The sequence below is a fragment of the Caretta caretta genome, chromosome 4 (genome assembly GCF_965140235.1).
Source record: "Caretta caretta isolate rCarCar2 chromosome 4, rCarCar1.hap1, whole genome shotgun sequence".
Taxonomy (NCBI): Eukaryota; Metazoa; Chordata; order Testudines; family Cheloniidae; genus Caretta; species Caretta caretta.
The window spans coordinates 30,414,176-30,519,489 of NC_134209.1; the positions used below are offsets into that span (position 1 = coordinate 30,414,176).

General features: G+C 41.2%; 4 protein-coding genes and 1 long non-coding RNA gene across 8 annotated transcripts; 4 read left to right on the top strand and 1 right to left on the bottom strand.

Annotated features, from left to right (window-relative positions):
• The first annotated feature begins 10,258 nt into the window (after positions 1 to 10,258).
• On the top strand, positions 10,259 to 18,131 carry LOC125635798 (uncharacterized). 3 transcript variants are annotated; one of them, XM_048847926.2, is made up of 4 exons: positions 10,259 to 14,244; positions 14,394 to 14,471; positions 15,341 to 15,427; positions 16,470 to 18,131. In XM_048847926.2, the coding sequence occupies exon 4, from the start codon at positions 16,625 to 16,627 to the stop codon at positions 17,303 to 17,305; it is 681 nt and encodes a 226-aa protein (XP_048703883.1). In that variant the 5' UTR covers positions 10,259 to 14,244; positions 14,394 to 14,471; positions 15,341 to 15,427; positions 16,470 to 16,624; the 3' UTR covers positions 17,306 to 18,131. The 3 variants fall into 3 exon arrangements, with proteins under 3 accessions (XP_048703883.1, XP_074983613.1, XP_048703882.1); XM_075127512.1 differs by having other exon boundaries at positions 10,259 to 13,461; positions 13,577 to 14,471; XM_048847925.2 differs by having other exon boundaries at positions 10,259 to 14,471.
• A 6,675-nt stretch (positions 18,132 to 24,806) lies between these two features.
• On the top strand, positions 24,807 to 30,353 carry LOC125635439 (uncharacterized). Its single transcript, XM_048847141.2, has 4 exons — positions 24,807 to 24,902; positions 25,226 to 25,273; positions 26,508 to 26,858; positions 28,233 to 30,353. The coding sequence occupies exons 1-4, from the start codon at positions 24,807 to 24,809 to the stop codon at positions 29,724 to 29,726; spliced, it is 1,989 nt and encodes a 662-aa protein (XP_048703098.2). The 3' UTR covers positions 29,727 to 30,353.
• Positions 30,354 to 39,548: 9,195 nt separating this feature from the next.
• LOC142071740 (uncharacterized) lies at positions 39,549 to 104,889 on the bottom strand. The gene is made up of 4 exons (XR_012667929.1): positions 104,626 to 104,889; positions 75,184 to 75,310; positions 68,536 to 68,570; positions 39,549 to 39,802 (listed from the first exon to the last, which is right to left on the bottom strand). It is a non-coding gene; the product is annotated as an uncharacterized LOC142071740 (long non-coding RNA).
• LOC125635728 (uncharacterized) lies at positions 48,852 to 57,424 on the top strand. Of its 2 annotated transcripts, XM_048847778.2 has the most exons (4): positions 48,900 to 48,985; positions 50,623 to 50,683; positions 52,978 to 53,046; positions 54,425 to 57,424. In XM_048847778.2, the coding sequence occupies exons 3-4, from the start codon at positions 52,993 to 52,995 to the stop codon at positions 55,349 to 55,351; spliced, it is 981 nt and encodes a 326-aa protein (XP_048703735.2). In that variant the 5' UTR covers positions 48,900 to 48,985; positions 50,623 to 50,683; positions 52,978 to 52,992; the 3' UTR covers positions 55,352 to 57,424. The 2 variants fall into 2 exon arrangements, with proteins under 2 accessions (XP_048703734.2, XP_048703735.2); XM_048847777.2 differs by lacking the exon at positions 50,623 to 50,683 and having other exon boundaries at positions 48,852 to 48,985.
• IBSP (integrin binding sialoprotein) lies at positions 70,251 to 84,486 on the top strand. The gene is made up of 7 exons (XM_048847243.1): positions 70,251 to 70,327; positions 73,076 to 73,140; positions 73,273 to 73,323; positions 73,437 to 73,508; positions 77,341 to 77,403; positions 82,372 to 82,500; positions 83,567 to 84,486. Exons 2-7 carry the CDS (start codon positions 73,087 to 73,089, stop codon positions 84,143 to 84,145), a joined length of 948 nt encoding a protein of 315 aa, XP_048703200.1. The 5' UTR covers positions 70,251 to 70,327; positions 73,076 to 73,086; the 3' UTR covers positions 84,146 to 84,486.
• Positions 104,890 to 105,314: the final 425 nt, after the last annotated feature.

Below are 105,314 nucleotides of genomic sequence, written 5' to 3' on the forward strand. Positions count from 1 at the left end.
CTCATGTAGTTCCATTAAATCTATACGCTGCTTCATAGAGTAAGGATCACAGAGTCAGATACTGGCTGAATTTATTCTGTTACCAGCATGTATGTAAGATAATCCATGTGGTCCATCTTCATCATCTTCTGCAATCGTGAGTCTCTCCTCTGGGAAAAAGAACAATAATTCCACATAAATGATGAATTTATTTCGGGCCATCTATCGTCATAAATCAGACCACTCCCACCGATGATATAGGGGAAGACTTTGAAAGGTACGAATGACAGTTAGGCACTCCGTGCTGGCCCAGCTCTGCTCCCACTGCCGTCTGAGGGAGTTTTACCTTATACTTCAATAGGAACAGAGTTAAGCCAATCCCGAGGGATTTTGAAAACCCCTACCATAGTGTAAGAGTCACTCGCTGCCGCAGATTTGTTTGTGCATTTCCCATTGATGTCAGTGGGAGTTAAACAGCTTGATCTAGGGCAGGTTTTATTCTAGGTTTTGTATTGTTTATCAGCTCTGCCTTAGTCTCTATATTCTCTATGTAACAGTGATGGGCCACACCTGGTAGGAAAAATTAAGGTCTGCATGCTGTCTTTTTGGGGTTTATGGAGGAGTTTTGCCAAAGTAGGAAGTCGTTTTAAGTCATTCTGATTGATTCCAAACAGATAGTAGCTAGCCTTTGGAATTAAACCATCCTCTGACCTGCCCCTTCCAAACGCAGCATTTTCAGAAAGTGCAAAGTAAATAATCCAAGTAAAGGGAAGTCAAAAACAAACTAACATAAGTACATGCCCTTTAATAAAGTCTCAGAGAAGGAGTAGTTGATGCTGGTTTAGAGCGTCCCAGCAAAGGGCTTGTCTACATGAGGGAATTAGTGAGCAGCAAGCTAGGGTGTGAATTTTCAGCTCACTAGCTACTCCACACTAACTCCCTGTGTGGACACACTACTCCACCCTAAGAATGCCCTCAGGTGGTTTAGTTTAGTATGCTTGCAAGTTAACTAAGCTGAAGTGCACAGGAAGTGTGTTCATGCTGGGAGTTTGTGTGGAGTAGCTCGTGTGTGGTAAATTCACATCCTAGCTTGCTGCTCACTAACTTCCTTACATAGACAAACCCTTAAAGTCTAATAAATTCTGTGGGCCAAGTCAGGCTAGGCCCCTGGGGCCTGAGAGAAAGTGTCCCACACTCACAGCAGCCTTGGTAACTTCTTACCCGCCTCTGCCTGACTCAGCTTCTGTTTCTGTTTGAACAGGCCAGCCCCGAGACAGAGCAGGGAGCCTCTTTGATTATACCCAGACTGTTCTGGTTGTGAGCACCTGGTAGTCCCTTAAAGTGAAAGTACACTTCATCACAGGCATCATATCATTATTTATTGTTGATTGATATTATGCAATCCAATATGCAAAGGGCATATTATGAGTGGGTGGATGGCATGGAGATTAAAGCACAGGACTGGGAGTTGAAATAGATGGGTTTATTTCCCTGCTCTGCAACAGACATCCTTCAAGTAACTTTTGTCAAGTCACTTAATTTCTCTCTGTACCTTTGTCACTCCATCAGTAAATTGGGGATAATAATCTTTACATACCTTATAGAAGGTATTGTGAGGCTGAATTCAATGTTCATAAAGTGATCTGACATCCTTGTATAAGTCATGTTATGGGGCATAGTATTTTTATAAATTATATTATAAACAGGTGATTGTAACTGGAAAACATCTTCCCCAGTAAACCTCTACTTGATGAATACAACGGATAACAGTCTTTATAATCACATAGTTATGGATCCTGGAAACTAGAGAAACAGGAAACCAGTGTTGATCCATAACTCATAAACGCTCAGTACTAAAATGTGTTTCACAGATCTCAGGATGATGGTTTCGGAGAAGTTCCACTGAAAGCTTTGGAATATTTGGTAATTACTATAGAACTATACACAATGATGGCATAAAAAGGAGGCTTTGTACGCTCTAACTATAGTATCTTTCAACAGTTGGATCAATTGTTTTTCTTCTTGTGCTGCAAACATACAGGATGCTGTTTTTTTTTATTTCATATAACCACAAACTCACCAAGACCCCTTTGAATAAAACTTTAAATACCTCTCATGTCTGCCACGAGACAAAACAACTTCAGCTTTAATAGGCACAGGATACAAGATGATTCATGAGACATAACATGCCTCCATCTCCACAGACACCTGTGTCAGTCAGCCTTCCCAGGGTTGTGCCAGCTCATGAAAGCACATTGCTCAGGATTCCAAACAAAAGGATTTTGTTGTGAGCTGCGATGGGAAAGCAAAATCCTGTACTAACTCTTTAAATTTTAATACAAAAATAGCAAACATTTTATCCAGGGACTTTTGGCCTGAATGATCCCAAAATGCTTCATAAGGGTAACAAATTGATGAATGAACTAAAGCCCAAATTAAGAACAACCATACTAGGTTAGACCTGTGGTCCTTCTAGCCCAGTATCCTGTCTTCTGACAGTGCCCAGTACCAAATGCTTCAGAGGGAATGGACAGAACTGGGCAATTAACAAGTGATCCATCCCCTGTTATCCAGGCCTACTTTCTGGCAGTCAGAAGTTTAGGGACACCCAGAGCATGGGGTTGCATCCCTGACCATCTTGGCGAAGAGCCACTGATGGACCTATCCTTCGTGAATGTATCTAATTCTTTTTGGAACCCAGTTATACTTTTGGCCTTCACAATATGCCTTGGCATTCTGCTTTCAATACACCACATCCAGCTGAAACTGCAGCGGGTACTCAGGGCGTAGAATGTAATGAACTGGGTTTGAATTTATCAGGGGTAAAATCATTGGGACTTAGGCGCCTAAGTCCCATTTACAAGCTTTTGAAAATTTTACCCCAGGCCCCTCGTTATAATATTCCGATTCATATGAAAAGGCTGACTGAAGTTTTAACGATTGTTTGTTTTTTCATGCCTGAGAGCAGCAACCCTCTATTTTCAGTCTCATTGATTTTTATTTTAGATTGAGAGACAAAAAAGGAGAGAGAACTGAAGTCTCCATGAGAGAGAGAGCACTGTGCAAATGTGTCTCTTCTATCACACGCTGCGTCTTGAACTTTAAACTACACTCTATAAATGAGTGCCTCATAGCTACAAGTAGGCAGACTCCTTAGAATCTGGAAGGTGCCATACACAGGAGCAGGTTATTACAATTCCATAACTGCATACAGCACAATGATCACAAGTGGTTGAGGCCTCTGTTATCCATCTCACCCTAAAGTATTTCAAGCAGTACAGTGCTCCCTAACTCTCTGTTTCTGTATCACTTCAGTGCTGACTCAGAAGAAGCATCTATATGAGTGCTTGTCTCCCACAAGTAGCTCCACAACTCCCTGGAATGGAGCTGAAGCATTTGGGACTTTTTTGCTTTTCTGCAGAAGTCAACCATTCCCTGGATAAGTCGGCCACTTGGGGTTTGCAGGGCCTCGAAGGCTGCAGATGTCTTCTACAGGACACATATTAATGTTCTTTCTTCATCTCATTCTTTTCTCTGCCACATGTGCTTGGAGCTTGGACAGTTGTTTCTTTTCCCACAGATTAGTGAATACCGCATGTGGATCTTGTTTGTTTGGGTTGTTGCAGACAATAGGCCTCCTGAACATCAAGCTCCTGTTAATTTTTTTGCCTCTATGAAGCATGTTTCATATGACTTTTTATGACCTTCTCTCTCAAGACAGAGAGGGAGCACTCGTGTGGGAGGTATGATACTTGTCATTCATGAATCTGTGGGTTTAAAAATATGACTTATGAAATGCCTAATGAGAACAGTTTTAGAAGGCATTTTACGCCCAAAGTATTTCAATTTCTTAGGAGAACAAAAATAATTTGGATGAAATTTCTATTTAAAAACACAATCAAGTAAACACAAACAGGAAGGAGTTGGAGCACACTGAGACATGACAAACATAATGCTATGTCCAGCGATGTCTGAATTTCATCTGTTATCCTGACTTTTGCCTTGCATGACAGCTCTGGTGGTTCCTTGCAAGCCAGTTAGGGGTACTGATGGGCCGAATTTGAAAGGTTCAGAAGTCTGATTCAGAAAACAGTTGCTGCTTATCCAGAGATCTTCCAAACTCCTTTTTCTACCAAATCAAGACTGAAAACTTACCAGTACAGGCTTTTTTCTCAGATTTCCAGTCCCATGCTTCTGGTTAGAGCTGTCTGGAGCTTGATAATTCCGCTTTGCAATAACTTTTGAAGTTTTGAAGTTTTGTTTTTGGTTCACAAGGGAACCAAACCAAACCTTGTGAACATGTTTATCAAGTGGAATTGTATTGAAATGTCTATTTTTACCATGTCTCTTTCTGGTCATTGAGAGAAAGAAAGTCCACCCAGGACTGGAGAAATTGTCTCATCAAAAACTTCATAGAAATCGATATGTCTCTGCAAAACATTGTAGTGTTGACGAAAGAGCATTTTTCAATGGAAAAATGTTTAGTCAAAAATGTTCTGATCAGCTCTGTGTCTGATCAGTCTTTATTGCAGTGTATTAGCATTTCTGTTCCCAGTCCTAAATTGAATCAAAGGGCAGAAATAAGTTGAAATATTATGTGGCCTTGATATTTTAGACTGGGCTCACCCCTAGCAGCTCCTGCTTCCTTCTCCTCAAAGCTTTCCTCCCAAGGCCTTCCACATTGTGACGTCAGTGCAAGACCCTTCAGCCAACACCATGGGCAGTAAATCCTATTCTTTCTCTCCTGTGAACTTGGGTGTGTGGTTGTGGCAGTGGATTCTTTCCGTACAATCATTGCCATCATCTCCCATGGCAATAACCCTTCATCTTCTCTCATGGCCTGGAAAGGAATCGCAGCAGAAGCTCCTCTGCTCCCTTAGCAAAACTAGAAGCAGGGGCTCATATTCACTCAACTGTTTTCCTCTATCATTGGCTCCATTGACAAGGGCTGTGTGGGGGTGGCATAGAATAGACCTCTTGGCTCTTGCTGACTCCTGGAGCAGAGGAGTTGTATAGCAGCATGAGCTCGAACTCCATTAGCTGCCCAATAACCACTGAGGAATGTTCCTGGCCCAGGGTGGACGGGCACAGAAACAACAGAGACAGGATGGAGAAAGCGTCACAGTAGTTTTCTCACTCTCCCTGCCACAAGATCTTGCCCACGGAAAGGTATGGGGTGGCTAGAGTCCTTCTCCCAAGCCTCTTACCCCTTCCAACTCCTCCAGAAATGCAGAAGCATGTCAAAGTGGGAGAAGAGGTGATGCGTTTTGTTTTTTTTTTTTGAAACCTCAGACGGTGTCTGATTGGGTCCAAACTAAGATGTAGTCAAAGATTTGGGTTGTTTAGCTAAGCTAAGGCTTCCTCTGTCTGGACTGCCCTAAGCTTGCCCCTTAGACTGTCACAATGTTTCTCTGTTCTAGGAATCAGTCAAGATCTCCTAATTTAAATTTAAGATTTGACAGCAAGTGTAAGCCCAAATCTGACAATTCCTCCCTCCCCCCACTTTAACTAACTGGCTAACCTGTTGTTAAGGGAAGGATGGAGCATGGTGAAGATGTAAAGAGCCTGGGGTCAGGGGCTGGAGAGTGTGGCAGTATCTCAGCAGTGTGTGCCGACGATACTTTATTGGAACAGTCATATGAGAGCAACAGACAGTTCATAGGAAGGGATGGAAAGTGATGGGTCTGGATTAGCAACAGAACACTGATTTCAGAGGGGAGAGAAAGAGAAAAGAACTGAACACAGCAGACAGAGAGAGAGAGAGAGATACAGGAAAGGTGAAAGGAGAAAGAAATGACTAAGGCAATGATCAGAGCAGAAGAACACGATCATGGAGGGCTGCACTTTTTGAAGACCATGGGGTAGCAGAGGCTTTGCTGAAGGCCTAATTTGGCTAGCAGAATCTTTATTAATGGTGAGGGAAGGAGAAGGAAAGAATCCAGCGTGACGCTCAGATTGCAGACAGAGTATGAAGGGCTGTCAGTTTAAAAAACATGTAGTGAGCCCATTTGAATATGGGGGAGAGAATGAATATGGAGCAACATGATGCCATCTTTGCAGAGCCACTTTTCAAAGCAGAGCCACATTTCAAGCATCATATTAAAGGCTTAAATTGCTCACAGAGCATTATACCCCAGTGCACTGGGGTGAATTTCACTTTTTTGAGTTGTCATACTCTAACATACAGAGATGTACTTAAGAAAACTATTTCACATAGTATTACAATGACACACAAAAATACCTCCTTTAACACATGTATAATGACTGAGAATACCATCATGGATTTGCATCCATCTAGCATGTTTCAATCATGTAGTATCATCATGTAGGATGTGTAGACATGAGTAAAGTCATGGCCTTTAGGAAGCGAAGGAAGCTTTAATTAAATTACTCTTAGCTCTTTTTTTGTACAGTAGGTAGGATATTATTGACAACAGAATGTAAAGACTGCTTCAGACTGTAGCTTTTTGTTCTTTGAGGAGTGTCCCCGGGGGTGCTCCACTTCAGGTGTCTTGGCGCCCTGAGCTTCTAATCAGAGATTTGTAATAGCAGTGCCTCGGTTGGCCACACATGCACTGCAGCCATCTCGCACCGCTCCGAGCGGTTACACCACGTGCGCAGCCAACCGTCCCCCAGTTCCTTCTCTACCGCCTTTGGCTTCGGTCGGAACGACAGCAGAGCCCTCCTTGCTTTAGTTCTTTCCCAGCTAGTACCCGGCCAACCGGGGCACTGCTACTACACATCTCCAATTAGAAGTGCAGGGCGCCAAGACACCTACCGTGGAGCACCCCCAGGGACAACCATCTCGAAGAACCTCAGTTACTGCACAAGGTGAGTAACCTTCTCATGTCCTTAGTATGCAGATATAAAAGGGCTCTAAATTTGAAGTTCTGTTTTGTGTTTATTTTTGAGGCACAGGATTTGCAGTCATTAACATTTTTTTCTGTATTCAGATCATTTCACTATTTTAGCTTCATTATAGGAGCTTTTTGATAAATTCTGGAGTATTTTAGCCTTTTCCATTATTCTACTCTTCTTTTCCTTCATCCTATTTCACATACGCAGACTGATTTCTGTTATGCTTTTCAACTTTTTTCCTGGAGATTTTCTGCTTCAAATGCTCATCAGAGCTAATGCTGAGAATTGTACTTGTGAGGTAAACTATATTTTAAAGATGAATGGAGAAAAAAGGGTTTTGAAACCTATTCCTTTTATACAGACCCCACAACATTTTGAAGATTATCGGTAAACAGTCCTATGAAATTAAAAATAAGAGAGCCATTTCCACTTAATAGGGAAAAATTTGGATGTCCGTGTTCCTTCATCCCCCGCACCCTGCCACCAATCCATTTTCATCCTAAGACATTTTAACCATAAAATGTTCATGTGGCTTATAATTTTGGAAATTAAATTATATCTTGGATGGATACATCCGAAACTAACAAGAACAAACAACCACCATAGAAGCGCCCACCAATTTGGAAATTGTTGGGTAAGCAAAATCCCTGGGATCGTTGAGTACCCTGGACTTGGCCTCAAAACACTGTCATCTTCTGGGCTATCTGAAATTCAGTCCGCTGCTTTGGCCTTCCTGCTTCAAACAAACCTTGTGTCTTTTTAATAGGCTTTTACTAAGTTGTTATCAAAGAATAATATTTGTTTTAAAAAATCCCTATTAGTCCTGTGCCAAATGACTTGTAGTAACTTCAGATTTTCTTTCAGTGCTGAAAACCCAAATATAGCTGTAGGGAGAGGAAAGAACTTGGGTCAAATTATAGTTTTACTATGGAATGTGGTGGTGGGAAAAAGAACCATATGATGGAAACACAGCTTTTCCCTGTGCAAGCAAAGTTTTATGCTTCTGTGTACTTTAGAAGGAAGTAAGAGCCAAAAAAGAATAGAGTATAAAGACATCACGTTGCAGGAAGGTATGACTGCTACCTTCCTTTTCCTGGAAATTAGATATTTAGGGTCTGCTGCCTAGAAAAGCCAACCTATCATCAAAACGTGCATTTACAGTCAGGATCTCGCTAAATCCTTCATGTTAGCAGTAGATCTGTGCAACAACTGCAACCAAATAAGAAGCCGTACAAAACTCACCCACTTGTTATTTGGTTTTGCTAACAGATCTAAATTTAGAGATGAGGTTTGTCGAAAACTCCATGAATGCTTGCACATTTTTTGAGGACACCTGGGCTAATTTATGATTTGGATTAAAATTATGCACAATGAGGGCTCTGTGGTTTGAATGTGTTAAGAGGTGAAACTCGACAGATTCAACTGAGTTTTGCTTTGAGTTCTTGGCTTCATTCTAATCTGAAAATACAGACAGGCCAAAATCACAAATTATTCAGTTTTGTGTGTATAGGATGAGGGGTTGGGCAGGATGATAGGGTCTGAATTTAAATTCTAGGATTGGAACACATATATAGATATGAGAGCTTTGATTGTGGGTTGAGTCCAAAATTGGAAGGGGTCTATTTTCAGGTAATGAGTTTGATATGACTGAAATATGGAGAGAATGGCTGCTCTCCTGAGTATTCTCCTGGTGGAAATCTCTTGAGGGAAAAACTCATTTCACAAGATTTCCATCATTCACGAAAGTGGGAATCTCAGGAGCCCAGATGAGATTCTGTGTTTTGGTTCTAACTCTTTAAGAACAGCTTGTGAGATTCCAGCACCAGTTAACCCAAACCTAATCTTATATTTCAGATGAGACTTGGCCTCAGACCCCCAGTTCCAAACTCTTGGCTAAACTGAATCTGACCAATCTCATTGTAAAACTGGGGAGATTCATAACCATGAAAATGAGGTAAATGATTCCTGTGATTCCTGTGAATCCAAACCACCGAGTTTCACACAGCTTTAGTTGCTGGCTGTGTACATTCCAGCCTAACCCACAGCATACATTTTATAACACTGTGTATGTTCTCACATAACTCCTAATGGCCAAGTAGCATAGATACACTGTGCGCTCCTCTCCCAGCCCTAATTTTGCAACCATGCCTGGATCCCTGTGACTCTATTTATGCAACCAGTTCTAAAAGCACCACATGTATTTCCAGGATCCCAGGAAGCATGTAGCTTTTCACATTTGCATTCAAAGAACAAAATCTGGATGCTATACATGGAGGTTTCCAAGAGATTCAGTTATGCAAAGTGTACCTGACAATTCCCTGTACACAGTTTTTTCCCTCCATCCCTGTGTATTATCTTGATATGAAAATTGACAGTGTCAGATACAAGTGTAATAATAATAATTTACCTTTTGTGTAGCACCTTTCATCTCAGGATCTCAAAGCATTTTACAAATGTTAACTATGCCTGAAACACCCTTGTGAGACAGGTATTGCTATTAAACCTATCTTACAGATGGAGAAACCTGAGGGACAGAATGATGAAGATCACACCGTGACTGAGCAGAGCCAAATGTAGATCCCAAGAGTCCCAACTCAGTCCTTATGCTCTAACTATTAGGCCTTGCACCTTCCTCCCTGAAAGGGAACCCAATAGATGTGCTTGAATCTATTTGGGCTTTGATATATGTTCAAAGTAGCTAGGGCAAAGGCACATCTTAGAGTGGTAAATATTGTTAAGAGCTTCCAAAGTTTTTCTGGCTCTCTGATTTTTGGGGTTCTTTTTCAGGGGAATTCAGGTTAGAGAAGGAAGTCCTTATATGGAATTTCCCGTTGTTGTCTCTTGAGTGATGTCTTGCTTCAGAAAGTGGTGTTTGCGCAATTTCCTTAAAGACGACCACAAAGCATACTGTATAATTACTTCCAGGAACAGCAAAGACAGCTCCAGTAATTCACAGACTTTAGTATAAATGTGCCTGGCTTGAAAAGGTGTGAGGTATTTGCTACAGGGAGGAGGAAGGCTGCAAAAAATGTATTTTCAGTGGCCTAGGAATGTTTGAAAGGTGCATGTGGTGGAGACCCTTAGGAAAGTTTCCTACAATGGTTTGGGTTCCCAAGTTATTGTAAAAGCTGAAGCAGAAGAGATTCTTGTACAAGGCTGATACACTCAAAAGGGAATTACACTTTAAAAGAGCTGGTGGAAAACTGCAAAACAGTGGTCACAAACAATCATTTGAATACAGAAGAGCTCTTCATGTTGGTGCCTCTTGTTGCTTGCTATTCACAAATGCACAATTTCTTGGCAAATGGCTACCCTACGTAAGAAGAGGGAACTAGTGCATTAATAAGATTAACTGGTATTCACTCATTATTTGTCTCGCTTTTGTTCAAAGAGTTTCAGCCATGCAGAAATAATAGTTGGTGATGTCCCATCATACCTATGAAAAGTAATTAGCAAATAATTGAAGTCAGCAGTTTGTGACTGATTCTGCAAACATTTACACAGGTGCTTAACTTTATGTCGGTGGGGAGTCCCATTTTGTTCAGTGAGTCTCCTCGTGGAAACAAATGTAAGTGTTTGTGGGATGGGTCTATAATGCATCTTATTCTTAATTAACACTTTAACTAGCTCTAGTCCTGAGCGAGAGTAAAGGAACAACAGAAAAGTCTCCCAGTATCGAACTCCCCCACTTTGTTTAGGTTATGGGCTTCAGAGCTGGCCAGAATATTGTGGGTAATAATTGGCAGATATGGTTAGTGGCTAAGTGAGAAAAATATACAGGTGCTTAGGAAGTGGGAAACTTACAACCATTTATTCTGCATTTCAGTTAACACAAACCCACTGCCTCTGAGGCTACGTCTCCGCTTGGAGCGAGGGGAGTGATTCCCAGCGGGAGCAGACCGATTCCTGCTAGCTCTCTTTGCACTAGTGCACTAAAAGCAGCAGTGTAGCTGCAGTGACCCGGGGAGTAGTGCGCAGCAGCACGGGATAGCCACCCGCAGGGGGTCTGGGAGGGTTTGTACCTGAGGCAGCTAGCCTGTGCTGCCGCGATACCCCAGCTGCGCTGCTATTTTTAGCCCTCTAGCTTGATGAGAGCGAGTGCCAGGATGTCTGTGGGGGCTGGGACTCACACCTCTAGCTCTGAATGGAAACATAGCCACAATCAGCTGATCTAAAGCCCAGTGAAATCAATGGGAGTCTCTCTCTATTGTTGAAACACCTTAAGGAGACGTTTACAACAGACATAAACACACACTTGTATCCAATTCTATAAATCAACCCATAAATAAAATATTAAATATAAAACTAGGCTTTGAGTAGTTTTCTGATAGCCTATGTCTCATTCTGCTCACTTTATTCACAGGAATGATCCCTCAAACTCAGTGGTAGGCTGCTCATATTAAAACAGCAGGCAAGATTTGTTCCACTGTATTGCTTTATGCAGGACAACATTGCAATCCGCGGTTATCATGCAAGGTAACAACGTGACAAAGCAAGATGTAACATAAAACAAAAATCCATCAGGTAGAATACCAGCTACCCTGTCTGAGTTTGGGCACATTTATTAAATGGTCAAGTGTTTGATAACAGAGGAGTGGAATGGAATTATTTTTTTGCACATCTTTTGAACAGATTAAATTTACAACAGACTCCCATGTGTGTGGTGGGATTACACAACATTATAGTGAGAGGATGCAATAACTATGTTACAAGGATCTAGGACCTCATCCTGCAAAGACCTGTGCACCATGCAAGATGAATAGTTTCACTGAAGTCAACAGGACTACTCACAGTGGATAAAGTTAAGCATGTGCATATCTCTTCTCAGGACTGGGATCACAGAATGCAGCTTGGAGAAAAACTACACCAGACATTCTATATAAGCAAATTCTTAAAGAAAAAGGACTAAAATAAGAATTAAAAAGTCTCAAAAGCTTTGTTTCATTGTGGTTGAGCTATGTCATATCTAAAATCCCAAATGGCCTGCAGGACAAAGTTTTCTCTCATGTTTAATACACTCTAGTTTATATATTTAAAGATAGATTCACTTGTGAACTCATCCCAGAAGTCTACTGTTTTCCCAGACAGATAATGATCAGTTTTGCATTATCCTTTGGACTAGACTCCCTCTTTGCCCCTGGTGGGGAGAAGATGTCAGAAAGGTAATTTTGTAAACCAACCCCAACCTTTTCTCCTCCCTCCTTACATGACAAATATTTTTCTAAAAGAATTACAGCTTTGCCTCAGCTGAAAGAACAGCTGAGCTACACATCTAATACGGGACTTCGTCCTAAATGAATATTTGCAGCCCAGGCTTAAATTCAGCTGGAGCTGTGTGGAGTGGAGCGCCAGACAGTATTTTCAAACCCACGGGGCAGAGGCCTGGGGCTCCATGAAATACTCTGTGAGAACTTAAGCCCTGCTTGTACCAAACATTTTTCTAAGATCCTATAATCTTGTGGGGGGGTTTTCAAGCTTTCAAGAAGGTTGTGGTATTGCTTCCTTCCCAGTTACACACAGCAGTCATAAAGTTAAACAAAATGAAAACTTAATTATAATAATATACAAACCAAAAAGGATATAGATTTCTGTTTTTGACAGAGTATTCATATGTCCCATATAGACTTTCCCTCTCCTCCACTAGACAACCAAATTTCTATCTTTACTAGCAACCCTAATCTAATAGGCATTGATCTCACTTAATTTTGCCCATGTCTTTTCCATTTCTTACTGTCCTTTTACAGTTTAAATAGTTGGACTTCTGTCTCACTCTACTTTTCTGAGCTTTACAAACCAGAGTGGTGTGAAATCTTCATGAGAAAACTTAAACCCAGGAAAAACTCACTTGGCTTTATTTCAAACTTGAAACTCAGACTAGGTTAATCAAAATAGTAACTAAGTTGCATGTACCTCCATGGTGAAATCTGGGCCCAGTTTTGAGCCAGCACAGGACTATTTACAAATTTGCATTGAAATAATGCCAGGCTGATGTTGTAATTGTCCCCCAGTGTCGACAGGAATGTTCCGATCATGTTAAGAAAAAGGCCAATAATGCGAAAATATTCGTCTGGAAGAAATGAAACAGTAACAAGAGAAAAGCAAGGAGGCTGTTTGTCTTAGATGCTTTGCTTATGCTCTACAGTACAATTTCCAGCACAAGCATTGTGTGGTCCAGTAATTGTTGGTACACATACCACCCCAAGTCAGCTGAGTCCCTAGACTGGTCAACAAACACATGTTTTATACCTGAGGTTCAGCCACATTGCTTTTTAAATTAAGCTTCTCCAGATAATATTGTAGTTTATGGCTTCATGAAATAAATTACGCAGCTCCCATAAACATAAAGCATAAAACAAAAATCCATCAGGTAGAATACCAACCAACCCGTCTGAGTTTGGGCACATTTATTAAATGGTCAAGCGTTTGATAACAGAGGAGTGGAATGGAATTATTTTTTTGCACATCTTTTGAACAGATTAAATTTACAACAGACTCCCATGTGTGCGATGGGATTATACAACATTATAGTGAGAGGATGCAATAACTATGTTACAAGGATCTAGGACCTCATCCTGCAAAGACCTGTGCACCATGCAAGATCAATAGTTTCATTGAAGTCAACAGGTAGGTAATCCTTTCTCCAGTGAACATTCCCATTAACTTGCATAGGGGTACTTGCATGAATAAAGACTACACAGGTTTATTCAGGAAAGAACCCTGTATTTTTGTATTATTTCAGAGATTAGAGGCTATGCATCAACAGCCCATGCTGGTTTTGGGATTGGATACTGCACCAGAAATCAAACCCAGGTCTCCTGCCCATCACTGCAGAGTTTTGCAAATAGGTGGCTGAAATGACTGTGATTGAGAAAGTGAAAGAGACAGCAGCCAGATCATCAGCTGATGTAAATCAGTGTTGTCTGTTGTCACCAGCAGAGCGTTGCTGATTGAGGACCTGGTCCACAAAATGTGCAGTTTGTTTGCATCTACTTATAAAACTTGTAAAATAAAGTGATTAGTGTGGTATTTGCTTTAAGAGCATTCACATATTTGTACTAAGGACCAGAGATACTTTATACAATAATATGATGTACATGTCTTAAGCGTGTATACATCCTCTGATTGTATACTAATTTTATAGCATTTACATTTGATACATGTGTTCAGATTTCTGATTCATTTTATAATCTGTTTCTTCCCAGTCCATTTATATTGTTCCAGACTGAGAACACTAAAGAAGGTGAAGAATATCATTATACTTCTTTGCAGTCTGGCAGTAGCCTGGGCTACTCCATTAAGTCTCTTAAAAATCTTCCTTAGTGGGGACTACATAATCAATCCCTTACCCATACTGGCGAGCAATTACTCCCATGAATAGTCCCACTGAAGCCACAGGGAACCGTCTGAGTAAGTAACTGGTTGCTGTTGTAGGTAAGGGTTCCATATCTGGCCCCAAAAGTTGGAAAATCAAACAAACTTCCTCTTTACCTCTTATTGATCACTTTTATTTTTATTCCCTTTGATTCACATAAGAACCTTTGTCTTCTTTTTAAAAGATACATCGAGGTGAAAAGGAGAATGACAGCATTGCTGGAGAACACCAAGCGAGCTATGCGATTCCCCCCGCCTTCCCCGTAAGCTTCAATTCTCCTACCTACCTCCTTCCCCACTTTGAAAATGCCACCCAGTCTTTATGTCCTCCCACCATTTTTATAAAGTGATCTACCGGATGAAAGCCAAAGAAAGAAATAAAGCCCCTGTACAGTTTTAGAAAGGTCACTGCAGCCAAATATGGCACAGGGCTCCGTCCTGCAATCACAGCCAGATTCTGCTTGGCTGTTACGTGAGTGCTCAGTTCTTGGGGAGTGTACAAAAGCCACCCCCGCCACTACTGCAGGCTGTGCGTGGGCCAGACATACTTGCAGTCCTTGTGCTCTCACACAAATAAGTAGATTGTGAGGATAGTAGCTAGGACATGAGCTGAGACTTTGGGTTTGTGTTTGGTCTCTCATCCATGCTTCTCTGAATTTCCATGGGTTTGATGACTGCGTCTGAGGTTTTGATTCACCTCATCTCTAAAGATAACTTTAAAAAGTGGCATTGTAGGTGAGCAATGTGGACCAAGGAAACTATACAAGTTCCCCACATTGTTTCCTGCTTCACTCTGTAGAAAAAGACTACACAGAGGATGGTCTGGCCCTTAATCCCGGAAGTGTGATTTGCTACTGCTTGTTTTACAGATGAAATTTGGAGGACTGACTATACCAGTCATGGGCAACGTTCCCTCTAATTTTTGACAGGCCGTGTGCCCAAAAATGTCTTCTGTGCAAATTTTTGACAGGCCGTGTGCCAATTATTGTGCTTCTGTGCAAATTGTTGTGCGTGCGGTTTCGCCGTGTGCACAGGGTTTAGGATCTGTGTGTGTGCGTGCACACGCACAGCTTAGAGGGAACAGTGGTCATGGGTATTTTCGGTAGTTAATTGTTCGTCTCTCATCTGACAGGTGGCTTAACTCCACACCTAGGGCGGAGATGCTGTTGACATACATGGGTATTTGCATTCTCCAGAAAAGCTAGAAGTGACACAACAGGTGTGTTTTTGGAAAAAAATTGATGCTGTATTTGTCTAATTTCAGGCGTGAACTTCTTTTCATGGAGGGAGGAGTGCAAGGACACTGGCAATGAAAAACTGATGTGTGAGACTGGCAAGAGGGCTGAATTATGGTGGGAGGGCAGGAGAGAGGAATTTAGTGTGTTTAACTTTTAAAAAAGCAAACACCTAAATAGGCATGGGTGAGCCTAACAACAAACTCATCACTTTGCTTCAGTCTTGTAAGACTTTCCCCCACCATTCATATTTAGACTATATGCAGGAACTGTATCTTTCTCTTTGTTTCAAAAGCATCCAGCACATTTTGGGTATGCCCATAGTCTACATAAATAAATAACAACGAATTAATATCTGATTTCTGGGCTTTGGATTACGTTTTGTAATATGGTGCCAGAGTTGGGAGCAATGGCTGAGGAGGGGTTTGCATAGATGGCTTTAAGTCATCTCTGCATTTCTCCAGATCTTGGGTCTACACTGTAACATAACAGGTGTTTTAGTCGCTATGACCAAGAGATTAAAAAATGGTATTTACCATCAGACTTCCTAAGCATAGTCTGGGATTTTCAAAGGATCTTAAGGGAATCAGGTGCACAGCTCCTATTGAATTTCCCATTGAAAATCTCAGCCAGATCTGGGTCTTTGGCTTGGGTTGATCTCTAATTGCAATGTGTAGGCAAATGAGTAAATATATGCAACATTTCTGCTGCTGCCCACAGGACTGTTTGTGATCCACAAATGGATGTGGAAAGTTTGAGGGCGCCATTTGAATATATAGGTTTGAAAATATGATGCTTAAAAAGGAAATGGAAAAGCTGACCTGGAGGAAATTCACTCTATGAAGAGGCAGCGGCAGCTTGCTAGAGTTGGACTTGTTGATAGAGCTTAGGGGATAGGCCTATTTTTCATTTTCTTGTTCACCATATTTAAGCCTTTACCTTGAAGAATGCATTTCTTTGACAGGTGTTTACAAATAATTATTTCCTGGGATCGATCTATCCTTTCTTTCATTTCCAATCATATAGGAGCCCGATAATGAAAGCACCAATGACAGCAACAGGAATGAAGTTACTGTGGATGGAGGCAACACTGGTGATGGAATGGTAAAGTGAAGGTGGTGACACTGGAAGTGGAAATGGCAGCGCTAAAGGTGGAATTAATCATGTGACTGGCAATCCAAATGCAAACAGCCAGCAGAGTGAACCCAGAGGTACCGATGAGAAGTCTGGCAACATCAGCAGTGAAGACCGTGATGAAATGCATGATTCTAATGAACTCATACAAGGGGATGGCCCCACTGACAGCAATGAATCTGATGGCTCTGTCAGTCCTGAGAAAGGATGATGATTCAAACCCTGACAGTGAGATCAAGTGCAGCGGCCAGCAAGAGGATACCAGTGAGTCCAAGGAATCAGGCGGCGAGGACCATGAAAGCACATCATTCAGCGATACCGAGGATTCAGACAGGGACAATGACCGCAGTGAGAGTGACAGCGAGAGCAGCAGTGACGATGACCCCAAATCAGACAGTAGTGACAGCGAGAGCGATACCTGTAGTGACAACAAATCAGAAGGCAGCAACTGTGATCGCACTAGTGACAGTGATGGCAAATCAGACAGCACTGATAGCACTAGTGACAGTGAATCAGGTGGCAGTGAAGGTGACAGCAAGTCCGATAGGAGTGAGCTTGCACCTAATAGTAATGACAGTAGTGGTGACAACAGTGGCAATTCACCCCATACAGAACTCCCAACGGATCGCCAATCTGAGGAAAATGACAGTGATGGTAGCGCAAAGTTAGAAGACAAAGACGGTAAGAGCGAAAGCCAATCACAAAGTCTGCTGCAGTTTCCACGGTAAACATCTGATGAAGTGAGCTGTAGCTCACGAAAGCTCATGCTCAAATAAATTGGTTAATCTCTAAGGTGCCACAAGTACTCCTTTTCTTTTTTTAAAGTGAAGGCAGTAATAGCAAGGACTCAGCGTGTGATGATTAGAACTGGGGAAATGAAAATCCGTAGTGACATTGACACTAATTTAGAGCAAATGGAATTTGTGTAGGTGGGAAGGGAAAAAGGACTTAAACAAAAACACCAATAGTACCTAGACATTATCTGAACTGTAATCAAAGATACTAAGCAACCTTAGAGCAAGGCTAGAGGAAAAATGTATTCCCTCAGTGCCGTCCAATTCCAGTCAATAAATGAAAATAAATACTGAATGCATATGTTAAAGTAACGTTTTCAGTTGCTATAATTTTATTAAATTGTACATCACGTTCAAATGAAAACTAGTGAGTGTTTGAAACTGTGGGATGATTTAGCATCAGAATGTATCAGTAAGTTATAATACTTGAAGATTTATAAGTTGTCCCTCAATGTAGGACAAACCACAAATTGTGGGTAACATTATTATTAAACATGTGTATTGCTAATATATAGATCTCACACACACACACGCACACACACCCTCTTTCCATGTGATATTCCTGTATGCTGCTGGTAAACCCACATTCTCCATTTAATGACAGTTGTATGTAACTTTCCCTCTCTTTTAATCCAATCATTTCAAAATCGTATTTTTAGAAGATGAAATAGGTAATCTGTAAAATAAAGATTTTTTTAAAATGTAGTCTATTTGCCTTCTTATTGGGAAGGAGTCTTGGTTTTACTGGCAGTGTTAAAAGAATGGCATAGAAAGTTTGTAGTAAAATCAAAAATTCTTCTTGTTAATATGAATCATTTTACAACACCTGAAAGTGCACTAGGCACCTCAGAATGCAGTTAAGGACACATATGCCCAGCTTAAAACGTAAAGATCTATGTATTTACAGAGCCCAGATACAGAGCCGGTGCAAGGATGTTTCGCGCCCTAGTCGAAACTTCCACCTTGCGCCCCCCCCCCCCGCCCTGAGGTGACCCCCTGCAGCAGCTCCCCACCGCCCCCTCTCTCCCTCCCTCCCCTCGGCCTGGGGAGCCGTGCGGCAGCTCCCCGCTCCCCCTCCCTCGGCCCGGGGAGCCGCGTGTGGCAACTCCCCGCCCCAACTCACCTCTGCTCCGCCTCCTCCCCGAGCGCACCGCCGCTTCTCCTGCCTCCCAGGCTTACGGCGCCAATCAGCTGTTCGGCGCGCAAGCCTGGGAGGGAGAGAAGCAGAGCGGGGCGGCATGTTTAGGGGAGGAGGCGGAGCAGAGGTGAGCTGGGGCGGGGAGCGGTTCTCCTGTGCACCGCCTCCCCCCATTACTTGCTGCAGGCGGCCCTCCCCACACCCTCCTGCCCCAGCTCACCACCGCTCCACTGCCTCCCCAGAGTGCACTTTTGGCCACCTCCAACCACTTGGCGCCCTAGGTGACCACCTAGTTCACCTAGTGGTTGCCTTTGCCCCATTCTGCTGGGCACTGTACAAACACAGAAGAGACTATCCCTGCCCTTAACATAAGTAGTCCCCTTAAGTTCAATGCTATTACTGTCCCACACTAATTCAGAGAATACAGTGGACAGGATTTTGGCTGCCTTCCCCAAAAGCACCTGCTGCACCCTCATGCAACACTAGAGGGGTTTGGAATATCCAGACCAAATTTATTTGAAAGATCATCTCATCCTTTGACGAGCCCTGCATTTAGGGTTTGTTCCTGCTCCTATTAAAATGTAGTTATTGACTTAAATGGGACCAGAAGAGGATCTTTAATATATGATTTACTCTGCAGCCCATTCACATGAAAGTTACAGGCCATTCTGTGAGGTGCTAACCACACTCAACTCTTGTTGATCTCAGTGGAAGTTGATGGTGCTGAATGAGTCACAAGGCCAAACTGTAGGCAATGGCTGATGTGAGCCCATAATACCTATTGCTAATCATGGTATAAAGATATCCAGGGCTTGTCGGAATAAAAAGGAAGGCTGCAAGGAGTATTATCAGGATGTGCAATGCTCATGTTTATCACTTACCCAGACAGTGACATTTTGACAGAAGACAACGTCAGGTGTTTGGAGCTTGAGTTAAATGCAGGTTCAACCTAAAAAACCAACACTATAATTGTTTAAGGCACAATTCCTTTGTGATGTGAAGCCTAGGAGTGTAATTTTGTTTGAAGTTCAGAGGAAAGCACATCCCAGGTTATTGAGCGTGACAGACAACGAAACCACAAACAAACAAACAAAAATCAACGAGAAAGGAAGAAAGCCATTTATGGAAGAAGGGAGTAAAAACACAAAAGATTTGACCCAGTGCCTATGGAAGTCAACACCAGTCTTTCCATTGACTTCACTGGGCTTTGGATCAGACCCAGATGGAGCTAACAGAATGGAAAGCCGAATGTACAATCAAAAAAGGAGAGAAATAAAGGGAAAGAGGAAAGAGAATTACAACTGCAATAGAAATGAAGGGAAGAGGATAGTTATAAAAGGAATGTACAAAGAGAATTAAACTAAAGGCACACTGTAAAAAAAGGGATGAGAATCAAAGAAAGCACAAGGAAATAGAAGAGACCATGAAGCTAAATGGCTGCTGTGGGCAGATTCAATGGAGAGAATTATAAAAACTGAAAATGATGGGGGCGAAAATTAACACTTGAGAAAAGGGAGCCAGAGAAACTGGTCTAGGCGACAGGCTACTGGAGACCTAGGGTTTATTCCTAGTACTGCCACTGACCAGCTGTATGAGCTTGGGACTCTGTTTCTCCTAGTCTTTGTCTGTCTTGTCTTATTAGATTGCAAGGTTTTGGGGACAGGTACTGTTTTTTGCTATGTGTTTGTACAGTGCCTAACGTACCTGAGTCCCAATCTTGAGTGAGGGCTTTAGGTGCTACTGGAGTATAAACATCATGATTGTAAATTTACCCCAGTGTTGAGACGTATCTAATTCATTATGCACCATTTCACACACACACACACACACACACACACACACACACACACACACATATATATATTTTTTTTGCTTAATTCAAAGACCCAGTACCCATACTGAGAAGAAAGCAGGGTATCTCTGCAGTGGGAGCCCACAAGGGAAGGCGTCTTGATCCAGACTATAGGGGAAAACAAGATTTGTTTTACAACATTATTTTAAAATTCACAAATATATCTATGTTTGTGTCAACAATTAAAGACTATGAACAGAGAATAATAAATGACTAATCACATAATTAACAGTTATTCAGTACCTATGTTCAAAACATCTGACATTCATTAATTTATTAATCCTCATGAAAACTTCATGATGTAGGTAAATATACTCCTTTTAGCGATGGGGAAATTGAAGCAGACACAATTTAGGATAAAATTTTCAAAAGCGCCTAAGTCTCATTTTTTAAAGTAACTGTGGCCCAGATGCTCAAAGGTATTTAGGCTCCTAGCTGCCATTGAAATCTGGGTCTTTGTGGCTTCAGGCCTTATGCATTTAGGAGCCCAAGCCTCACTGAAAGCCCCATTTAAAAATGTTACCCTTAATGACTCATCCACTTGACAAAGGATGATGGTACCAGAGGTGGGATTAAAATCCAGAAATAAGGAATTTCTGATGTCCAGTCCTAGGCCAGCTAAGAGTAAAACACTGGAAGAAATCCCCTCCCTCCAAAGCTGTTGTATGACAGCTTACTCAGAGGGACTCCTGCACCCAAAGCAGGGTTTCCATAGCACTGAGGGGAAGCTGCACAAAAGTCAATGCAATTTACAACTACATTACATTTTTGGCAAATTACTGATAGTGTGGGTTTCCCCATATTTCTGCTTCGAAAACTGTGTCTTTTACTGCATTAGGAATACACTTTTTTTTAAAAAAACGGCATGAACTCTGCAGTCTCCTTGTTTCAGTAGTGTTGTCGTTGTACTATAATTTTGTGGAAACTAAGGGCTCAATTCTCTGTTCCTCCCAAAAACGGATTATTGCACAAATGGAAGGGCAGTTCAAAGAGGATTGTAAATGCCCCCTTCCAAGCTTTTTTCCCTAGCAAGAACAATTCCACCCCATAGTAATATTTTATAAAGAGTAGTTTCCATTCAAGACTGGAAAACTCTTTGCAGATGACTGAACTGTGGAGTTCTGTGTGCCCACACACAACAGAAAAGCAAGGAAAATAAATCTCAAAATTTACTTTGGTTCTGACCCTGTTCCCACTGATTTCCACAGGAGCAGGATATTGTGCTAATTGCAGTTTGTTTTTATTTGCCACACTCTTTGTGGTCTTACCTCACGATACGCAGCTTCTGAGAGACATGCAGCTAAATGACTGGAAAAATTATTTCAAGTGCTTTCCCTCAGTGATGTGCGGCCAATGTCTTAACATAGGACTCCCACCATTTCTTTCCGCATGGCCTGTACTAAACACGACATCTCCTGGGGAAATGCGTTACAGAGAGAGAGACTGAGGGATGGGAGAAATCTACTCATTCCTTTACCCAGTTAAACAAAAATGTCTTCTCATAACTTAGGAGGGAAGTGACACCACTTGGCAAAGAAAACTCGTAAAGTGCCCTTCGCTGGAATTGTTTATACTTTTTACTGAAAAAGAAACCAAGCCAAATTCCATTCTCAGTTACATCAGTGTAACTCCAGAGTAAAGCTGCTGAAGTCAGCAGAGATACTTTGGACTATTGATGTTAAACCTGAGAGTTGAATTTAGTCTACTGAGTATAGTGAGAGCATAACACAGCGTTGTGTAGTCTGAAGTTGGGGAGAAAGGTAAGAACTCTTTAGGGAAGTCTGGAGTTACCCTTCATTAGGACATCACTTAAGAAAACCCTTGCAATTTAGTGGAAGCTGGTCCATTTCAAAGGCAAAATATTTGCACTTCAGGCATATTTTTATGAGCTGAAGAACTAAGTCACCTCCAGCAGGGATGACTTAGGAATGTCCAAATGAGGACATGGAAACTATTCCAACCTTCCCTTCAGTTTGGTGGCAGCATTTGAAGAGACTCCCTCGCAACACATCACTACTTTTCCTGTTAGACCTTAAATCCACTTCCTTGGAATAAACCGGGGTAAAGAACCAAAGGGAATGTGTGTTTGGTATTTACTAACATTGCCTAAAATTTTCTCTCTCTATTTATATATATTATTTACATATATATGAGAAACTAATAAAATAACAGTACTAATTATGTGTAACACATACATAGTGCTTTTCAAAGTATTTAATCCTCATGACAACACAGCAATGCAGATAGGTATTATTATCCTCATTTTAATGATGGGGAAATTGAAACAGAGAGGGTTAGGTGACTTGACAAAAGTCATATATGAAGTCTATGTCCAACCCAGGATTAGAACTCAGGAATTCCTGGCTCCCAGCCCAAATTCAGACCTCTAGGATGATAAAAGAAGGCAAGAAAAACCTCACCACCCAAACTGCTGTATGGCTTCCTCTAGCACATGCATCTATTTGGCTCAAGTCCTATTTAGCTTTTCCTTTCCATAAACAGAGCTAGGGCCTGATCAACAGAGGCTGATGGGAGAATGCCCACTGAGTCTGAGAAAAGTGGGACCAGGCTCTCCATTTCCAGATTTACTGTGTGAAGATAGCACCTGTGGAACAAGGAGATTTCATCCTGATCCTTTTCAGCGTGTTCTCACAAGGTGGTAAAAACATACAATTCCTGGAGCATAAGTGTACAAACTGTCTGCTTGTATGACCTGAAAATATACATTAACAGGAAACAACCCCTGCCTGAGTATGACCGGGATCTGGCCATGTGTGTGGGTGACACTCTAATTGTTTGTGCTTGTAACCCTGTATGTATGTGAATGGCATAAATTTAGAAATGAAAATAAAGCCTTAGCAAGATCTTTCATTATATGAAAACTAGGCTAGTCATTTTGAAACCGCAAAAAGCTTTTTTTAGGGAAAATCTCTCTCTGGAGGCTGAAGGAAGTGTGGGGGTGCTGGATTCCCAGTGACACCTTATGACATCATTCACCCTGTGAGAGTGCAGATTGGCCATCATATCTGCAGCAGAGTTTAAATTCATGCACTAGTGGAGGAGGCTCCAGCTACCAAAGCAACAGGGCGATACAGGTATTTAACTGGTCCTATGCCTTTGTGACATCTGACTTGCCAAAGCTAAGAAGTCCTGAAGAAAGCCTGTGTGACGTGCATACAGAAGTAACTATTTTAATTTCTTTGGTTTATTCTGAAAAATGAAACAGCATGTACATGTTAACAGTTCTTGAGCTGTGATTTATAGAAAAGCACAACAGAACATCTCTGGGAAAGAGAGAGAGGAGGGGTAGGGGGCAGATTGTTTGTTTTCTAAGGAAAAAGCAAAAGCTCATCTCTCATTTTGAGATCTGTGTGCGCTTATTTAAGCAAGTAAAATAATGTAGTGTTTCCTTCCTAGAGCACATTTATCTTTTGTTTCTGTGTCACATGTTTATCTGATTTACCCAGTGTATAAATCTGTGAGTAAAGATGTTTATATGTGAGGCCTTATAATTCTGATTTTCTTTGCCGGTGGGGTGGGGGAAATGCAGCAAATTTGTGACAGACGGCTATGGTGTTAGAGTATCCTGTGCAATAGACTCAGTCTCAGATATATCTTTTTGCACAAAGACACCGTGGAACAGATTCTGCCACCTTTACCCTTGTTGCAGCGTGCCTTGCTCCACAATTATTGTGTAGTTAGATGCTACTTCGTGTGAGTCGGGGTGGCAGAATCAGGCCCCCTGTTAGTCTGAAAGAGCGAAAATGTGTTGACTTACCCATTGCAATGTTTATGGTTGATGTTACACAAAAGGGTTTAATTCTCAAAGAAAAAGATTACTTAAACCCACTCCTAAAATCTGTTCTTTGTGAAGCATTAGACTGATTCAGTGAGACTGAATTTGCCCCCCAGTACACAGTTAGCCTATTCCAGAATTTTGTTTGGGATGGACAGATTGTGTGCAAGGCTCCATGTGATTTTTCTCCACTACTAATTTAGGATGAAAATGTAAATATTAAAACAAAGTACCAATAGCAATAGACAACATTCGGTACTGCGACCGTGATCTGTGGTACTAAACTTTTTAACAGGTTGATAAGCAGCCCTGGGTGACACAGTCATTAAGGAACTAGATTTCAGAGTAGCAGCCGTGTTAGTCTGTATTCGCAAAAAGAAAAGGAGTACTTGTGGCACCTTAGAGACTAACCAATTTATTTGAGCATAAGCTTTCGATGAATCCGATGAAGTGAGCTGTAGCTCACGAAAGCTCATGCTCAAATAAATTGGTTAGTCTCTAAGGTGCCACAAGTCCTCCTTTTCTTATTAAGGAACTAGCGAATCATAAACTGTTTTGCACCCTGTCATTACAGTTTAATCAAGAAAAATCTGCATTTCTCCAGGTATCCCCTATTCCAAACCAAAACATGAAATTTAACTTAATCTTCATGGCCCAGCTTCAAAAGCCACTAGAGATTTTGGGTGCTAGACAAGAGCATGTGCTCAGCACTCTTTCCAAATCAGGATCTTTTAAGGTGTCTCAGGTTGGGCACCAAAACCCGAGGCATCCAAAATCACTAGGTGCTTTTGAAAATCTTATATGCCGTTATAATCAATCATGCTGAATTTCAATTAAGAGCATGTGAAAATACTCTTTTGTAACACCCCTACTTCATTGCAGCTACAGACACTATAATCAATATGAAGACAGTACTCCTGGTAATCTCTCTCTGGGCTTTATCCTGTGCTCATCCTGTAAGTACTTATTATAAAATCATTAAAATCCCTAGTTTCAGCATTTTAAGCATGCCCAAGACCTTCTGTACCACTTCTGTTCATTCATAAGTTGTCTTTTCAATGTGTTTAGGTGCCCAGCCATCAAAATGCCCATTCTGAGAGCTCTGAAGAATGGGGGGTAAGTTGACCATCAAGAGTTTTTCAGAAGACTCTATTTCAGCAAATAGCTTATGAAACAGTATTGTAAAGTGGAACTGGTCTCTGGTTAATAGCGCTCGAAACACTACTAGATTAAAATAGCTGCTACACCTCTAGGCTTTGAGTTATATCCATTTTTCAAGGTCATTTTAATTCATAATGGTTTCAGCCATTTCTACATACACCCTCTCCCCCTCCACCCCCATATGTGGAGATGATAACTAGGTGATAAATTGCATTACATGCTTTCGGCCACCTCAACTACGTGCTGCCCACTAATCTATCCCCACAAGACTTACTGTAACAATCCAAAGATCTGAACAGCTTCAGAGAGCTGCCATTTAAAATAGGAATGCTGCCAGAGCAATGTTTCCCCCTTCACCACCAAATATGGAATTTCTTCCTGACCTTCCCACAATGCGAGGCACGAGACAGGCATGGTTCAGCCATGGACCAATAGCTACTCTTTAAATGTAATAGTATCACAGCTTTCAAGTTTGGTATCTCCCATAATGCTAGAAATGGGAACTTTATACCACTGGAAAGAAGAAAGTCCCATCTTCCCAGTGGGGGACAAATAATTTGTTCCTGACTCTGAAAGCTTATACTTTGTTGGTTCTAAAAAAATGAAACTGGTGGACTCCAAACCACTTGTGGTTTTGGTTTTCCTGAGCCCAAAAGCCTCCCAGGGTTTCGCAAATCTCTATCAATGAAATTTAAGTGACAACACCAAATAATTTCTGGATATAATTTTGAATGATCCCTTTACAAAAAACCCAGTTAGTTCATTTGAAACGCCAGCTGCATCCATGGCAACTATAATAAAAACACTCCTTTTATTTTACTCAAACTGAAATTACTTGAGTATAAAAAGATTCAGAGCACTTCAAAATGCATGAGCTGTTACTAAGACAGAGCCATCATATATATATATACCCATCTCTTTTACTCATTAAAAACCGCAAGATGAAGCATAAACAAATGTTTGGGGTTTCTTGCATAAGGCAAGCTGTGGTTCTCATTAGAAACAAATAAAACCCGTGCAGAGGAACTGGTAATTAAGAGTCTTCACACTGCTTGCCTGACCCAAAGCCAAACGGTAATAAGCAGTTTACTTTACACCAATGGACACAATGTGGCCCTTACCATGGCATCAGTAAAACCGCAATAACATTTGCTTAATCAAAGTACCTTAATTTCGCCTTTTTGTACAGGACACAGCAAGCGAAGAAAGTCTGAATGAGGAAGCAGATTGGGCTGGCGATGCTTACAGCAGTCCTAAAAGCAGTGCAGAAACTGGAGGAGAGGACTCCAATGCTGATGAGCATGATGGCACTGATGAAGAAAACCACGACCCATCCGTGGTTTCTAGCAGGAGCTCTGAAAGTCATCCAGATGATGTCGATGCAAGGAGCACTCAAGACTATGAAGAGGATGACAGTTTCCGAATTCAGCAGGCTCATCGTAAAAATTGGGCTGATCATGAGGATTATGGTGACCTTGATGATGTGGAAGAAGTAGATGAAAACAGTCATGGTGATCAATCAACTGAGAAAAACTCTCTGGTAAGTGTACATAGCTCTCCTGTATAAGGCTCAGTTTCCTAGCAGATAACATTCTTCTTCTGCCTGTTGTCTGAGTAGAAAAAGTGGTTAGCAGTCTTAATTCAATCTGCCGTAAACATAGGGCTACAACATAACACATCCCAGATAATTTGCTGTAAATTAGCACTGTAATCAGATCAGGCTCTGTTTTCAAGAGACAGAGGATTGTGCTAACTGAGCTGAGTTTTGGAGAACAAATTTGGATTTGGGTAAGTGCATGGGAAATAGAGTATCACTCCTCTGGCTTTGTAATGGGAGCAGTGTGTCAATTAAAGACAAACAAATTGGATGTATTTGAAATTCACATATATGCAAAATTGTTATAGGACAAAATTTGACTACATGGAAAAACATAACCAAAAATATACAATTGTGTAAAATTATATCTGAAATGAAGCCCTATCCCCCGTTTTTTTTCACCACTAGATTATAGTCCTTCACATGAAAAACGTTGTTCAGATACCTAACAGACCTGTGGACATATGGGAAGCATTATTTTCTTATATCTTTATGGTCAAAAGCACAAAAACTCAATATTCATCCATGGGTCAGATTTTCAAAAGAGCTCAATATCAGCAGCTCCCATATTTTATTGCACAAATGGGCCTGAAATCAATTACTATAAATTTGAAAACAACACTGGTCAAGATTTTCCAAAGAGCACAGCACCATGGAGTCCATGTGGAAGTTCTGGCTTTTTTCAGAATGGTGCAATGGGCCAGATCACTGCTTTTAGTGTTGTGGACCATTACTGTAGAATATTTTAGGAGTTATATTAAGGCATATACAATTACATGTAGAAATGGAACAAACCAAATCCCTGTATCCAAACACCCAGAACTTCAAAAGATGGATCAGAATTTTGTGGCTTGAGCCATGTTATATCACATCATGCTCTATTTATAGTGAGTGTGATGAAGCCATGTCATCCCAAACCAAGTAATGCCATAAACTAAAATTCACCCCTCTCCTGCCATAAATCCAGTGAGGACACACATTTTAAACGAGTGGATTACTTGTTTACAGTATCTAAATTGAATCCTAGTAGAGCAGCAATTTCTAGGGGGACTTATTTTTAAGACTCCTAAAATGTTAACTGAAGTAACATTATTATTTTATTTGGTGGTTTGAAATCTAATTTGTTAGATATACATTTTAAGGCATACTGGGCCAAATTCTGCTCTCAGTTACACCCATGTAGCATTACGAATTTTGATGCAGTAGCACGAGTATAGATTATAGTAGTATTTGGCCTACACAATTTAGTAAACAAGTCGCATTTGTAAAATACAGGAAGGAAGTGTTTACAATGATTTCTCTTTGCCACATCTCTAGGAGGATGTAAATGAGATTCTTGCTATTGACCGCAGTGACCATGGAGATCACCACGCCAGGGACAGCAGAGAATCAGAAGACAATGGTGACATTGAAAATGATGGATTTCTTTATCTATCCAACGGCTTCGACTCTAGCAAGGGGGACGAGGAAAGAAATTATCTGACAGATGAGGAAGATGAGAGCGGAGATGATACCTTTGATGAAAATAACGAGGAAGAAATTAAGGGGGCAGACCCTCGATACCCTGTTCGTCCTGCTGGAACAGATGAGCACAGTGCAGTTGCTGATGGAGATCTAGATGGTGACCATAGAGCTACCGCTATGGGGAAAAAAGATAGCAGCAGCAGCAGCAGCAGCAGCAGCAGCGAGAGCAGCAGCAGCAGCGAGAGCAGCAGTGAGAGCAGCAGCAGCAGCGAGAGCAGCGAGAGCAGAGGCTTTGGTCATGAGGAGGATGCCAGTCGTGGCAGGCATGTCCCCAGCAAAGGAAATCGAGGCAACAGTGACAGTGCCTGCAGTAGCCAAGAGGAGAGGGATGATTCTGATGATGAAGGAATGCAAGGTGATGACCCATCCTTCTTTGAGAGCGAAGCTGGCAATTCCAACATGGTTCACGGTGCCATTAATTCCAAAGAGAGCAGCCAAGAAACCAGTAGGGAGCACCGCTACGGCAAGCGGAAAAGCACCAATAAATCACAGAAACCTTCCCAGAGCCATGTGTTCCGAAATGGTGATGATACTTCAGAAGAGGATGATAGCGCAGAGCACAATGACAGTAAATCCAAAGAGGACAGCAAGTCCACAGAAGACAACAGTTGTTCTGAAGAACACGTTGCCAGCCACTCCAGAGAGGATGTCACCAGCCAGTCAAAGGAAAATGTCACCAGCCACTCCAGGGAGGATGTCTCCAGTCAATCAAGTGAAGAGAGTAGTGAATCCCAGGAAGAAAATGAGGAAAACTCCACAGACGTGGATAGCAAATCAGATGAACACAGTGGTAGCAAATCTAAAGAAGGTCAGGAAGACAGAGACTCCCCTGAGGATGGCAGCAATACATCAGAAAGTGACAGTGAATCCACAGAAGACACGAGGGACCATAGCAAATCAGAGGAGAAGAGTAAATCCACAGAGGACAACTTGGAATCAGAAGAAGATAAGGATGGACCATCTCACAGTAAATCGGTTGAGAGCAGAAGTGCTTCAGAAGAGAGCAGTAGCAGTGAAGAGAGCAATGCCAGTGATTCGAATGAAGAGGACATCAGTTCTGAAGAGCAGCAAGGCCAAGACAGCAAGTCTGCAGAAACCAGTGAAAGTGAATCGAATGAAGAGGAAGATAGTGAATCCAGAGAGCACACTGCAAGTCAATCAAGCAGCCAGGAAGATGATAGTGTATCAAGGAGCATGGACATTGAAAGCAGAAAGTTAGTGCTTGATGTTTATCACAACAAACCCATTGGTGATTATGATGACAATGACTGCCAGGATGGGTATTAAAATATACATTAAAAATCCAAACTATATATGACTTGTGGGGGGGAGGGAAAAATCTTTTAATTTATTTACCCTATAGACAGTATTAAGGTCAGCAGTTCCTTCTGAGAAATATTCTGTGAACAATAAGGGCATGATGATTTTGTAGGATTTCACTATTTCAGCTGGTGTTTGCCCAATGTGAAATTAAATGAAAAATGATGCTTTAAATATGAAAAGGATAAATCTAAGTGAGAAGCTGATTTATGATCCTAGAACTGAATTAGTAAAAAAAAGGGAAAAGCTAAATATTAGTTAGGAGAAGTGTTTGCAAATAAAATAAATGTATTTTTCAGGGAAGATAGACCCACCACCGTGCTAGCTTTATGTTCTCCTATAATTCATTGCATTATGTCCATGAACATTGTTAGGAGCGATGGTTGAGCATTAAGGAGAGAATGGATGCTTAGATTTATTACACAAATATTTGCATCTACAACTTCTTTAAATTCATTTGTCTACAGTCCAAATGCACTTTAAATTAATTGCCACTACTGCACATAACAAGGAGAGCGGCTAGTAACTGCACGTACAGTGTATGAAGTATCACTTCAGTATGGGACGTACGTAATATTTTGTAATAAATGCACAGAAAACGTAGTTGTATCCTTTTGCATTGATGGCATCACTATTTCAGTGTTAACAATAATCCTATTTGACTCCCCTAATTAATATTAAAAACACCAGACTAAATAGTCACATGGTTTGAGTTTTCACTATTAGGTTATATTAAAATGAAACATTATTTGGAGTCTAACTGCTGTGAGCAGAAACAAAGAGTTTTCTGAACTGGTAACTTTAACATATGCAGCATGGCCAACTCAGATGGATGAACCACTTAAGGAAAAATAGTGCCTAATTCTGATCTCACACTGTTTTTATACCAGTGTAAGACAGTGGAGTCATTTTTGACTTGCTCTCACACCAATGAGATCAGATGCAAACCCTGTACTTGTGCTGATTTTGCAGCAGGAGGCCAGCATTTTGAAGCATCCCTCTTCAAAATGCCACTTTCAAAAAGAGATCCTAGGTGGAATATTATTGCAACATCAGCTAATCCTCTTTCTCTGATGCTCTATTACCATTCCCAGAAGTGCAGCCTCCACTAAATGCACTGGGAGTGAAGCTGTCTCTATGCTAGACCAAACCAAGGACAGTCCCGTGTTCAGAGGTGCACAAACATACACATACCATTGACCCTGACTGACCCCCCTCTGTTCAGAATGCAATCATTATCATTTAAAAGCTTAGCAATCACATAGGGCTGAAATCTCCTATTGCCAGTACTGGAAGGTAGAAAGACGCAGAGGAGCACAACTCTGAACATGACTGAGGATGTGGAGTTTTCTCGGCATGCACCTACATGGCCGTGCTAGTAACAAGATGAACCTGTGCACAGAAGGTGACAGCCCTTCTGGATCCTGCTCCAATCCTCTGGTGGTGGTTAGGAAGAGGACGACGACAGCGTTCGGAAGGCTGGGGCAGTGGAGGGAAGGTGGTATGGGGAAGCTGGGAGGAAGGGCGCAATCAGAAGCGTGGCCACACATTGGTGATGGAAGAAGAAAATGGAGAGAGATAAGGGAAAGGGAGGTTAATGAGCAAGACAAAGGAGAGTTGAGAATGCGCCTGGGTTGTAGTGATGGTGCAGGAGGTGGGAAGGGAGAACAAACAAGGGTGCTGAAGCTGGAGGGGAGTTGGAATGGGAGTCTATCTAGGTGCTGGTACTGGGGTTGCAGGGAGTAGCATGGGAGGAGGATTGTGGGCTGAGCTGGACTTGGAGCTGGTGATGGTGGAAGGGAGTAGGGCAAGGAGGCTGAGAAGTTTTTCCACCTCCAATATGTTGGGAACTTAACTCTAGAGCTGCTCCCCAGCTGCAGCATCCTGGCTGAGGGCAGGTTCGGGCAGTCCGTCCCTACTTGCTTTAAACCTATGTTGGCATAGCTGTACTCCCAACATCAAATTCTTCACGAAGGGCAAGGAATGCTCTTGTTCAATCCCAGCATCATGTTCAAGTGTTTGTGGGAGGGGGGGTCCCCTGCAAATACTTGTTGTGGTACCAAAGAACATGGAACGTTAAGCAGCCTTGATGACGCTGATCCACAGCAAGCAATTAAATACAAGGACCTGCAGGATGGACAAATTTCCTAAACGAAAGCACATCAACTGGGTTAATTTTTGTAATTAGACTTAAGACTCTGAGTTGATCACAGAGCAGATGATGTATCGTGCTTACATGATATTCATATCAGTAATTGCTCCAGTTCTGAGAAATCCTGAGTCAATCCTGCTTGAGATCTGGAAACAGGAATCTATGTAAAATACGAGTAGATGAAACTGCATGAATTTTACCTCTCGGTGAAACATTATCTAAGGTCAGAAGCTGTAAAATTACAGACCAGTAACGCAAATCAATTTGCAAATGCAGTTTGAATTATGAAAAGGCAATGTCAAATAAAATAGCTCTTATTTTGTTAACAATGACCTCACATTACCGGTGGAGTACTGACCCCTTGATATGGGGGTCAGTATTTGCTGATTCAGCAGAGCATTTTCGCTATGTAATTTACTTTAAACTCATGCGAAGTCCCATTAAAATCAGTGGGACTATACATATACTTAAAACCAAGCATGTGCTGATGTGCTTTGCTGAATTGGGGTATGAAATCTGGGTTACGGGCCTACAAACAGAGTTTTATGGATGCCTCTCCCACTACTTTTGTCTCCTGATGTAAAATGATTAAGCAACAAGGGCCAAATTCTGGAAAAGACTGAAAATTCACAGAAACGTCACCGGAATGTATGGGGGAAAGTTTGGAAGTGTGAAATATTGGAGCTCCACTGAACAACAGATCCACTGGCCATGCCCCTCGTGTGCCAACATTTCTCTGTGCAGGACTGTGTGTAGAGCTCAGCGAGATCTGATTTGTGCTGTATAAAGATCAATGGTTTCCCCAGGTAGTCTTTTGTGAACAAGTCCCATGGAATTTAACCAAATGTTAAAAAATTTGCATAACCTTTTTAAACCACCATACCGTGTGAAATTCACGCTCCACTTCAGTCAATGGATGTTTTGCTATTGACTTCACGGGAGGCAGGATTTCACCCATAAAATGTAATAGAGAATTATATCCCTATTATAGAATTCTGTAGGATGGCTCAAAAATCGATTCTATGAATCTAGTGATTTGATAAATGCAAAATACATTTTAAGAGTAGTTTTGATACAACCCTAAGTTCTATAGCCTTTGAATCATTGAAAGCACATTCTTTGCTTCAGAATCCCCTGAGTATTTGGGCCTGTGTATGGAGAACACTAACCAATACAGACGAACACGGCTACCCCTCCGATACTAAGAGTGTTTTGTTTATCTCCACATTGTGTGTGGATGTTGGTCTTTCCTTCTCAGGTCTTCAATTTAATCCAGAGGAGGTTTGAAAAACTGAGATGTGGTTTTATTTGTTTGTTTGTTTAAAGAAAGAGATAGAAAGTGTAATCCTGGCTCTACTGAAGTCAGTGGAAGTCCCATGTCAAGGGGTAAGTGATGTAAAATAGTCGGGGGAATGATTAGGTATACACAAATCAAACATATGCCTGGTAAATGTTGGAATTCATGCAGTAGACTATGTACCTGGGGCCTGCTGAAGTTAATGGGAGTCTTTCCTTTGACTTTGGTTCAGGCCCTAACATGCTGGAAAGATTTCTAGGGGGAGCGCAGCGTTCTAACATTAAAGTGATACCTAGGCTTTATGAATTTCTTAGAACAACTTAATGTAAGAAGCCCCAAATGGCAACATAGCAACGAATAAGGACTTTCAACAAGAGATTAATCAGCTCAATGGCTAAGGCCTTTTACCTTATAAATTATTTTTTTCTACCAGCAAGTAAGACCGTGTGGGCTACATTCACAAATGGACTTAGGCACCTACCCGCTACTTTAGGTGTTTAAATCCCAGAATCAGGCCCCACGAGGATGAACAAAACCCCCACTCACCTGCCACCGAACCCCAAAAATTTGTCAATAAATGTTCCCTAGGAACCTGAGTTTCTGCCTCTGAGTAAATGAACTACAGCCCCACACCAGATGCCTAAGCCCCAGAATGATGCACGAACCAGGTGAAGATGCCATGTTCCTCTGCCTAACTTGCCTGCAGGCCGAGTCTAGTAAGTGTGCTCAAAGCTCACCTACCAGATTGGGCCCCTATAGGCGATCTTACACAAAACAGCCAGGAGAAGAGGAGGAAGGGAGGCAGTGGACCTCCCTCATAACTTTTAGTCCAGAGGTGAGGGTGCTCACCGGGGATAGGAGGGGCCCTCCCTCTCATTCAGATTCTCCTCTGCCTGAGGGGGAAAGGGATTTGAACTGGGATCTGGGTGAGCACCGTAATCCCTGGGTGCTGGGATATTCTGCAATGGTGTTCCCTCAGTCTCTCCTGTTAAAGCTGTTCCACTGTGGATATATCATTTTAAAAATACATTGGTGCAGGGGGACTGGCTGCTCGGTCTCCTACCTCCCAAGTGAGTGCTCTAAGCACCAGGCTATACACAGACATTCCCATGGCTGCTTTCTCTATGGGCCAATGATTTTTTTCCTTAGTGATTCACAGTGGAACAGTTTCCCCAGGAGAGACTGAGGGCCACCTCCCCTCAGAACATCCCATAGCCCAGCGGTTAGAGCACTCACCTGAGGGGGGCTAGTTCCCTGTTCAAACCCTTCTCCCCTCAGGCACTTGAACCCATCTGATGTGAGTAGCCTAACCACTAGTAAAAGTTACAAGGGAGGCGGTCCTCTTTCCCTGCCCCACAAAAGGGAAGGATTGCAGCTGAGACGGCCAAGCACAGGAAGGTGCCTCTATGGCCTTAGGTGCCGATCTCCAAGGGAGAGGTGGGCCTTAGCACACATCCCATTGGCTACCTTAGGATAGGAGCTGCTTAGTGTGCTGGCTTTTGTGTATCCCATTCTGAGGCACCAATCTCTTCCTGTTCATTGTGTAGGGAGCCTAGGCTCTGTGAGTCACAATGATTTTCCAGGCGCCTAAAAGTTAGGCATCATGGGGATATTGAACGTCACCATGCCTAACTTTCTTCGTGACTCTAGCCTTAGCTGTTTTACCTAGCATACAGACTGTTTGTTTGTTCTTCTTTATATAACAGAATACATAACATTAGCAGTTTGTATTAGATGCACAGTAGACAGACCCTGACTTACTCATGTTTTGGCAAGTGGAATTATTAGTGGATAGATGTACTTACACAGATGCCTGCTGATGCAATTGCATTTAAATTCTTCTGGAGCCAGTGATATGTCTGCGGGTAGTTGGAATAGATCGACAAATTAAAGACCCAGAAAGGAAGTTAATTAAATTTTAACTATTTATAGCAAAAAAAAACGATACTTAATTTGTGAACTCAAATACTCTCTCGAGCACTGAAAAAGCTCTTAATTGACCTTCTGGTTTTAGAGGATCTGCCTTTTTATTTACGAACTAATCAAAAGAGACTCATAGATAAGTGGTGGAAAGTAATTAAGCATCTAGCTCACGATACAGGCTGCGTAACTGTATTAAAAGCCACAAAACGTTTTGAAACCTTGAAAAGTGAAAAAATACTGATTTGGTGAAACCATTTAATGCAGCCCATTTTTTAGCATTGTTATTTAGAAATATGTCAGTGTAGGAAGTTGCATTGTGATTTCTCAGATACCCAGCAAGTGGCACTGCTGTTCAGATCAAATGATGCAACCCCAGCTAGCACACTGAATTGAGTTTCAGAGGAACAGCCGTGTTAGTCTGTATTCGCAAAAAGAAAAGGAGTACTTGTGGCACCTTAGAGACTAACCAATTTATTTGAGCATGAGCTTTCTCACGAAAGCTCATGCTCAAATAAATTGGTTAGTCTCTAAGGTGCCACAAGTACTCCTTTTCTTTTTGTGAATTGAGTTTATAGGCCTACTGTGTAAACACCTCCAACAAGCCTGGGCAAAATAATACAATGAAAGGAATGGCATAGGAATCAGATTCTGAATTCCTCCCAAATGTATGTAATAATTTCTTTAATAAAGAAATGATTCTAACTTCCTAGGAATTCTAAATCAGCAACAGGGTATGCAGGACCTATTCAGTTTCCTAATTGAAATGCCCAACCTGACACAAAACAACCATACGACTGGGGGATTGCGAAAGTTGCTTAAAACTACTGTTTCATACACACACATACATAACTACCACTCAGCACTCATGAACTGGACCCAAAATCGGGCCCAAAGTGTCTGGATTCTTGGATGTTTGAGAAAAAGTAGTAAGTTTCTGTCCTCTGCCTCATCTTTTCCCTCTGTTCCTCCAAGGAGCCCAGATAATACAGTAATGGGTGACAGTATAAAACTCTAAGGTAGAATGAGATTTAGTGGACAGAACACTTACAAATATCATTTATCTAGGACTTACAATGGCCCTTGGAAATAGATAAACAGAATTTCTTCATTTTATACATGGAGAAAATGAGAACCAGAGAGGCTAAGTGTCGTGCCAACAGTCACATAGCAATTTAGTTTCAGAACAGAACCATGACTAGAACCTGGGGTGGAATCCTGGTTCTGTTCAATTCAGTGGGAGTTTCACCCCAAGTCTCTTGACTCCCAGTCCTTTGCCTTTAGGGCATAGTGTCTCCAAGCAAATCAAACAAAATCTCCGGAGTTGACTCTGTTCTCATTTATACACTTGTAGATAGGGAATAATTCCCACTGAAGTGAGTGGAGTTATATCAGTGTGACAACAGAATCAAGCCCTAAATCTCAGTCTCCCATCTAAAATGGGGATAATAATGGCAAACCTCCCCAGCTCTAAAACAGGGATAATATTTGCCTCTCCAGGGTACAATGGGAAAACTAGATTGTTTGCACATTGCTTTGAATAAGAAAAGTGGTAAGTACACCATAAATTATTTCAAGACACTGTTGAAAGAGCATTAATGTAACTCTGAACTGCTGCTTTATTTGGATTTCCACAATGTCTTGCAATCTGTTTTTATACACGAGTATACAGCTTTGAGGATCTGCAGCCTTCAACTGAAGATAGCAGAGCCTATGCTGAATACCTAACAATGAGAACTGTGCTAAAGTCATGCTTCTTTTTCATCCATATCCACCTAAATTCTGAGAATAACGTTATCTGTTTCATGCATGACATAAAAAGACAGTTCAATAAAACCACTGAAGTGCTGCTGTCTTTTTGAAACCTTCACACTTCATGAATTTGAGAGCAATTTCATGAAACCAACATGCTTTCATCCAGAAGAATGAGAAGAAGAAGGAGAATAGCCATTTTTGCAAACCTACTGAAGGAATGCTGAAAAGAACCCTACCATGATTGTTGGAAAGATTTGTTAAAGATTTTGTCAAGAAGATTACAGGATGGTAGCAAAATACACACCTCACCGTGCTACTGTTCTTTTTTGATAACCAAGGGGACAATGCTGCATCTGTAACGTAGGGATAATGATACTCACCTTCTTAGGAAAGCGCTTTGAGATATACTGATGAAAAATTATATTTAAAAGCTATTATTATTACCAGCCTTATTACTACTTAGCATAGCACTAATTGCTAGGAGTGTCCCACTGCAGTTTACTTTTTATTTCCTTGCTTAAAAGCTACTTTTGACTTCAGGGGAACTACTCAGACTAGTCAGCACTACTCCAAGTAGTCCATACCTGGCAGTAAGTGCTTGCAGAATCCAGTACAAAAGTCCTTCGTGAAGACATGCACTGTATTTGAAAAAAACTTCCATCCTTTGACATTGGCAAAGGGCTGTGGCAGCCAGTCAGATCACTCTGTGTCAATAGTCATGTGACAAGTTATAACTATGAATGTAAAAAAAAAAAAGAACGTTTACAAAGGGATATAAGAAGTATGCTTTGTATGACACCTGTCCCAGGGATCTTCGGAACAGAAACACATTTGGCTACTGTGGGGCACTAAGGATAAAACATCGATCTGGACTCTTTATACCCTCACACCTCCCTGAGTCCTCGATCCTGGAGGACTGAGGTAAAGGTGAGGTGTATACCTTGCCTGCAAGCCCAAAGCTAGCAGAACAGTTCAGCCATGTGCTTTACAAATGAGATCATGCAATTTGATAGAAAGGCCATTTCTCTCCTACTGCTCCCAAAATCTAAAGGAGTTTCCATCTTTTGGGCCTGGTTCTCCTCTCATATACACTGGTGTAACTCCATTGGTTTCCACAAAGTTACTGCTCATTTGCACCAGTGGGAGAGGAGACTCAAGTCCTGTAGGTCAACTCCTATAGTCCTGACTAGTCTTTCTTCAGGTAACACCCTTTACCACCACCAGGACCTGCAGTTGATGGTTTGCTTGAACGAGGATTTGGCCCCTTATTTACAGATAGCAAATATATGCCACACTCTCATAATCAAATCAGACCTCTCTGGGCAAACACCTGTGCTGTGCAGAATAATTAAACTCAACCGTCCAGTTGGATCCCGTTGTGGGACTGGGGGCTTAATTGCTCCGCAGTGTATTCAGATTTGGGAATATTAAAATAGCTCTGCCACCACCTCTTTCAAAGCAAATGGCTGACCACAATTCTATGTCATTTCTTCTTCTCTGAAGAAGAATCAAAGATTAACCCTTTGGTTTGCACCAATTTTCAGATGCAGGTTTCAATCAAAGAGGAAATAACTGTGTAATGATTAAAATGACAGAAAACAACCAGTTTGGCAAGATAGTTAAAGCATTTCAGAAGTTTGATAGACTTCAGTGATTCCATTAAACTATACATTTTTTACTTCAGATAGCTGAATAATGGGAACATTTTTTGAGAAAATTTGGTCTTTTTTTTGTGGAAATGAAAAAATATTCCACCAGCTCCACAGCTGGTCAGAATGTAGGATGCTGGTTTTGTGAAAAAAGAGTGGATCACTTTTTTTCCACTGAATAATTTTGAATTTTTTTGACCAGCTTTTTTTTTAATGGATATCACGAACCCATTAATTTAATCCATCCAGGATAACCAACACAGGGTCAATAGCAAAAGCTCCATGGACTCCAATGGGAACAGGATTGGACCCTGCTCTTTAAAAATGTAAGATTTTCTTTCCCACCCAAGAGCTAAATACCATTATTACTGTGGCATATTGATCTCAGGGACTGGAGCAGGAGATGCAGTGACTGTCTGAGGTGACTATACCACAGTAACGAAGCCACACCAAAATGGCAGGGCGCACAGTAACCAGCTTTCCCACCTGTGTCTTTGCCTCTCATCTGACAGTCTTACTTTTTTTTTCCAGATTACATCTGAAATGGAGAGGACTAAGCAGCTCCGGAAACTTTCCTCTCCTTTCTGGTGCACTGGGTTCTAAATATGGTCCAAGTACCACAATACTGTGGTCAAATCAAAATGCCAGTTTTCAAACTGAGTGCTTGGTCACCTTTCTCCCTCCCCACCATAACTGGGAACTGTATTTTTAGGAGCCAGGAATGTGGCCAGATAAAATTAAATGGGGATGAGTAACTTTCAAACTGATTTAGCACACACCGAGACTGTCACATACGCCCCATTCCCCCACTGGGGGCTCTGTTTTTTTTCTTATATAATAGCACAGGCTTGTGGTCATCATAAAAATAGGAAAAGCGTTTTTGAACTTTTTTTATTTTTAAAAACATGGTCACTTTCTCTTATTTTCTGTAACTCAGAGCTATATTTTCGGAATACCACAGGAATGCAGTTGAAAAAAAAACTTTATTTCAATTTTTTTAAAGAAACTCTCCCTATTACACCTTGTGAGGTTATGTTGACTGTGCCTTTAAATCTTCAGCAAGAAGTCAGGCAGGAGGGCCTGAAAAAGAGATCTAGGCAGAAGCTCCACAGTGAAGCAGCAAAAGATACAGGACCTTCATGAGCAACACTCTTCTCCATATTATAATAAAGCTGCTTGTACAGTATTGGAAGAAAGTGACTCTTTTTATGATTTCTTACTATTGTCACATGACGCTCCTCAGTCTATGTCCATGGACCATTTCCCCACCCTGTAAATCAAAAGTAAAATGAAGTTATTTATATAGGAAATATTCAAGACTATTTCACCCTCTACCTTCTTTCCTCTCCACTATAAGAAGGTGTAATAAGCTCTTCCAAAGTTGCTATTTATTTTAGTGTTATTAAATTCTATTTTAATATTGCTAAAAGAGCAGTCTTCTGACCAGGCTGTAAATGAAACACAAAGAGATCTTCCTCCTTCGGTGCTCTGCTAATCTCTCTAACCCTTGACAGATATTCACCAAGAGCCTCATTCTCTATCCATGACTTGCACACACTTTAGGCAACCCAAAAAGTTCAAAAAGAAGAATGGCTTAAAAATCATGATTTTTTAAAAGAAAATCTGAGGTTCTTTCACTTTGCTTTCTTGTTACTGAGCTTTTAAGGTGAACTCACTTCATGTTTTCAAGCTTTTCGCCTCAGTTATGAGGGAGTAGAAACTACTACTACCATACTTTTTTCGTTTTAAATGAAAGCTGAGAGTCTCATATTGATGTAATCTCCTGATTCAAGCAGTTGGGGCTTCAAGAAAAACACCAAGCATTGCAAGACTCATGATAAAGTTGAGAGAGTTGGCAACACAACACGTGAGTAAGCTTTGCCCACAGAAAAAGCCCCATTGTCTCCAGTAGGACTATTCACCCAAGTAAAGTTTGCAGGATCAAGCCCAAAATAGGCAGCCCCCTGTTCTTCCCCTCAGAAAAACTGCAGCTGAAGCCCACCTGCTCACTTGTTGTTACATTAAGCATGGACTTCAGTGCTTTACTGAATCAGACCCTTTAAGCACAAATCACAAGTAAGTGCTAATAAAGCTCTCTAATAATTGAAGTGATATGCTAGCTGCACTTTTGACCTCTCTCTCTGGTCTTCAGAGCGACAGGCCCTGCATCTTCCCTCAAGGTGGAATTTTCCCACTCTTAGACTGGGTCCTGGGCTACCTCTGTACCAATCGTGATTACTCAGCAGGCCTGACTGGCTTTGGCATCTGCAAGTCTTCTCTTTGGGAGCTTTGACCAGTGGTGAATAAAGCAACTCAAACCAGCCTTTTCAAAACAAAGTATTGTTTAATCTTAATAGCAGAATCCCAGTATAACAACAAAAAGGCTTTTAACACAATGAACAGTCTACATGCATATTTGTCTTAACTAAAGTTTAGGTAGGCGTTGGATACCCCCACCTCTGGGAAGTGGAATTTGGCCTGCTTTGCAGCAGTTTTTGCTTCTCTCTCTCCCCCGCAGTGCTTTTTGGGGCTCAGCTTGGCCACCCTAAAGTTTTAGTTTCCCGAGCTTCCCCCTCCCCAAGTCCAGGTGCTGAAGTCAGTGTGGTCAGAGGCAAACTTCAAAGGGAATGACACCTGCATTGTCTTTTTTAAGTATTGGTAAATGGAATGATCTAAAGTGACCATCTGCTTTCCTGCCTATAAGCAGTTAGCTGCTGTTGGAATTAAGCCAACACCACAATAACAATCAGTCAGATGGAGTGTATAATATTCATAACACATTTCAGGCATTTCCTTCGCAATATGTATTTTCTATTTCATTCTCAGGACTGTCTCAGGCCAGGCAGACAACAACTGCCACTGATGTCAGTGGGAGTTCTGCATTAAGCAAAAAAGGAATAATCAATGGCAGAAAATGGCCCTAAATGAAGACACAATTGTATGAGTGTAGTGCAGCTCTGTCATGCTGTGGCCACTCAGAGTATGTCTACCCTGCAATGAGATACAGGCGGCTGGCCTGTGTTAGCTGACTTGGGCTTGCGGGGCTCGGGCTGCAAAGTTAGAAAATTGCAGAGTAAACATTTAAGCTTGGGCTGGAGCCTGGGCTCTGGGACACGGAGCCTGAGCCCAAATGCCGACACTGCAATTGTATAGCCTCTCAGCCTGAGCCTCACGAGCCCAAGGCAGCTGACCCAGGCCAGCTGCAGGTGTTCTATCACAGCGCAGACATACCCTCTGTGCCTTTGCACTGCCTAAGTGGGTTGGGTTTTTTCTGCCTGCTGTTTTTGATAGCAGCACATTTTTAATTAAATGGAGGGGTTGAAACAGTGGCCGTCTTTCCTGTTCGGAAGTGGTAGATTGTGCCTTTGCAACTTTTGATTCAACAGGGGTCAGATGAGAAGCTGCAAAGTATGAAACTTGGGGGTCAGCTTGATCCAGCTCTGCTCTATTCCCACCCACTCCTTAAAGCTCAGTCCAGTTTCTGAGACAGACAAAGGAAGATGAGCTGACTGCAGATTGGAGCACCACGTCCTGGGGAAATGAAGCCCCATCGGGTTGGCACTCACAATCAGGGCTAGATTTTTCAAAAAAGCTCAGCACCCACTTAGGAAGTGGAGCAAGTGGGCAGATTTTCCAAATGAGCTCAGCACACTGGGAGACTGAGTTCTTCTGTAAATCTGGCCCTGGAGCAAGTGGGCAGATTTTCCAAATGAGCTCAGCACACTGGGAGACTGAGTTCTTCTGTAAATCTGGCCGTGTCACAATGTGAGCTCTGGGTGCTGAACTCCTGAAAACCTGCCCCATAATCCCTAGCGTGTGGTGGCTGGGAATCTGCAGGGACTGATTTGCTGTCAACTGCTGCGAATGGACTCTGCAAGGTCTGGCTTCTGGGGCTAAAAATTACCAGAGATTTTGCTTAATGAGTCACCGATCATCACAATAGGAGAGTGGTCACTAGCTGTCCACTGGTGAATGTGGATTTCTGTCCCTTTAACCTCAGCGCAGTGGTATTGCTTTTAGGAATGCTTTCCTAAACAGTATTCTGTGCTGTTAGGTATGTAAACGTGCAGGTGTAAAGACAACTTCCCTACCCTATCATCAGCAATTACCCTCATATTAGTAAGGACTCAGTTCTTCACCATTCCCTTATGTCACGAGGATGTCATGTTAACAGATTTAAAGATGTTAAATAGGCAACAATAGCATCAAGTTCTTCATCACAAACCACTTCAATAATATTAGAGGGAGGCCATCGATTTGTTTTCGTGGTGTTATTTCCTCTAAGCCACCACATCCACACCCTTGAGCGAATATTGGGGGGACATCTGTGCCCACAGTATTTGACATATGGGAAAAACAGCTTGAAATATTTGCAGACAGCTCTATTTTTGTTAAAAGTTTGTGTTTGTCCGTTAACTTTCGGGACTAATTTTGTTATTAATTTATCTAGCAAACATAGTACCTGATGCTTGAGGCCAGAATGCAGGATGCATATATATTTTTCAATATTTTTCTGACTTTTCATGTGGGTTTTTATTTTGGTAAATATAACTGAATACAGTGATTTAGCCAGAAATAGTATCTGGGAATTTAAAGGGACGCTGGTCGAGGTTGGTTTTAAAAAATCAAGAGTTTACAAAAGCCTAAACCAAGAGAAATATTTCCATTACTTTTTTGTCAGTTCTAATGGGAAAAGCTACTTTAAACAAATAACCACTCCTTTGACATGTTTGCAACTCAATCCTTACAGCACTGTGCAAACCTATGACAGCCAGAAAGTGAAACCTGACCAGAAATAGAGGTGAAACTGACCAGTTTATTTTCACTGCCTAAGCTGAGGGGGGAGACCCAATAGCATGAAAGGTGTCATTTTAATTCACTATCTGCTTTATTAATAACAAAGGAAAATACATTTGTTTTTTAAAAAATACTGATTTATTTTAGCGAGACAAGGTAGCTGAGGTAATATCTTGCATTGGACCAACTTCTGTTGGTGGAAGGGACAAGCTTTCACTTACAGAAGTTGGTCCACTAAAAAAAGATAACCTCGCCTACCTTGTCTCTCTCATATCCTGGGACCAACACAGCTACGACAACACTGCATGCAACCACTGATTTATTTTAGGCATCTCTATTGAGCTCATCACCACTGATTCTTTGCACATTTACACTGGTATAAATCAGGAGTTATTCCACGGAAATCAACAAAATCCTACTGGTGTAAAAATGGAGTCAGCGCAAGGAGAATCAGGCTCCAGGATTTTTAACTTGTGAGTGTGCCTTTAAGCTAAAAAGTAATGAGAGGTTGCAAACCCAAAGAGCTTATCCTGTGCATTTCATTGATTTATGTTTATCTGCGTAACTCAGTGTAATCCCCCTACCAAGTTGTGTGTGTGTGTAAGTATCCTGTAAGAGCCCAGAAAACACAGTACTGAGCCCTGTCATCTTTTATTACACTGCCTATGCTGTCTTCCTGCTTTCTAAAACTATGCACCCCCAGACACGTGTGTGGTCTAATATTTGTTTCTGCTAAGTGCTTGGGGGGAAGGGGGGCTTGAGAAGAGATGTTAAGAATAGGAGGGACTTTTTTTTTGCCTTGCTCTGCAAAATACTACGTAGACTAAATGCATTTTCTTTGCTGAAGCCGATAAGTTATGACTTCTTAACATAGGCATTGACTATAATAGAATATAATCAACGAACCGCTGAACAAAAGTCACTTGAGTATAGTCATAGACAGTGACATAGTCAAAAAATCCCATTGCAGTAAGCATTTTACACCTAGCTGGACCTTTTCTGACTTCAGGTAAAAGAGGCCTGCTTTTTATCAGAGAGATCTGGTTCTTACTTAACTTTAAATACATCTCTGTTTTCCTCATAGTAGAGAAACAGTTGCACTATGTCCCAAATAAAAAGTCAACAGAACTGATTATTTGAAAAACAACAGACTTGTTATTTCCCGTATTTCCAAAGACCCTTTCATGTAGCCTGCAAGATACAGTCAAATATTCAAAAGGTGGCATCTGACATACTTCATCCAGTATTATACATCTGATGAAGTGAGCTGTAGCTCACGAAAGCTCATGCTCAAATAAATTGGTTAGTCTCTAAGGTGCCACAAGTACTCCTTTTCTTTTTGCGAATACAGACTAACACAACTGCTACTCTGAAACCTAATATTTCCCTGTAAACTTTGTACATGCATCAGTTGCACTAGCAAATCCTGAATTTGCTTGCACAAATGAAGAACTGCACATTAAAAGTGGTACTTACGTGAGCAATTGACAGCTGTGCACTCAGAAATGTAGGTTTGCCTTGGGCTGCCTCATAAAAACCTTTTCTTTTTTTGACCAAAAAGACCTTTCTGAAAGAAATGAAAATTCTTATAGAAAATTTTAGTTTCCTTCCGAGATTTTTTGTTTGTTTGACAGCAACAAAATTATTTTCAAAACCCAGACTATTTATTTTAAAAATGTTTCAATAAGTGTTTGGGGTTGTTTTGTGTGTGTGTGTGTGGGGGGGGGGAGTTCTTGGCTTTCTCCCTTCTCTAAACCAAAAACAAACAAATTGAGAAGAAAAAAAAAACCTTAAAGACAAACATTTTATGAAAAACAAACAAAAAAAATCAACATTTCAAAAAACAAATTAAAAATCATTTTTTCTTAAGTCAGTTGGGTGCTTTGGAAAAATCCCACACTTAGATATCCAAATATGGATTTAGGAGTCTATCTTTAGGCTCCTTATTTTTGAAAATTTTGGCTTACATGCTTTAATCCAACACCAGGCCTACATTCCACTCAGTGATGCACAGACCTTGTGATTATTCTTTGTACAAGAATGAATTTCCCCAACACTAAGTATAATGACGATTGCTGGGCCAAATCTATGCCTGATGCAAACCGGCAGCGGGTTTAATCTGTGAGTGAATTTTGTTCTTTGCAGTTTTAAAACATAAACTTGCAGAGAATGTACGGTAAATTTCCTGCTTTCCACACTTATTGTCATAACAGCAGAGTTACTAAGTGGTTGGCCATCCATATTATTATACTGTGACACCCTAAAATACAAGGTAGAAGAGAACCACAGGTTTTTTTAGCATAAGTGATTAAATCTTTACAAACAAGCAAAGTTTATAACTGAATGGTGACAACAATCCTCTCCCATTTGAAACCCTGCTCTGCCTCTGTCTGGAAAGCACTCGTTAATTTTATTATGGCCTGAATTCTTTCCAAACCTTCATTTTTCAATAGCATAATCACTACTTTAATTTTAGGGTGCTTATTATATGTGTACATGTATATGCATAATGTGCAAAACTATTTTTTCCAAGGTTAATGTCAGCTTAGCAATTTTATGTCTGAACTAGGCACCAGGGATAAATTTACCAGGAAAATGGCATAAGCCAGTCTCCTTGTCTGTGCAGAAAATCTGGGTTGTGTAAATCAAAATGCAGTTTAGTCAGAAATGTGACACAATTAAAACAGTACATTGGAAGTACAGGAGAAAGGAGAGTTTTATGCCTACAGCACTGGGCTCGGAATCAAAACAGCTGGGTTCCGTTTCTGGCTCTGCCACAGATTTTCTTGTGACCTTGGACAGGTTGCTTAATCTCTCTGAGCCTGATCCACAGTCCATTGAAGTCAATGGGTGTCTTTCCATTGGCTTTAATGAGCTTTGTTCTCCATCAGTAAAATGGGGATAATATTTCCTTTCTCTGACCCATTGTCTGTCTTGTCTATTTATATTGTAGACTCAGGGACTCTCTCTTACTATGTGTACTACACTTAGCAGCTGGAGGCCTGAAGGCATTACTGTAATATAAATAATAATTCTTACTCAACATATGTTCTCCTTGTGTATCCCCAAGTCGTAGCTTCTTACAATAATTGTCAAACATATTTTTCACTCCCGTAAGGAATACGGAGACAATGCATCTGTGGAAGCTTGATCTTTCAGCTAGACTTAGGTCAATAAAACCCTTAAAACCCCCCTAATATTCTATTTTAAAATGAATCCTGTCCTAATACAGAACAAAACACCAAGGCTGAAATTCTCACCCTATGGACATCAATGGCAGTTTTATCGATGAGGCCAGCATTCCGCCCCATATTCTGCTCTCCTTTACGCTAACGCTACCCACATTGAAATCAATGCACTGATGTGAACTATATTTGCCTCAAAAGCATTTAAAAAAATCCAGGCAATTTTGTATGCCTCCTTTACCAATGTGGATAAAAATCCATTCTGTGCCCTTCAAGGGCCTGATCCTGCCCACACGGATGTCAATGGCACAAATCCTGTAAGAGCAGTTATACCAGACACCCCTATTACTGGGGAGATTGAAAGCACTCACAATGCATGCAGCGGCAACCAGGTATGCAGTGTAACCACAGTGTGACAGTCCCCAGGAGGACCCAACGTTGAGAGGTCCCAGGGTTGCCCTTAGCATGAGGCAGTCTTGTCTGTGCCTGCTGTGGATCAACTCCCTGACACCAACAGCCTCTGGCAGCACAAGCAGTCCCTCTAGACCTCCACAGGGCTTGCTCTCAGGCACACACCAACCCCCCGAGTCCTCGGTGTCCAGTCCCTTATCCACTAGATGTTCACGGAATTACCAGGCCCACTGTTCCCAAAGGAACAGCAAACACCAGCTTGTAAGATTCAGCTCAGGACCAGCACTTAGCTTAACGCCACAGCACTGAGCTATATTTATAGTGAAACAAGGATAAGTTTATTGTCAAAGAACAGAGAATCAAGAGATAGTGAGTAAGAATATTGGTTACATATAAAACAAAATCATACCACGCTTTCTAGAGACAAACTTAACTAACAAGTTAAGCTTCTTTAGACAGGAGGTTGTCTCACCCAAAGTTCTCTCCAGCCAAGCCTGGTTGAGACCCCTTCTTTCATGAAGCAAACACACTCTGTTTACTTCCTAGGTGAAGGATGGCAGGATGCCTGCTTTGTCCCCCCCAAATATAACAGAGCAAACCTTTGATGTGCCCCTCAAGATAGGGTCCCCCCATGCAGGTTGCTTCTTCCAGTTACCTTTCTCTTTCTCTGATGTATTTACAATCCTTCAGTAGCATCTGGTTTAGACTGGTGAGAGGAGACCCATTTGCACCATGCAGTACTTAACTTACTTGCAAACAGCCAGATAGCTAAACAGTTCTTGTCTGACAGAAAACCAGTTTTTCACTTTTGCTGGTGACCAGTCTCTCGTTGCAGACCTAAAGAACATAATGTTCAGTATAGATACATAACTCCTTGCATCACATCCGTCCATACGTTTTGCTACAATGACATTGGCTTTTATTTGAAGCCCCCCATGGCACTTTTTGGTGAACTATATAACGTACATACAGGAGATCCCTGTAACCCGTAAGCATCCCCTTGGCTTCAAGAGATCTCGTCATGTGCTCTTGATCATATAGATCATCATGTACACACGTACCTCCTTATTGTTACTTCCTCCTTCCAACTCATGCCGCCTTCTTTGTTTCTTGCACCAGTTGGATCCGGTTATATAGATTATGAGTTGTTTGGGACAAGGAATTTCTTCCTGTACAATGCCTAGTGCAGTGAGGTCCTAACCCTTGACTGGGGCCCCAAGGTGCCACTATAAGATGAAGAAATGGCACATATGTATCAGTAAATTTCCCAAATTGTTACAGATTGCTGGTTGCTTGCGCTAAAATAAAGTCATATAGTGAAACTATTTTTTGCATAGCATCTTTCATACAAGCTTTATTCCAAAATTACGTAGAAAGTTAGACATAGCAGCAGAAGGTATAAATAAGGAAAAGGAGGTGTGTTTTCAGAGGATTTTTGAAAATAAAAGAGACAATGAAGGAGGCAGAGATGCAGGAAGGATCACATCACTAGCACTCAGAAAGTGGCTATTAAGGGGAAGATTAAAAGATAACTCAGCAGGATTAAGAGTGTCAGAAAAATTTTACCTTTCATTTACAAGTCTGGATAGTTCACAGAAAAATATAGATAAAAAACTGTCACATAATCATAATGCCAGGAAATAATGTGTGTGTTTGTGTGTGTATGTGTATATATATCTTCAAGAAAAAATACACTTAACTTGTATTTCACATAGGTCTTTCTATAATGGAAATTTTAATTAACTGGAAAGTAGCCTAAAAATTTCAAGAACAAAAGGGCAAGTAAATACATCTCAGATTCTATTGTGGGAGATTAGTGGGGTTTAGTTTAAGACTTTGTGAAGACATACTTAAGTTACTGTGTTACAATTGGTTGTTTGGAAGCTTGAACAGAGTTTAAATTACTTCGAGGTATCAGGTTAGGCTCATATGCCTAGGGGCTGATGCACAAAGAACATAAATGCTGTAATATTGGCAGATTCTTTTTCAGAAGTTCTTTAGAAAATATCTCTAAAAAGTGTTACTTTCTGCTAGATCCTTTACTGCAGTGCTCCAACAAGGTATGTGTGTAGCTTTAAAACAGGTTTTCTGGTAAAATTCAAGTTGAGTTTTGATTTCATGAAATATAAATGCCAAGAAATGTATCTAGGATGTTTTGTTTAAATCTTGTTTAAGCTTATAGTGTGTTATTTGTATATGTGTATGATGGTCACACCTAAAATGATATTGCCACTGGGGAAAGCAGCTCTTTTTGGTGATACAATCCCTTTGCTCATTCATCAGACATATAGGGTTAAGCTATGCAATCTGCACAGTGCCCTGTGTAGGGGGCAGGGTGAAGCCACACCACAGTGGGAGGAGCACTGACAAATTGTACCTCAGATTGCACAGTCTTTCCTGGGACTGCTTAGACTTCATAGTGGCTGAGCAGTCTGAATTACCCACAATAATGGCTCAGTGCATGGGGAGAAGGCAGCCATGACCTAGCCCTCCCAGAGGAAGCAGGTGATTGACCCCTTGCATGGTTCCCTCTGTGCACTGGCATAAGGGCTGATCACAGTCTGGTCCACAATGGCGAGTATTTTTGAGGATGCTCTTTTCACTAACTTCTGCAAGAGTTAAAAACACTAAAGGCTCAGCCTGCAGGGTCAGCAGTTGCTGGCTGTGGACTCTTCCATTTTTCCCCTCACCTCAGCACCCACACAGAGTTAGAGCAGGAAAACGCTGGGTTCTGTGGGCTTGTATTACTTTAGGCTTTAGCCACATCATCTGATTCTGTGGCTCTCCCTTCAGCACTTGGGCATCCAGTACAAGGGACACACATTTTAGAAATGATTTGAGCTGGATGATCCTGGGTGCAAAGAAATTCGGAGGTGCTTGATTTTCCTAAATTACACCCCTGCTCCATACAAACCACTGATATAGGTCCTTTGACGCTTGAAGTGAGAATCCGATCCAGAGGTAATTACATTTCCAACTCAAAGATTCTGACCTTGGTTTCTTCCAGAAGGTGGTTGGAACCAGCTCCCTCTGGGCCAGTTCAGATCTCCTCTAGATGCTCCCAGCACTCCTTTCATAAATTCCTCAATAATACTGATAAGAGAGGGCTGGCTTGATTGGCACCTACAGTAGGATATTAACATTATCATCCTTCACTCAGTGGCAACCCACAGAGCCATAATGGCCTTTACCAAGTGGAGGAGGACATTCACTCAACCCTGGTAATCTCATAGACAGCCAGGCCAAGACCATCTGATGTATAGGTTGTTGGTTTAGCTCTTTTGTTAGAACCAGGAGTACTTTTTTCAGCCACATAAGGAAAGTTTCTCTCTCTCCTGAATTGGGCAGTAATACCTGTGAGAGGAGGAGTCTCCGTTATTATGAGTTTTCTACCTCCCTGTGGTTTTCCACAACTTGGACCCTGTGTTAATGAGAAAATATAGACTATGGTTTGGCCCATTTCAGTGCTGAATCGCTTGGCCAGCCACAAAATGAAAATCGGCAAACGGATGCGGCTTTTTTGTTCTCAGGTGGCACATAAGGCCTGAGACCTTGTCTTGATAATTGAAGCCTACATTTGTATACTTAGTGCTGTATCCACAGAGAACAAAATCAGTTGACTATAGTATTACAGTAGTAGATGCCAGATGCTCCCACTGCAAATAAAGCCTGTTGACAATATACGTTAATTTGGCAGACTGGCTGTCCTTCTGAGATTGTAAAACTCATGTGAGATTAACATCCTGTCAACGTTAAAGGTAAGAGAGGTCACACAGACCCCAGACATTGTAGTTAAAGAGGAGAATTATACATATCATAAGGAGGCTGGTGCTTCCCAAAGATATTTTTTTAAATGCATTTTCTTCTCAAAAGGCTTAGTGAGACTAGCACATGAGAAACAAAGAGGATTTGCGTGAGACTTCTTGTAAACAGCCTGCTACTTGCCGAACAGAGCTCTCACACTAATCCCACTAATGCCTCACAAAAAAAAAAAAGACATAACAGAATAGCAGTCCTCACATGCAGAGTCCATTTTTAACTATACTTCAGCTCCACCTGTGAATTATGTGGTGGATGTGGCTATGTAACTGTGATGCCTTGTTTTGTGTGCACTGCACCTTTAAATTTCTAGGAACTTTGTCTGTGTGTAGCGACAACAGCCATTTAGATCTCAGAAAAAAGAAAAGGAGGACTTGTGGCACCTTAGAGACTAACCAATTTATTTGAGCATAAGCTTTCGTGAGCTACAGCTCACTTCATCGGATGGATACTGTGGAAACTGCAGAAGACATTATATACACAGAGACCATGAAACAATACCTCCTGCCACCCCACTCTCCTGCTAGTTGCTGCAGCCTCTTCAGATATCACACTCTCTCTCTCTCTCACACACACACACACACAGACAGTTCTCTCCCACAGAGACATTATTTTTGTTCCTCTTTATTGTTATTTTAGATTAAGGAAAACAAAATAATTGAGACTGAAAGTGTATAACTGGTCTGTGGGAAAACATGGAAAACCACAAGTTACATATGTGACGGATTTGGAGCTGCCTGTAATAATTTATGAATACTATATCTCGACTGGGTTACGGTAATGTGTACTGTCAGTCTAGTTTGAGTTAATCCAATGGCAGGATTGTCGGGAAATGCACATGGGCTGAGGTGGGGTGCTGGGTCCTGATATACACTTCTCTACAAACACTAGAGAAAAGACAAGAGCTATTCACTTTGATGCCCTGGCTTGAACACCTGCGGAGCTCACCAAACCGGTTTGTAAACTGAAGCCTAGGAAGAGAGAACTGAAACGTGGATGGATTAAAAAAAAGCAACTCTTTCTCTTTCTGGTGCAGTTATTTTTAGGGAACAGATAGGCCAGATCCCCAGAGATTAAGGGTCTGGGATAAAACTGATCTGGCTAGGACTTCAGGTAGAACTGACATGCATAAACAGACATTTTGTTGTTTTAAAAATCCATTTATTTAATGTTACGCTTTGTTCTTACTGTTAAGATGAATCTTTGTTTTAAGAAGCCAGTTTTGGGTTACTGGATTCACTGCTGGTCACAAGCTGCTAAAGGGAAGATTTTCAGGACTGACCCCAGTCAGACTTGCCAAGTAAGCACAGTAAATACACAGAATAAGGAACCTTATGGTCTGATTCAAGAGTGGGAGAACTGTCAAATTCCACCTTGAGAGAGGTGAAGGAATGAGACCTGAGACAGAGAGACCAAAGAAAGGGGGTCAGAGGTGCAGCTAGCCCTTTAACTGTGACAACATTGCTGCAGGATGACAAGTGAAACTTCTGCTTCGCTTCTTCTTTTTACCAGTACAGACTGGTCCTGATCTCAAAACTGAGACCAAACTCAAAAAAAGCAGGCAAGCCAGTTGGGCATTGTTTTCCACTTTAGTCAGCATCTCTGTGCAAACCTGGTGTAGTAAGACAAAAAGAAGAAAGCAACAGTGGGAAAAGAACCCAACCCATAGAAAATAACAATACTCACTTTCAGATGCCACTAGCCTGCATGATGAAGAAAACACTGTTCTGCATCAACTGAAATTAGACACAGCCATTATAACTGAGACCTAAGCTGCACATTGGAAGACAGTTCAAATTGGCAGTGGGGTAGATATGTGGAGCTTCCTCCTTGTTCCAATCAGAATCTAAATGCACTTTACTTAGTCCAAACATTCTGATAATAACAAACATAAACCTCAGCCTAGCTTCAGTCTCTCAGTCCTAGGTCCCATTATCTTCCACCAAGAGAACCGCTTCCACTAAATAGAGGCCGACGTCAACAAGCCACAGCTGGTCTAATAAGCCAGAGGGACTCAGTCAGCCTCTCCCTGTAAAGTCCCAATATGTGCTTATAGGGGGAGTGAAAAGGAGAGCTCTGCCACTCTGTTACAGCAATGAATAATTCAGCCAGCTCTATTAAAACATATGGTTGACCAAGTGCCCATCTGTGCTGATCAAATATTATTGCTCTATTATATTGTGAAATATTCATGGGCATTGGTAAGAAATAACATACTTTCCATTTCTTGCAGGAAGTAGTTCCAAGCATGAATACTCTGCTTCTGTTTATGAGTGTTCTAGGTATATCCTTTGCTTCTCCAGTAAGTATGACCCCCCAGCCCCTGCAAGCAACAAACACTATCAGAGTTACCGGTATCATCCAGTGATTTGCATCTTTGTGTATGACAGGTGCTCCATTGGCCCTTATATTAACCTAGCTGCCACTGAAATCAATGAGAGTCGGCGATTACAAGGACTTCATGATGTAGTGACAAATGGTCATCCATTCATTACTTAATTGACTGGATTATGCTTCCCTTTTGTACACTGTAGCAAAATTATTATTTATGATTCTGCCTAATACTCTTAAATAACATAACAAATCTGGTGCAGCTTGCAAAATATAAACAGAGCAACTTTTTTTCTTGATCTGATCCTACTGCATCAAAGAGACAGTTTAAAATTATCTGAATTTTTCATTTTTATCTGACTGGCACACATTTAAAATTTGCATTCATAATGTCTTTTGATGCTTTGTTTTACTAACATCGCCTCTTTGCAAAAATATGTGCATAGCAAATCAATTGATGCTTTTCCCCATCTCTAACTCTACATCAATTTAACTTTCCAATTTTGAAACATAAGCCCGTAATCAAGCTGTTCCCCTGGAGGCAATAGTAGAGTCTGCTGGAGAGAAGAGACTGTGTTACAAATCTGGTCAAAGGCTTACCTGGCCTTGTTACAATATCCGAGTCTTCTACCTATCTTTTAAAAGGGGCAGGTGTCATAACCTTTTAGCTAAACTATTTCTTTTGAGAGTCTTAGGTATTGTGCAAATTGCACTGCATTTCCTCAGCCTTCAGAAAATGAGGCTCAATCCTGCAGTCCTTACCCAGGGAAAGCTGGAAAAGGACAACAGGGTCAGGCTTATGAGGCCAGATGCTGATCTCCGCTACACCGCTGTAAATCTATTTTCACTTTGATTTGAAGCAAAAATAAATAGTTGGTGCTTTCAGTGTGCCTAATGTATTAGTGAAATTGCAAATTATTTCAATTGTTGTCAACAGGATTAGATGTTTTGCTCAGCTGTAAGAGAAGTCCATTTTGCCCATAGCTTAATGCTGGCTACTGCAAGTAAATTGAAGTCACACAGCCTCCAGTTCAGCAAGATGCTGCAAAACACTCAAATGTGTGCTTAAGTCCCATTAAAGTTAGTTGGATTTAAAGACATTTCAGTATTTTGTTGAACAGGGGTGGACTTGCTGAATCAGGGCTAAAGAGAAGATATAGATTGTCACCAAACACTGGTAATCTGGCAGGTGACTATTACATTTCCAACAGAGGAAATGGTAATTAATTTGTATTTTTAAGTGGATTTTTTCTTTAGTGCTCCACTATTTCAGTACATTAGGTAAGATATTCTATTCCTTCATTGTGCTTTAGAAACATAATATAGTTTGAATTGTGTCCTCTTGACAGATCAAAAGAAGTGTAAATTTGCTTGGAAGTGGCTATGCGGAAAATGTTGCCAATGTTAATGCCATTAATGCAAACAAAGAAATCTTAAGCAATGGCTCTGGGAATGCTGGGAGGAACCAACAGAATGACGAGAATGAAAACAATGGGCATCCAGAAGGAGCAAAATTCAGTAATTATACAAGAGGACCCAATCAAACTGGAGAGGTGTCTGCAATTGATATTAACAATCCCCAGGGGGCTTATAAGGACAAATCCAATAATCAACCAGCCCCTGAGGACCTTGATAATACCCAGGGAACACAAAACATTGATCAAAATGCTGAGCTCCGCACAGGGAAAGGAATTAACCATCCTCATTTAGACCTACATGTGAACACAAACCACACCAGTGAACAGAATCCATCTGAACATTTGCCAGGGGAAAACAGCGTTTATGGTTCAGCATGGGCAGAAGAGGGTTTTGCACCTGAGGATGCAGAGCTCTCCACTGACAAACAAGATGTCATAGAAGCCCACACTGACAGTGGCTTTAATGTAGGGGGAAAGGATGAGGATATGGATAGTAGCCACCATCATTCGGACAGCTGTTCTTTTAACGATGAAGGCATGCAAAGGGTTGATCCAGGTAATGCTGGTGATAGTGGTGACTCTAACTCTAGTCAGCAGGAAGAAAGCAACAGTGACTCTGAGCAACCCACTCCAAAACACTGCAAGAGTATTCCCAGTGAATCAAAGAGTTTGAGTAAATCTGGTCATGAGAATACTAGTGCCGCCAATGATTCCGTCAGCCAGAGTGTCACTAGTGCCTCCAGTGAATCCAGCCGCTCCAGTGAATCCAGTGAATCCAGCCGCTCCAGTGAATCCAGTGAATCCAGCCGCTCCAGTGAATCTAGCCGCTCCAGTGAATCCAATGAAACAAGACAGTAGAGTTCAATAAGTCAATAGTGACATTCCAAAGGCATCAGATACCAGTCGCCGGCAAAACAGAGAAAAAGGCAACAGCCTACAAACAGGTATCAGTGAAAATAATTCCGATGATTCAAGTAACTAAAACTAACTTGGTAAATGGTAAACAACCACAACTGAAAAGACACCCCTCCAATAGTATCCCCACATAAGTACTCGCCAAAAGAAAAGGAGGACTAGGGGCACCTGAGAGACTAACCAATTTATTTGAGCATAAGCTTTTGTGAGCTACATTCATAGGAATGCATCTGATGAAGTGAGCTGTAAAAGCTTATGCTCAAATAAATTGGTTAGTCTCTAAGGTGCCACAAGTCCTCCTGTTCTTTTTGCGAATACAGATTAACACGGCTGCTACTCTGAAACCTGTCAAATAAGTACTGTAGATCTCTAAAGGACTCTACTTAATTTGCTTTGGTGGTTGCATAATTTCATTCGTGTTAAAGCTTTTCATAATAAAAGAGAATATTATGTTGCATGAACAAGCATATTTGCCTTCCCCATTTGCAGCTTGTAGTTCAAATTCTCTTTTCACTGACACCTGTGCAACCCCAGTGACTTGGGTGTCACTCTGAGATGAATTTGCTTCACATTCAGATCGTTCCAGAATGTTTCAGTGACATGGTGTAACTGTGCCTTGTAGCCTAGCACTGCAGAATCTTAGCGTAATTTAATATTTCAAATTTTCTTTACACATTTGTAATTTCTTAATCAGAGCTACAAGAAAGATTGTTGTTTACCATGCTGTGTCAAAGACATTTCTTACTGCTGCCTTGTATCACTGTTATATGTAATCTGTTCATTCTCTCCAGCTATTTTCAGCCTCATCTATTTACTGTAATACTGTAACTTCCCAGGGTGATGTGCATTAGAAAGAAAGGGGTGGTTTGGCGGAATATGTGAATTTAGCTGGTAGCCCCAGTCCAGTCTCTACTGAGTCTATCCCATCACAGAAAGCACATGTGGCACTAAGTGATACCCTTGTTGGCATAAAGACCACAACTTTTTCTTCTGTAGTTGGCCCCTATAGCTCATAATTGAGTCATATTAGTGGAGCAACGTTGGCGGGACTGTACTACTGAGGTGGCTGAGGAAGTTTGGTCTCCAACATAATCGTTCTGCATAGTCCTATTACAGATAGTCTTACAAATGATGTTTAACTAAATGTATAGGCAGTTAGATCTTGGAGAAAGGTGTGTTCTTACATTGTCTTGCCATTCTTTTTTAGAAGTTGTGAGTATTACCAGTAAAATTGGTTTGCTCTAATGGACTCTTGCTGACTAGACAGTTACTTAGGTGCACAGATGCTGTCTTCAGGATATACTCCCACAAAGAAACGGAAATCATTACAAGGTCAGGAAAACCTCACATCCAAGGCTATCAATCTGGCATCTTTACAAGCAGCTACCACTGACATCAGTGCGAATTGAGGATGCTCAGCACCTCTGGAAATCAGGCCAGTGGTCCCTGCCCCAAAAGTCTTACAATCTAATTAGACATCAGGCAGACAGTGACTGACAGACAATTTGTGACAGTAACAAACAACAGAGGTAAAAGGCAGGAGGGAAAGAAAAGAGTGAAAGGAACAGGATCACATGGTTACTCAGCTATTGTACATGTACTCCTTGGCAGGTCCATTAAAGTTAATTTGATTATGGTAAATGAACTCATTTCCTGTAGTCATTTCTATAAATGATGGGGCAGATTGTGATTGTCTTATTCACACAGGTGAGCAGTTTTTCATGGGACTTCAGTGAAACTACTCATATGAGGAACTGCTTGTTACATTATTGAACTGGATTTAATTCTATGGCCTATGCTATGTAGGATGTCAGACTTAGATAATCACAACCTTAAAATGCATGAGTCTGTGACAATATATAACAGCTCAGGATCAGCCCCTTATGAATTTGAGTAAGGGGTTCACAATCTGCCCCTATATTTGTACAGACCATCATGAAAAAGGTGAAAGACCCGTAGCATATATTAAAAAAAAATGATTATAATAAACAAACCACCCTCTCTCACTTTCATGAATGCTTGTTTGTTTTTGTTTTCTTTTCTTATTTTTGGAATTGCGGTTTCCTTTCAGAATAGCTCTCGGGTGTGGAAACACAACCATATAACAGAGCCAGTGGATTAAGGCTGTCAAAATGACAACCACTGCCTTTACCAGCTGTGAGACACAGAGAACAAAAATTCATTCTTTCACCACGCTACAAAAAATAATAATTAAAACTCTACATACAAACTGTGTCCCCAATGGGATACCCTAGATCTAGCTTTCGAAAGCTTTGGCAATTAAAAAAATACCAGGCCACTTCTCTGCCAGGTTTATCAATTCCAGACACTAACCAGCCCATTTATAGCGCTGGCAATAATTTTCAGCCACTGTTCAGGGACCAAACATTGAGCTTACTGGAGAGATCAGCTGCCACTAAATAAAGCATGGTGCCCTTTGGGTGTTGCTGACTCCAGTTTCAGAGTAGCAGCAACCTCTGAGAGGCGTGACCCCTCTGCTCTCCCCAGAAAACTAACAGGGTTGGTTTTTGGAAAGCAATGATTGACTATGGTTTGGTTTCATATAGCAGTAATCCAGCAAGCTTCATGTTCTTGGGTATTTTTTTTCCCACTTCCCTCCCTAATTTTCTCACTAAAATGTTTCATCAGCAAAAAGACAATGTATTTATAGATAAGAAAACAGAAAAGGAAAAATACAGTTTAAATTCATATATACTGTGGCATGAACATGCCCGGATATTATTTTAAAATATATCTTTATACTTTTTTACTCCCGTAAACGTTTTTCTAGTTTTACATTTATGTTTCCTATTGCTAGGATCATTCACCTTAGTAAATCACCAAGTGGGGTTTCAAAGGTGGGCAAGTGTTTGGAGAAGAGAAAATGAACTCTCTCTATTAACAGGGGAGAATCACTTCTAATTTGAATCCTGTGGTATCTATGTACTGCACACTCAAAGGAGGGAGCAGGGTTTGGATTTTTAGAACCACTCAACACTGATCTAACTCTGCTCCCATTAAAGTCAATGTAAAGTATTGTTTTTTTACTTCAATGGGAACAAAGTTAGGCCATCACCGAGCACTCAAAAATCACATTCTGTGTTTTTACGATGTCTGTTAACTAATGATGGGCAAGGATATGGTACCAATTTTTATTAGGGATCCCCTTCTGATCTATAATACTTCACATGAATTATCCCATTGTTACTGATGATCTTTTATACTACCCAGGCTTATGCAGTATACCTAGTATTTCATCAGTAAATTACTGTTAGATCTGGTGAAGTTAATCATTGTTAATAACATGCACTAACAAATTTAGTCCTCTTTAATGTTTATAAATTCTTTACAAACCGATTCTCATATTCCGCTGATATGTTATTTATAAATATTCACCCAGATAGTTTAGATAAACAATTGTTCACTTAAAAGTTTTTCCACAAACTATTCAATTTAACTATTTGTTATTCATGATAGATCACCTAAATGACATAGTATTGTTTCTGCTCCCTGACTGGTTGACAAACATTTTAAACAGGAGAACAAATAATATTCTTGTTCACATATGAATACTCTTGTCTGAACGCAAATATAATAATACTATTCATAATAAGGGCAGCCAATCCCCAAACATGGGTGTGAAGAAAAATACCACATCATATAAAGGTTTGCAAATTGTGAACAACAAGGGACACTAACAACTGTGCAGAATTCAAAGTATTTGTGAAACCTGTTTTGCAGTATTTGGTCAGTTCTAAAAATGAAACCTGCAGGGAAAACTGGAGAAGTAGAATGATGCATTACACTTCACTATACTAACTTTACTAGGGATGGTTCCTCTTTCATTTCCTAGTCAAAGAGATACACTTATAGAGCCAAAGGTGTTAAGTGTGACTCCCGCTGCCCCTTAGTGATGTGGAATGTACAATAGGCACTTGGTTGGCATTTACCCCTGGCGTGAATTATTAAAGACAATTACTCGGTTGTTAGTGTGAGTTTAGAATCTCCATACAATTTGCTCTGAGCCCAGAATAAACTGTATCTAAAATGGAAGAGGGTATTTAAGCTATTAGTTTTTATTTTACATATATCAGTGCTCTCTGTTGGTCTATAACTGTTACACTAACGCATAACCCATAGAAACTTGTAGTGATGGAGCTGAGGATACTAATTTTGAATGCTGCTCATGCCACCAATATACAGCTGGCAGCTGTCTATGGTGCATGCATGTTTGTGGCCATGGATCATTGCATACTGTGGAAAGTCTGCTCTTTCTAATGATCGCTTCATCAGTGTCTTAGCCATGCTTAAAGGAGAATGCCTCCGATGATAAGGAAATAACTGAGCAACAGGGCATTATTTCTGACCTGGAGGATTTAAGGGGAGACGTTCAAATGCTACAGTGCAAGGAGGAGATCCAAAATCATATCTGGGAGGACTAAGAAGAAACTCTTCATATCAGCTATACACAGTCTCAGAAAGAAGTTTATGCTCTTCTACGTTTCCATTCTGTGTTGCTCATGTATAAGATTTTATATTTTATTCTGCATTGCTCATATATAAGATTTTGCATAGCAATGGGACTAACTGTCAACTCAAACATCCACATTCAGATTCCAAACCCATCCAAGTCTGGATCAAATAATCAATTGTGCTAAAATTTTTGAAACTTTCACGATTCATGAAAATTTTCCCAAACACCCAGTGGCTAGCTGAATCCACACAAATAACATTTATGGCCAGAGCTGGTGTGATAGTGGGGGGAAAACAGCACCCCAAAACCCACTGAAGAATATTTTCACAAACTAAAAGTGCTGATGGGTATTGTAAGGATAAAGTCATTAATGGTTGTGAGGTGCTTAGTATTAAACTGAGGGGAACAGATACAGAATTAGAACTGATTATTTGTACTGGAAGTGCTTTATTCGTTATTTCCCTGTTTTAAGGTTTCAGTCACCTATGTAGGGAGCAGAAACAGTCCTATGCAACTTAAGTGACCAACCCCAACTAATGACTATTGAACAGCAAATAATCTTACCAACATCCAAAAGTAATACACTTTCTTCCAAACTATTTAGCAAATAGGTATGAACAATTAATACATTTAACGGAAAATTAGGATGAGTGCACAAACAATTGAGTAACCAAAATAAAAAGACCAAGTTTGGAGGAATATGCTTCATGACAAATAGTTAGAGCAACGTTAAACATGAGGCCACTAGTCACAGTACGCAGAACCTGGTGTTTTGGAACCATACTGTGTCACTGATTTTCATTCAGAACTTGCACTGAAATCAGTAAGGAGATCTGCTTAAGATGGTACAATATTGCCATTCATTTCCAAAAATATTCACAGATTATTTTTTCTCTATTCAACCAGCTCTACCCAGGATCATGCATCTTTTAACTGCAATGCTGTGTGTTGCAGGAGCACTAGCTGTAGGCTTGAAGGAGGGCTCCTCACAAGTTAAAAATGGTTTTGGTTCTGGGAATGATGCCCCAGCAGCACAGTGGTTTGGCGTGGCCCTTGGGTACATGGATATTTTTGTGCTGGCTCATCTCTAGCTCTCACATGAAAAACATTCTTCTATGACATTGTGAGTTTCTCTAACCTATTTTCTTACACTGCTAACTGAATCTGTCAATATAGAGTACGTATAAACACAAAGGCCATATATTTTTCTGTTTTAATGGGTCGTCTTTACTTCCCCACTTCCAAAGAAAAATTCTCTTTCCGAATAAATCATTGTATTAAAATGAATGATTTTGTTGATTAATGATGTTCTCCCCCAACCTATAGACATCTATAAATGGAGTATTTAATGTGTATGTTCAAAGTATGACTTGGAACTGGGCTATGTATATTTCCTATACTATTAAAATATGTACAATGATGGTAAATTATATTTATTTTTCAGCACAGTGCTCCTGTTTAGTAGATTTCTTTTTTTGCTATTATTTCAGCTACTGCTAGTACTAAAGCTCAGGTGCAGCCACTTCAAACAGCTTCTTTCATGTCTGTAATTATTTACACTTTGGTTCTGAAACTCTCCGTTATGGCTGCTAAATCCATCATAGCTAGGCCATTCTGTACACTATCTATTACAGTAAAAAACCTTGTTTTTATTGGACACCCTTCTACGGGCACTCATCTTCTCCTGCCCTCTTGACGAAAATATGAACATAGATGCTAATCCAGCATGCTGACTATTTACGTGCTTTGCTGGATCATGGCCGAAATGTAGATGTCTACTAGTAGAAAAATTCTGATTCATCTTTTGACACCAGAAATCTTTTCTTAGTTTTTTTTTTAATAGGCTCCTTTATTTATATACAAAAATTGTTTCCCTCCATTATCCCAACATTCCCTGGTTCCAATTCAATTTAACCATGTGCTAAAATGATTTGCTGAATAGGTACCCCTGAGATGAGCTACCTGGGTCGGTGAGGTGCCTTCAGGGCCAACCAATCCCCACCACCAAAAACTACTTTTTAACATTGCTAGTATTGTACATTTTGGTATTTGGGGAGCAGATTTCATACGAATCCAATCTCAACTTTTTGCCTCTATGTGGGTTTTTTTGTTCGTTTTGTTTTTAAGTTAAAACTGGGAAACCCAATACAAATGTCATTTGACACAATGCTCCCAAACTATTAGAAAGTCACATAATGTAGACTGAAATTTTATTATTAGCTTGATCTCCATTATCTGCCAAATATTTTTGCAGGAAGTTGTTTGCTTTTACATGTAAATTAATGAGCTAAGATATAATTTTTTAAAAGAATTAGGAATATGCAGTTTAGTCCCCAATTCAGCAAAACACCAAAAACCTGTGCTCAAATGTTAAGCATGTTCCCAAGCGCTTTGCTGAATCAAGACCTTAGAAAGGGTTATTCTGCTAATCAATTCTTGGTAGAGAAAGAAAGGGGCAACATATTTATATGGCTTTTATCAATCTAATGCAGCATTTTATACTATAAATAAGAAGACTAGAGGCCAAAAAGTGGGACTATGGACTTGTCTACACGATGCATCAATGCGCACTAGAAGGGTGTGATTGCTAAAGCACACCAATGCACTGTGCACTAACTGGTCTATGTAGACCCTGATGATGCACGCTAATAGTGCATGATAATGGAGTGCACTACTATTTGTCCCAGCAGGGTCCACACGGGCCAGTTTGCATGCAACATGTTGGTGAGCTTTAGAATTCACACCCCTCTAGCGTGCATTGTAGGCACTGTGTAGGCAAGCCCTCAGTGGAGTAGCTGCTGAACTGAAATGGGAAGATTTCTGCCTATCTACTCCTAGAAGATACTGTTAGAGTAGACTGTGGAGGACCAGTTCCATTAAGCCAACCTCGTGGTACTGAATGAGAAACGAATGGTCTTGCTACACTATGTGCTGAGACCAATTATGTGGAAAATAAAAATTTGCCTCTGAGAATTTTCCATTTTTAACAAAGGGTGGGGAATGTTCAGATGTTCATACAGTTCTACCATCTGGAAACCACAGCAACGACACATTGATTGGCACTCAGAGGCTAAATGGCACATCTCTTGAACAAGTGTTTCATAAAAGGTGAAAAACAGCTGCTATGCCTGGCTTTTTCCCTACTTAAGTCTGCTGAGCTGGCATCAGATAACAGGGTCTGCTTTTGATTTTGTGGGTTTTTCTGGCCTGAGGCTTCCATCAAAACCCAAACCAGCTCTAGCTCTGCTTTGTAATTAAAGTTCATTACAGTAGCACACTGGGTCTCCGCTAGGCTTTGAAATTCATACTTCATTAAGATGAATGGCTAAAGTTTACATTGACAGTCCACTTGGGAGCAGAATATGTATAAATGCACTGGTTTACATGGTGAAACAATCTTGGACACCAGAATGACTAAGAAAGTTCATTTTTGAATAATAATGAACATTTAGATCTGGAGGAAAGGTTGTAACTCAGAGAAAGACCCAAAAGCTGATATTTTCAAAGTTAAGTGTCCAACTCCCATGAAATTTCAAGTTAGGTGCCGAACTTACTAGTTTAGGCTCCTCTGAAAATCCTGGTGTAAATTCTCAAGAGTTTAGGTTTGGAGATGATGAAGAATAAATAAAATTTCTTCTTCTCCTGGATACTAGTATTATGTTTTGAAGCCATATTATCAAACTGGGTCTCTGGTTTTAGGTGCCCAGTTTGACACACCCTGACCTTGACTTTCAGAGCTACCAAGTAACCACAGTTCCCACTGACTTCAAATGGAGTTGGCCTCTGAGATGCAGGCTCTAACTATCCTGCACTAAGGCCTGTTTTTATATCAGAAATAACTCATACCAGTTTTCATAACTTGGTAACTTATACTCCTTCTATACATTAGTAATCATCACCAAGGAACTGATTCTTTAGTCCCACTGTTGCCAAAATGCACAATTTTAGCACCAGTTTTGCGATATTTGCTGTGTTTCTTAAAGCTCCAGCTCCTAGAGACATGTGACTAGGTGACAATCTCAGCTTTCATTTAAAAAACCTTCTAGTCTTCATGGTTCCAGAGAAAAGCTTGAAAACTTGATCCAAGTACTTAGAAACTCAAAACCCAGAAGGCAAATTAAAAGGACCTAAAATTTATTACAAAAAAAAAAACAACCGTGATTTTTAAGCCGATCTCACGATCTTCTGGGGGCCCGATTCATGTTTTGTAAATGCTTGGGGTTGCAATACTGTCGTCCTATAATTACTGTAGCAAAATTCCTACTAAAAATAAATGGAAGATTAGCCTGTTTCTCAGGGAATTTGCAAATCAACTGATTAAAATGAAGTTGCCTCATTTAAAACCTTAAAGAGCTTTTCTCTTACTCTGTTAATTCAAACTTTGGCAGCTCCAATTTTTTCCTCATCGTCTACATTCCATTTAATTTTCTTCTTATTAACGCATCAAAGATTTCTTGCCTTTAGTGGAGCTGCTCTACAGTAGAATCTGTCAGTTTTTAAGGAATGAATTAACACTTTAATTACCAAATGGAAACTGACCCATCTTTTGCTCTACCAATTATGCAAAAGTACTTTAGTCACGGCTAGAAGTTCAGTTCTATAATGAAATCAGTCGTGTTGACCCTTTCTGAGGAAAGATTACCTAGAATATCACTGGGGTTTCTTCCCTCAGCTAATCCCTTTTTCCTTAAAATGGGTTTAGATATTAGATAAAGTTCAGTCCCTTACCCAGGAGAATATTGGAATATCCCAAATTTCATTTTGTAATGTGGCCCCTCCTGATTCTTTAATACCACCTAACCATTCCAATCTTCACTAATGATCAGATCATTTGAAGAAAATTTTCCCCTCAGCCTCACCAGATGCTCCTTTAACAATATCCAGGGGACCTGTAATGAGTGTACATACTTACGAGGTTTACAGACATTTACTTTAAAACCCATCCAATTTTGCTTGATGATTAAACTACAACAATGTGGCAATAGTCTGTGCTCGTACTGGCCAGGCGACCTCTGCTTAGTTTTCCACTATTTTGTCAAAAAACAGAAATAGGGAAAACAAATCACAATTTAACTAATATCCCTGCAATTCACTAATATCAAATATTTACAAGCCTTCCAATCCTTGTCTGATAATTTACTGGGGACTCCTGCTTTCATCGATTATAAAGGTTTTGTTTAAAATGTAGGCATACTTTGAATATCCTGCTTCCAGAAAATAAGGAGTTAAAATTAAAACTACTGAGATGTTTTCTTGATGTTCTAGGATTTCATAAGCTGTCCTTGGAAAGGAACTGAAAAGCTTAGTCTTTAGTCTGTGATCCAAAGTCCCTTTCACCTTCTTGCTTCAGACTGGTACAGAGCATGCTAATGAGACCTGGTTTATACAAGAATCCCTTAACTGTATACGTACAAAAATCTGGAAAAGCAGGTAAAATATTCCATAGACAGTTAAAGTAATGTAAGAGCTGCAGCAATAGTCACACTGGCACTTCAAGAGATAGTAAAAATACATAGGGAAAAGTTTAGCAAGACAATTACTCTTAAGGAATGATAGATTAACAGGGTAGTATAATTGCTTCTTTCAAAAGGCACCTACAAAGTCACACTCCCTACTCCCATAGGTTTTCCGTGGTACCTTAACTCACCTAACAGACTTAGTACAATAACACCAGCACCAGCAAACTCCTCGCAGGAATGTTCCTACTCAAAATAAACAAAACCAATTTAAAAACTAAACTTTAGCTTCCTAATGTCCAACCCAGGTGTTTACAACGTAGCCCAGGGGAAACAGCCGGTCCTTAGGAATTTTAAGTGACATAATCTAGGTTTTCCTGCCAGAAGGAGCTTTCCAGTTTGCCATGAATTCAGAACATTTGATTCTTTTCTTTGGCTCTTTTTCATTAGGTGGCAGTCACACTGGTGTTTGCTTTGCTGGTTTGGAGAGTATCCATCACAGTGTCATCACCGTGGCTTCTATACTAGTGCTCCCAATCTGTGCCTAGTCAGCCAGAGGTTCATATTCAGTGCTAGCCACCTTACAGCTATCACAGCTGAAATAAAAATAAACAATAGTTACAGTCAGTAGCTAGTGCATTACGTTTTCAAAGTGTGTCAGGACAAAAGTTGGAAACTTTGGTCCTGATCTAAACCCCCAGATCTGAGCACAGTTTGGGTTCAAGTTTGAGAGAGAGGCAGCTGTTCAAATTGATTCTTACTATAGATGAATTGGTTTACTCCTCTAAATGTGGCCAGCTCTGCCAAGTAGTTCCTCAAATGTCTAGCTCCCTTATCAATGTTCTGCGGGTGGGGTGGGGGAAGATGTCTGTGGCCATACGAGAAACGGCCTAGTTACCCAAATTGCTACGCTTCACTGATGCTTATAAATGTTTTCAGCGGCAGATCATGCAACTCTTTCCTACTCATGGCCCCTGCTCTCAACTGGGCACCAAACACTGTCTGGAAGCAAATGTGAAGCACAAAGGAGACTGCATGACGGAATTGAACTTCTATGTCAGCAAGAGATGAGGGGCCTGTCTGCCCCAAATCAGCTTGGAAAAAGGATTCATTCTTTGGCTAGACTGGGTCTTGGAGCACCTTTGGCCCAATCACGAGAGTGAGGAAAGGAAAGAAAGGGGAAAAAATGAGGGAGGCAGGGAATGGAAAAGAAGGATGGGGAAAGAGAGTGTGGGAAAGTAGAAAGGGGGAGAGAGAGAGAGCAACAGAGGAGAAGAAGCCTGACTCAAAGCCCTGCAATCAATGGCTTCCACTGACTTCAGTAAGCTTTGGATCAGGCCCAGATAAAGAAGGGAGTTGTAACTCTATTGCAGCATAAGTCCTGCGATAGCCCTACTCATGTTAGCAGATGCTGGGTTTGGTAACCTAGGACTTGAGCATCTACACTACCGACATACCCAGAGAGTCAGAGCTGAAGGCCAGAAGGGACCCACAGATCATCTAGTCTGATCTGCATATCACAGGCCACCATTAGCACCAGCACACTAAATGGAACAACTGAAATTGAAATTAAACCAAAGTATTCCAGCTTACAGCAACTAGACCATTGTGTGCCATAGGCAGAGAACAGGAGTGACCCAGGTGCACCAGACCCCCACAATGGCACGGAAATGATTAAGTGACATATACCCAGTTAATTCTGCCACATGCTGCAGAGGAAGGCGAACAACCGCCAAGGTCAGTGCCAATGTGACCTGGGAAAAATTCCTTCCTGACCCTACATGTGGTGTTCAGTTAGACCCTGAGCATGGGAGCAAGAACGAAGCAAGCAAGAACCAAGCACCTGAGAGAGAGAGGATACTTGACGCTACCTCAGAGCCCAGACTCTTTCCAGCTAATGTCCAGTGTCTAGTTGTGGCCCCCAGGATGCTTCAGAAAAAGGAGATTAAAAACACACCAAGAATACATTGTGTGGAGGGGAATCCCTTCCTGACCCCTGCAGGTGGCCAGCTGAAACCTGAAGCATGAGCTTGGGAACATAAGAAAAACCAGAAGTGAGCCTCCCCGCCAGCTGTTGAGCACCCTACCATCACAAGCAACCCCATTATACAATTGCACATAATTTATCCAGAAAGGAGGAGTGAAAGGACATCTAACAGAGTCAGGAGTGGGTTAACATGAGGGAAGAGAGAGGTGATTAGAAACAAATGTATACTACATGGACTTGGGATCTGATCCAGAATGGCAAGTCCTATTAAACCTCAAATCTGAGAGCCTTGATTCTCAAATTGATAGGCATTGCAGGTGCTCAGCACCTCTCAGGATTTCACCCCAAGGGCGGTATGACTCCCAGCGAGGGTAGGCAGACAAAATTGCAGTGTGAACATTGCACTAGCCTAAGCTGCCACAGCCATGTGGCTATTTTTAAGACACTAGCTCAAACAGAGCTAGCACAAGTCTGTCTGCCCACTCTGGGCATCACTCCTCCCAGCCCCAGGGGGGACACACCATAAAAGAGAAAATGCCAACAGGAAAAATAAGTCAGAGAATAAAACACCCAAAATAAATAAATATATTTTGCGGAGATAAAAAAAGAGAATGGATTTAGAAAGTAAAAACTTTGAAGATTCAAAGATGTATTAAAGAATCAGTTTGAAGAGAAACTGGTGTTGAAAAAGATTTAGAAAAAGGGAAGGGTAGAGAAAGAAAAAGAAAGAAAGAAAAAGAAGCCAGATCCTCAGCTGATATGAATTAGTGGAGTTCCATTGAAGACAATGGAGAGGTGCTAATTTACACCAGTCCTGGATTTAGCCCAAGGGGTGAAGGAAAACCACCAGCCCCCTTGCTTTACTCAACTCCCCCCCACAACCCACCAAGAAATATAGAGTTTAATTTTTAAAATTGGTATTTATGATTATTTAAATGAATGTGACTTTTGCCTGAATAAGGCCCTAAAGAGCAAACAAAAGCACATACACACCCACACTTTGTGCACATATAATAAACATTGCCATTGTATTAGATAACTGATATCAGACACACCCAGGGATGGGCCGGACAATTCATTCGATATCAGATGTCCATTTCAAATATTGCTAGTCTGCTTTGCCCAGGGTAATGGGCACATTTCAAGCCCCAACATCCACAAAAAGTATAAAATCAGCTCTGCCCTGGAGAATTAGGGATAACAAACATACCTGTAATTGCCTCTCCTTGTCAGCATCTTGACTTCCTGAGAGAAAAAGATCTGTCTTAATTATTCAGTTAGTAAAACCCCCTCCTTCAAGCAATGTCAGCTAGTCCTTCCTGCCACTTGATTCCAGTCTGAGTCCAGTCCATTGTTCTCTCTTTGGTGGTGTGCAATACCCTCCTGACTGCAGATACCTGACCCCTCTAATTCCCCTAAAAGTCACCCAATTGGACTGCACTGCATCACTAATAAATAACTGAATGCTATCCTGTACATATAGTTACACTCTCATGCTTTGCCTCTTTGTCCTTCCTGGTATCAGTAATAACCACCAGGTTTGGCTCCTCACAGCCAATTGTAGAATCCAGCCCTCCATATTTTGCTACTAAAGTCTTAGCACTAAAACAGATGAATGTAACCCCTTTTCCAGATACCTCAACCCATACCGTGTGACCACCACATTGGGATATCAGCATCTGTTAGGACAGTCATCTCTTAAGTGATCCTCACTGTTTATTGTAAGGTTAGCCTTTGGTCAGAGACAAGCCAACACTCATGCCAACACACTGAAGTGCTTCATGAGTGTAAAATCCAGCCTGGACAGTGCTTTCATGGAAGACCACCAACGAACACTTAGCGGCTGTTGGAAGTGGTGCTAGTAATTCAGTAGGTGGTCATTTACCCTCTGAGTCAGTAATGAACCAGTACCCTAGCATGGTGTTAATGGACACCGCTGCAGTAGGTGGCATCTTTCACATGAGCCATAAAACTAAGGTCCTGACCACTTGTGGTCATAGATCTGAAGACATTTCTTCAAGAGTAGGGTTGCTAACTCTGGTGTCCTGACCAAATTCTAACTTGAATAACTACATTCTGCCTATTTAGCTTCCCCCTGTACTTTCCGTTGCATAAGCTGTTCTTCACATTAGGTTCTAAACAGTTGTTTAGCTTTGCAGTACACCATCAAACAATTGCCACGTTTCACCTGAGAAGTAACTGCTTTTCAGCAGTGGGTCAAGTGATCTCTGTGTATAGTTTGTAAAGTGCTTTGGGATTCTTTGAGTTGATAAACAAATTTCTTAGTCTCTAAGGTGCCACAAGTACTCCTTTTTCTTTCTATGTACATTGTATGGTATCCAATGGTTGATAGTAACAGTTTTCTTCCTTTCTTTCTATAAAACAGTAAAATGGGCCAGGTTCTCCAAAGGTGTAAAGTAGCAGAACTATGGTGAGCATCTGGCTTTGTATAATATATATGCTGTGTTTAATTCATATTCATGAGCTATATCAGCACAAATGACACTATTTGTGACCGAATAGTCCTCTCACACTAGCCTTAAACCAGATTGATGCTGGTGTTAAGTGAGAAGAGAATCAGGACTGTTGTGTTTCCACTTCTTTTGTATATAACATTTTCCAAAAAAGAAAGAGAAAAAGCCCTTAAAACAGAATTCCCAATATTTGTTTTAATTTATATTCAGAACATTATTATACATCTCAGCATCCAAACCCTTCATCTTACACGAGACCTTTAATTAAATGAAACGATACAACCCTCTTGGCACTAGAACAGAGCTTTATGTTTATAAACTAAATCTGTGTCTAGAAAAATGTTGAACCTGGGGGGTTTTATGGTGAGAGTCCACTTGCTGACATCACACAGGCAAGGTGATGATTGGCTACTGGAGGGTGAAAAGAGAGTTTATATTCCAGTAGGATGACAGTGAGCAAGCAAAACTATTAAATCTGTGTCCACTGACTTCTTTTAACTAGGCTGTACACTTCAGGACTGCAAACTGGTAAGATTTCTTATGTTTAGTTTCTTTATATGTTGTATAAATTGAGACCAACTTTTTTCACCTGTTTTTCTAACCTGTTGATTCTCTATTTCTAACTGGATTGCAAAATTATGCTTTGTATACTTTGTAAAAAAAGGTATGAATTTACAGCATGATCGTTGTGATAAAGTTGAATGAAAAAGGTAACTAAGTCGTGCCATACCTAATTATAACTTGTCAACCACTCCAATATGAGACAGAAAATGTGAACAAAAAAATGTCATGAGTGAAATATAATCAAAATCCCTACTGAACAACCTAAGAAAACAATTTTTCCTGACTCTTTTCTAACCTGTGTTTAATACAGCATGGGGAAAATTTGCAGAATGGAAGAAACAGATTTTCCCACAGCTTAAAAAAGTTAATACAACTAATCTTGTTACAAACTTAAATATAGAAATGATCCCAAAAGCAGAGTTTTTAGGTGTTATATTACAGACAGGTGTAATTTGCAAGTTTCAGACCAGATCCTCAGTTGGTATAAATCAACATAACTCCACTGAAGTCTACAGAGCTACACTGATGTACTTCAGCTCAAACTCTGACTCCTTATGGCTCAGTGTCTTAATGAAATAAACAGTTGTGCAAGTTATGGATATTTTTGCTTTCAGGATCTGTGTTTATTACCTCTTCCACAGAGAAATCTGTAGTTCAGTGAAGAACCATGACAACCACATTAGAACCAAAATCAGACCACTGCAAGTTCTGAAATGTCACGAACTACAGTGCAGTTGCACCCACTTGCACATGTCTGAATTTGTTCAGTGTTTAGATCTCTCTGATTTACTTTTACTGGGGAGGCGGGTGGGTAGGAGTAGGAGTCTGGTAAGATTCCTAATCACCTTAGCACTAAAAGGTAATTTCCCACCAGGTCTCAGAGCCCACCCAGCTTTAGAGGACTTAGAGAGAAAATTGAATGAGAACTAGAGATGTGTTTCCTGGTCCTGTTCTATAGAACAAGGAAGAAGACACTTCTTCACTTCAAGACATAATTGGGTGGATCTGGCAGGGCTGAAGAGGTAGTAGACCTGCTAGCCACTTATCTCAAAGACAGTAAATAATGGAGTCAGCTGTTCCTCAGAAACCCTACAGCAGGCCACTGTTTCCCCCTGGAGACAACTAAAAGTTAAGAGAGTGATATCCAGAGCCTGTCAAAGTCCTGAGGTCTCAAGCAAGTTTGAGGAAAGGTGCAATAGACCATTATTCAGATCAGATGATTCAGGGGTATAAATATCATACAAATATCAGGTGTTCTAATCATAAATATTATGTAAGCCCACATTGTGACCTATACTCTCATTGCTAATCAGCTGATTACCAGGGTTAGAGCAGTTGATTACTTGGAAGGGACACCTATGAGGAAAACCCATGTTTGGCAGCCCTGATCGTGGTGACATTAGCATTCTTACTATAGCAAAACCTCAGCTTGAAGTTAGGAAAATGTTGATACAGGAAGTGCCTTCAAACATAAAAATCTACTCGAGATCATTAAAGTTTCCTTTCAGAAGGATGGAGGAATTAACCCAAAGGAATTGGCCAAATTCCAGGGTGGGTAATTACATGCTACCAATCTAAATATTTCCTCCTGAAATTTCAACATTCTTGACTTCCTGCACTAACATGTTACTGTGTACTGTTGAATAATGTGTTGAATAATACAGAAAGTGACTCATTAATATTTTCATGAATTAATGTGACAAGCTTGTGCTGCATAATATCACCCTATGAATTATTCATGAGGATTCAGACAATGGCCAGTTTATTTGTGAAAATGAGTGCAATTCCCAGAGGTTTTGTGAATTCTTATATGAAGGATTATTTGGTCAAGAACTCAAACTAGATGTACATTATTCATTGTAATTGCTCACTATTCATCACTCACTAGTCTCCTGTTTTAAAAACCAAGTTGTCCAATCAGGGAGCAGAAACATTGCCATGTGACTTAGAAACCCAGCCATGCAATGCAAATGAAGGATTAGTTTGCAAAGAAAAACACCGACTAAACATTGTTCACAAACTATTTGGTGAGTACTTGCAAAGGACAACTACATTCATAGATCAGGATTTGTTAATGAATGATCCATCAACAGAGAAAGAAGGCTAAATTAATCAGATAATTTAACTGCAATGAAGTTGACATGCTCTAGGGGCATATTTACTCGGCAGCGGGAAACGTGCCTCCCAGCCTGGGTAGACAGATTTGTACTAGCTCTGCTCTAGCTAGCATGCTAAAAATAGCAGCATGGATATTGTAGCTTGGACAGCAGCTTGGGCTAGCGGCCTGAGTCTATGCCCTCCCAACTCAAGCTTGGATGGCTAGCCCATTCCATTGCCTGAGCACTAGATCCATGCTGCTCTTTTTGGCACACTAGTTCAAGCAGTATTAGTGCAAATCTGTCTACCTAGGCTGGGAGGCACGCCTCCAGCTGCAGTGTAGGCATACCCTCAGTGACATTCAACCCCAGAAATGGCAGTATTCCATTGATGGGAGAAGCGATTCCCCTATGTTTGTCTATCTCCATACATATATATTTGGGTGTGGTTGTGGGTGTGCGTGTGCACACACTTCTGTCTGTCTGTCTAAATGTCACTGGGCTAGTTCTGCATGAAAATACTGCATAAGTCATTCGCCCAGGAGCTCCCTTGCTCTGCTGATGTTTCATAAATGTGAAGTAAATATACTGACATTACCCTTCTTGTTACTTCCAGAAAATACAACAATGAGGACTGCACTTATCTTTATCTGCCTTTTGGGAATAGCCTGTGCTTTCTCAGTAAGTGGCTTCAACAACTGACTAACTCTTCTAGATCATTTATGAGGCGCTAGAATACCACTTGCCAGTGACTTTGCCTTGCTGGTGTTTTTAAGTAGGAGAACCATTCATTAAAATAACCTTTTCCAACAGGCAAAAAGCTTCTATAGAAGAGCAAAATCAGATGACTCAGAAGAAAACGCGGTATGATATCAGCCTTGTTGGATTATTTTTGTGTATTAGAATTACACTCACTTGTTTCTTAAGCACCAATACCGGAAACCAAAATTGATTTAGTTTTTTTACTTTTTTGCTAGGTTTTCAAGAACAAACATCGATATTATTTTTACAGATATGCCTATGTGTATCCACCACACAGAAGAATTCAGGTAAATGCAGCTTTTTAAAAGGAGTTATAAACATTGCCTGTCACATTATGATCCACACACTTAACATAATTAGATACCTCTTGAACAAAAATAATTGCCAATTTTAGATAATTTAAAGTTATTTGGAACAATTCACATATATTTGAACTCAGCTTTGGCATAAGGAGGAATAATTCCATCAACATCACCTGAAAGTAGAGGAGTTAAACCCATTTGCACCAGGACTGAATTTGGCCTGGGGTGTTCCAAAGACAGTTAGGGATGTTAATTTATTCTTATTCAGATGGGTGAACCTAATCTGCTTCAAGATCCTGCAAATCTCTTAAATTCTCTTTTGGGTCCGTGAAATTTTCTCTATATAGTTTAAAATGGAGCAAAATGAACCATTCATATTGATTTATATATATAACTGGTTCAGTTTTTACAAACAAAAGCCTGTGGGTGAAAACCTTACCGCATGCAACTCAATCCTTACCTCATGCAAAAATCCCCTGGACTTCAACAGGGCCAAGATTTCACCCCAAATGTTTCTCTAGCCAAAACGAAACAATACCAGCTATGCTTTAGAGAAAGAAACCTCCAAAAGCTGAACTGGCACAAGTGCGGGTCCTATGGTGTGTGTGGGGGAGTTGGGGGTGCGCAGGTTCTCAGCTAATTTAAATATTGTAGCTCAGTGGAGCTACAGAAATTCACAACGGATGATGATCTGGCCTTCTGGGTGGTGTACATGCACTGGGCCTGATTCTGATCCATCTGTAGTGGTGTAAATTAGGATTAACTCCACTGAAGTCAGCAAATTTATACTAGTGTAAGTCTGGGGTAAGTGAAAGGAGAATCAGGCTCATTATATCCATTTTTTCAGCCACCCTAACTTATGCCCAGGTCTGGCCTTTGGTGTTTTGCTGCCAGAGGAAAAAATATTTTTGGCACCACCCAAATGGCCGAGTTTAAAACAACCCCCCCCACACACCCCCAAAAAATCCCAAATGGCTGCGTCAACCATTCAAGCAACAGCAACAAAAAAAGAGATGAGCAATGTGGTGCCCCTGAAACTGCCATCCAGAGCCCCCACCTTGGCTGCCCACCCGTAGGGCTGGCCCTGCTTATGTGCAGTTGACTGTGGGGCTGGCTGACATTCAGAAACAGTCAGATGTGGGAATGCCCCAGGCACACCTCTTTCTCCCTGGGAATATCCCCCAGTGTGACCCCTGAACTGGGGGCTGCTGCAGGTAACAGAGGAGAGCCAGTGAATTCCCCAGGAATTCCCCACAGTATCTTTACAGCCTTTTATGCTGTCAGAGCCAGTGGAAAGGATCTGGAGGGCAGTCATAAAAAGGGCCAGGTTTTGAAAAGGGCCTGGCACCCAGCTGCCCCCATTGTAACACTTATGACCAGATTTACAAAGAAGAGCTCAGCACTCCAATAAGTTGGGATCTTTTGAACATCTAGCCCACGAGGTTCATGTTCCAAAGACATTTGGTGTGACTCACAGGGGCACTGACAAAACATGTCATTTAAAAGAGACTCACTGTTACATAAGATAAAATAATTACACTCATTTTAAAGCAGTAAACAAAGGCCACTTAATTCCCAGACCTGTCCAGAACTGTGGCCAGTATAGCCATATGGATTGCATCCTGCCTGACAGTACTGCCAAGAATATGATATCATTTACCTCAGTATGGCCTCTGGAAATGGCACAGACTGGCATGGCTCAGAGTTACAGGAAAGCAGGATGTGTAATTGCATAATTACAAATTATGCAAAGGAGACTCCACTGGAAGAAGTAATTTTGCTTACAACTGAAAAAAATAGGAGAAATGGCAGAATTTACTGTATGCTTTAAAAAAAAAGACAGCAGTTTGGAATTATTTTTCATGGACTCAATATGTGTATCTTTTGACTGGCATGCAGTTAGATGCAGAGGCACAGTCAGAGATTTCCTCTGAAGCTAAAAACAGTCTTGTGTTTGGGAATGATGCCCCAGCAGCACAGTGGTTTGGGGTGTCCCTCGGGTACAAATATATTTTTGTGCGGGCCCATCTTTAGCTATCACTCACAATGTCAGAGAAGAATCCTGTGAACCCATCTCTCATCTAGTCCCTAATTACGCTGAACGCAAATGTCAACGTACAGAAGATACAAGCTCCAAGGCCAAAAAGGCTTGTGGGCTTCCTGGGTTTCCCTACACCTTTCCTCTCCCCACCTCCAGAAATAATAGTCATAATAAAGCCCTGTATGGAAAGCTAATGATTTGGTTCCCAGATAATGTGAGTAGAAATGTTTACTGCCTTTATAGGAAGTATTAACATATCCAAGCAAAAAATTACTTATACCTTCAGTGAAAAATTGAATGATGAGAACTACATCTATTTCAAAGCACATCCATTCTCTCCAGAAATCTATGTTTACATACCTATCTCATGGCGAGCTGCAAGTCTAAATTAAAAGGAGTACTTGTGGCACCTAAGAGACAGCGAGCTGTAGCTCACGAAAGCTTATGCTCAAATAAATTGGTTAGTCTCTGAGGTGCCACAAGTACTCCTTTTCTTTTTGCGAATACAGACTAACTAATACAGGCTGCTACTCTGAAGTCTAAATTAATTAAGGCCAGATTCTGGTACCCTTTCTGCCTGCTTAGTAACAAATGGCATAAATCAATTTAATGGCCGAGCAGCACTTTGAAAGTGTTAAGTGCTGTGTAAGTAACTGGATGAACCAGGGCGGAAAACCACAGCGTAGCACTGAATGGTGGCAGGGGAAAGGGAAGCTTCTGTCCCCCTATAGCTTATTGTCCGAGGCCGCTATTCTTTTCCATAAAGCTCTGTGGTTCCTGGGAAAGTCTGATGGTGGATAAGTTGTTGGAGAGGCAATATATTTGGCAGAAGATGTTCTGTAGACAGGGAAGCAGATTTACAGTGAAAAGGAGAGGGAAAGCACACACATACCAGCAAGGGAGCTTTTCAGTCCAGAGAGTGGGATGGCTTAGTGGGCTACACCCCACAGCTGAAGTGTTTAGTCTCCCAGGAGGACAGATTCAATCAGCTCTAGGCCAGGTTGATCCTGCCCTCCATCCTCAATGTACATACTCTGAGTCCCACGAAGTTTTCAGACAAGACCATAAAAATCTGTCTACTGTGTCAGAGCAGCAGCCGTGTTAGTCTGTATTAGCAAAAAGAAAAGGAGGACTTGTGGCACCTTAGAGACTAACCAATTTATTTGAGCATAAGCTTTCGTGAGCTGCATCCGATGAAGTGAGCTGTCGCTCATGAACGCTTAGCCTCAAATAAATTGGTCAGTCTCTAAGGTGCCACAAGTACTCCTTTTCTTTTTGTCTACTGTGTGTGGACTTTGAAGGACCTATGAGGCCATTTGAAAGGCTCAGGGTTTATCAGTGCACAGAATCATTGTGCAGCTCTGGTGTGCTGGCTGGTGGCTGTGCTCCCCCCAGAAGGTCAATCTCGTTCAGTAAGGTGCATGTATATAATCGGTGCTGAAAGGCATAATATAATTGGGATGAAAGGCATTGTCCACATCAGCCATTTTTTGTACAACATGCTCCCCTGTGAAGCTGGTGGGTTCATTGACATTACAAACCCTTCTCCACCTGACTCTCCACCACTCTCTGCATCACAAGTTTCATGTTCGCCATCATAAGGTCACCAGAATCCTTTAACTGTCTGGCTAACCTTGTAGATCAATTATCCATGTAGAATCTTTTCTGTGCTTTATATGCAATTCTCAGAAACACTCTCTCTCTCTCTCTCTCTCTCCCTCCCCCATTAACTGGAAGCACAGGAAAGGAAATACTCACAATTTTCCCTCTGTTTAGAGCAGTGACTCAGAAGAAGAGGGGGATGGTGACAGCTCGGAGGAGGAGGAAGAAGAAGAAGGGGTATGTAACTTGCGTGGCCATTGTCAAAACAAACCAAGTAGCACAAAAAAAATCAAACAAAAAATGGGGATTTTTTAATAGTCTGAACTCTGTGAATGGTCATTGTCAGGATTTCTAACTACCCACAGGTTTCCATTCTGGACTGCTGCTATGTTTTTTAAGCCCTGAGTCATTTTTTTTTAAAATGGGGGAGTAGTCTTTGAGATACAGTCCAGCCTTTCTGTTTCCAACAGTTTAGAAATGGGCAGGGCTTGATAAAATTGCAGAAAAGACCAGCTTCAGGCCTAAGAAGGTGAAGTGTTAATATTGTTCAGCACTTCAATAGTGACCTTCATCTAAGAACCTCTTTAAAAACAACATTGTGAGACAGGTAAGTATTGTTACTAGCTTTTTTACAAATGGGTAAACTGAGGCACTAACAGTGGAAAGCCCTGCTTAACGATTAGACCATAGAACTAGGTTTACTACATTTAGATCAGGATAATAGCAAAGCAAATTGACTGTGGAGAATTATGGAACTAAACTATTCTTTCCTTAGAGAGTCTGTGGGCCAGATCCTCAGCTGATATAAATCTGAAAAGCTCCATTGACAGTAATGTAACTTTCCTGATTCACACTAACTGAGGATCTGGCCCTATGTCCAGTTCTTTCAGCTGTATGTGTTTGTGTGGGACGTTATGTAGAGCAGCATGCAATCTTCTGCACTGTTCCTGAGTTTGGTGATTCACCAGTCCTTATTTTACCGACATAGAAGTTGTTCTCCCTGTTGGCACGCCACAGAATTCTGCAACATAATCCTTAGGGAAATAAAGTGACCCAGAAACAAGAGTGGCCCCAGTGTTAACTCATAAAACAAGCCCATCAACACAGAAAAGGGAACACTGACTACAGAGAGTACTTCCATCACATAACCATGGGGTGTATTTGCAGTACTGGGAGTTAAGCATCCTCTCCTATTACTATTTACCTTCTAAATTGTGTTGTCTCCTTCAAAACTGATATAATCTCTTGTGTAAATATGTATTTTGGTGTAATACTATTTTTGGAAATGTATAGTTTGACCTGGACAAGCAGTAATAGCTTATTTGCTACCACTATGGTCTCTTGAGTCAATGTGTGCTTAGACACTACTGTATTTATAACACCGAATTTTTGGCTTGAATGACTGTTATGGGTTACAAAGGTGCCATTATATATATATATTGTGCTTACCTGGCTTTCCACACACTTATACATCAACCATTGGTGTTAATTATACAGGTATCCAGGGAAAGGAATATATCACACTTCTAAATCTACATACTGAAAATAATCGTGCAATTTTATTTGCAAATACTTAGGGTTAAATCCTGAGGCATGCTACATGGATGCAGAATGCCTAACGGCAGTTGAAAAATCAATATGTCAGGTTCACAGGAGGCAATAATTATCTGAGAGCCTGGTGCATAGAGATTCTGCAACCTATGTGCTGTGGAGATCTCTGCAACTCAGTACAGGGGCAATGGGGGAAGCATAAGCAAGACAGGGCACCAGTGTTTCCATACAAAGCATAAATCTATAGGATTGAAACACCACAAGCAGGAGAACAAACAGTGGACCTTCCCCCCCGACTCACCTCCTTGGCATGTATTAGTAGCTGTGGCTCAGCTAACCAGATATCCTGAGTAGTTGAGTCTGAGTCCACTCCTCAGTCCTGTGGGGCTTTCATGTGGAGCAAGGTGTACCTTCTTTGCTCCGTTTCCATGAATTTGGCCTTTCATGCATAGTCAGGAAACCAGGATTTTAAACAGAGTAACTCATTTGAAATTTATTTCCCAATTGGTACCTTTGTTGGCAGAGAAGATGAAACTCGATCTGATGGCGAATAAATTGCTCTGTCAGTTTGAGAGAAAAGAGGAAAATATATTTCAAAATACCCCCTGTGAAGAACATGCCCCTTGTGGTGGAGCGCAAATAGCTTAAACATTTATAGACCAGCACAGCTAAGATTTTCCAAAGTGAGGAGTTAGTTTTTTTGGGTGCCCAACATGAGTGATTTTAAAGGGACCTGATTTTCAGAACATGCTGAGCACCTACTACCCCTTGAAAGTCTCTCAATTTGAGTACCCACAAACTGAGACATCCAGGACCATTAGTGTGTATGGAAAATGTATGCCTACATTTAAAGATGGGTCTTATCTGGAAAGGGCTTCAACATGGTCTCTGTTCTGGTGGGCACAGTATTAATTATGTGTTCATTGCAGTTGCCATCAGGTAGGTGAGCATTTAATCTCTAACTTTGAGTTTACAGTTATTCACAAGGATAAAAATGGTATCCAAAAAAAAACAGAGGTCACATTTTAAAAGGCATTACCATGTATATTGTGTCTGTATTCATCTGTAGGCAGAATACTGTCATCTAAAAACAATCCCTCTATTATCTACCTGCCAAGACTAGAGTCAGGTTTCTGCCTTTCTTTTGGGAAGTGTTGATGACATGCAGACAACCTGGAGCAGAGCCAGAATCTGCATCCTGAAACTGTTTAGGTGTTGGTGATATAAACAACTCTGGCAGGAAAAACCCAGACCCCTGAAAGCATAAAACCAGGTCTTGGCTGGATTAAAAAAAAACAACAAAAAAATAACTCTTTAACTTCTCCTTTAAAGTGCTTCTACTTGTAACTCTTAAATCTCCATATGAATTTCATTTACATGACTTGAGGTTTCAGATAGTAAATTTGTGAAGTGAACCAAAGTGGCTTGAAGAAACATTGACTTTATTCTCTATTGTTTTTGTTTTTTTAAAAAGCGGTTTCCAGGCTAAGACAATTCTGTGGCAGGCTTTAGCCTTAAAGGCAGTGGAAAGAAAGATAATTTATAATGAAGAGGCAGAACCTCAGCAATGGCTATATAAACAGCATAACTATGATAATTATTTTATTGGGCACATGACAAGTTCTGATACCTATCCGCACAGACAACCACACCATGAAATTTGGTGGCTCTTTCAAGAGAGTAGAAAATAACTTACGTTTTAACTGGCACTAAATTAACCCAAGATTTTAGGTTTACCTTCCTTGCTTCCTCTTTAGATACTGAGCAGTGAGTGTTGAAGGTGATCACATTAGATTGTTCCTCTCTTTAGTATCTTACTACTGGTCATGTAAACAAGGCAGTCCTCAGAAGACGGGGAAAGTCTATGGAATTTTTACAAATTCTAACACTAGCAATTGGCTGTGTGCAAAAATAAGAAAGAAAAATTGAGCCAGGCTTGCCAGAGGAACAAGAGGAATTACTAAAAGAACCAGCACAAGCACCATGTACAGGTATCTATCTACAATTTGAGAAATAGGTTTCTCTCTTCCCCAATCTCAGCCTTGAGAACAGGTGAAGCTAGCCATCAGTAACCTCAGAAGTCAAATGTCCCTCCCATTCAATTGAGATAGAAAACAAACCTTAAAAGTCAGTCTGGCAGAAGTGGGCCTCCTATATCATTTTTATTTGTTGATTACAATTTTTCACTCTTCCCTCTCTGCTGCTTTGTCATTGTGTCTCTATATTTTTTTCCAGCCTCCCCAACAATCTGATCCACTTTGCACTCTATTTCTTCTGTGGTGTTTTTTCATCTGCTCCCTTTTCCAGAGATACTCCAAAGCAGAAAGCAAACCCATTGATGTCTGAGTTCAAATCAAAACTTTCAAACCCACTATGTCTGGGTGCATTTGAAGCAAAAAGAGTTCACCCATCCCTACTTCAAAGCTTAATTTGGTTCTTTCAAATGATATACTTTGTTAAACAAGAGACCAAAACAAAACCATTCAGCTTCAGTCCCTGATGTGTAATTACAAAGGAAGGATGGGACCCGTTTTGGTTTTCATTGAAGTCTCAAAGCAAAAATTCCTGGGAAAATACAAAACCCAAAGTAGTCCCAGTTTTCTGAAGAGTTCTTTGAGATGTTGTGTGATTGTGAATGGGACCTTAGCGGTCAGTTCGAGGATAGCTATATTAAGATATGGTCTGCACTGTGAAAAAACTTGGACAAACCTCAGCTCTAGAAACACAAAACCAAAAGTGGTCCCAGTTGTCCAATGTTAAAGTAGCATACTTAAATACACACAAACCCAGAGTCTTACTTGAACTGCTCATTATATAATTACAATTACTACATGCACTATAGCTGTAACTGCTTGTACATTAGGGTTGCAAATGCATGTGCTTTTTTGCTCGAGCAACTACCTGCATATATGCAGATTTAACAGTTTAGCCATAGAGCTTACGTTTTACCATAGAGGCAGTGGGGCTGGATCAATTTTTATAATGGGGGTGCTGAGAGCCATTTAACCAAACTGTAAACCCTGTATAGAATGGAAACCACTTCAAGCCAGGGGGCGTGTCAGCACCCCCAGCACCCCTAGTTCCAGCACCTATGCATAGAGATACAAAATTTTACATGCAACTGTGACTACTAAATGGCCAGTTGTGTATTATATGTGCATAATACTAACGTATATAAATAATCATGGTAGCTGAACACACCAACTCAGGCTTCTAGAAAAAATGTGCCCCTTAAGGTGAAATTATCAACGCATCCTCTACCTCATTACTAAGTGTGTGCTTGTAATTTTGTTCACACAATCATTTCGTCTTGCAGATAATGGGATTTTCATGCAGCCTGTTTGTTTAGATTTGCAGATGACTGTGCACACTCAATTTTGAGGCTGCTTTTGAAAACAGAGGTCTAAAATTATTTGTTCTTGAACTCCATAGCCAAGACACAAATTCAGGATTCTTTGTTTTCCCTGCAAGGATTGGCATCGCAAGCTCCTAAGAAAGAGTGCTTTCCTTCAGTATTTAAAGCAGACACAGCAAGGACAGAAGGGAAAGACAATTCCCTCTATTGAAATGTTTACTGCTCACATGATGAGATTATTTTTACATCTCTGTCGAAACTAAAACAGCCTCTGTGACCAGTGCTATGTAATATCTCAGCAGGAGCAGTCAAATGAAGGAAACAATGGAGAGAATGAAGGTGAAGAAACTACGACTGAGGCTCCCACTGGAAAGAAGGCTGTAGGCAAGAAAGGCCTTGGTAACGGAATAACCAAAATCCCTAAGAAGGTAATATTTGCAGCCCTCCAGTAAGTTTATAAATACAATGAAGCCAGTACAAAAGGCTGCCACCCACCCCACCTCCTGGCCCAATAGACTGGCCCAAGGAATCCCAAAATACATTGAGATTGATTCTCTGCTCACCCATTTTACACCGGTGTAACTCAATGGACTCCTGATTTACTCTGGAGAACAGGCCCAGTAAGTACAGTTCAGCTCCTTTATTAGATGGTTCCCATTGTTAGACCTCAATTTGTGTCATAACCATTAGTAGTAGTATTTATGTTTCCAAGAGTTCCTACAGGTCTAGACCAGGTAAGGGCCCTCACTATGGTAGGCACCATACAAAACACATATATAGTGACAGCTTACAATTTGAAGGCAGGCTTTACAGTGCCTTAATGTCTTTCTGTTCCCACAAACCAGGGGGAAATACCAGTGCTATAAAATACAGTATGTATTCAATGCTTCTTAGTCTGGAGCACATTCCGCTTTTTGGCATGGGCTTAGGAGCCAGTGGATGATATTTCTCGCTGTATCTGCTGGGAGGTAAACATGCTGAAAGGAGTCTCTGTCTGCAGCCATGTATTACCAGCTCCTCAGCTTGTGTAAGTCAGTGGAGTCAACATGTGCCTTTCAGACGGGCACAATGCTTTTTGCATGTTCCCAATTGCACTGGGAGTAATTTATTGCACCATTTTGAAAGCTCTGTCATATTGCTGCCCAGTGGGCCAGCCACTGTGGGTGGGTGTGGGTAGAGAGCCATACCGCTGCTTACTTCCCTGCCATTTCCCCCTAGAGTGTGGGAAGCTTTTGGAATGCAGTCCCTGCCCCACCCCCACCCCCAAGGGACTGAGTTGCAACTAACCATCCCTTACATGGGCCATGCAAGAAGCCGGGAGGGAATCTTTCCTTCCTCCTACCCATCTGTGGTCCATTAGGGCAAGACACACCTCGCCTGAAGTTCTCAGAGCTCAGGATCTGGCCCCATGTTAAAAGTTTTCGAATGACTGCATCTTTCTCTTGTCTATTTATCCCTTTGTAAATCCGAACCCTTTTGCCATATGTGGCACAGGAGCAAGACTGCCAAGGTCCTGAGAATGCTGAAACGGGTGAAAGCGCTAAGAAGGGGGGGGGATGCAAAGCTCCCGGAAAAGGCGGGAAGAGCGAAGGCTCTGAAGGCGAAGAGGACAGCGATGAAAATGAGGAGGAGGAAAATGAAGAAGAGGAGGAAGAAACTGAAAAAGTGGATGAGAACGGGGCTGGCGGCAATGGCACGAGCACCAATGGTACGGATACAGAGAATGGGAATGGTGGCAATGGAGAGGCTGAAGAGGAGGAGGAGGAAGAGAATGAAACTGAAGCCACAACCATCGTCATCACCACCCCGACAGATCCGGGGCGAGGTGACACCACGCCAACTGAGGATGAGGTTTATGACACCACCACCCCTGGGGATCTGTGGGGTTATGAAAACGGAGAAACCACCACCCCGGGCTATGAAAATGGCTACGAAAGCCAAACAGATTATAACGACGGCCGGGAGAATGGGTATCCCCGAGGGGACAGCTACAGAACATACGAGGATGAATATGGCTACTACAAGGGGCATGGGTATGATGTATATGGCCATGATTACTATTACAATCAATGAACAGCAAGACTGTGATTGATATTGTTAATGCTCATACTCTGCATGGCAATTGTTTTCAATGTTCTCAGGAAGGTGCAGCAAAATGTAACTCGATGCCGGTAAAAAAGGGGAAGGGGGGGATCCACCTTTAATGAGTGGCATTACTGCTAACTACTAAAATGTGCTCTTTGTTAAAGACATGCTTTTGGACATTATATATGCTCCTGGGGTTTGTAGATTTTTAATCCTGGTACTGAGGAATATTGTATGTCAGGTGGAATTACCCAGTGAGATTTGTTGTATCCTATATATTTGCAGTGTGTCTATCCATTGTTTATATTAAAGTCAAAATGAATTTTAAAGCAACCAAAATGACCAACATGTTGTAATGAAGAAGAAACAACTTTTTAATTATCTGCCCAAAATACCATGTCACTTGCTAGTTTCCCACGAATGGGAGCAAATGCTCAGCTGGTGTAAATCTGCATAACTGCACTGGAGGCAAAGGAGCTACACAGGTTTTTACCAGCTGAGGATCTGTCTCGCTGTGTTTTGAGACTGACTTATTCCTATCTGACCCCATGCCAAAATGCACACAAGACACCCTGGCAAGAGGAAATGATTGATTAAAAATAGAAAAACTTCTCTAGTCTAACCTCAGAATAAATGAAGGGCCCTCTTTTAGGGAATACTTTATCAACAGATTCACAGTTTTCCTGCTGGCATTATAATAAGATATGGCACTGACCTGGTGCAACTGAGATGAACCTTTAAAATTTGGAGTCAGTGAAAATCTTACATTATCTTTCGTTGCTACTTTAAATGACCATACATCAAGGCCATATCATATCAATAAGCAACCAGTGGGCTAAATTCTTCTTTATGTTATGCTGATGCAAATCCAGAATAACCCTCTTGTCTTTAATAGTTACTCCAGATTTACATACCGGTGTAGTAAAGAAAAGAGTTTGACTGTAAAATCATAACTGCATCCTGACAGTCTCTGTGTGATAAGGATGGTACTGTGGTTAAGGCAAAGAAAGGACTTTTGGCTAAGGCACATAGGACCTTCTTACGAGGTTCAGGGTGCAACCAGACCAGTAAAGGTTTGTGTCACCACTTGCCCCTGCAACGTGGGCGCTTTACAACACTTTGCTGGCGCAGCTGCCAGCCAGGGACGCTCACAACCAACCTACAAGCCTGAAGTGCCTTTCTGCTGGACAGTCCTGGTTCAACAGCTCTGACCCTAGCAGCCTGTCTACAGCCCCACTCTGTACCCCATCCTGTTAGCCTGATAGTTTTGTTTGCCAATATGTGAAAATGGACTTTCATTGTCTTTCTCCGAACACGAGGCTGGTCAGAGAATCGAATACACAGTCCTTTGTCTAGGGCAAACCTGTTTACCAACACCTCCTGACATGCCTGCTTTAAACACACTTAAGTCATAATTCCAGCATATATCCATCCATACACGTGGTACATACCCCACACCAGAACGTTAGTGATCAGTGACAGGTTTCAGAGTGGTAGCCGTGTTAGTCTGTATCAGCAAAAACAACGAGGAGTCCTTGTGGCACTGTAGAGACTAACAAATTTATCTGGGCATAAATCAGTGAGTTATTAGTTTTCAGATGATACCTTTCAAGGCATATTTTGTACAAAGATTACCACAATAGTGAATAGGCTGTGAATACAGGAGTGTCCTGGGTCACTCCCCTCCCTTACAAAGTTTCAGGAGAGTTAGCCACTGGCTGACTTAGAGGCAGCAGGTCAGAGCCCTCTTTCCTGGATGGAGCATCTGCCACCACACTTTATTTCCCCTTTGTATAGAAGAAACCTGTTTTGTCACCCTTGTGTACAGTCTCCAGGACATAATCCCAGAGAGTATCCATAATTTCACCGACTGAGTTGCTACAAACATTTCACAGCGACATTAATGATCAGCATGTGAGGTGTAATGAGTATGTCAGGCCTGACAAGAGTTGCTGACACAGTAGTGAACTACCAATGGGCCTTTGTGACACAGTTCTGATATTCAAAAACCGTGTGTCCCAACGGCACGCTCAACTTCTGCAGTTTTGCACACAGATACATCGTTCACACCCAAGTGGCTAGTTCTTTGTTTAACTTTGCAATTTTGAAAAACCAGGAAAGCCCAGGAGGATGTGAATAAGCCTGGTGGTGTTGGGATTACTCCAAAGGGCTGAGCGAAGGGGAGAGGCAAACCTAAGCAACCCAGCGGTTGACAGTGATCAAGCAGCTTCTGTGCCATGACGACTGCTTTTCTTGCTGATCAATATGGTGTCATCCTTACTTTGGGCTCCCCAGTCACTATTTGTTATAGTTGCACTGTAACCTCTTCGGGCAGAGACCATCTTTTGATTCTGTGTTTGCACAGTGTCTAGCATAATGGGGCCCTGATCCATGACTCAGGCTCTTAGGTATTATTGCAATAAAATCCAACAACCAAGCAACCAAAAGGCAGAGAAAGGAAGGGAGATGCATAGCTGTGAATGGAGAGAAGAAAAAGGAAGTTAGGAGCGATATTAAAGAGAGTCTGTAAGGAAGGTCAGAGATCATTATTTTGAGTTTACATTAGATATGGATGAACTCTCTCTTTCATCCCAGACCATCTTTGAAGACACGGAGCAGTTACAATGTTGCCATTCAGTGTTGTCCATGGCTTGTTCCTCCACTGAGCCCAACTTGGTCATAGAATCATAGGACTGGAAGGGACCTTGAGAGAGGGGTCATCTAGTCCAGTCCCCTGCACTCATGGGAGGATTAAGAATTATCTAGACTATCCCTGACAGGCGTTTGTCTAACCTGCTCTTAAAAATCCCCAATGATGGAGATTTTACAATCTGCCTAGGCAATTTACTCCAGTGCTTAACCACTCTGACAGTTAGGAAGTTTTTCCTAATGTCCAACCTAAAACACCCTTGCTGCAATTTAAATCCATTGCTTCTTGTCCTATCCTCAAGGGTTAAGAAGAACAATGTTTCTCCCTCCTCCTTGTAACAACCTTTTATGCACTTGAAAACTGTTATGTCCCCTCTCAAATCTTCTCTTTTCCAGACTAAACAAACCCAATTTTCTCAATCTTCCCTCATAGGTCATGTTTTCTAGACCGTTAATCATTTTTGTTGCTCTTCTCTGGACTTTCTCCAATTTGTCCACATCTTTCCTAAAATGTGGCTCCCAGAACTGGACACAATACACCAGTTGAGGCCTAATCAGCATGGAGTAGAACAGAAGAATTACTTCTTGTATCTTGCTTATAACACTCCTGCTAATACATCCCACAATGATGTTCACTTTTTTTTGCAACAGTTTTACACTGTTGACTCATATTTAGCTTGTGATCCACTATGACCCCCCCAGATCCCTTTCTGCAGTACTCCTTCCTAGGCAGTCATTTCCCATTTTGCATGTGTGCAACTGATTGTTCCTTCCTAAATGCAGTATTTTGCATTTGTCCTAATTGAATTTCATCCTATTTACTTCAGACCATTTCTCCAGATCATTTTGAATTTTAATCCTATCCTCCAAAGCACTTGCAACCCCTCCCATCTTAGTATCATCCTCAAACTTTATACTTGTCCTCTTTATGCCATTAACTAAATCACTGATGATGATATTGAACAGAACTGGACCCAGAACTGATCCCTGTGGGACCCCACTTATTATGCCCTTCCAGCATGATTGGAACCACTGATAACTCCTCTGTGGGAATGGTTTTCCAACCAGTTTTGCACCCACCTTATAAGTAGCTCCATCTAGGTTGCATTTCCCTAGTTTGTTTATGAGAAGATCATGCGAGACAGTATCTGAAGCTTTACTAAAGTCAAGATATAAGATTACTAAAGTCAAGTCATGTCCCCACATACGATGTCCTGCCATCTAGTCAGTGGTTGTCTCTAGGTCTGACTGACCTTGGTTGCATTTGCATTATTTTCTTTGGCATTCTATCACCTGTCTTCTGCAGCGTTCACACCACTGTAAACTTTTTGATTGTAACCAATACCATACCTTGACTTCACATTTTGAGACCTATCAGCAGGTTTTAATGCATTTAATGTGTGCCTTGTTGAGTATACCTTGTGCTGTGAGATGCACAATCTGGTTATTGGCAATGCTTGGTTTCCTCACAAAGACATGCAGAAGGTTACCTGGAACTCATTAGGTGGCCAAACCAAAAACCAAAACTGAGCACATTATCAGTAAGATGTACAGATGGTCACTGTTGGATGTCAGAATTCATACAAGTGCCGAGTGTCGTAGTGATCATGAACTACAAATGGAAAGATTAATTTAAAGATGAATAAAAAGATGGGTGCAAATGGAACTAGATTTGCTCGTGATAAATTAAAGATTAGGTCTGTGAAGGAGGCATACAAGGTGATGCTTGGAAAGTATTTCAGGCCATTCATTTGTGCTAATGAAGAAGTCTCATTACAGATCAGATGGGGAATATTCAAAGCAGTGATACAAAACACAGTGATACTGGAAGGCATAAGCAAACAGGGAAAAGTTGGAAAAGCAACAAAACAAGAACGTTACAGGAAAAGTGCAAACAAGCCAAGACCTCTGGAAAAGTGGAAGAAGTAAAAGCATCCTGCAAAGTAGTGACGAAATCACAAATATTGGGACAAGCATAAATTTTGGAAAGAGGCTCAACAACTAGAGGAGGAATCAAGAAAACAAAACATGAAAACAATATACAAAAAAGGTTAAGTTGTATGGATGAACTATATGCAATAAAAAAGCTAAATGACACAAAATTCATGCTTTTTGTTACAAATTTGACAATGAGAAGTTTTGTGAAACATTGTGCAAAGGTTTGAACGTTTTTGGTTACAAGCAAAACATGGCCATTTTTCACTGATAATGACCCAATTTTCAAGCAAACATAGGTCTTTTTCCAAGCTAAAAGGGGCAAAAATGAGCCTGCTTATCAAATAAACAGAGCAGCTGCATCAAAAAGATATATAAATATATGCTTTTAACATACTTTCATTGTGAAAATAGCCATTTTGCCCAAATAGCAGATAAAGCAAAATGGGAGGAGAAGTGAAATCACTGGGCATGGAGAGCATTTTTCAGATGAAAACAAAATGTTAATTTTTGCACAACTTCATCTATCTTATATATAGTGTTTTTGTCTGAGGAGCTAAAAGGGCTGAAGAGGTGATTAAAACATCCCTCTAAAGTAGGTAGATATTAGATACATTTTACAGATGGGGAAAGTGAGGCCTCGTATGTAAAGTGATATCACCAATATCAAACATTGCATGCTCACAGCAGCGCTGTAAATAGATTAGAATGGAGGCCTGACCCACATTCTTCTGCTTTGACCACTTGACAACACTCCCTTGTCTTTAACTTAATTCCCTTCCATGTATCTTCTGTGGTAAACATACTGAAAGTTGCCACAAGCCTCTTATTAATCACATAAGTGGAAGCACAAGTCCTAAAATCTATTCTAATTATTGAACAGTTTAAACTTCAAAATAGATATGTATATACTGTGCTTTCTGTTTATTCAACTAGATGGAACATTTGATAGCTGCCTTTTACCACAAAAACATTTTTAGAGTAAAATTACCCCCCATAGTTATCTGTGGGCACTTCTAGTTCTGACAAATTGTTTGCTGGTGCTAAGGTAGCAAGAGCTGATTGGCTACTGGAAATTATAACAAACTTTACATTTCAGCAAAGAGCACAAAGCCTACAAAGTCGGCAGAAGAAATCTTGCAGTCTGAAGATAAAAAGGTAATTTCTCTTGCCCCACTGCCCTATTGCCTTTTAACATTTAATTTTTCCCCTAGTAGATTTGCTCTATCTTTCTCTGCAAGCACAAATCTATTGATTAGTGAAATGAAGCTGATAAACTATAGCTGAACTTAGTCTAGGCAGTGCATAATTTGCTTAATGCATGCCGAATAGAATAGAATATATAGAAATGTCTGTATACAAGTGATAAAGTATGTTTTTTCTGCAGGTGTTTTTTATATAAGCGTTAACGTAACAAGAATAATTCATGGACTACACCTGTGTAGTCCACCAATGACCAAGCAGGACAAAGGGAATATGCTAAAAAGCATTAATAAACAAATTATTTGAGTTTATTTACATACATCACAGACACATGGCACCTGGCTTTTATTAGTTTTGGTCCAGCAACTAGCAGCACTCAGAAGAGATAATATTAGTGAAAGCTTTTTACAATAGATTAATTTAGAATGATAATGAAGCACATGCTAAATTAATTACTTCATTTATCATTGTATTTCTTTCCTTACGCATATTAATATACTCATTTGTTTACAACATTCCCCAGAACCTCTTTCATAAAAACTGATCTTTAACAAGGGGTGTATAACAATACCTAAAATAACTTTAATGTCAGACACAAAACTATATCACTATAACACTGAGCTGACATATACTTGTACTACACATTGTAAGACACACACCCACACACCATATTACTTTGTTCTTAAACAACAACAACCCCTGCCATTATAGGCTTCTCTGAGAGAGACAGAGCCACAACAGGGTCAGGTACCAAAGGTCAGAGCACACAAGGGACACCTAGGTAAGTTAATCACCATGGAACTGCCTTTGGTCACTATTGCTCTGGAGTGTATGAGAACCAGAGATTCAGAGGAGAATGACTCCATGTTCTGGTCCCTCTCAGACATCCAGTCTCTTCAGAGCAAGTGTTTTACTTCTGAGGAAGTTACTGTAAGTCACCTGCAGACACTTCTTATAGTGCTTTTGATGAATCACTGCACATCTCTAGAAAAATGAAACTAGGTGAAGCCAGTTGGAAGAAAACTTTAATTACTCAAAAAGAAATTCAAACAGGCTGCATTTTGAGGTTTCAGCAAGTTCTTCCCTCCAGTATGGAGCACTTTAATTGTCATGGAATACTACAATTTATATTTGAGGTAAAACCACGTGCCAAATAATTTATTGCTCTGTGTCCTTAGGAATCTCTGAAGATGAAAGTTTCCCTTTTGTGCCTGTACCTCGTTAGCGTAGCCTGTGCTGAACCAGTGAGTATTTCTTTTTCTGGCTTCTAGATGTATATTTAGCATGGCACGAGACAGTAACCTGTCACAGCACAGTCAGAAGAGATCAGAATTGCCAACATCACCATTTCTGCATCCTTAGGGCTCCTAAATTAAAAAACAGCAAAGAACGTGAAGGTGTCTTTTACATTTCAAATGCTTGTTCGGTCATTTTGTGAAGCAAAGCGAACACCCTACATTGACCATATCCTGTCAGATATTAGGATCGTTTCAATGCCACTGGTGGAAATTATTTTTTTCCAGTTTTCTTATGACAAGTCTCTACCTCTGATAAGTGCCACAGCTTTTTATAGGCACAGTAACTGAAGTGAACCAAGCAATACAATGTACTTCATAATATAGTTGTCTAATAGATCATTTTAATGTCATTTTTTGCAATCAAGATTTTTTGCAGGTCTTCATCCAAAGCCCACTGAAATCAGTAGGAATCTCTCCATGAACTTCCATGGGTTTTGGATCAGGCTCATTTGCTTTTTATATAGGCACTGGGAGGAGTAATAAAAAGGCAAGCTGCTCAGGAAGTACGCCCAAGGTATTAATCACAATGGGATGGATGGAACAAATATCTTTACAGTGAATTCCTATGTTCTTTTCATGTTATGAACATGAAATATTGCTAAAACAAAAGATGAACTAAGATAAAAGTGTTTATTAATCTTCTATGTTTAAAATGTTTTGTAATTTTTTGCTAGGAACTATTCCCAACAACAATATATTTGGAATATAATGGCAACATCTTAAATACATGGTCAAATTCTGCCCTCAAATACACGGTTGCAACTCCTAATGGGGTTGAGCAGGATAGGAACTAATCCATTAGGCTAGAATTAAGGCCCATAATATGTATAAATTACTGTCTGATTTACACCCTGTACAAGCCAATCATCTTCAATAGGAATGCATGGAGGGATGGATATAAGTCACAGCAGAATTTTGACAATGTAGTTACAGTGGTTACCATTACCAAATAGAGCTGGTTAAATAATATTTGTGAAATAATTTATTTAATGCATTCCATTATATTTTTCAAACAAATTATTCAACATCTATGGCATTTTTCCATTTGTATATATTCACTAGTAATTGAATAATTCAAAATATTAAATATTTTGGAACATTTTTCTAGGTAACTTTCACTTACTCAAAAATGGGCCTATTTTGAGGGTATTTAATTTGAAATTGCCATGTAGAGGGCTACAATGACACAAAGGAAAGTCATTAGACAATTGTTTTACCCACTGCCTTTTTACAGTACTTTCACCCCAGCTTTCATACTATTCTGGTAAGTTTGTTTTCTACCTCTTGTTAAAATCGCAGTGTTGATGCTCAAGGGGGTTCCTTGTTTTCCAGTTTAAATGCCACACAGTAGTCACTAAAGTACTTAAACGGCACGGGAAAGATTTTCAAACGCTCCGGGCAATGGTCTAACCCTGCTCTCACTGAAGTTAAGGGGAATTTTACCATAGATTCTGATGGGAGCACAGTTAGGTTGACACTGAGTGCTTTTGAAAATTCCACCCAATATGAAATTTACTGTAAAATTTACTGTAGCCAATTTAGGCACACGGCTATTTTGCTGTGGGGGATAGGCACACCTCACTATACCTCTGTAGCTGGTTAGACTAGCCCTCCCTCCTCCCATAATTCTGTGTGGCTAGACACCTCAGGGTGCCATTTCCCATGTGATGAGGCCACTACTCTTTGCCTGCCCTATAGGAACACTATCCCTGATGCATAATCTATCATAGGCCGGTTGTACAAAGCTCAGTCATGTTTCTGTGATGGTCCTAAACATGGGAGGGTCCAAGCTACGCTTACACAGTTTTCAGCACCAGGGAGTTTCACCAGTTGCTGACACCTATTGTGAAATTCGATATATAATGAAAATGGTTTCCACTACCTTCCCTCCCACTTGGAAACCATGGGCCAGAGCCTCAGCTAATGTAAATCGGCATTGCTTCACTGACGTGAATGGTGCTACACCAGTTTACACCAGCTGAGTCACCTCAGATTTTCAAGACATGTAGAACTTTCACCAGCTATCCCTCAGTTACTAGAAAAAAGAAGCATCACCACAGCACTTTACAAGCATCTTTTTGCAGCAGCCTGCAGTGTTAGAAAAACAAGTTACCACCTGTCACACTCCAGTAAAGTATATGATCACCCCTAACACTGGTCTGAGTCTCTTGAATCAAATCCTGTCAGATGCCTAATACAGACCAAGGAATGCTGTTAAATAAGAATTAATTTATCATTACACCCAAATAAATTATTGTCCGACATCAGATTAGTCAAGGAGAACAGGCAAACTAACAAAAGGTATCTGACATAAGCACACATCCTTGCTCCCAAGAATTCACTCCTCTTTTTCCTCCCTTCTCCAATTAACATCCTGAGTAACCTGGCACAGAGCATCTCATCTAAGTCTTGCCCATCTAGTATAGCACCTTCCTCAATGGGGTCCTGGTCTATGACTCGGCTCCTAAGCACTATGGGAACACAAAAATAAATACAGAACTACTAGTAGTAGTCAATAGGGCTCTCTTTATTGAAACTCTCACTTCCAGTATAATCTCTCCCAAACTCTCAGAGAGGGAGCAGCCATCAGTGCTACTGGCCAGTCTCCACAATACTATGGCAAGTCTCTTATCCAGAAGAGCAGTCATTTGCATGCGTATATTTCTTGTGCTTGGTCCACATACTCATAAATTGCCCATTTTCCTTAGCATATGTAACTGTTCCCGAGGTACTGTGTGATTCGCCACCCAGAGTGCATTCAAAAACACGGTGAGGCAGGTTGTTTATTGTGAATGCAAGCACACAATTATGGCACAAAAGTTGTTGTGTGGATACAAACCAAATGTTCTTACTTGTAACTGATTAATGGGGCCAACCCTCAAGCCAGAAACAAAATCATGGCTGTAAGTTACGGCGTGGGCATGATAGTATTATGAAAGTCTAACTACAGCGAATTACTATTTTCAGAACATCTGTAGAGAATCCTTCAGTTGTAGTACAGAACCCATTACTTGATATCTTTGCCCTTTTGTTCCTCTCAGGTGTTTCAGTCACACTCTGGGAAAGCTAAAGAGAACTGCGGTGAATGCCACAAGGTAAACTCAGTTATTATCCTAACAGAAATCTAATTTCCCTAAAGTGCTGTTAATACGTGTGTGGATATGGGGCAGGGAGTAAGGTGGGGAAGCCTACCTAGAAAAAACATATTCTTTTTCAAGTTAGCCAAGAGAGCACTGGGAAAGGAGACTGAAATTTCACAAGGTTCTTAGACTGTTGTGTTGTATAGGAACATTGGAGGATCAGTTCAGAAAGATCTATGGTGGAAGGGAAAAAGTTATGGTGAATCCAGACAAGAGAGAGTCAAGAACTGTCTCTATCAAAGGGCGCTGGAACCTTTGTAGAAGTGGGGGGGCCAAGGCCAAAGTGCCCCCTCCCTCTCTGTGGCTGGCTGCTCTGGCAGTGAGCCAGCTGCCCTCTCTTCTGGTGCCGCAACAGCCCACTGGTGGGTGAAAGGTGTAGTTGCAGTGCCACCCTGGCAGAATCTATTCTTCTGCAGGGGGAGGAGGGGGTGGAAGAGGGGGAATCTGCGGAGGACATGAATTCTGCGCTTATGTTTCTTGGGACATGGCTCCCTGGCTCTCCTGGTTCTGACAACAGTGTCTCTATCACCTCCCTGGACAGGACAAATCTGAAATCTTTAAATTTTCGCTACACTGAATTCTATTGTATTTTGTCCCTAAGCAAAAGGAGTGGACCCGCTCCATTTTCACTACAAATACAGGCCCCAATTCAGCAGTCCATCACTATTTAGCAAAGCACTAATGCTTAAGCTTTTTGTTGAATAGGGATGGACTTAAGCACATGCTTAAATGTTTTGCAGGGAGTGTTCACCCTCAACCTTGTTTCGATAGGCACTAGTTTCCTGAACCATAGATGAGTAGATTGACAAAGGTTTTAGAAAAAAGAAAAGGAGTACTTGTGGCACCTTAGAGACTAACCAATTTATTTGAGCATAAGCTTTCGTGAGCTACAGCTCACTTAATCGGATGCATACTGTGGAAACTGCAGAAGACATTATATACACAGAGACCATGAAACAATACCTCCTCCCACCCCACTCTCCTGCTGGTAATAGCTTATCTAAAGTGATCATCAGGTTGGGCCATTTCCAGCACAAATCCAGGTTTCCTCACCCTCCGCCCCCCCCCCCCCCCACAAACTCACTCTCCTGCTGGTAATAGCCCATCCAAAGTGACCACTCTCTTTAAAATGTGTATGATAATCAAGGTGGGCCATTTCCAGCACAAATCCAGGTTTTCTCACCCCCCTCCCCCACTCCCCTCCAAAAACCACACACACAAACTCACTCTCCTGCTGGTAATAGCCCATCCAAAGTGACCACTCTCCTCACAATGTGTATGAAAATCAAGGTGGGCCATTTCCAGCACAAATACAGGTTTTCTCACCCCCCCACCCCCATACACACACAAACTCACTCTCCTGCTGGTAATAGCTCATCCAAAGTGACCACTCTCCTTACAATGTGCATGATAATCAAGGTGGGCCATTTCCAGCATAAATCCAAGTTTAACCAGAACGTCGGGGGGCGGGGTAGAAAAAAACAAGGGGAAATAGGCTACCTTGCATAATGACTTAGCCACTCCCAGTCTCTATTTAAGCCTAAATTAATAGTATCCAATTTGCAAATGAATTCCAATTCAGCAGTTTCTCGCTGGAGTCTGGATTTGAAGTTTTTTTGTTGTAAGATAGCGACCTTCATGTCTGTGATTGCGTGACCAGAGAGATTGAAGTGTTCTCCGACTGGTTTATGAATGTTATAATTCTTGACATCTGATTTGTGTCCATTTATTCTTTTACGTAGAGATTGTCCAGTTTGACCAATGTACATGGCAGAGGGGCATTGCTGGCACATGATGGCATATATCACATTGGTGGATGTGCAGGTGAACGAGCCTCTGATAGTGTGGCTGATGTTATTAGGCCCTTTGATGGTGTCCCCTGAATAGATATGTGGGCACAGTTGGCAACGGGCTTTGTTGCAAGGATAGGTTCCTGGGTTAGTGGTTCTGTTGTGTGGTATGTGGTTGTTGGTGAGTATTTGCTTCAGGTTGGGGGGCTGTCTGTAGGCAAGGACTGGCCTGTCTCCCAAGATTTGTGAGAGTGTTGGATCATCCTTCAGGATAGGTTCTAGATCCTTAATAATGCGTTGGAGGGGTTTTAGTTGGGGGCTGAAGGTGACGGCTAGTGGCGGTTCTGTTATTTTCTTTGTTAGGCCTGTCCTGTAGTAGGTGACTTCTGGGAACTCTTCTGGCTCTATCAATCTGTTTCTTCACTTCCGCAGGTGGGTACTGTAGTTGTAAGAATGCTTGATAGAGATCTTGTAGGTGTTTGTCTCTGTCTGAGGGGTTGGAGCAAATGCGGTTGTATCGCAGAGCTTGGCTGTAGATGATGGATCGTGTGGTGTGGTCAGGGTGAAAGCTGGAGGCATGTAGGTAGGAATAGCGGTCAGTAGGTTTCCGGTATAGGGTGGTGTTTATGTGACCATTGTTTATTAGCACTGTAGTGTCCAGGAAGTGCATCTCTTGTGTGGACTGGACCAGGCGGAGGTTGATGGTGGGATGGAAATTGTTGAAATCATGGTGGAATTCCTCAAGGGCTTCTTTTCCATGGGTCCAGATGATGAAGATGTCATCAATATAGCACAAGTAGAGTAGGGGCATTAGGGGAAGAGAGCTGAGGAAGCGTTGTTCTAAGTCAGCCATAAAAATGTTGGCATATTGTGGGGCCATGCGGGTACCCATAGCAGTGCCGCTGATCTGAAGGTATACATTGTCCCCAAATGTAAAATAGTTATGGGTAAGGACAAAGTCACAAAGTTCAGCCACCAGGTTAGCCGTGACGTTATCGGGGATACTGTTCCTGATGGCTTGTAGTCCATCTTTGTGTGGAATGTTGGTGTAGAGGGCTTCTACATCCATAGTGGCCAGGATGGTGTTATCAGGAAGATCACCGATGGATTGTAGTTTCCTCAGGAAGTCAGTGGTGTCTCGAAGGTAGCTGGGAGTGCTGGTAGTGTAGGGCCTGAGGAGGGAGTCTACATAGCCAGACAATCCTGCTGTCAGGGTGCCAATGCCTGAGATGATGGGGCGCCCAGGATTTCCAGGTTTATGGATCTTGGGTAGTAGATAGAATATCCCAGGTCGGGGTTCCAGGGGTGTGTCTGTGCGGATTTGATCTTGCGCTTTTTCAGGAAGTTTCTTGAGCAAATGCTGTAGTTGCTTTTGGTAACTCTCAGTGGGATCATAGGGTAATGGCTTGTAGAAAGTGGTGTTGGAGAGCTGCCGAGCAGCCTCTTGTTCATATTCCGACCTATTCATGATGACAACAGCACCTCCTTTGTCAGCCTTTTTGATTATGATGTCAGAGTTGTTTCTGAGGCTGTGGATGGCATTGTGTTCCGCACGGCTGAGGTTATGGGGCAAGTGATGCTGCTTTTCCACAATTTCAGCCCGTGCACGTCGGCGGAAGCAGTCTATGTAGAAGTCCAGTCTGCTGTTTCGACCTTCAGGAGGAGTCCACCTAGAATCCTTCTTTTTGTAATGTTGGTAGGGAGGCCTCTGTGGATTAGTATGTTGTTCAGAGGTATTTTGGAAATATTCTTTGAGTCGGAGACGTCGAAAATAGGATTCTAGGTCACCACAGAACTGTATCATGTTCGTGGGGGTGGAGGGGCAGAAGGAGAGGCCCCGAGATAAGACAGCTGCTTCTGCTGGGCTGAGAGTATAGTTGGATAGGTTAACAATATTGCAGGGTGGGTTGAGGGAACCATTGCTGTGGCCCCTTGTAGCATGTAGTAGTTTAGAAAGTTTTAGAGGTTTCAGGCCCAGTTGTTAAGGAGATGTACTTAGGATGGTAGAGGCTGCATTATTAATTGCATTCAGCTGAATATATGGCTTGAATTGTTTGTTTTGAAAGAGTGAATTTGTCTCGGCAAGGACTCAGACTCATAGACTTTAAGGTCAAAAGGGATCATCATGACCATCTAGTCTGACTTCCTGCACATTGCAGGCCACAGAATGTCACCCACTCACTTCTGTAATAGGCTCATGTGTCTTCTTTTGTGTTTGTACAGGGTTTGTGTTTGTCACAACACATTGTGAGCACTACCAGAAACAAATAAATATTAATGGAAGAAAAAAAACTATTACCCTCACAGGAACTAAATTATTTATATTAAAAATAATGTAATTTCCTCCTGTTATTTCAATCAATTTGGATCTTAGACAAATTTAACTCATTTGTTTACCACCAGTGACTGAACTGTTATTTTGCCTAACAGAGAAAGTCCACATTCTAAATGAAAGCAAAAGATGAGAGTTGAAAACAGATCCATTTTTTAAAAAAAAGGAAGAAGACAAACTAAATAATTCCCTATTCAGATGAACATGGCCATTATCCACCCTGCAATGATGTTCTGCAGAAGACAAAATATGCCCCCTGGTGGTCATATGGCTGTCATCATCATGAGCCACTTACATCATTCAAAGTGACAGGAACAGACTTGATTGAAATAAATAGAAGGCAGTGAACTGTAATTAAAGCAGAAAACTTCCTCAATAATATTTAAGTTTTTAAAGTCATATTCTGTTGTCCTAGATACTGGTGAGAGGCCACAATCTCAAGCATGGGTATTATATATTTAAGTATGTGTATGCACCTTCAATCCAAAAAAATCAGACCCAGATAAAGGTAAGAGGACTCTAAATTGATATTTCTTTAGTGTGTGTGTAGGCAACAGAATCGGAGAATTGCAACCGAAGAAACCACAATTTTCACTTTGTCCTTAGGAGTCCAGTGGTTGAAGAGTAGCCAACACTTCATGGGCAACTATCTAAGTAAAATTCTTTCTAAATAGATTCTGATATATTTTCTGATTTCTCTCGTTATATTTTGATTGTTCATGATTTATTATTGCCATTTTTGTCCTTAAAGTGCCCATAGCCCTCTGAAGAATTAGGGAATCCTCGATTTGTGACATCACACCTGCTTCTTGTGGAAAGTAAGATTGGTCACAAAGAATGGAAGTGTACTGTGCCTGTTTATTTTAAAATTGACTGATTAATGCCAGGATGCAAGGACTAGCATATGGCATTATTATTTATTTTATATAAAATAATCCTGTGCAAAACATATTATAAAGTTAAAAATGCAGAAGTCGACGTTAGACTACAAAAAACTAAGTGCCCATGTTGTACTTTAAGCACATGAGTAATTGTACTGAAGTCATTGCACATTGATAGGTGCCTCATTGATATAATGACTGACTAGTAATGACTAACTATGAGGTTAACTTGTACTGAAGCTCACCCATTAATATAGCAAACCTACTATTCTCGCAGTATATTGCTCAAATCGTTTGAAGGTTAGTCACAGGTGGGGGCTAGAACCAACTTTCTTAAAGGACCATCCCATCCGCCCTTTGTCACCCCCTTTATGGTGAAGGAGTGAATGGGCATAGAGATTGAACTCCCTTCCTTGCCTCCACATCAGACTGGATGCACAACGGAGGACACACTGGAGAAGGGTAATAGGGCACAATGGAGAAGAGTCTACTGCCACTGTCCGTGCTGAATGTGTTCTGGGAATAAATACAGTATTTCAGTTTCCAGTACTACCCAGATAATAAATTCACAACACAAATTTGTGTGTGTGTTTGTATATACAGATAAACAATAGATACAAAACATATACCTATAATGTGTGTATATATATATATAATATTGCATAAGAATATTCTCAAATCAAATCAACCACCTCACTTTTATACCACAATTTAGAAAGAAGAGGAAAATAATAAAAGCAATGTTTCTACTCACCGGTTTAACAAGGGAGATGAATTAACAAAGCGGACAGAAGAGGACTCCAGGTTCCGAGAGAGAGGTGAAGACCAGAAATACATTGGTGAAAATGGAATTGACAGAACATCTGAGAACAGGAGCATTTCTGATAGCAGACAGAAATTTATTGGAGCTAATGGAAACGCCAGCAGCTGGGACACCCATCATCACTTAGAGGTCATTATACACAAAGATGACACTGAGATTACTACTGGGAATATTATTGCTGACATAGAGGGCAGTGGTGACCTAGATTTTCTAGACCACATTTCTGTTAATGCCCACCATGCTAGAGGTAGTGGCCATAAGGATACAAGGGGCACTGGTCACAAAGATGGAGCTGGAATAACCGGTACTAATGAACCAGAGAGGACTGATTCTAATGTCACAGGAGAAAAAGATGAAGCCAAGGACAGTGATAGTGCTAGAGATATCTCTAAGAAAGACAAAGACATGAGTCAGGACCCAGAAAGCACTGGCTATTCAGACCAAGATGGCACCAAAGATAGAGAGCCTGGCAATGAGGGAAGTGGTTACACAGGCTTTCTAGACAAAGAGGAAGAGGATGTTGCCACCAGCAATGGGAATGCCCACCATGATATAAGAGGCAATAGCTCTACAGATATTCCAGAAAAAATGGAAGATACTAGAGTTGATGCAGAAGGCACAGAGGATTACACATATCTTCCAGCCATAGATGAAGTTAAGACAATTAAGGGGAAGTCTGGCAGTCATGTGGAAGGGCCTGGTTTCACCAAAGAACATAAAAAAGGTGAAGTTAATATCCTTAGCGTGAGGGCTAGTAGCTGTGGAGAAGAACCAGCTGTCACTGACGCACATAAGAAAGAGGAAGGGAAAGGTAACGTTAATGGGAGAGCTAGTAGCCAGAGAGAGAGACTTGGTTCCACCAAGAAACATAAAAAAGATAAAGGTGAAAGTAATATCCCAAGCAGGAAGGTTAGCAGTCACATACAGGAACTCGATGTCAACAAATCACTTGAGAAAGATAAAGGTGAAGGGAGCAGTATGAATGTGAGTGGTAGTGGTCACGTGGAGCAACCGGGTTTCACCGAGACACACAACAAAGACAGAGGTGATGTTAACAAGAGTAATGGAAATGCCCATGATGGTAAATTGGGAATTAGTTACACAGAAGCTCCAGAAAAGGGGAGAACCATTACTGGAATTAGATTTAGAGATGGCCAAAATGGTTTGACAGAAAGAGGTACCAGTTACAGTAAAGCCCTTGGAAATGGTGCCAATGTTAAGACCAGCGATAGAGTTCTCACCACAAAGACAGAAAACATTAGTCACAAGTATATTAGAGGCAAAGATGATACTCGACTCCATGCATCTCAAGACCACAGCAAGCATATTAATAAAATTAAGAAAACTGATGAAATTCATACTTTTTATGTCCTTGGTAATGATGGAAATGTTATAAAAACAAATGACAAAAGCAAGAAGAACAATGCTGGAACTGACCGACAATACTCAGCCAAGACATATCAAGGGAGTGACAGAGTCCTAAGGAGAAAGGGCATTTGTCATGATAAAATGGACCAGTCAGCTAAGAGCTTCCGTGGCAACAATGACGACAGAAGCCAATCGTCTGACAGTCAAAATTCAAGCAGGAGTGATAGTCACCAGTCCTCTGAGGTTTACCAGAATGATCAGCCTGGCAGTTACCAGTCAGCTCAGGGTATTCAGGATGAGTAATATGGTCTCTCAGCTGAGAATAATCAGAGTGACAACCATAGCTAGATGGCAGAGCAAGAGACTGATTATTCTCACGAGCACTAGCCAACAGGAACAGTTTCATTTACTGAGGTATCATTTCTGAGAACCAAGTTCCATAGTCAGCAGGTCTCACACTGAAAGTGATACTGGAATGCCAAAGTGGGATACATACTACTAGTAGGACATGGGCTGCGATCACCTGACACGAGAGTTGCTTTAGACTATAGTTGGAATAAGAAGCCATTATAACCACACTGATTAATATTAAACATGGCACACCAACTACTTTTGAGTTTTTAGGCAGGGTAAGTTTTAAAGTCTGGGAGCCACTACTATAAACTATAATAGTATAGCCAAAATAGAATATAGAGGTTGAGGGTTGACTACACTTCATATTTTGAAAGCAGTTTATAAATTTGCTGTAGCTCAAATATGTTATGACGTAATCGAGCAAAATCTTAAAATACACCATATTTTGGCATAAGATGTTGCAATTAAATAAGCAATAAGAAAGTCTCCTGTCTTAGTTATTTCTTTTAAAACAAAAACATTATGTGCACATATTATGGAGAAACAATTAGTTTAGGCTGAACTGACATTTGCATTTGAAATGTAAATTAATTTGGCTTCTTATGCCTGAATAATACCACGTATGTCACTCTTTGGGCACCGAAGGAGTTTTCTGAAAATATACAGAAGAATCACCTCATTAGTTTAGGAGCTAATAGCGAGTGAAACCTCTGAAGCCATTCCAGACAACACCATTGATTGAAAAGATGAATAATATAAGAACCCTAATCCTGCAAATATTTACTACAAAACATAGTGGTAGATCCTGTGCTGTGTCTTCTGAGAGAAATAGCACCGAGAATGAAGCCCCAGGAATAGGAGAGGGCATTGATGGCTTTATGCTACATTTATGCCATCTGGATTCTGGACTGCTGTGGTGGCCAATAGCTCTTACCCTGGCACACCCTGGACACCAGAGTCTGTGAGACTAAGTTATTTAATAATAATATAAAAATAATACCTAGCTCTTGTGCAGCCATGCTTTCATCAGTAGATCTCAAAGCCTTTCACAAGAGAGGAAAATATCATTATCCCCATTTTATAGATGGGGAAACTGAGGCTTCAAGTTGCAATGACTTCCCCAAGGTTACCCAGCAGGTCAGGGGCACAGCCATTAATAGAACTCACATCTCCTGCATCCCACCTAGTGTTCTACCCACTAGGCATCTACCCAAGAGTGTAACTAAGGCTGCTTGCATTGGCCCCATGCTGCCCACGTGTCGGGGTTCTCCCCCTGCTCCTTTGCGACTCCTTTTCAGACACCAGAATGAGGCCTACAGCAGGGCGCAGGATCAGCTCCACTGTGTCAGTAACCAGTGATTAGAGCAGGAGTCAGGTTTAGTGGTTAGAGCAGGAGTCAATAGTTAGGGATTGGAGCCAAGGGTCCGAGCCAGAATCAGAGGCCAGATGTCAGAGCCAAAGTTAGGAATCAGAACCAAGGGTCAGAACCAAGTTACCTGAAGTAAGGCAAGGCTGGGTCCCAGGCAGGAACAGGCTCTATCAGAGCCATGGGCAAATGTTCTGAGCATCCACCGAACTGCTGCTGCTGGGTTTAAGAGCCAGTCTGCTGACTCTTCCAGCCAATCAGGAAGTATAGCCAGTCAGGTAGCCTACTCCAGGCTAGCTGCACTTGTTAGGTTGCCTGGAGACTGGCTTTACTGCAGGCCTTGATTCCTGACACGCAGTGCTTAGAACCTGGAGCAGTACCGTTGACCCCCGAACATTTAGAAATGTCTCAGTTAATGCTTCAGGTGAGCATAAGGGGACGGTGTGTACCCTTGTGCTGCTGAGAGGGATCCAACTACATAGCAAGTTAAAGCACAACTTTGACCATGGATAGATTCCTATATGCTTCAACCTGGGAATGCATTTTCAGTCCTTTTCAGTAGCACAGGAAGCACTAACTCAGAACATGCAAAACACTGTGGAGTCTGCTCTTCACTTTGGAGGTCTATCCAGGAAAGTCTGGTTAAGGCCATTTTCAGAGCTGGCTCTGGCCTTCCCTTTCCACAGAAAATCTGTGAGTTTTTTGTATTTTTTAGCCTGAGTTAGCACTGTAATATAGCCCAAAGACAGCTCTGCAGCTGTTTATTACCATGCATAGGCCATGTTCATAGCCATACTTCAGGCCCTGGGCTGTTCATGGGCATGTGCCCTTCTGATTTGTAGAAAACCAGAAAGGTAAAGAAAAAACTCAGCTTTCATTGAAAAGTAAGTAAGTGTCTTTTCCTTGCAAAAATAGATTTGAAAATGTAACACGATTCCTGGGGTTGTACGGAACATACTGTCACAGTTCAGGGCAACTGCATCTGTCTTTCCCCTTCATGGTCCAGCAAGGGCAGACACCAGATACACTGAGGCTTCTGGCTCCCCAGTGGTCACCTTGCCTGGGTGGAGACACACGTCTCTCTCCCTCCTGACCAGGGTATTTCCAGGATGCACAGCTCCCTGCCTACACTGTGAATTCCCCAACAAAGGGGAAAGTAAGCCAGCCTGCTCTCCTTTTCTCCTCAAAGACATATAACGGTGTAATTGCCACAGTGAAGTTATCACACAGCTCTTTCCAAATCAGCCCATGTATTCTTATGGTAAAAGCATTACAGAGAAAACATATAAAAACAATAAAAAGAACCTACACGCATGCCAATAAGCTTACCAGAGATCACTCCAACTCCACAGGGCTCCGGCTGGCAAACAGTCCTTCAAACCCCACCAAGGGGTTTTTCAGTAATCACAGGTTCATAACAGCTGTTAGCTCAGAGCAAGCACACCCAGGACTCGAGCGTCCCTCCTCTATGCCCTTTGGGCCCTTTGATTTTGGGACTAGCTAATTCCTAGACAAAGGTCCCCTCCCCAGGATGGACCTTCAAAACATCAGGTCTGGAGGTAGGCATTTACAGTCCCCTCCTCCCGAGTATTTCCTAGGAATCCTGTTCAACTAACAGCTCATTCTTGTCTCAGCCTATCGTTGAAAAGAGTCCTTTGATGCTCGTAACACTTCCCAAGGCTTACATTAGTCACGTCTCCTTACGCAAAACAACACAAACACTTGCACTTCTAATGTGACGAGCTCTTAAGATACTTACATGTAATTCAGTAAGGTTTGTCCAGGACAGTGCAGGCAATTGCCACACCTGTCACACATACAGCTTGCTCCACTTCTGCAACAGAATGTTGGGGGGAGCGGGCGTGGGGAGGGGGGAGGAGAAGAGTATCCAAGAATTCGCCCCGGCCCCCAACGTACACAAACTTTGTGTGTAAAGTGAGGCAGTTGAATTTGGAGTGTGTACCTCACCGAATCATTTCACTAGCACTCCCCAAAATCTGCAGGCTGGCTCTGCACTC

What these genes read in the sequence shown, in the direction of transcription:
- LOC125635798 (XM_048847925.2), top strand. Translation starts at nt 16,625, where the DNA reads ATGCAAACAGCCAGCAGAGTGAACCCAGAGGTACCGATGAGAAGTCTG.
- LOC125635728 (XM_048847777.2), top strand. Translation starts at nt 48,869, where the DNA reads ATGCACAAAGAACATAAATGCTGTAATATTGGCAGATTCTTTTTCAGA. An exon ending in TACTGCAGTGCTCCAACAAG is followed by an intron (nt 48,986 to 52,977) that starts GTATGTGTGTAG and finishes CATTTCTTGCAG; the next exon opens with GAAGTAGTTCCAAGCATGAA. An exon ending in GTATATCCTTTGCTTCTCCA is followed by an intron (nt 53,047 to 54,424) that starts GTAAGTATGACC and finishes TCCTCTTGACAG; the next exon opens with ATCAAAAGAAGTGTAAATTT.
- LOC125635439 (XM_048847141.2), top strand. Translation starts at nt 24,807, where the DNA reads ATGGCCCAGCTTCAAAAGCCACTAGAGATTTTGGGTGCTAGACAAGAG. An exon ending in AGAGCTCTGAAGAATGGGGG is followed by an intron (nt 25,274 to 26,507) that starts GTAAGTTGACCA and finishes CTTTTTGTACAG; the next exon opens with GACACAGCAAGCGAAGAAAG. An exon ending in CAACTGAGAAAAACTCTCTG is followed by an intron (nt 26,859 to 28,232) that starts GTAAGTGTACAT and finishes CCACATCTCTAG; the next exon opens with GAGGATGTAAATGAGATTCT.
- IBSP (XM_048847243.1), top strand. Translation starts at nt 73,087, where the DNA reads ATGAGGACTGCACTTATCTTTATCTGCCTTTTGGGAATAGCCTGTGCT. An exon ending in AGGAGGAAGAAGAAGAAGGG is followed by an intron (nt 77,404 to 82,371) that starts GTATGTAACTTG and finishes GTAATATCTCAG; the next exon opens with CAGGAGCAGTCAAATGAAGG. An exon ending in TAACCAAAATCCCTAAGAAG is followed by an intron (nt 82,501 to 83,566) that starts GTAATATTTGCA and finishes TATGTGGCACAG; the next exon opens with GAGCAAGACTGCCAAGGTCC.